We start from the raw sequence: 127,904 nt of genomic DNA, 5'->3' as shown, positions 1-127,904 counted from the left end.
CAAGTATATGATCAAAAAGGAGAGGAACAGGACCATCAGGATCATCAGCTGCAAGATAAGGAAGTGGGAGGAATACCTTCCCCATAGGATTTGCCCAGGGAACCCTTTTGGAGTCACCTCCAGCATGAAGCATCAGTACATGCTTTTCAGAGACGAATCTAACCCAAGACATTGAAGAGTGTTTCATATTCTCAGGACAAATGTCTGGTACAGAGGACTGCGTACAACTACCATTTGCAACTTCCACCTGATGATCATGAACAGAACCATCAGATAACAACAATGCTAAACAATGTTAATAAAACAAACAGATCAGATGTAGTGGGTTTTGACACTTGATTATCCAGATCACCAAACCTAGAGAGTTCACTTCACAATGCTAAACCCCAGATTCAATGATTAACTAGATTCCTGTACCAAATCAACTAGTGATCATTCAAATATCAACAAGTCAAGTGAGAAGATTGTTTGCCCAGAATTTTTCAAAGAAGAGCTATGAATTATCTAATCTGTCAACAGAATCTACCTCGGGGCCAGGATCGAAACCCAATTTCTGATAATGCCGAGCGAGAGCATAAATGGCGTTAAGAGTGGCAGCGCCAGAACCGATCCGCTTGCCATCTGGATCAGGAACGGCCAAAGTGACGGTGGAGGTAGCAATCCGCCCGATCCGCTTCGCTCGCCGGAGCTGCCATTCGTAGAGCTCCGCCTGTTCAGGACTAGCCGCAGTGAGAACGATGGCATCCCAGGTGGGGACCCTAGTCGGATGGCGCACCGACAGCCTCAAATGGTACCACGACTTGCGTAGGACAGTGGCTAGGTCAGCCTTCTTCCTCTGCTGGTTTCTCGACATTCTTGTTTCTCCTGATGATGAATGATGAATGATGAGGTGAGGAAATGAAATCTGGAGGTTTAGTGGACACAGGAAGAAGAAGAAGACGAGGGAAGTTTTTAACAGCTGGTCAAGTCAAAGACCAAGGCACATGACATACGTCGTCGTTTTCAAAACTGAATCTCTCTTTAACTTTTCAAAAATGAAAACTTCGCAAAAGATTCATAATCGAAACACTCGAGAATCCTTGCTGAATTCCATTCAGATGAGTATGTTCCTGTTGTTGATTAGAAAATGGAAACTAAACATTCCAGAAAATCAAAAATTGCTTGAATTACAGAGAAACTCATGAACTGAGGAACATCCCAAGTTGCCAGTTGAACCAAAAGACAGACGGGCAGAGATAACTCTGAAAGCTATCAAACATTGCCAAATGGTCGAAAAAAGAGAAAACTCAAAAGACTAAATGGAAGCATACGCCTAGTCAAAGAGCGACATTAATGTTTAGATAGATCTGAGCTTCTACTGACAAAATCATTTCATCATTCCTCGCGCCAAGTAAGCTCGCACTTCAAGCATCTATAAAATCTGGATTCTGGCTCATCGGCTGAACGAATCTGCATTGATCTGAAGTATGCCTTGTCGTGGCCGCATCTTGGGCACGGAGCTGATAATAAAAACAACAAATAATCCCAAATATATCAGTAAGATCACAAACTTAGGAGGATGAGAAACAATTAGATCAATTCCAGCAAACCATGTATACTTGTTACTCTCATGTTCTAATTAAAATGAAAACTTGTTTAGAATAGCCATATGATATCAAGAATACCTTCAGTTTCAGGTCCTGTTGGTATATCCTCTTTCGTCACGACAGGTTCTATGGATTTCTTAACCAGCAGTTGCTTCTTCTTTATCTCCACCTGTAAAGATTTCCGCAGCAGGAACAACGATCACGATTTACTGGATAAAAATAAAACCTCAAAAGTGGGGTTTTTTACATTAGTTTTAAGTAAAAACCTGTCTCTCGATGCAGGCGATGTACGGACATGTCGAGCAGAAGAATCTCGAACGGTCGTAACGCAGCAAGTTCCCACACGTGGGACAGAACTCCATCTTCCACACCAATCAAATTCGCTGATTGATATAAAAAAAAATCCCCTCAAAATCTGCTTCATCAATTCCAACAGTTTTCGCCAAACAATGAACAAAACTAAGAGATAGATTGATATATAGAGACAGAAAAAGGTTTCGAACATTGTACTCCTGAGTCTGCTCTGGAAAAAAAAGAATCGCCGTCGTCGAGCCGCCGCTTTTCGTTCCCTGGTTTGTCGCCGTTCTTCAGAATTTGACGGGGACGAAGTTTTTACTTTTTATTTCTCCACGGAGACAAATTAAAGGGAAATTTTCGATTGTAACCCCAAACGTTCTGATTGTTGAGCATTCTGCCCCTTTTTTGTTATTCAGAAGTACTATAAGTGTCCTAGTTTTAGCCCAATTTCGCTTACAAATTTCCTCTTTTATTGGGTCTAAATGCTCTCGATTTAAGCCCAACTCATGCGAGAAAAATGATCCCAACAGATCAGCTTGATTTCTTTTAGTCTTTAGTCTACTTTACAGATATTAATCTTCAATTCTAACGAAGAAGACTTTATTATCATATTTCGTCTATGTACAGAGATATTTATTCCTTAAGAGATGTTTTCTATATTAAAAATCATAAATAACGGTTACAATCAATTGATTAATTATTGTCTTGTTATATACAATCAATAGATTTAATTACAAGCAAACAACAAAGAAAAGAAAAGAAAAGGACCAAAAAAAGCAATAAATTCATACATGAGGGAGGAGTAGACAACAACCAACAATTGATGGAGCATAAGAGCTTTTTTAGGTGGTCTCCAGACAAAATGTGGGTTTCATGTTGAATCAATAAATTTGTTTTAGCAAATAATAACGTTTCTTTAATTATGTCGGTTCATGCCCATATCTGTATTTTAACATTGTATATTCATTTAACACTTTGAGATATTTAAAATATTGCACAGAGCATCGTTGCTGGCTTCATAAAACACTTTGGAACATTTGATATAAATTTCGGTTTGGGTTATTTCGATGACTAACAAAAAACCCAATTTTGGTTTGTAACAGTTTCGGATTGTTAAAACTCAACAATATATATAAACAAACAAAAAAAAAAGTTACTCAAATCGTTTTCTTTCCCTTCCTCTGTTTCACTGACTCCCACTTACTCTGAAAAAGACTCAAACTTTTGTCTTCATCAAAACCCAATTCCACAATAATGAACGAAGAGATGAGCGGGGAGTCACCGGAGAATAAATACGTAAGTAAACCGACGATGCCCGAAAAGATCGATTACGTGTTCAAAGTGGTAGTCATCGGAGATTCTGCAGTCGGCAAAACGCAGCTCCTTTCACGTTTTACACAGAACGAGTTCTGTTATGATTCAAAATCCACCATTGGTGTCGAGTTTCAGACACGTACGATCACTCTACATGGCAAACTCGTCAAAGCTCAGATCTGGGATACCGCCGGTCAAGAAAGGTAACATACATTGATAATTCTGTATAAAGCTGAACAATCTCAGTTTTGGGATTCAAATATATTTGTTGTTTAAATGTATATTTTTGACCCCAAAAAAAAAAAAAGTATATTAAAAGTATAGTCTCGTTAATTAGATATGTCAGTCTTTGATTTGATTTTCGATCTAAAATAATCATTATTTAATACATGGAATCGAAGAATTATTGGTTTTCTTGATTTGGTGACAGAATTTGCATCTGTGGTGTTTTTTTGGTGTGATTTTGATGCAAATTAAATGGTAAATAACACTTTATATTTTTGCATTTGATGACTTGAAAGGTAAAAAAAAAAAAAAAAAAGTAGAAGAAGAAGTAAGTAACACACTATATTTTTTTTACCCATGCGAAATTTATATCTAATATTATCCTTTTGAGGTAAAAAAATTGCAGTATAATTCTTCATAGCTGAATCTCAGATTTGTTAGATCGCGATATTTAATTGATTGATTTGTATATTCATTGACTTTCTTGATTTGGTCTTTAATGTCTGATTTTTGTAATAAGTTACGACTGACAAATCGTTTTTTTACTGTGGTTTTAGATACAGAGCGGTGACGAGCGCGTATTACAGAGGCGCGTTAGGTGCGATGGTCGTTTACGACATAACCAAACGCGCCTCATTCGACCACGTGGCACGTTGGGTTGAAGAATTACGTGCTCACGCCGATGATTCCGCCGTGATCATGCTCGTCGGTAACAAAGCCGATCTCGCCGCCGATCAACGCGCCGTTCCGACGGAGGACGCCGTCGAATTCGCCGAGGCCCAACGGCTTTATTTCTCGGAAGTCTCGGCTCTCAGCGGCGGAAACGTCGACGACGCTTTTTTCCGTTTACTCGAGGAGATATTCAGTCGCGTTGTTGTTTCGAGAAAAGCTATGGAATCTGACGGTGGAACTACCGTGAAGCTTGACGGTTCGAGAATCGATGTGATCTCTGGTTCGGATCTTGATATTAGTAAGCCGAATCAACAATCTCCATGTTCTTGTTGATTTTTGATTTTTGAGTGATGGGTCGAGTATGGGCCAAATACATGAAAGCCAATTAATGGGCTTTATCGAGGCTCATACATAACCCGAATCTTCGTTTATGGGGTTTTCATATTTCTGGTGGTAGTAGGAAAGCAGCCAATGGATACTTTGATTTTTTGAAATTCCTACTTATAGAATTATGGCCATTCTTTGTAGCCAAGACTTACTTTGATCGGTCAAACCGTGATACATATGTATTATCATATGTTATTTCAGTGCCATCAGTTAATTTTTTGCTTTTATAGATCCAACCTATTAGATCTAATACGTCCGGAGAGAAAAAGTAATAGAAGAATGATTTACGTTATACAATATGTTATAAGAAAATAGTATTCCATCTATCCAAAACCATAGGTCGAAAATACCGAATTATTATAAAAGGGAGCTTTCTAATTGTTAGAAAGTTTTGTTTCTCAATTTTATTATGTTCTTTTAAACGTTAATGGGTTAATTATCGGATCACAATATGTTTAGCAGTTTTTGTATGAGATTATGATGAACTTATCAGAATAAAAAATAATATCACTAAGCAGATGTTTCATAATATTTTTCGTGACATCAACTCTGAGTGTCACTTAGAATCTGGAATATAATCCAAATCCAACAGAAGATATGATTCTATTTATTTTGTTCATGCAACCGAATAATTTGAAGTGCTCCAATCGCAAACTCGCTTTTTCACTCAAGACCTAAAAGATGGCTCTTATTATATAAGAAATACGTCGCATATTAATAATATATATACAATATGTGCACATATATGATTAATCGGCCATCAAAGTGCTTTCTGATCACTTAGTTACTTATTTATATGCTGATACCTCTGTATTATGTGTAAAGTTACTGATTAAGTTAATGATTTTAATCAAAAGAAAGATTCTTATAGTAAAAATGTAAATCATACTACTTCTTTGGTTTTTCTTATATATTTCAATAAACGATATGATCTCATCAAGGTTAGGATTGTATGTATTAACTAAATCAAACAAATACATACATGCTTTTAGTTATACATACATGGAATACAGCAGCAGCTAACTAAGACCAGTTTGAGCAGAAAAGAATGGAATCAGGGTCTGCTAGTATAAGACTAAATTTGTGTAAAGAGTTCTTTTTGGTCAAAAAATATAAACAGTCAAATTCTTCCTTATAAAAGAGGTGACAATTTTTTTGGAGAGCTCAAGGCCATTCGAAATTAAGTGTTGACCTTCATATTAAGCTAGTTACATGCTTATAATTCTGGTAAAATTAACAATTTATTTTAAATAATGCATATTCACAATGTAGAAACTATAAATAAAAAGAGATGATACCTTGATCCACGCCAAGGTTGAAGCAGAAAGTTGGAAGATTGCAAACCAACCAGAAGAAGTAGAGGACGAACCAGATGAGACGCCACTCACTACTTTGCTCCGGAGTCCTTTACCCGATGTCGAGAGGTTACCGCTGTGTCAGGTCGATGCTTCCTGGATAAGTAACGGCCTGGTAAGTGGGCTCGGGTGGAGTCTAAAGGATGAGAAGGGTGGTGAGATCTTTGGCCTACAGGGCTGCCGTAGAAGCCTATCGGCCCTCCATGCCGAATTGGAGAGTCTGTTATGGGCTATGTCTTGTGTGATAGAGAGACAAATCTTATCCGTTCACTTTCAGACCGATTGTTCGGATTTGGTAAGCATGTATGAATCTCCATCGGATTGGCCATCTTTTTCATCAGAGCTGGAAGCCCTTCGTATTCTTCGGGAAAGCTTTTTGGATTTCAATCTATCACATATCACCAAAAGTTTAAATGTCCGAGCAGATAGTCTTGCAAAAGGAGCTCGAGCAAGAGACAGTATTTTCTCCCAAATCATTCATAATGAGCCAGTTGAGAATAGTTTTCGGACCAATTCCTTAACGAGCCAAATGTGATGTAATAGTTGGGTTGTGGAAAAAAAAAATAAAAAAAAAAAATTAATAAAAAGAGATGATTAAACGGAAAGGTCGTTGACTAGAAAAGGAAGAAAAAAGTCAAATGGAGAACTATTTGCAGGAGAAAAGTAGTACGTTCCCAACTTGTAAGGAGAACATAAAAAAGGCATCTTTGAACATATTATTTTTTACGTAACATTTTATTTTATATTGTTTGGGTTGTTAACTAAGCACAAGGTTTAGATATGCATTTTACTTTTCAAGATGCATATATACTCTCACTTGTACTACACATTTTCATTTTAAAATTCATGATCTGTAAACCATAATATTATAAATGCAAAATTGCCTACGTATGCGACTATGCGTTTCCAATTAAAAAATTACTATAAATAGAATACTATATAAAATACAAAAAATAACTCTAATAAATCTAAAAGCGGACTGCTTAATCAATTATTTTCAAAAAAATAGGACAGATGTAAATATAATTACTACAAAAATTGTATATTACATCATTTATTATATAAACTAAGAAAATGATGATATACATTGCATCAGTTAAAAATTATTTACGTAAAAGTCGATACTAATATGAATCGGTTGTAAAAAACGATGTTAAAATTTACATCAGTTAATAATGCTAATATTTGTTCGTTATAATAAATAATATAAATATTTGTATCAGTTATAATTAATCTTAATTAGTGTTACTATTATCATGGTAAGAAATTCGTAATTATTAATTTTAATAAAATATTTTAAAATTGTATGATATAATTTAAAATAATAATAATTAATTAATTTAAATTGTAAAAAATTTCTTAAGGCAATTAAAACGTTGCCAAAAATTCTGAATTTTGTTAACTGCATATAAGTTTAGTTATTTATAAGACTATTCTCCTACGCCCTTTTTTTGAGCGATGTGGGATTAAAAGTGCAAGAGTAATTAAAGCAATTAATTAATTGAAAATTTATTAGCATCAGTTTTTACTTTTGTAACTTTTCTATCAATTTATTAAGTGATGCTAACAAACCATAGTTAAATACATCAAATATTTGATTGATGTAAATTTATATATTTGTATCAATCTTATTAAAATGGTGTAAATTAATAAAAATTTGTATCAGTTTTATTGAACTGATGTTAGATTAATCAATAACAATATCAATTATTATTAGTGATGCTAAACCAATATTTTATATCATTTATTAATAAAAATAATATTATTTCATTTTATGATGCTATAAAGTGATGTAATACAATTTTTTTAAAAGTGAATCTTCAATATTTTTATTTATTTAGACTAAAAATACATCAAATATTTAATTGAATTGATGTTAGACTAATCAATAAACAATATCAATTATTATAAGTGATGTTAAACCAATATCTTATATCATTTATTAAAAAGTGATTTAAAATAATATTATTTAATTTTATGGTGCTATTTAAGGTGATGTAATACAATCTTTTTTAAGTGAATCTTCAATATTTGTTTTTATTTAGATTAAAAATCTATAGAGGGATATGGTAAGATTTGGGTTATTATAGCATATACCTATTTGCGCACCACAAATAACTTTGAATTAATTATTTAAAATTTCAAGTACTTTTGATTTGTGATTGGCTAGCTAGGATCTTCACATTTCGTACGTCTATATAAAGCTTCACAAAGACCCAAGCTTAAATCACAAACCCAAAAACGGAAAATATCACCCCCCAAAAAAAAATTATCCACATGTTTTCTCTGAATATGAGCACCGAAATAGAAAATTTGTGGGTCTTTGCTCTTGCATCAAAATTCAGTTTTTTCATGCAAGAACATTTTGTTTCCTGTCTTGTCGCCATAGCCATCACTTGGTTTACGTTAGCCATCGTATTTTGGTCTGCGCCCGGTGGACCGGCTTGGGGAAGATACTTCTTCACTCACCGGTTTACTTTCGGTTGTAACCGGAAAATCATACCCGGTCCGAGAGGGTTTCCAGTAGTGGGAAGCATGAGCCTAAGAGCAAGCCGTGTGGCTCATCAGCGCATAGCGGCAGTGGCAACGATGACGAACGCCAAGCGACTCATGGCGTTCAGCCTCGGCGATACTAAGGTGGTGGTTACGTGTCATCCTGACGTGGCAAAGGAAATATTGAACAGTTCTGTTTTTGCAGACCGGCCTGTTGACGAAACCGCTTACGGTCTGATGTTTAACCGAGCGATGGGGTTCGCTCCTAATGGTACATATTGGCGTACTCTGCGTCGGTTAGGCTCAAACCATCTATTCAATCCGAAGCAAATCAAACAATCAGAGGAGCAGAGACGAGTGATCGCGACTCAAATGGTGAATGCGTTTGCACATAACGGTGAAACTGCCTTTGGAGTGCGTGATGTTCTCAAAAGGGCGTCGTTGTGTAACATGATGGGTTTAGTTTTTGGGAGAGAGTATGAATTGGAGGCTAAGAACGACATCGAATCGGAGTGCTTGAAGGGTTTGGTTGAAGAAGGGTACGACCTTCTCGGTACGCTTAATTGGACCGATCATCTTCCCTGGCTAGGCGGTTTAGATTTCCAACAAATCCGGTTCAGGTGTTCTCAGCTCGTACCAAAAGTAAACCAGATATTGAGCCGGATCATTCAAGAGCACCGTGATGCCAAGAGTGATTTTCTCGGGGTGTTACGTTCTCTTCAAGGTTCCGAAAAATTATCAGAATCCGATATGATCGCTGTTCTTTGGGTAAATAAGAAAAAAAAAAACATTATTTCTTCTAATTCAATTCGTATAGAGATATTGAAAATTTAACATTTTCAAAATTTTATCCCGTTATTAGGAAATGATATTTAGGGGAACGGACACAGTGGCGGTTTTGATCGAGTGGGTGTTAGCGAGGATTGTGATGCGTCCGAAGGTTCAATCAACGGTCCACGATGAGCTTGACCGAGTCGTTGGCAAAAGCAGAGCCGTTGATGAGTCTGACCTTCCATCGCTCAGGTATCTGACGGCTATGATCAAAGAAGTGTTGAGGATGCATCCACCGGGCCCACTTCTCTCTTGGGCGCGTCTCTCAATAACAGACACCACCGTAGACGGATATCACGTGCCGGCTGGAACCACCGCGATGGTCAACATGTGGGCTATAGCACGTGACCCGAACGTGTGGGAGAATCCTTTGGAGTTTAATCCTGAGAGGTTTGTGACTAAACAAGGTGAAGCTGAGTTCTCTGTTTTCGGGTCGGATCTGAGGCTGGCACCGTTTGGTTCGGGTAAGAGGGTTTGCCCGGGAAAGCATTTGGGGCTTACGACGGTGTCGTTTTGGGTTGCGACGCTCTTGCATGAGTTTGAGTGGCTTCCTAGAGTCGATGCTAACCCTCCAGATATGTCGGAGGTTTTGAGGCTGTCTTGCGAGATGGCTAATCCTCTCGTCGTTAACGTACGCCCAAGGCGTAAGATAGCATAAGCTTCAGTTTGGTCAGTGCATCGATGCTTCATAGTCATTGATTGGCAATTAAGAAACCACCTATATTTAAATAAATAATCATTGAAAACAAAGAAGCAAATATTTGTATTCTAAGAGCGAAGATTCGCCTATCTTTATTAATCATTAAGAGAATATTATAATGTATTTATATTATATGAAGTAATTAAAGTATCATATCTGGATTTACTTATTGATGAATATGCAATGTTATTAATTAATAACTCAAGTAGCTGTAGTGGTACGGTTGTCTCGGCTCTAAAAACCCAAATATGTTTAATGACTTGCGCTTCGACTCGGATGATTTTATCTGTGATGAACTAGTGAGAAATTTCTTAGCAAAGTGTTTGTGCTTATCTTATCTTAATTAATATAAATTAACTAGGAATCATTCCACTTAATATAAATATATAATACTTGACGATTCACTGAATTAAGTTCTCCAAATTTAATTATATCTTAATCAGTTCTGAATTGTTTAGATATCCTTAATTTGCTATGAAATTTCTCATCAAGATGTCAGTCAAGAGACATAAAGATTTTATTTAATAGAAAGAAGCACTTGTTTGAAGTTGTGTACTTGTGTGTACATAGAATTTACACCTAATATATATAATAGCCGTCATCGTCGAGTGTTATAGTGTTTCTGACTGTTCATTAACATGATGTCACTAACTTCTATAAATTACAATTTCAATAATATGATGTCTTTGACTTAAACATTTTTATTTTGTTGATGACCAATTCATTCGCGTTCTTGAATGAAACAGTTTTTGTTGTTTTTAACATTCAGAAATTACATATGTTTGGGATATTATTGAAAATGCATTTTTTTTCAAGAATTTCAACGTATTGAGAGTGAAATTCAATTCTAAATCAAGTCATGGCTGAATGATTCACTATGAATATATTGAAACTCAAATTCTCAACCAAGTCGTGGTTGAGTGATTTCACTTCGTGTTACGAAACCGAAGTTTGAATCATTCCACGGCAGTTTTAATAATGATTCAGTTTGGTATTTTCTTGTTATTATATATAATATATATATACAAGAAAAGGTTAGGCTCTCCACTTTGGTGTTGTGTGATTTTAATTTTCTTTTTACCATGCTGTGTTCTTCATGTAGTTAAAACAGGTTTGACGAATACTGGCGATGTAGAGTATTAGAAAAACGAAATTATTTTTCCGTAAGTATCATATTTAACATATTTAACCATTAAATATGAAAAGGGCGCTAGAAATATAAACATATTAAACGATATAATTTAGCCATATATATTTTATACAAAGAAAGTCTCCTCGTAACTTTATTCATCACGTAATATGATAATAAGGGAGTATCGTCTGTCAGAGTTACCTATCTCATTGTCCCTTATCCACATTCAAATTTCAGAATTGTTAATAAAAAATGTTAAAGATGGTGATATGATAATTTGTGTTCGTTTTTTCTTAGTCTACAACATCACCATATCGCATTTTATCAACCAGAAAAAAGAAACGGAAATTTGAATGCGACATACGAGACAGTAAAATAGATAACAGTGAAAGATAATACTCGCGCCTAATATGAAATTAACAACCTAAAAAAAAAAGTATGAAACAACCTAATACGCGAAGCTACTTGCAATAGTTTCATTTGAACAGTTACTCGTTTGAATAAAATTGCCATTGACTCATTGACGAAAATCATGAAGAATGCAGTAAATAACCTTTGTATGCTTCCACAAATTGTGTAATACAACTGTTGGTCAAACTGTCCAGTCATAAGAACTATCGAAAAGTCTAATCAAAATACGATTTCCCGTGATGTGAAATCTACATAGTGAGTCTATGTGCTATAGAAGTTTAAGTGATCATTTTATTTCTTCTTAATTTCCAGCAAGATTATCCGTTTTATTCTCTTATACAATATAACATTTATAAATTAATACTCAATAATTTTAATACCTCGATAAATTAATACATTTTTTAAATTCCAAATTAGTTTTTCGGACTGATTTTTATATCAATAAATTAATAACTCGATAAATTAATAAAATATTGTAGTCCCAATATTATTAATTTATAGAAATTTTAATGTATATTTACAAAATAAAAAAAGAATAAAATTTATGCATTTAGAACACTGTATTGTTTTTTTATTGTAGGTCACAATTAGTATACGAGAGGGATCAGATGTATGAAAGAAAATAAATTAAAATTTGAAAAATATATATCAGCAAAATGCATAGTCGAGAACACGGATTCAATACTTGATTTTCCTTAAAAATAATTTTATTTTGCTCAAGTGCGTTATTGGAATATTACATAAAATTAATAATCTTGGGCACTGCAAGTATTAATATATATATAGTTATTTAAAATAAAATATGGATGTCATGACAGTATAGTTATAGATAGATGGGGGAAGAGCTACGAGACAAACATGCCTCAAAACTTGACACTGCCCTTTATATTTATTACGTTCCTAATTACAATGCTACACTACATATATAGATGAAGTGGTAGCCAGACCTGTATCTCTATAACATAATAATGTCTCGCAGCATATATATGACTTAAAGAACAATAAATTTAAATGTAAGGACTATTAAATATTTAAAAGAAGAATGAAAAAATCCGAACCAAGTATTGTTGAGTTATTTTGATTGGGGTTTTCTTCATAGGAGTAAATTCTGATAGTCTATGATTTATTTTCTTGAGACCAAAACCGGAAAACGTTTTGTTTAGGATCGAGCAATCGCGGATTGATTGTAAATTTTTATATGTAATACATATGGAGTGTAACTACATAAACAAATATTTCATATATTGGAGGATATCAGTGACGCAATGGAGAGACGAGAGTAAGAATAACGTCCCAATACTGAGCAAAGGAGGAAGCAAAGCATCGTCCTCTCCGTTCATTAATCACAATATTTATGCTTTATTATTATATTTAATTCGCTATTCACAATGTGATTTTAAACCTAAGGGTAACTAATGGATTTGTGGTTCAAGTGGTATGTTCGAATAAACTAATCAGATTGGAGAATATAATAATCTAACAAGTGAAAAATATACTCCACGCCATAAAGAAACAACAGCATGCCTTCACGTTGTAAACAACTCCCCGAAAACTTCCAACTAGCTTAAACCTGATTCTACTTATTATAATACAAAAAATTGTGAGCATAACTATCGATATTTTAAATGTAATATACAGTTTTGAGAGAAGAAATGTTTATCATTAATGAAGTTGGTAGGATACCTAAAAAAGTGATGAAAATTAAATTGTAAATATTTTGTTTCCTAACTGGTCATCCTCAATTTACCCAACCACTCTTCTGACTAACTTCTCCTGCCTTCTTTATTTCGCAATTCAATAATATAATCTCGTCGATATATATGCACGCATACCATTTTGAATTATTGTTTCAAAATTCTGGTTTCGAATATAGTTATAATTCGAGTTAAAGGTCACATGTTACAAATTTTAGTTAGCTAGTCGAATCTAAGAAAACTATGGACTATATGTGGAACTCATGATTAGAGAGAACAAAAAAAGACATTACACTCAGCAGCTGTAAAACCGTATAAAGGAATATTTTGTTCTTAAAAATTTTGTCATCGAAACAACTGGACATGATCTCTAATTTTGTGTATAATTATTAAAAATTATATAATCACGAAACCATTCATTATAATCTTATACCGAATCAAAGTTCATTTATTTCGTGGCAAGAAAAATATGTGACGTGTCATTTAATTCAAAAATGTATGCATTAATTGCATCGGTATTAAATAAAATAATATATTTTTTAAAAAAGCTAGGGTTTAGGAATGACGACCTGTTTCTGTTGTGTCTTATTAAAAGGCCCATCTTCTCCTCCGCCACTCATCATTCCCTCATCATAACACCATCATCACCAATTCACCCACCCTTCTCTCTCATTCTTTTTCTTTCTCTCTCTCGAACAAAAATGTGAGAGATTCTGCTAACTATTGTGATTATTATCATGAGAATTAAGCTATTTCAGTTGAGGGGAATGTTGTCTGGATCGAGGATATTATATATATAGCCATACATGTATATAACTGATCGTAATACGTATATAGAGAGTATCCTCGGACCAGGCTTCATCCCCCCCAACATGTTATTGCCTCTGATCACCATATATTATTTAAGTCTTTGTTAATCACTTGCAAAAATCGCTAAACTTATTCTTTTAGGCACTTAACATCTCTTTCCTGCATGCTTTCGTGAGAGTGGATTTACACATTTGCTAGTCCGTTTTTTTTGTACCCTTTTGTTTCGTATCTTTATATCGTTATACATATGTATTTTCAAAGTAACGAAATATTTTTATAAGATGTTGTATATGAATATTTTAATGATCAAAGAATACACTCTCAACGATCTAAGTAGATAGCTGTTTTTGTGTAATATTCTTTGCTAATAACTTTTTTTTTGTCCGGTACCCAACTAATCCGGGAATGAACTTACTCCTTGGCAGAAAATTTTCTACAAGAACACCTCTCGTAAAGCACCATGCCGAAGCACAAAAATTCAAGTGGTCACACTTACAGCGACTTTGTTCGATACTTCTAAGGTTTTATGTTAGGTTTGGATACTCAACTCAACAATCTCAACATCAGACGGCGGTTTCTAGGTTAAAATCTAATGAAATCTTTTTACTTTATCTAAGATCGTATGTATCAAGTCAGATTTTTAGAGGTGTCTTAGAACAATGTTTTTCTAATATTTTTTGGTTGACAAATAAAAGCAATTTTTTTTTAGTTTTAATGAAAATTTTAAAATTTACTTCGAATCTTCGATTATGTTAGTTTTAACTTGACCAAACGGTGGAAAGTATATTGAGCTTAAATCATCAAATAACCAAGATGTATCAAAAATACATATCTAAAACGTCTATAAAACACACAGAATAACAATAATTTAAAGTACAGCAAACACCCAAAAAAATTAAAAACCGGACTCATCAAAAGGCGTCACCGAAATTTTATTGATGGGACATTTTAACCGAGTACCAATGAAATGCAGCCTTGTCTTAGTTTTTAAAATTTGTCGAAACAAAACGCCATGTTTGAACTCACCAATAAAACGATGCGTTTGAAGGGATTTTGCATTACAATTTCATAAGCAAGGAAAATTCTAAGAAGGTAATAACGGCAGCACATGGCCTTCAAATGTAAGCTCGTTTGTGATTGGGCTGATAGTTTTCTATATGGCCCGAAACAAAGTATGTTTCATGTTCTGTATGTGGTGTTCATTTTTTTCAGTATCCCATATATCTGATGTTGTAAGAAATATCTGATGATGTATATATTTGGGTAAAAAACAATGTATTTGACAAACTAGCATCTTAAAATAAAGTAAAAAAATTGAAACTATGAATTTGTGACAAGTGTTCAAAGAAAATATCTTTTCTTTCTAAAAATGATTGATTTAGCTACAGCTGGTAAACGTAAGCTTTTCTTTAAATAATGTACATAAATGAATAATACTCATTTTCGACTATTCACGAATAATTTGTACTAGAATCCGACTAGGCCACTTTTGTAATGGTAGATTTTAAATTTAATTGCCAAAAAAAAATCTACTAATTAATCAATGCAATGAAAACTTCAAACTTGTTTATTAAATGAGTAGTAGTAGACTTGTAGTATACTACATGGAAATTCTAATTCTGCTTTTTTTTTGCTGTATAGAAAAAGAAAAAGGGGATATCAGATTAAATTAATAGAATCGATAACCCAATGTTGACCATCGGTTTTGACTTTTAACCGGTTGATCTCTGCGAACAAATTCACTGCCCTTCTCACTCCTCTATTATCCGCCGCCGTGAAATAATCGTGACCGAATAAAACTCCGCCGGGTCGGAGTATCCGAACCGCTCGATTTATATCAGCCCATGCCGAATTGAAATCGTGACCCGCGTCTATCTCCACCAGATCAGCCGTCACGCCCCACTCGCACAGCTTCTCCAAACCCGAACCGGTCGAGAATGGAACCGGCAAAATCGAACCGGAAAATCCGGAGCTGACCACGTTTTGCATAAACTGGTACATGAGCAAAACGTCGCCGTTGACCAAAGCTACGTCCTTAAACCGATCTCGAAAACCAGGCCAGCCACGGAAATCGTCGACGCAGAGAATCTGAGTCTCCTCGAGCCCGAGGCGGCGCGTGAGGTTCGCCATGTGAATCGCCGACGCGCCAAGAAAAGTCCCGATTTCGACGATCGTCCGAGGTTTGACCCGGCGGATTAGATTCTCGAAGACGAGTCCGTACGATCCCCAGCCTTTGATTCTTTTTCGCCGGAGGAATTTGCCGGCGTGTGGTGGCGGGAAATCGGTGTACGGAGAAGTACCGTTGAAGATCCTGTCGATAACTGTTCGCCGGATGAGTTCAGGCGGAAGAAGATCGCCGCAGCGAGTCGTTATCCGGAAGTTGTCAATTGAGCAGTCGTGAGTTTTAGTCGTATCGTCGGATGTCCTTAACGCCGTCGTTGCCGGTGAAGGCGGTTGAAGATAGTAGTAAGCGGAGAAGTAACCAAAGGCATAGGTTAGCACTACGAAGATAACGTACGCCGTCTTGGTTTTCAAGAATTGGAGGCCATCGCGTTTGTGAGGAAGACGCCGCTCTTCCCTCATGATCAAGCTTTCTAATGACGTAAAAATGATTAAGGAATAATGGTGGTCGTAATTAAGTTTAACTAATTCGAATCATGGGATTTAATATTATTTTGGGCGGGTCAGCTTGCTAAGACGTGTTATATAATCGGTAAAGAAAATGCTAATTAAGCCTGTGTGTGAGATCTAATCTATTTGACTTTACGTGTCTAGAAAGTTACATGTGATGTAGTCATTTACAATAAAGATATTTAGCTTTATCCTAATTGACCAAATTAATACGAATACAAAAAAAAAAAAAAGCAGGTGCCCATTTTAGCCTTTACATACGCAAGCAAAAAACGACTCTTGTCGTAGCTGTGCCCATTTTAGTAATTACCTAACACACTCTGTCCCATTTTAATCAAAGTTTTAAAGATAAGATCACAAGAGACGATGGAGTTGAACTCGATCTGATCGTTTTCCACCGTTTAATTCTTCTGGAATACCACCACTAGTTTAGAGTGTTTTGAGCTTCACTGTCTCTGTATCAACAAAGGTAACTTCTGATGTAATTAGAACGATTCTACTTACAAACCTTAAACTGAAGCTACAAAAGCTAAAACTCCAAATATCTCTAATCCGCTAACTCACCGATTAGATTTGTAAGTTACTTCTTCAGAGTTCAGACCTTCCTCTGGAATTTGGTTGCGTTTTCATTGATTGTGTAATAAGTAAAGCTTATTGATTTTTCCCCTCGTCTTCGATTAAAGGCTATTCAAAACGATCAATTTCCTAGTCTTTGTTTACTAACAAAGTTAATCTGTTAAAGAATTTTCTTTGGCCTTAAATATTTGAATCTTTATTGAATTAGGTTGCTTCTTCTTCTCTGGTGTGTTGTTACGACTTACGTGTGTTAAGTGTTTTAATGATTCTGATGTTTCAAGGTCAGATTTACAAGGAAAATGGCAACATCAGCAGCAGGTCAAGCCAAGTACATAATCGGCGCTCTCATCGGCTCATTCGGAATCTCATATGTATTCGACAAACTTATCTCTGATAACAAGATCTTCGGAGGCAAGATTTCACTTTTTTGTCGTCTTCTTCTTCAAACTCTCATCCTAATTTAGGGACGATCTTAATGAACTTTATATAAAAACCTCTGGTGGAAAACCAGGGACGACTCCAGGAACCGTATCTAACAAGGAATGGTGGAAGGCTACGGATGAGAAGTTCCAAGCATGGCCGAGAACAGCTGGTCCTCCCGTCGTTATGAATCCCATTAGCCGTCAGAATTTCATCGTCAAGTCGCGTCCAGAGTAAAAAATAAGATCAATGCTCTTTGATAAGATGAATGAATAATGATATGTTTCTAAACCAAGCCGTACTTGTACTAAATAAGACAAATACATTACAACACGGTTTTTTTGTGGAACTACTATTCCACAGTCTATCTTTCTGTTAAAACTCATGAAAACTAATGCCAACGCCTTAGTAGTGAGACTCAGAAGAAAGCAGGAGTCCTAAATATCAACAAAAACAAAGCTTCTTTGGATCCTTTTCATTTGCCATCATCTTTTCCTTGTCCATCTGCTCCATCTTGCTTGCCTCCTCTATGCCCCACTGTAAAGTAAAGAAAGAAAGGAAATGAACAAACATTATAGGAAGCCAAAGAAAGGATACACCAACCAAGCAACTCGCTTCTACTACTACTACAGTCAAGGAAGAGTTAGAATTGCGTAGAGTTTTACCGTTTGCACCGCTTCCTCCAAGAGCGGTTTCTGGTTGTTGCATCGGATGCTGCATCTGCATCCCGTTGTTGTTGATACCCATTGGTCTAATCCCCATGTGTCCTTGCATAGCTTGCTGATGTATATGCTGCTGTTGCGGATCCTGAAGCTGGTGGGTGCTACCAAATTGCAAAGGACCTCTTGGAGGGAAAATACCGGCGGGTGATGCTTGTTGAGCCATAGCTGAAGCTTGTGGGTGTTGCATAAAGTAGCTTGGCGGTTGCATCGCAGGATGCGGTGTCGTCATCTATAACAGAAATCACACCCAAAAGTAAGAAAATCCGACATATATGTTAAGTGTTGCGATTGGTCCCAGTCGACTTTATCATCACAAACAACCTGGGAAGCCATAGCTGGTGCTGGTGCAGCTCCTGGTGTAGGTGGAGGAGGTTGCGCATCAGCAATTGCAGCGAGGTACATTAAGTTCTTCTGGAGAAGAGCTTGGTACCTGAAAATATGACGAGCAAAACATTACAATTCTCAGATTCCATAAATGTTCGAGAGATAGAAGATGGATATATACAAAGGAGACACTTACTGTGCACATTCTGCAAGTTTTCCGAGATTCTGATTTTCCATGATTGCCATTATCAGCTTTTTGTTTTCGTCAAGGTACTGAATTTAAGCACATGTAAAAACGGAATGAAAGAAGCGAGAATGAGATGAAGTAAAAACCAAAAAAAAAAAACCATCAAGTATCTATCTTCAATGTCCAAAATCTGATTCTAAGTTCAATTAACAAAACCAAAGCAGGAAAATCACCGAGAACAGACCCAACTTTTGTATCACATAACCACAACTGTTGAATGCCATCAGAGAAGAAGAGTAAGAGTAAAAACACTTTTGAGATTTCTATCTGATTAAAAATTAACCAGGAAAGTTACAAAGATAGACACTTTCGAACCAATTGCCCCCAAATTACAGCCAATAACTTCACTCAAATCACAAATACTCCATTGTATGTCGGCACAGATAGTTCAATAAGACTCTTAAACAAAGTGTTCAACAATTTTAGTCTGTGACTTTGACTACTATAAAGAGAGAAATGCTCTAAAACAGATAGAAATTGAAGAAAAGAAGGAACCTTTTGGATCTGTTCTGTGGTGATGTTAGTAGGCGGCATCGAAGGAACCATCGGAAACATTTGCGGAGACTGCTGCATCTCGTCGCCGAAAAACCAAAACCCTAGTTTCGTCTCCCCCTCAGAAACCCTCGAAATTTCACCAAACCAAGACTGATCAAGCCGGGAAATTGATATACCCCATGCGCAAACGAAATGATTGCAAGATTCTAACAAATATTTATTGATTATCCTACAATTTATTACTTGGATTCGACGAGGTCTTCTCTTGAGATTTTAGGACCAGAAATGTGTCCAATTTTTTTCTAAAGAAAAACAATAAAAAATAAATAAACTAATATAGCCTCTAAGCGAAACAGAAGTTTTGGGCCCTTGAATTCACCCAATTCGACGAGACTATACGGTTTATGGGTCACTAAAGCAGTTAACCAGACCGATGTACTGGTTTTTACTCCGGTTAAACCAATCCAATAACCGACACAATCCTGCAATCATGGGAACTATCTCAATAGAGAAAATGATAGCAAGGGAAAAATCAGTGGCGATTATAAATGGATATAATTTTAATGGTTTGGTATTGACTATTGAGTAATTGTTATATACTTCATCGGGTTCAAAAGAGTGTCATTTTGAATATTACTATTTTTTCTTGTTATATAGCGAGTGCTGTTTTAAGAAATTTGATACAAAGTAACAAAAATATTAGTTTTATTATCCATTTTCTTAATCGAAATCTTGCATCCATCTTTTTATTGTTTACGGCAAACTTTTTTATTATTTTTTTGTTTGTTATCTATATTCATTTTAATTTTTTTCCGAGTCGATGTTACTCTTAATTTTATAGATGACATTTCACTGTTAGTAATATTATCTTGATAAATGTATACATTTCTAGATTTGAAATTATCTGTATTTCACTGTTTTCGTAATAAAATATATTAAAAAATTTAATCCCTGATTAATCCCTATTTTTTGGCTAGGAATATTGAATTTAACTACTATTGTTCTTTTATATTTGTATTCTCTTTTTCAATTGTTTTGAGTTCTAATTAATTGTGCTACCTCAAAATCAAAATGCTCCAGTTTACGTATTATATATGCTGCAGGGAGCCACAAATAATAAACTGTTATTTGAACTTGATAAAGAAATTATAAACTTTTGTTACGGTTGGGAGGGGAAATTTAGTAGACACTATATACCTGACCATTTTCTTTTTAGTTATGAGATACAAATAACTCGAGTAATTGAACGGGAAAAGAAAGTTGATACTGAGAGGGAAATTTCCCCCTTACATTTCTTAAGTTGGAAACTTACCACCTGTTTTCATCAAAAGTAGAGTAATCTGATCAGATTAACAGAAAACTTATTTGCAAATTCGCTATCTTTAGAGTTTTCGCTTTTGAATTAGAAGATATCCAAGCGCAATCTGATCCATATATCTAAGAAAATTATTTTATTTTTCCAAATTATATTGCATACCTCTACCATATATACATACAAAGGAGAAATATAATTCGTCATAAAACTGGTTTAACACTATCAAGGTTTATTGGTTAAGTTCTATTTTAGGTCATTCGTCTTGACCGGTTTAGGGGAAGGCGAATAAATGCGAAATCGGTTCATATCAGTCAACTTAGTCAACAAAATGGATCACGGAACCTTTCGCCGTTATCGTTTCTGTTAGATATATATATATAGTTTGATATATATATATATATATATATTCGTTAACGGCCCGACTATAAAACTATAAAAGTTTCCTTTTCTTTGAAACATATGGTTTCCCTCTTCTCTCTTGGAGAGTTTGGTTCAGCGAGCTTCGCCATTGTCTCGAATCAGAGAACAATTTTTTAGCTACTCAAGTTTCCAGGTAAGCGAACTCAATGTATGCTCTGATTTCAAGCTTCGGATGCTGATCTTGGTGATTGAATCAAATATTTCAGTTCTCAATCTGTTTTTTTTGTTCTTCTGTTTTTGTTCTTCAATCGCTATCGATTTTTCTTTCTTCATGCCGTGATGATGCATGTTAAAACGTTGAATCTTGGATAGAGATTGTGTGATATCATCTTCGTCGTCCATCAATTTTGGCGGGAGTTGTTCTTGCGAGACTTGATTCTTGTTTGTACGTGATGGTGTCTGTTCCAGTTTTCAATTTTGGCGGGATTTGTTCTTGCGAGACTTGATTCTTGTTTGTACGTGATGATTTCCATTTTTGGCCGGAAATGTTAGAAGTCTTTGCGTTATCTTTCACGAGTCTAAGTGTGGAGATGTGATTATGTTGCAACAGAGATTTACGCCAAAGATCAGCAATGGAAAACGAAGTAACCTCCCCTCTCCTTGGTGGCTCACCGGAAAATCAACCGGAAAATCAAGCAAACACCGTTAATGACAGTGACATTGTTCCCGAAGTCTCAACGGAAATTGGTTCAGAGGAAACGGAAATCCTCACAAAGGTGACAAAATCGTCCACGGCCGAAGGGAGCGCCGCCGGAAATGTCTCTGACAGTATCGAAGAAGCCTCCGCCGATGACTCTCTCCTCCAAACCCCAAATGAAGCCGACGACTCTCTCACCGGGGGAATCCCCGCCACTGGCTTCACCGGAGTGAAATTGATGATAATACTCTCTTGTCACTTCCTAGTGGGAGTTGTCATGTACTGGGTCTTAGAAGACCAATATTCTGGGACAAAGACACACCCGCTCGTAGATGCAATGTATTACTACGTTGTGACAATCACCACCGTGGGTTATGGCGACATTGTGCCGTCAACTGTGGCGACGAAGATTGTTACCGTCATCATGGCACTAAGCGGCGTTGTATGCTTGGATGTATTCCTCGGTTTTACTGTGAGTGCCCTAGTCAATTATCAGGAAAAGATGACGGGAGGAACTCGCTTTACTAATCTCGTTGCATCAGTGTTCTGCGTCTTCTTCTGTATAACCCTAGGTTCCTCATTTCTATATGCTTTTGAGGGTCTCGGATTCTGGGATTCGGTCTACTTGTCTGTCGTGTCGGCCACAACAGTTGGCTATAGAGACGTGTTCTTCACAACTCTTGTAGGTAGATTGTTCGGATTCTTCTGGATACCCACAACGACAATAGCTATGGCCGCGTTAGTTTCCCGGTTGGAAGAGATAAGGATGGAAACTGTCCCGCCGCGGACTGATGAGATGAAGATGCTTTCGACTGATGAGATTGAGATGTTTGTGACGACATTCTTGAAAGAAACCGGCAAGCTCGACGATGAAGATATGGAGCGATTCCACAAGAAGTTCCAGGATCTACGTTTGATGACCAACTCGGCTTGAACAGCTCAACCATTAACTTTCCAGGTAAAGATCTTCACTAGTTTTTTATTCCAAACGAGTTTTGCAATATTTCCCAACTTTCTTTAGCATTAGTAAATCATTGAATAAGTCTGAACTGATTTATATCCACGGAACTGAAAATATGCTGAAACCTCAAAGTGCTATTGAGTTGAATCTGAAACTCATGTTTTCTTCAGCTGTCCATTCTGATTTTGGTTTCAAAATCCATGTAGTTCGTATAGGAAGCTCTCAACCTGCATCCTCGTCAATTCCCACTTATATTAGCCATCATTTAGAATTTCGTAAACCATAGTTTTCTGCATATAGCAAGAGTTTCTATTTTTGCACAGCAACAAGTTGTGTTTCCATCTGCTCTCCTGAATTACCTCTGCTACTATTTCTTGAAAATAGCAAATCCTATTTGTATAGAACATCCTTGCTCTCTCTATCTCTCTCTCTCAATGAGAACAAACATACGTTTATGCTTATCTAATTCTTGGAGGTAGTCGTCTCAGATTTGGTCCACGTAACTTCCTTTTCTTGTTAGCACCTTGAATACTGAAAATTGTAATTTTTGTCCTTCTGCAGGCGTCTATGCTCCTTGCAAAATGCTTCTTTTCAACTCTTCTGTACATGAAGCCCATTGCTTCCACATTCTCACCCTCGCTGGTTCAAATTCAGTCAACCAGTTCTTACACAGATAATGTAGAATATACCAACTCTTTGCTCTCAAATTTTTCTTAGTTTTTTAACTGCAACAAGCTTCTACTTGATTCAGTCCTCTCCCTGTCTGAAGCTCTTCTGTACATGAAGCCCATTGCTTCCACATTCTCACCCTAAATTCAGTCAACCAGTTCTTACACAGATGATGTAGAATATACCAACTCTTTGCTCTCAAATTTTCTTAGTTTTGTAACTGCAACAAGCTTCTACTTGATTCAGTCTTCTCCCTGTCTGAATTAACCCTTGAATAAAAAAGAATGCTTATCAGATGAACCAACTTTCCCCCTGCCTGATTTAACCCATCTTGTTTGTGATTCTTCCCATTAAGCAACCACCTTTCTCCGCCTGCTTTAGTGACACACAAAATCAATATCCAAAAGATTGCGGAATCATCACATCATTTGATAAAAATTAGCATCTAACGTTTTTAGAGGGCCAGTTTCAGTATTGCAAGCCGATATCATATCAGAGGAATACAAAGGCCCAAAAATTAGAATGAGCAGTAAACAAATTAAAGGATCATCGAACTCCGAGATGATGTCGCCGTTGACAAGACTGGAAATTCATCAAAGATGACACAACCGCAGACGGAACCGGAGAAGAAGCCCTTGTCGAATTTTGCACAACGATTATAATTCAATCTGGAATCACAGAGACCAAGAACAGTGGTGATTTTAGGGATTTAAGCGAAGAAGAAGACTAGGCAGAGGCAATATATTATAAACCCAGCTGGTTAACACATGGTTTAATGTCTTATTAAACCAAACCAGCTTGAAGGGTTAAAATCAAACCATCTTTGGCAACGATTAATGAACCAATTTTGACTCTTCTTCATCAAGATACCCCATTTTTTTTTTCTCTCCAAATTCGTAAATTTAAGTCAGTTTCACTTTCATCTTTGAGAGAGAAAGAGTTTCATAGTTCTTTCTATTGTATATATCCAATCAACTCGGATCTGGATTCCGATTTTTCGGATGTTGGTTCCGACTAAGTTCGGATCTGTTGTGTGTTTAATTTTTCTTTTTCTTGTTCTCTTTCTCTTTAGTGTTCGCCCTTTTGCATGTTTTAAATCAATTTTCCAGTTTCGATTGGGAGGTTGATAAATTCCGGGAGTTGGGCGGATCGTTGTTTCATCGAATGCCTGATTATAGAGGACAGTTTATCCTTGGATGAATTATAATAATCGGAGTTTCTCGCCGTCTTTGGTGGTCCTCGGAAGAATATATCGGCTCTTGCTCATCTGAATTTTATCTTCCACGATGGATTCATCTAGATCCAGTCAGTTGATCATCAAAAAATGTTTTTTTTCCTTTTTCTAATTTAGACAATTTGTGTGTGTTTCTTGTTGCAAGACAAACATATCTATTGGTTTTGGATTGTTGAAAAGTTTGGTGTTGGAAACAGGGAATGTTTTCCTTTGATATGTTATTCTTAATCCTTTCACTTATTATCATGTGGTTGTGGTGTTGACGAAGGTTGTGTTACGCATCTTTGTTGTACACATTACGAAACATCTTACTTTTCCATTATGATATCTAAAACACGGCATGGCTTTGAATGAAATGGTGAACTTGATGATTCCTATCAAGCTGTATCCTTGACCAAGAAGCTATAGAGTAGTGAGTTTTCTCTTTCGGTATATTTGTATTTCTGTATCTTGTATGGAAGCAGAGATTGAAAATTGTTCCCTTCTCGTTTTTTTTTTATTTTTCTGTCCAATTCGAAATTTTAAACATGACACAAAACTGTTCATGCACAAAATCTGTTAATAAACACAAACATCATTAGCATCATTTTCATATAAAATAATATATAAGATAATATAGCGTAATTTAGCACCATATATAGCATTGAACTTGGGAAAGCATGTTTATGATAATCGATTTAACAGTCGGTCATTCTTCTTCACCACTGATCACTAAAATAAATTGTTTTGGATTACAACTCAAATATAATTATCCAATATAACATTCGCACGTAAATATTAGAAAAGACTGTCCACCTTTATGCCTTTGCTTTAGTTTATTCACCGTTTGTGATTTCAGTAAATTTTTGACTTCTCCATACTCCGAGTAATATATCCCATGTATGTTAAGCCCTCCGGAGAAAAATACTAGACATGAAGTGTTTTTATTTTATTTGTCAATGAAAAATCCTCAAGCTATGATTATGTAAATCATAGTTCAGTGCTTTGAGATTGAGAAGCAAGAGATAAAGAACCTCTTTATAAGAGAATCTATGAACTCAAACGAAGAAAATATAGCAGCAGCAGCAGCAAATTTGATCTTCTGCTTCTCCAATTCAACTTTGAGATCCGACAAAGCCAATTCCACATTGTTGACCCGTTCCTCGAGCTGTTGGACCCGAGATCCATCAGAAAGTGCTCTCTCCCTCTCCAAGGAAACCTCCTCAAGCTTTGACTTCAACCAGTCGAGCTTGAAGCCTGCTGCCGACAGCTCAGTCAATTCGCTTTGAGCATTGCTTAGTTCAGTCATAGATAGCATCTGTGGAGACTTGCTCAGTGTATTGACGAGGCCGAGGAGGAGATTCGTGTATGCCCCTCGGTTCTTTGGTATGACAGCATTTGCAAAGCCTGGGTGCTCTTTGAATATCTTGTTCACTGAAGCAGACTGCCAATAATTCAAGGGAAAAAAAGAAAGAAGACAGAGGATATTATTATGCAAACCAGATCCAAAATCCAGACTCTATTTTGTTTTCTGGTGGTTATTAATGGGATTTAAAGACTCATTATACTTACTTGGGAAGCAATGATCTGGAAACCATTGAAATCTAACATTTCATTTGCAGTTGACTTTCCTTGATGAACAACTTCAACTACTTTGATGTATACTTGAATGATTAGTTTGTTCTTCTCCAGAAACCCTTGTTCCTGTAGCTTGGCAAGAGTCAAATTCGTTCTGAAACCCCAGCCTGGGTCCTCAGCGCAGAACAAGCTGCATATGTTTTGGCCTGTAAAATAAACAAACAAAAGTAGAGATATCAACATTTCATCTTTCAGTACTTGGAACATATTCAAGTTCATTACCATACCAGGTGACCTGTAGAGATGTTTGCCGGATTGATTCAACAAATATAAACGAAAGTGAGCTCTCCTTTTCCATCCAGGGCTCAATGACTTCCAATTCGCATCGTGCAAGAACATAGACAAGTCATGATTACCATCGTGTCCCTTGGGAAAAAACATAACACACCTAAGAGAAAATCAAAATATTAGACAAGAACTCGCCCGCCAAAGAGAGCAAATGATCTGAATTTAGTTTCAAATGTATTTGATTTATACCACTTGCAGCCGCCGCTTGAGAAGGGATCCGATGTCATCACACCCTTCCTTTCGGAGAAGTTGTCAATCTCCCAAGTCAAAGCCTTGTCCATCTGCTTAAAACACACAATTGTTTTACCTCATTTCTGCATCATCATTACAGACAATCTTCTATTACAAAGCAATCATGTTTATATCACACGCATAAAACTCATCTTCCCCTTCCTCCGCGAATCCCCTCCCCTCCGGTCTAATAATCATCATCGGAACTTTGATTTTCTGTGAATAAATAATTTTATACCCAACAAGAAAAACCTAATTCAATCTAAAAAAAAACAAAAAGGCAAATCCGAGTTTAATCCGACTCAACAATTTGGATCCACACAACAACAACAACAACAACAACAACAAGAAATTTAAAAATCACCGGAGAGAGCTCGGAGGAAGCAGCAGCCATAACGACGGAATCACCGGTGGCGAGGGATTCCTTTGCTCCAGATTTGGGTGTAAAAGCTGGTAATAAATTACGTCTATTTACTGATAAGAATTAAAAAGTGAAAATAAAAACTATTTAAAAAGGAGTTGGAAACCCACAAAAAGAAAGAGCAAATTGAAAAGGAATACGTATTAATAATGGAACCATTCAACCGGACCAATGGATCGGCTTTTACTCCGGTTAAACAAACTCAATTACCTCGATCTCACAGTTAACCGAAATAATCCCGCGATCATGGGAATCGCTTTTGATTGCGAGGTAGCTATAAATGGAGCTTTACATGTTTTCTAAATTCAATCAAATGATAAAATTGGCCCAAATAAATTGATGAATCTACCGGCCCCAAGCCCAAGTTTGATCTACTTTTTGTCGAGCTCGGCTGTGACTAAATATATAAAGTGTGTAAAAAAAATTAAAAAAAAATTCAACAAATGCCATTGCTTTCATGTGATGAGGGCGTGATATTCTTGTACCGATTTCGAGAAAAAAAAATGTATAACAGGCTCAATTATTGAATGAGTGGTTCAATCTGCATTTTTTTCCATTTTTTATTCGTTAAAATATTTTTAGAAATTATTGTATTGGTATTATTAATTATGCAACAAGCCAATAACTCGCTAACACCGTCTGTCTGCCACTCTTTTCTACGTTTTGGCAATATATAATATCAAAAGATCAGATGAAAAATAATAGAAATAAATAAAAGAAAGAAGAGAAAATGTTGTGAAAACAGAAGAAAAAGAAGAAGAAAAATACTAAAACCATTATCACATTCTGTGTCATCTGAGTTTATCAAGAAGGATTTCTGGGGCCCTCAGTTACCTTTACTCACATGGAAAGATCAAGTATTTCAATCATCTTTTAATTTTTCATCTCAAATTTGAAACCGTTACGTAAGTGGGAAAGAACAAACATGTATATAAATCATATAGAGGGGTATTGAACAGAATATTTTTTAAAAATTTGAGTTTTAATGAGTTTTTAGTATTTCAATAAGAGTTGGTGAAAAACATTAAAAAAAAAAATCATCAATCTACCACCATATAGCTATTACTATTGACTAGTATAGTTTTATAACTTCAAACTAGCTACAATTTGATGATCTTGATATAGTAAAAATGATAGGACCACACAATTTAATGAAATAAATCTAGACATTATACTTGTTCAAAAAAAAAATATCTAGACATTATATAAAACATGTAGCTTTGAAAATCAGAATGGTATGAAACAATTAATAAAACAAAGAAAGGAGAAAAGAACATCAATTACTTTACATAAAATAAAATCAGATCCACATACATAATGAAAAGAGACGCAAGATCCATTTCCATATGTAATCCAAAATACTGAAACTGAAAACTAGATTGGACTGTATATACATCATCTACCACACACACTGACAGACAAAAAAAAAAAAAAAGAGGATAAGGAAGTTTATATGGAGGAGACGAAATACTGAATGTACGTACAACAGGTACACGTACACGGGACGGACGCGGAACAGAAAATAATGTTTTGCCGTTAAGTGGCCCGTGGGACCCAGATGCCGCGCGTGAATCCCACGCTCCCTATGATATCTCTCGCTCGTCCGCTTTCTCTCGCTCGCCTTATATTCTCTCTCATTCAGCCACTAGAATAAACAGAGAGAATCTCTCGCTCGTTGAGATTTGCCGCCGATCGAGCCCGTTAAACGTCGATTGGATTTTTGTAATATTCATATATAATCATCGACGGTGATCTTTATCGTCTAGAAAGAAGAAGAAGAATGAGTGGGAGCAGAAAGAGGACGACGCCGGCGAGTAGCAGGACGCGAGTGGGGAACTACGAGATGGGAAGAACCCTAGGCGAAGGAAGCTTCGCTAAGGTTAAATACGCAAGGAACACCGTCACCGGAGATCTAGCCGCTATCAAGATCCTCGACCGAGATAAGGTTCTCCGCCACAAAATGGTCGAACAGGTTCGTATTTCCGAATTTTTTTTTTTTAAGTTTTAATCTATTATTACAATTGTTTGATTAGGGACCCACTTGTCCGAGGTTTGATTTAAGGTTAATGATTACTTTAAACTTTAAATAATGGATTAAGGAGTATGAATATATATTTATTTATTTTTTAAAAAATTAAGATTCCAGTAATCACGGATTAGAATGTATATGAATGTTCCGTATATTCGGATTTGAAGATCCTGGAATCTGTCATCTATACTATGCTGATCCTAGGACGGATTTAATCATGACAACGATGACATGGATATTGGTTCGAATCTGAGGAAAACTTAGTTTTGTAGACATTTTGATTACAAGTCAAAAGCAAGATATTGAAGATGCTCTGAGCATGCGTTATGTTTTTTAATTTTTTATTGTTCTGTGCAGCTTAAAAGAGAAATATCGACAATGAAACTGATTAAACATCCAAATGTGGTTGAAATCATCGAGGTATATACGAAGCTAATGGATTTTTAATTTTCAGCCTTAAAAAAATTCTAATCAGCTTTGAATTGCGTGTAAAAAATAAAATAACTTGGTGTATATACAGGTTATGGCGAGCAAAACAAAGATCTATATCGTTCTTGAGCTTGTCAATGGAGGTGAACTCTTTGATAAAATCGTAAGAAACCTCCTATCCATACTCTGTTACTCTTACCTACGCTTTGACCCTCTTTGCTCTTTGTAGCTGAATGAATCTTCACGTTTTTTAATAATGTTTTTCTTTTAAATTAACATATGTCTTGAGCTTGTTAATGGAGGTGAACTCATTGATATGATCGTGAGAGTACTAGTCCATAAGATTTTTTTTTTTTTTTTTTGTCAGTACATAAGGTCCGAGTCAAAGACATAACTTAAAGTTTCTACCATTCTCTGTTTTCATCTGTTCTTACTAATGTCATTCTTGAATATATATAGGCACAACAAGGGAGACTTAAGGAGGATGAAGCTCGGAGATATTTTCAGCAGCTCATCAATGGCGTTGATTACTGCCACAGCCGAGGGGTCTACCACAGAGATCTCAAGGTCTTTTTTTTCTTTCTTTTCTTGTTGGGCTCTTCTTATTTCCTGCTATATGATGTTCTCATCATGTCCAAGTTTGTCAACCAATATGTTGCTTGTTTCAGCCTGAGAATCTTATCCTTGATGCAAATGGGGTTTTAAAAGTTTCTGATTTTGGGTTAAGCGCCTTCTCACGACAAGTTCGGGTAAGTCGTTTGATTTATCAATTGGATAGCATGGCAAACTTGGCAATTAATTTCTAAAATGGCAGCATCTCAGTTTGTTTTTTTTTAATTTCCCCGTCACACATATTGATTGTTGTGAGCACCATTCTATTTGATGCAGGAAGATGGTTTGCTTCACACAGCTTGTGGAACGCCCAACTACGTTGCTCCTGAGGTAGATACTAAGTTTCAACGAAAAATAAGATTTTGAGAATTTCAAGAACTGCTAATCCGTTTTTTAAATTAAAAAAAAAAAAAAAAAACGAAAAGAAGATGTAGCAAATGAGATAGAATCTTATATTTATGATGTATATCAAATACATGACTCTAGTTTCTACTGCCTCTTACTATTTGGTGGGCAGGTTCTCTCGGACAAAGGCTATGACGGTGCAGCAGCAGATGTCTGGTCCTGTGGTGTTATTCTATTTGTGCTCATGGCTGGTTACTTGCCTTTTGATGAGCCAAATCTCATGACTTTATACAAACGTGTACGTATAAATAAATATAAAAAAATTCTCTTCTTCTTCTGCTGGTTAGTAACATGACATTATACAAACGTGTACTTTTCGAATCTCATATCTGGTGCTCAAAAAATAATTCAGATATGCAAGGCTGAGTTCAGCTGCCCACCATGGTTCTCTCCAGGTGCCAAGAGTGTCATTAAGCGTATTCTTGATCCGAGTCCTATAACCGTAAGTGCCTACTTAGTTGTTATTTTTTTAACATGAAACCCTGCAAACTGAAGATCCAAATGCTCTAAACTACAAAAAAAAAAAAAAAAAAAAAAAATGGTCTAAACTGTTCAAGAGCTTAACAAACATGGGTTTCCCCAACTGCAGAGAATAAGTATTGCAGAGTTACTAGAAGATGAATGGTTCAAGCAAGGGTACAAGCCGCCATCGTTTGAGCAAGATGATGAAGACATTAACATTGATGATGTTGATGCTGCTTTCAGTAACTCCAAGGTAAAAACTAAAAACCGCCATTTCCCAACCTTTCCCACATCTTGATCTGATTCTATTTACTAACTACTATACTCTTTTGTGTTGCTCCTGCTATAGGAATGTCTGGTAACAGAGAAGAAGGAGAAACCGGAATCCATGAACGCTTTCGAACTTATCTCTAGTTCAAGAGAGTTCAGCCTTGAAAACTTGTTCGAGAAACAAGCAGTAAGGAGCCTTTTTTTTCTACTTATAGATTTGTGGATTATTTGTTTCGATTGTATAGAATCAAGCATAGGTTTGTCTAATTGTTTTGGTTGTGGCAATTGCAGCAACTTGTGAAGAAAGAGACGCGGTTTACCTCCCAACGATCTGCGAGTGAAATAATGTCGAAAATGGAAGAAACCGCAAAGCCATTAGGCTTCAATGTCCGTAAAGACAAGTACAAGGTTTGTTCAGTCTTCTTGATTTTGTCTGTGGCTAGTCAAGTAATGTCTTTGTGGCCTCATTAAAGATAAAATCGCAGATAAAAATGAAAGGAGACAAAAGTGGTCGTAAAGGTCAGCTCTCCGTAGCTACAGAGGTAACAAACTAATACAATAGAGGATGATAATTTGCCGGCTAAGTTCGGTTTTCAGATTTATTATATCAATACCGGTATACAATTATTTTGGTTTGGTTATCGGTTTAACAGGTGTTTGAAGTGGCACCATCGTTGCATGTGGTAGAGCTTAGGAAAACCGGCGGCGACACCCTTGAGTTTCACAAGGTATGTTTTCGGTTTAATCTTCATGAAACGGTTAGCATCTCAAATTGGTCTGTTCTTAATTAATTTGGGTTTATGTAAATTCTGTTTTTCAGTTCTACAAAAACTTCTCATCTGGATTGAAGGATGTAGTCTGGAATACTGATGGAGCCGCTGAAGAACATTAAGCTTAATAAGATATAACAAGTTGTTCTATTCAAAAACAAAATAAATAATAAAGGAACTAAAAAAAACAGAACTAAAGACTAAAATTGGAACTGTAAATTGAATAGCGAAATGTGGAGTGGGCAAAATAGAAAGATTGCTGACAACAAGCCAAACCTAGTACTTATTATATAGTATATAGTAGTGGGCTATAAAGGTAGATCCATACGTTACCACCACATTCCTCAAAACTCGTTTTGGCTCAACCTTGAGTCAAACCTAGTAGTAAGTCAAACAATTGAATTTGTCAAAACCTATAAATGAAGCCATCGTCTCGTCAAACTCGGGAGCTTCGCTAAACAAATGTCACTTTATGGCTATGGTTGGCAACGCTTTGGAATGACAGCTTGGAAAATACTACAAATGATAGAATAATTAAGAGAGGCAAAAAAAAAAAAAAAATTGGTAAAAAACCATAGCTATAGATAAAAGTTACAAATTAGCAACCAAATGAGGGCAAATCTAAAAGGTCGTGCTATGTTACTTCGTTAAATGGCTATCAGATGAAACTCGAAGGAAATAGCTATTGTTTGGCTGGCAAAGCAGACATGATAAACTTTTTTCTTTTACCAACGGATGATAAAAACTTTTGTGTCTAATTAGTTGCGATCTATATCCATAACTAATATAGTAATATGTGCTTTCTTGGTGAGAAATTTGTTGCGGATAAATAGTAATCAACTTTCACATCTTCTAGTATCTAAATACCAATAAATGATTAATATAAGTTGATTTAAGTCACCTGCAAACGTTCTAAGTGACAAAACAAAAAACTAAACTTTTGACAAATTTCATAAATTATTTTAGGTTTCGACTTGAACGTTTTCTGAGCAATTATAAAATAAGAGAGAAGATAGAACCATTAATCGTGGTATTGTATTGGATTTACGTATAATTAATACAATTATCGATTTAAATGGTTATTAAATACTGTTCCATTTACTTTGATTGTTAATTAGAAATGACTTGTTAAAGTTTTTAAATTAATTAATCACTCGGTATTTTGAAGCGGACTGCTAGTACAGTGCATATTATACTGCCAAAATCAACCCTGTTTCGCTTGTTTTACGTATACTAAATCGTTCATAATGTTGCAACCATTTAAATTGTTATATAAATATATATACATTTATACATACATTACATTGATGACGGACTGGTTTCTAGTTAGCTGGTATTAAGCCGACCATCATTAATTGTTGGTTTATGGCTACACATGGGCACTAGACAACCATTTATTATCATCATTATCTCATTTATTTGACAAATTAACTTGGTTAATCCGTTAATGTTATAATAATTAATACTGATAATTATTAATTAAGTATGTGCTTTCTACTATACTCCCTCTGTTTTATTATAGTTGATTTTCTGAATATTTACACAAAGATTAAGAAAACTATAAATACTCAATTATTTATTGTTTATTTTTATTAATTAAGTTATTTTTATAACTGATTTTATTAATTATATTATTACTTTTTCTTTTCTAACTGTGCATTAATGGAATAAAGCAACATGCATTAATATTATTCATTCAATTTAAAAAAGAAACATACATTTATTAGATGTAGGAAATCAAATATTATGAAACAAAAAAAAAACTTAGAAAATCAACTATAATAAAACAGAAGGAGGGAATAGTATTTAGCAATCAAATTGGCTCTTATTACGTCATAAAGTTTGACGTCAATTACAGAATTACGACTTGATAAATTTAGCTGTGTACTGATGATTCTGTTTACATATATGTTCACTATACATGCATTGACATAAACCTAAATTTATCAATTTTTAGCATATGGTGCAATGGATCATCTTAAACTTCTAATATAGTTGGAGAGTTGGTAGGTCTTGTGGACTCTCGTCTCTCGAGTCGACACATGTGTTTCATGTGGTAATCACAATTCATCAAAACGTCGACCTCGTTGGTTTTTTTTTTCTTTTTCTGTTATTTCCCAACCTGTAATAGTTACTGTCTTGATTTCTTTGTGATAATCGATATGTTGTGCTTGGAATATTCTTAAGAAGAAAGAGTATGTTCTTTAATTCTTAAAATAAAACTATGTAAGAATTGTAAAACAACATAAATAGACTTGTATTTCTTACGCTAACGAAAATGCTGTAAATTGATATGATTTCACCATAAGGCGCACGAAATTATACGGAATGTTTTTGTTTGCTTTTCGAACAGAAATGATTAACTAAGATTTGCACCATACCAAAAATAATTTTTTTTTAAAAAAGTATTTGCCTATTTACTACTAAAAGGAGAATTTGGTCAAGTTTAAGACTACCCCTCTGAGGTCCATTTTCCCATTTTACCCCCGATGTCCATTTTGGACACCTTGGCACCATCAATTTTATTAGAAAGACAGATCCAAAATGTTGATGGACAGATATTGTTCGATTTCTTATCACTTTAATATTTTCAGATACTAACATCCATAAAGCTAAATGAATTTCAAAACATCATGTTTAGCATTTTAAGTACAGGTAGTTGAAATTTAGAATAGCAAAAGAAATATTTTTGTTTCGAAATCTAATATTTGAAATTGTATTCAGAAATCGACGTCTTAGTGGATACAGCAAAAACTGAAATTGGTAATGACAACTGTATTGAAACATTTGATTTGGATGGGCATACAATGAAGAAGAAATGAGCTACTATTAAAAAGTAATATAATTCATTATCAATTTATCTTGGTCCATAATAAGAAGTTTGCATGCATCTGGAATACACAATTATATAAAAATAACAAATTTAAATATTTGCGGACACGCTTAATTTACCCTTTTCCCCCAAAAAAACAAACAAAAACAAAAAAAAAAAATTGGGGACACGCTTTCGTCTACCTTTGTTGTCGCCAATTGGGACAGGGAACGCTTCTCATGAATGAAAGAAACGTTTTTCAAACACATTTCCTTTGAATTTACAAGTTACTACAAACTATTTTATCAATCTATAGTATTTAATTGTTAACTTTTAAACTTTCCTTCACTCAATTTTGGGTAAACAATTTAGTTTGCTAATGAAGCAAGAAAAACATCATGGTTTTTTATCAAAAGAAAAAAAAAACATCATGGTTGTCTGAAAATATTTTTGATTAATAAGAAAAGATATAATAAACATGTCATATTTCGTCGTTGTGTCGTAGTGCTCTAGTTAACAAAGAAGACTAACATAAACAGAAAAATTAGGATGTCAAAATTTATGTGTGAAAAGAAGACATCTAAATTTATGATATATGTGTATTTCAGCTGGGTTTTGAAAGACTTTTTATGGAGATGTACTATTTATCATATGCATTTCGTGTGGACAAAAAGTGACAAATAATATGACTACTTAATTTAATATCAAGGTCCCATATAAGTAGTTGAGCTAATAATAGTAGTAGTATCTCGGAACCACCCACCATTAAATTCGAATATTATTCCATCTTTTTTTTTTGGGGGGTTAATTCAGTAGTATTATTTAATCTTATAATCGTTTCTCTTTCTTGCACTTAATAGCAACTCTATATATCTCTCCACATCCAGTTGCCCTAACTTCACCAAAATCCTCCAACTTCACCATTTTTAGAATTTTCGTTCCTCGTTTTTTCTCTCTTTCTATTTCTCCAAATTTCCCTAAAGATTCAATAAATTATACGCATTTTCTAATCGAGTTTGAAATATAGAGATGGAGAGAACAAACAGCATAGAGATGGATCAAGAGAGATTAACGGCGGAGATGGCGTTTCGAGATTCTTCATCGGCCGTTATAAGGATCCGGCGACGTTTGCCGGATTTATTAACGTCCGTTAAGCTCAAATACGTGAAGCTCGGACTTCACAACTCTTGTAACCTCACCACTATTCTCTTCTTCCTCATCATTCTTCCCTTAACCGGAACCGTGCTGGTTCAGCTAACCGGTCTAACGCTCGATACGCTCTCCGAGCTTTGGTCTAACCGGACGGTCCAACTCGACGGGGCGACAAGGCTCGCCTGCTCGGTTTTCCTCTGCTTCGTTTTGACTCTCTACGTAGCTAACCGGTCTAAACCGGTTTACCTAGTGGATTTCTCGTGCTACAAACCGGAAGACGAACGGAAAATGTCGGTTGATTCTTTCTTGAAGATGACGGAGGAAAATGGAGCGTTCTCCGATGACACGGTTCAGTTCCAGCAAAGAATCTCGAACCGAGCCGGTTTAGGAGACGAGACATATTTGCCACGTGGCATAACCTCAACACCCCCGAAGCTAAATATGTCCGAGGCACGTGCCGAAGCGGAAGCCGTTATGTTCGGAGCCCTAGATTCCCTCTTCGAAAAAACCGGAATTAGACCGGCCGAAGTCGGAATCTTAATCGTAAACTGCAGTTTATTCAATCCGACGCCGTCTTTATCGGCAATGATCGTGAACCACTACAAGATGAGAGAAGACATTAAAAGCTACAATCTAGGAGGAATGGGCTGCTCCGCCGGATTAATCTCGATCGATCTAGCCAACAATCTCCTCAAAGCAAACCCTAATTCTTACGCTGTCGTGGTCAGCACGGAAAACATAACCCTAAACTGGTACTTCGGCAACGACCGGTCAATGCTCCTCTGCAACTGCATCTTCCGAATGGGCGGCGCAGCCATTCTCCTCTCTAACCGCCGACAAGACCGGTCAAACTCAAAGTACGAGCTAGTCAACGTCGTACGGACACACAAAGGATCAGACGACAAAAACTACAATTGCGTGTACCAGAAGGAAGACGAAAGAGGAACCATCGGTGTCTCTTTAGCTCGGGAGCTTATGTCCGTCGCCGGAGACGCTTTGAAAACAAACATCACGACGTTAGGACCGATGGTTCTTCCATTGTCGGAACAGTTAATGTTCTTGATTTCTTTGGTGAAAAGGAAGTTGATTAAACTCAAAGTGAAACCGTATATTCCGGATTTCAAGCTAGCTTTCGAGCATTTCTGTATACACGCAGGCGGTAGAGCGGTTCTTGACGAGGTGCAGAAGAATCTTGATCTTAAAGATTGGCATATGGAACCTTCTAGAATGACTTTGCACCGGTTTGGTAACACTTCGAGTAGCTCATTGTGGTATGAGATGGCTTATACCGAAGCTAAGGGCCGCGTTAAAGCTGGTGACCGACTTTGGCAGATTGCGTTTGGATCTGGTTTCAAGTGTAATAGTGCGGTTTGGAAAGCGTTACGAGCGGTTTCAACGGAGGAGATGACAGGTAATGCATGGGCTGGTTCGATTGAGAATTATCCGGTTAAGATTGTGCAATAATTTGGTTTAAACCGGATATGTGGAGTACAGTGGTTGGTTTGCTTATGTAATTGAATTTTTTTTTTTTTTTTATGTAAGTTGTCAAATGAAGATTATAATTTAATTAATTTATGGATGTGTGTTTGGTATACGTTAGTTGATTATTGATACTTTTTGGTAAACCAGAAAATTGAAAATTTGTCGAAAGTCAAACAGAGATGTGTATCTTCGTGATCCACTATGACCGCGTTCACACCCATAGAGTTAACTTGCATAATCGCACAAAATTTTAACTACTACTCTCTCTCTTTTTTTTTTTTTGGGTGAAGTTGTGGTTCTGATCATATTCAATAAACAATTTGGGTAAATTATTGACCAACCATATTTTCGTTCTATTCTGCAGACTATTGTATTTGAAAAATTTCTATGATTATAAATCATTCTATGACGTTGATTTTCGACCACATAGATATAATGTATATTCTTCTTCTAAATTTGTAAAAGTAACGAATAGAGTCAATAAGAGAATCTAAGTCTTGGTCCACTACAAAATAGTCTTGGTCCTTCAAAGTCTCTGATCTATAATAATAAGTTAGGAAGGTCGGCACCTTCTGAATGAACCGTTAGTCCAGTCAACAACTCTTCTTGGTCGAGGTCGTTGAACCATCATCTCCATATTTGGTTGCTGCCTACATATACCAACGAAAAAGCAAAAAACATATATATTTTGTTTCTAACAAAAAACCCATGTCAGATTTTTCACCTCGCTGAATAGTTAGAATTAAAACATGGCTGAATATATAGATGGACTTACACAGCACTGGGAAGGAGTATACGGATCATTCTCATTGGCCCTTTTTGAAGTCTTACATACAAGCATTTAAATCCCAGAAGTTCAAAGCTAGGCCCATTAATGTTCTTTCGTACTCTGTTGTTTTCGTAAAGGCCCATTTAAGATATGGGCCATACAGCATCTAACTACATGCCGTTTCCGAATTTCCCCCTTTTCCAAAAACAATGATTTTGGTTATGGACATTGGATAGAATTCGAGTTACAAAATGATAGAAACTCGAAAGGAAAATAAGATCGTATATTAAAATAGATAGTTATACGGAATCGTGTGTAAACGTCAAATGACAAGACTTGTGATGTTGGGAATCATGTCACATGGGTGGTGTCCTCTGCTCGTGCTTCAGATTGCAAAGTTGCAGCTTTTTCTTCTCTTTTAGCTCATTCTTAAAAGATTTTAGAGCCTCACTTTTGCATCAAAATCATCAAAAAAACGCAATTCGGGGGGCCATTCAAACCTTTTTTTTTTTAATCCAAAAAGTATTTAGGAAACAAAATATTTGTGTATGTCACATTTTTTTTCTCTTTAAATTATGTGATTAGTTATTTAAAATAGCTTGATAAAGCCAACATATTCATATTGCAGTCTTGGAGAATGGTAGAATGCAAACAATTATTATCTTAAAACTCCTCTAACTTCAATATATTTTACCCTACAAATAATGTTTGATAAAATCTATTTTTCTTTAAAACATTGCATGATTTTAAGAAGTTACAGAACAAGTGGTTAATATTTTTTCCTTTCCAAACAGAACATAACCTCAACGAGTCAAATTCAATAGTCAAAAGTCACATTTTTCTTCTTCTTCTTTCTTCTTCAGCATATAAAATAAAATGGAAAACGCTTTTTTTCGTGGAGGACTGTGACCGCTGTTGAATCACGGACAATCATCTAAGCCAATTTCTAAAGTCACTGGTAGAAGCTGGAGAGATGTCAACACCAATAGACTCAGTGCAACACGAAGAGTAATTCGATTGCTGCTCCAACAATCCACCAAAATGTGAACCAGCCACACTCTTAAAGCTTGGACTCCTCAAGCTACTATTATTGTCTTCATACTCTGGTTGCGGCGGCACTGGAAACGAGAGCCGTTTCTTAACCAAACCCACACGGTCCCTCTCTGGTGTCGAAGGCCGTTGCCTTGGTGCGCTCTGCGACCGAATCCTCGCCTTAGCCGACTCTGTATTCGCCATATAATTAGGCAACAGTGTTGCGTTATTGACCATTGTGGTACTAATGCTACAACCACTCCTAGCAGTGAAGCTATAATTAGATCTCAAGCTAGGTGTGTTTGATGTATAGCTATAAGCTGTTCGGTCACGATCTTCCCTCGGGTCTCTTTGGCACCGCGGACTAGCTGACCGGATATGGATTGGTCTAGACTTAGCCGGAGATGGAGTGGCTGAGAAATGATTGCGGGATTGGTAATGGTGGCTGGTTCTTGATGGTGAACTAGGTCTTTGGCTATGTCTTGATGGTGAACTAGGTCTTTGGCTACGGCTGGGGCTTCCGATGCTTGTTCTTGAGTAAGGTTGAGAAGTGTCGATTTCCACGGTTTTAACCGAAACCCTTTGGTCAACAGAAGCTCTACTAATAGCTCGTTTATCCCACGGTCTGGTGGCCATCCACCGGTCAAGCCATTTAGGTCTTTCCTCCTCAACTTCAGTCTCGTGGTCTCCTCCCGCAGATTGGTTACCAGCCGTTCTCCACATCTGTCCATTAAAATGGAAATAATCTCATCAAGAAGCTCAATATATATATATATATATATATATGCTAATGTATACTTGGGTTATACCTGTTGAGAGAAAGCTTGAGACAAATTAGTCTTCTCGTGTCTCAATGCTGTGTCTCGTCTCCGTTGCAGCATTGCTTTCACTTCGTCTATCGTGTGTGGTCGGTCATCCCAATCTTCTGCGACACTGCTTCCTTCTCTTGACTATAACAAAAAAAATGCAACCAAAAGACGTAAGCTACGCAAACACTAACGTTTAAATTAACAAATGAACTTGATATTTAAGGTTGTGGGGTAATTTGTACCAGTATTAAATAAATGTAAACGCCAACAAACAATTTTAGACCTTAACTAACATCATAGAACCTATCAAATGGACCATTTCCACGCCTAAATAAACAGAGTAGTTAACCATAAGGCCAAAACATGTCAAAATAAAAAAAAAAAACTTTAATTAATTTATGCTAAAGTTAAGGCAAGATCAAATTAGAAGTGTCGGTCGAAAATGTCTTAAGACTAACCATGGATTGTCGATCTGAAATGTCATGAAGATAACGTGATTCAAAACCAGTTTGAGAGTCGCTGAATGCGGATTTGCGGCTACCATCATGAGACAAGCGTTTACGTTGGTCAAGCACACGAGACTGGACTCGAACCAGAGCTTGCATACACCTTAAAGTCATTTTGGCTTGCTTCCTCACATTGTGACCCCTCACTAATGCTTGCAGCTTCACTAATCCTTTTAATGCTCTTAATGCTCTTTTTGCCTTTATTAATTTCATTTACACAAACATAAACAACATACATATATATTTTTTGTTACAAAAAATCCCAATCTGTTACTGTTAATTCTTGTATAAACACCATATATAACACGTCTTTGTCACTATAAAGTTGTGTAGTACTTAAGTAGGTAAAACATAAATTAAAGAAAAGCATTAATTGCCTTACCAGATATCCTCTGAAAGAAGTTTGGATAACAACAGCAGCGTAATTCTCTCTTGCGTAATAAACCCTCCTTGGGAGTTTCTGTAAATTCCCCGGGGATGCTGACGTGGCGACGGAGACAACGGCGGACGGGGATTTCCCGGCGTACGATGGTGTCGTCGTAACCTTACTCGGTGCTCTCTCCGGGAAGGTTTTCGAGTTTGCGTTGTCTGATTCTTGCGGTGGCGGTGGAGAGCTACCGGAAGGCCTCACCGGAGATTCTTGAATCGCCGGTTTTCTGAATAACCACCGTCTCTTCTCTCTCTTCTGTAGAAAAACAGAGCAAAGCAGAAAATGAAAAAAACTCAACCTTTATTTCTTTATTCAAGAAATGGACAACAAGATCTACAAATAACAAACCTTCTCTTCGTCTTCTTCGGGTTCATTACCGTGAGGAGTATTTTGTTCCTTCTTGGTCGGAGATCGGAAAGCTCGCTTCACGGCGGTAAGCCAAGAAGAGCCATTCTTTTTACCCATGTGGTTTTGGTCGGAAAATCTCTCTTTAGCACATTATTATTACGACCATTGTCTTCGTCGTGTTTCGGTGTTCCTTGTCCTGTTTCTCGTAAAAGAGAGTTAGATTTTTGCAGAAATGAGGGGAGAGAGAGAGAGAGAGTGAAGAAAAGTACAGATAATCTTTTGGTTGCTTTGCTTGTGTAATAAAATTTGCTCTGGCCTCCTCTTTAACTACAACCACGACACCAATGACTGTATTTTTCTTTTCTTTTTCTCTTTCACTATTTTATCTTTCTTTTCGCAGAACTAGTATTATATTACAATTATTTTATTCTGTATGCATCGATATTAACATGCATATATTCGTTTTGGGTCCACGTCGATGTACCGTGCGCGACGATATACGTTTCTATATAGGGACTAGTGAGAGATATGGCGCGTTCATTTTAGCTCTATAAACTAAGATTACTTCATCATAACTTTTCGTATTTTTTGTGTGTGCAACTTATGGATACATTAGAGCATGCCTAAGACCATGTACATTATGAGAGGTTCATTAGAATAGAATATTAATATTTTTTTAGAATAAAATTGAAAATGTGATATTTTTTTGGTCCCCAAACCTTTCTCACTTTTTTGCCCAATCTCTTGCTGCCACCTCACAATGATACCATATCGTGAGGCTTGTCCTGAAGATACCATTTCATTAAAAATGCTTCATTTTTCTATATTTTAATTGAGTTTTACCTATGATTATGGGCTTGATACCCAACATGATACTCTGCTGTATATGCCCTAATAACAAGATTGTCAAGTGTCAAGGTTCATAAAGAAAAAAGATTGTCTTTATTATTTAAATCTGTGGAATGAATGGATGATCAATCAATCCAGATTCTAAATTTCTGAAAAAAAGTTGTATAGTTATTATCCTATTGCGCAAGATGCTAATTAGATTCGTAAAAAAATCATCAGTGAGAGTTTAAATCACTAGTATAAATCTCCATTGTTAATTATTAATCTTTAAAGTGGAAGTAGAGATGATTTATGTTAATGTAACTCGTAATTTTAGGGAAAAGTATTACGATTGGGAAAAGAGACTTATGTAACTCGTGATGCCTGGATGGAGGTCAATATACAAGGTAGAAAAGACTTGAAATTTGAGTATCTAAGCAAAACAAAAATACAAAGGTTAGATATCAGATCATGTGGTTTATTTGTTTATTCAGGATATACATACACATATTCAGCTGAGGAATTATGTTACTTGGAAAATGACAGGCATCAAGTATTGCTTGACCAAGCTCGTGCTGTCACGTGCGTGGAGCCAGAGATCGAGACATCCGGTGCATGATGGACCACCGTGGTCGTTCCCTAGAACCCAACCAACAAGTTTTTGTTTTGTTTGTTACTTAAAAACACTCTCTCTCTTTGGGCTCTAATCTTTCCAAAGGCCCATTAAATTATAAAAGCCCAATAGACGATATGAAATGCGCATGTTGAATAATCTATGCCTAGTAGATATAACCTCTGCGTCTCCCACCAAGAGGCGATTTTTCTCCCCGGCCGCGTTGCGAAAGCATATTCGAACCTACTAGTCTAAGGTACTTGACGATACTCCTTTTTCTATTGAAGCTCTCGTGAAAGGTTTCTGTGTAAGAGTATTTACGTTTTTGTTTATGGCTATTTTACCGATTATTTTCCTATTGATTTTTCAATGGTTTTTAGCAGTTTTTCGTTTTGCGATTTCCGTTTTCGCTGTTGTAAGTTTGGTGTGTTCATACTTCGCGTAATTTGGTGTATGGATTGTTTGATTTACTATGATTTTGGATTTGAACTGATATAAAGGTTAGATTTATGTATTCCGATTCGTAGATCGGGCGATTAATCTGTTGGTTTGCATCTTTTCAGGAAAAAAAATGTCGACAGTGGGAGAGCTTGCTTGCAGCTACGCTGTTATGATCCTCGAGGACGAGGGTATTGCTATCACGGTATTCTTTTATTCTATTTCTCTTGTTAATTTATCGGATTTTCCATTTCCTGAATCGTGGATTTGTTGTTCTTAGCTACTTAGTCTGTGACACATAGCGTTGGAGAATTAGGGCGCCATTTATGTTGACTTGGTTGCTGAAAACTGAGTTAGTATGCATCTTAATCTATTTGTTGATAATCCGGAAAGATTTCCATTTTTGAGGTGTTAGGATTGGGGGACTTAACAAGTATTCTATATATGCTTGAACTGTCGTTGAGAGTCTTGAATATTTAACGGTCTTTTTTGCTTTTATTGATTAAACTTTGATGTTCTTAAAAAGGCCGACAAAATCGCGACTTTGGTAAAATCTGCTGGTGTGAGTATAGAGTCATACTGGCCGATGCTATTCGCCAAGATGGCTGAGAAACGTAACGTCACTGACCTAATCATGAACGTTGGTGCTGGTGGTGGAGGAGGTGCACCGGTTGCCGCCGCTGCTCCTGCTGCTGGTGGTGCTGCCGCAGCCGCTGCTCCTGCTGCCGAAGAGAAGAAGAAGGTAAAAGAAATATTGAATATCATTTTGATGGTCTTGTTAATCATCCATGGTGCATTGATCTCATTTTGTTGGTATTGTTGGTTTGGTTGTTGCAGGATGAACCAGCAGAAGAGAGTGATGGAGATTTGGGTTTCGGCTTGTTCGACTAGACTCACTTTACTTGTTTTTCTTGTTTCGTAGTTTGGATCTACCGAATTGTGAACTATATTTTGCCCTATCGAAATTATTCGTTTTGGTCTGTTGTATAACTTAAGTTCTGAGCAAACCCATCTGCTCGGGCTTTCGTTAGAATGGTTTTTGAATTTTTGACAATTGTTTCTTTTTTTTTGACTCGATTTTAAGAAATATAGCGGTCAAGGAAACGCTAAAATTGTGTATGAATGAGAAATTCTTTGTAAGGGCTTATATTAGGTAGCTGGGCTTTTACAATGTTGAGGTCTATGATTGAGCCCGGCCCATAAGCAGTCCAAAGAACAACCATCCGCGGGGGATGAGAGTGGAGCTCTGCAGCTGTACAGTTTGTGTTTCTTTCTTCTGCGGCAGCTTTGTACAGTTGTACATCTATTTGCCGATTGGATTTTGTTAGATTGGATCTTGAAATTAAGACATCAAATGCAAAACATTGGTGTTAACGAAATATAGTAGCGTTGGGTGGGTCCAAAATCATAAAACACATTTTTGGAACATAAAAACAAAAAATTAAAATTCGCGAGTCAAAAAAAAATAGGTAGAAGAAGTTGAGCCTCGGCCTCTTATTACTCGCTTCCCAACTCATCATCCTCCTCCTCTCTCCCTCTCCCTCTCCCTCGTTCTCTCCGCCTTTCTCTCTCTCTCTTTCTCTGTTTTCTCATTTCTTCGAATCTCTCATATTTGATACACACCGAAATGGCCACGGCTTTCTCTCCCACGAAGCTCACTGCCACCGTTCCTCTCCATGGATCTCAAGAGAATCGTCTCTTGCTTCCGATCCGCTTGGCTCCTCCTTCTTCTTTCCTCGGATCCACCCGTTCCCTCTCCATTATTTCTTCCCCAAGGCTGATTCACGCTAATGCCGCTCGTCGATCTCCCGTCGTCGGAGTCCAGGAAGTTGTCAAGGAGAAGAAAGCCACCAATAGCCTGGTATGCTAGACTGATACTTTCACACATATTTGATCACTCTTAGCTGGCAGAATTTATCCGTGATTAGCCAATTCGCATTCAATGCCCTGATCCCATCTAGTAACCATTCGAATTCTGTGATAGAGCTGCTTTTGATTTGTTGTATTGATTTAAGGAATTCGATTTCGAGACTGTAAGATTTCTGTGTGCATTGATTTGTTTTGAAAATAGTTGATAACGAAAGAGGAAGGATTAGAGTTGTACGAAGACATGATTCTGGGCAGATCTTTCGAAGACATGTGTGCTCAGATGTATTACAGAGGAAAGATGTTTGGTTTTGTTCACCTGTACAACGGGCAAGAAGCTGTATCAACTGGTTTTATCAAGCTCCTTACCAAGACGGATTCAGTGGTCAGCACATACCGTGACCATGTCCACGCGCTCAGCAAAGGTGTCTCTGCTCGTGCCGTGATGAGTGAGCTCTTCGGCAAGGTCACGGGTTGCTGCAGAGGTCAAGGTGGATCGATGCACATGTTCTCCAAAGAACACAACATGCTTGGTGGCTTTGCTTTTATAGGCGAAGGCATACCTGTGGCCACCGGTGCTGCGTTTACCTCAAAGTACAAAAGGGAAGTCTTGAAACAGAATTGCCAAGACGTCACCGTGGCGTTTTTCGGAGATGGCACTTGTAATAACGGACAGTTCTACGAGTGTCTCAACATGGCTGCACTCTATAAGCTGCCTATCATTTTCGTTGTTGAGAATAACTTGTGGGCCATCGGGATGTCTCACTTGAGAGCGACCTCTGATCCGGAGATATGGAAGAAAGGTCCTGCCTTTGGGATGCCCGGTGTTCACGTTGACGGTATGGATGTGTTGAAGGTGAGAGAAGTGGCTAAAGAGGCAGTCACAAGAGCTAGAAGAGGAGATGGTCCAACCTTGGTCGAATGTGAGACTTATAGATTCAGAGGGCACTCCTTGGCTGATCCCGACGAGCTCCGTGACGCTGGTAAATCTTTCCTTCCTTCCGTCCTAGTTTTTTTCTTTTTCTTGAAGCTTGTAGTCGTAATCTTAGGCCTGAAACTACCTTTAGATTATTATGAAGCTTTCTTTAACGGTTGCATTAGAATTTAGTTATTTTTACTTCATTTTCTGGCAGCTGAGAAAGCGAAATACGCGGCTAGAGATCCGATCACAGCATTGAAGAAGTATTTGATAGAGAACAAGCTTGCGAATGAAGCTGACCTAAAGTCGATAGAGAAGAAGATAGACGAGTTGGTGGAGGAAGCGGTTGAGTTTGCAGACGCGAGTCCGCAGCCTGGTCGCAGTCAGTTGTTAGAGAATGTGTTTGCTGATCCCAAAGGCTTTGGAATTGGACCTGATGGACGCTACAGATGTGAGGATCCCAAGTTTACTGAAGGCACTGCTCAAGTCTGAGAAGATAAAGTTAACCTTTAGCTTGTGTCCTGTCTTTGGTTTCTGTTTGATGTTTCTATATTACTACTATTAAGTTAAATGCTACAGATAATTAGTTTGAATCATTTGAACTTTTTGGTTTTTTTTTTTTTTGCTGGGTGTTACTAAATTATCAAAGTTTGAAGGGTGTTATATCAATTATGGGTTTGTATTTTGTTTTTGTATGATCCGTTCAGAGAATTTCACCAAACGAAAAACCTATATTCACTTTGGTTGGAAAAAAAGTTCAGTTTGGATTCGGTTTTGTAGTTAACTATATTGTACAAGACATAATATTAAGAAACCCGCCGAACGGGAGCGAGGGTCACTTCACATGTAACGAACCCGGGTTCGAACGTGTTATTTGACCCGACCCGATTTGTTCCCTAATTTCTAAATTGTTTTTTTTTTTTTTTTTTCACTCAAAATTATCTACTTTCTGGTTCGGAAATGGCGGCCTCCTGCTTCGCAATTCCCTTATCTTCGTCTTCTCGATCGTCTTACAATGCCATTTCCAAATACAAAACTCGAATCTCTTCTATTTCTTCTTACTCTTGCTTAGAATCCCTGAAAGCTCAATTCTCTTCATCTACTTCTTTCCACCTCTCTTCTCTTTCTCGCCCCTTTGTAGCTCAGCCACTGCAAATTAAGGTCTCTTCTTCTGAATTATCAGTTCTGGATGAAGAGAAAGAAGAAGTTGTTAAAGGAGATGGAGAAAAGGGAGAAGAAACCGAAGCGGAACCAGTGGTGATGAAGAAACCAAGACCGTGTGAGCTGTACGTGTGTAATATCCCCAGAAGCTATGACATTGCTCAGCTTCTCGAGATGTTTCAGCCGTTTGGTACTGTAATCTCTGTCGAGGTAAGAAATTTTCTTCATTATTTATCCAGATTTGGTTGATCCTACAATGCCTTACAAAAATTCAAACTTTCTACTCTTTCACCTGATTTTTACAGAAAAATATCCGCGTTGTAATCGGAAAGAAATCAAACTTATTATCCTTAGCAGTTTCTCTTTGAGTAAATGGATGATTGATACAGATAATGAGTCAATGAGAGGTGTGTGTAAGTGTGTATTTCTTGAAATGATGTTGCAGGTATCGCGAAATCCTGAGACTGGAGAGAGCCGTGGAAGCGGATATGTCACAATGGGTTCAATAAACTCTGCCAAAATCGCCATTGCTTCGCTTGATGGAACAGTAAGAAGAACCCAAGAAACAAACTCTGTTTTCTTTCTTCGTCTGAGCCTAAAGTTGACTGCTTTTGGTTTCTTCTTGCTATGAAGGAAGTAGGTGGTCGGGAGATGCGGGTTAGGTATTCTGTTGACATGAATCCAGGAACCAGAAGAAACCCGCAAGTTTTGAATTCAACTCCAAAGAAGATTCTGATGTACGAAAGCCAGTACAAGGTCTATGTCGGAAATCTCCCTTGGTTCACGCAGCCTAATGGTTTGAGAGAACACTTTAGCAGGTTTGGTACAATCGTAAGCGCGAGAGTGTTACATGACCGTAAGAATGGGAAAAACAGAGTCTTTGCCTTTCTTTCTTTTAGTAACCTTGAAGAACGTGATGCGGCTTTGTCACTGAATGGAACAGTTAAGTTCGTTATCCATATATTGGCAAAACTTCTGCGTTCTGGTTTACTCCTCTTCCCTTAACACAATCTTGAATGTGCAGGAATATGAAGGTCGCAGAATCATAGTCAGAGAAGGTGTCGAGAAGACTGAATCGTAAAAATCAGCTGGGGTCAGCTGTTGCTGCACAACATAATTTTCAGATTTCTTCAACAAGGTCTCAAAAAAAGTTACCTTTTTTTTTTTACATATTCCCTCTGGTTTTAAGTTCTCACTCTACAATGTAGCTTCCTGCACGATCCTGGCATCAATGAAGTTTGTTTATCAGCCATTATATATAATTCTCTTGTCCATCTTCTCCGACTCTCATCTACTTTTACAAAATAATACTATTATTGTTGTTCTTTTCACCTATATTTCCATTTTTATGCGCATCTTCTGATTTCAATAGTTTAATATTTAAATCCAACGCGCTGCTTATATTTTTAATTTTCTAATTAGTCATAATTAGTTCGAGACAGTGCGATACCCTCCTTTAAATTTGGGATAAAAACGAGATAGTGCAAACCAGAGGAATCCAATGAAAAGAAGAAAAAAGCGTATTACGGAACAATTAACGTGGAGAATTGTCTCACCAAATTCCGATTAGTTTATCTAAGGAATAAAAAGCTAGTTAGTGTGAGGAATATGAACTAATCTTTTCTCTAATCACTTTTTATGCAACCTAGTGGTACACATCTGTTATGTTTTAGTGTCCTTGTTCATATAAATATGATTTATGTTAATGTGATTGTTAGAAATATGAGGCGGTCGATGATCAAATAATTTCGGTTCAATGTTTAGAGCTAGCGAAATCTAATAGTTTAATGTGATTGCTATTATGTTTTTTTTTTTTCGGGGGTGACGACTAAGAAAAGGAGGAGAAGGTGGAAGTGGAATTTTTTGTAATCAAATGCTCTTCTTTTTTCCCTTTGAAAAGGTCCTTCTAGTAGTTTGGGGAGGGAAAGTTTATTCTGGAAAAGATTGTTGATTATTACTTACTGTTAGTTATTCCTTTTTTTTTGGGTAAAACACTGTTAGTTATTTCGGTAATATTTTATTAATACTTTCGATTTTCAGGCGTCATATCAAACACATATATTACATTTTCTTCACGATGATTAGTGGCCATAAAATTCCCAGTCTATAAGATGGAAGTTATAGTGTATAACTTAGTGAGGTACATGTCGACGACCCACTACATTCCAAACTTTGAACAATAAAAAAATATTCTTGTCTTGTTACTTTCAAGTGCTTTTCTGCCCCCTCCGACTATTTTAAGTGAATGTTAATATAAAAAATTAACTATTTCAGTGGTTTAGTCAGATATGATGTTTCATAAATTCTGTACTTTTCCTTGAAATAACATGTATTTTACATTTTTCCTATGAGTCGTTTAATTTGCAGAAAAAGTTGTATAGTTTTTTTTTTTGGTGTGTCATTAATGTATTTTCAATGTTAAAAATATATACGTAAGCCGTTAGGAGATAGACGGACAAATTACATGATTTTAAATGAGTTCTAATTCTATAAAACAAAATGTATAATATCAGTATATATATATATATATATTTAAAAATAAATTTAATGATGCTGTATTTCATAGAGTATAAGAAAAATAAATCGTTATATTTCATTAAAAATCGATTTGGTTAAAAAAGTAGCATATGTTAGTTTTTTTATAAAAAAATGTGTTAGCATGTTTTAGCTTATAGTGTGTTATAATAGAAATCATTGAAAAATATGTCTTCTTTCAAATAGTTAGACATGCAAAAGTACTTTTAATTTAAATGTTTTTGTATTAAATGAAGAAAAACATATATCTTTAGACCGTCTAAATGTCCCATACTACTGTAGAATTTTCATTACGATAAACATATTGTCAAATATAAACGCAACGGTAGTATAAATTAGTCTACCACTTATACAACACTTAAAATAATATTTGGTCATCTAATTTATTTTTTTTGTCAATGGCTCAATGCGCGGAATATCATATGCATTAGTCTAATCCGTTTTCTTAACATTTATTTTTGTACAATTATGTCAAACCATGTGGAGAAAAAAACAATCTTTATACTAGAAATAGTGTGAGGTAATTCGTAGTATGAAGTAAGCATATCCCAATTTAATTATACGGGCTATTTTATAAATTCTTGCGGGTTCCACTTCGACAACCACCTCATGCATTCGAACTCGGATAGCAATATCAACTCCTTTTCGTCATTTTTTTTTCGTGTCAGAAAAGTTTTGTCATGCTCAGTCTCAACAGATTGCGATCAATCTTATCAATGAAAATAGAAAGTAATGGTTCTTCTTTTAGGTTTTTTCCACCCACGTGTTAAAAACTAAGAAAATCATTTTGCTGGATATCAAGAGAGCCATAATTTTCCCAAAGGAAAAAAACATAGTATGTATTATGTATAAATAGTCAACTTTTTGTAATTTTTTTTTTAATAAAATATTATATTAATTAACGAACTTTCGATTAAGTTTCTCTAATTCCTGTTTCAGATATAGGCTTATATAGAGTAAATATATAACCTTTTTTATATATCTAGGCTGAAAATAAGGAGAATATATGAAGAGGAGGAAAAAAAAATCACAACTGATTTTAGAAATTAGATGCCGGTACAAGGTAAATGAAAAAGGAAATGGAAGAAATATATTTACGGAACTTTAATTATAAAGATGTGCGGCATATGACACGAACAGAATGTGATAAGAGCCAATTAATCGGTGTCTCATATAAAAAGGAAAAAACAAATAAAAGCAAACGTACGTTTACACCGCAGCAATTAATCGTAATTATACATACACCGCAAAGCAATTAAGCTAGCTGTGTGGGTGGGGACATCGAGATTGTTCGTGATAATGAATGCTTATCTTTTACAGTTTTTTAAAAATCAAGTATATGTGTCCGCTTAGACCCTATCATAAAAATTCTCTGAGAATCTTGGAAAACACTATGAATTGATGGTATTATACTCTCTCTCTCTCTCTTTCTTAATATAGGGTGTTTTAGAGTTTTTAGTTTGTTTTACGATATAAAGTGTTTTTATATTCTAATGCCAATTTTAAACATAATGGTTTATGACCACTTGCAATATATTCTGCAGTCTCTTTTATGATTGGTTAGATTGTTTTAGACTAAATATTTAATAAAATCATTGGAAAAAATAATAAATTTTCTTAATTTTTGTGCTTTCCTTCAAAACATCCTATACTAAAAAAGAGAGAGAATATTTATAATCGTTGACAATAAAATCCGAGCCGGGGAAATATGAATAACGTATACATATAATGGACATTTTAAAAGTTTACGTCTAAAGTGAGCTTTATTATTACTTTTGTTGACAAAGTATAGGGGAATACAAGTTTTTTTTGGAAAGATTTTACGGTTTACGTTTAAATAAGCCCAATGTGGGAAACAAAACACAAAACTTTGCTTATAAATATAGGGAAGGCTTGTGGTAAACTCACAAAGCACATTAAGTCTTATCACTCTCTCTAACACACACACACACATACATATATATAGAGAGAGAACAGAGATGAGTGTAGAAAAATGGTCACCAGTTATGTCAATTGTGGTAGCAAACGTAGGGATGGGTTCGGTGAATGCACTTGTGAAGAAAGCTCTTGATGGTGGTGTGAACCATATGGTCATTGGTGCTTATCGACTGGCTATTTCTGCTTTCATTTTGGCTCCTCTCGCCTATTTCTTGGAAAGGTTCGATACTTTCATGAAATACGAGTTACTTTACTTATATGTGAAAATTTAATAATTTTTCTCTCTTCTAAATATTATGTTTTATTGTTAAAAGGAAAAGAAGACCGACGTTATCGTTTAGGCTAATGGTAGATCATTTCATCAGCGGTTTGCTTGGGTTTGTCCTCCCAAATCTTTTTTTTTTTTATAACGTGTCCTCCCTAATCTTATTGTCTTATATATACGATTAATATTACGTTATTCTCCTTATTTTTTTTTCCTTCCTATAATCAATTTACTTTTGTTTATAACTTTAATAATCTGCAGGGCAAGTTTGATGCAGTTTTTCTTTATGCTTGGTCTCGCGTACACGTCAGCAACTGTTTCGGGTGCGTTTATAAGCATGTTGCCTGCAATTACTTTCGCTTTGTCCCTTATTTTAAGGTACTGATGAACCGTTATTCTTTCGAAATAATAATAAAATTTTAATAACTAAGTTAAAAATTTCACAAAAAGATAAATAAGTTAAAAATAATGTAATATTGTAAATCGATTCAATGATCATACAAAAAGATATAAAAAAATATAGTTTATGCAGTATTATAAAGACTAGCATATGAATATTATTCGATTTCATGGAATTCTATATAAAAAGATTCTTACAAAATAGTGTATAATTTCATGAAATGGGTCCTTCTTCCAAACTAGTATATATTTTGTCTTCTTTTTTCTTGACAATTTTATTATATTTTGTCTTTTGCAAACTCAGATGGGTCATTAGTTGATTTTTCTAACATATCATGTTAAAATTGTTGCTTTTCTGTTTTACTTTAACAATATTTTTTAAAAAATACATCATTATCATAGTCCGGATTTAAGGCGCCCAAAAAATATATCGTATGATCTTTGTAATAAGTCACCATTACTGTTTTAAACAACTTAAAAAGTAATGTTTTAGTTACACGTAACATCTAATCGAGTCTCTTTCCAATCTTTATTTTGGGGGGTAAAAGTCTCTTTCATCGTTAGACATCGCAATTTGATAAACTTTGATTAGGTGTTTAAGAAACTAGTAAAATTATTGTTGGTTAAATTGGGTCGAACAAAGATATTATCTGAATTTGGGTCGAACAAAGATATTATCTTATCTAATAAAAACTCACGATGCCCCCAATTGCAATCTTAAAAACAATAAGAACGCAAACAAGAAAACTACTCATGAAAATATTCTACGGATATGAAATACCTAAAAATATCAAAATGCATGAGGCTACACGATATAAAATAAATCTGTTGTAATATATTTAAATGTCAGGATGGAGAGTGTACAAGATCTAAAGACCAAAGCAGGAACGTTGAAGGTGCTGGGAACTCTTATTTGCATAAGTGGAGCTTTGTTCTTAACATTCTACAAAGGCCCTCAAATATCACACCCTCACTCTCACCCAGAGGCTCTTCACCACAACAACAACAAAGACAAGACCAATAATTGGCTTCTTGGATGTCTCTACGCAACCATAGGAACCACGTTTCTGTCTCTATGGATGCTTTTTCAAGGGACTTTAAACATTAAGTATCCTTGCAAATACACGAGCACTTGTCTCATGTCGGTTTTCGGCTCATTCCAATGTGCTCTCTTGAGTCTTTACAAGAGGAGAGAGGTCAAAGATTGGGTCATGGATGATAGATTCGTCATTTTCGTCATTATATACGCTGTGAGTCAATTTATACCATATACCATATATTTGAAATGGGATTTCAATTCATTCTTATACCATATTATAGAAAATATATACAGTAGTTTTTTTTCTCTATAATACTATGTTATAATTGACCCCCCAAATTGCACAAAAAAAAAAAAGAAAAAACAATTGCACAAAAAAAAAAAATTGACCCCCCAAAAAATATGATACTATAGAATCCCCGGATATTTATTAATGACGTATTGTTATTTGCAATCCCAACTAAGTTGGTGCACATAATCCCTGGAAATTGATATATTCGTTTAGTTCACCCGCACATAACAAGAAACGAAAATCTAATCATTTTTTTTCATTGAACGAGACGCCACTAAGTGGTGCTATCTTATGTTTATAACTAAGTGTCATTGTCTTCGATAAGATTCTCTATTTCACTACCCAGCTAATTAATATATTGGACCTTGTTAAATATATATATATATATATATATATAGCTTAGTTTTATCTGCAAGTTAGATTCTAAAAGATGAAACAGCTTTGTCAAAATATTATAAGCTATGTGTTTTTGCACTCTTCGTATTGGTACATGCCAAAAATCAGGCCAAGCCACTAACCACCAAGTTTCGTACAATTATGTATAGAACCACTATATTTTTAGTAACTAATAGCTTATATCATTTGATGTTGTGTCGATTAGTTGATAGATTACTTTTTATATTTTAATTATGTTGAGATAATAAAGTGTTATATATAGTAAATATAAAAATTGATACGGTCCTGATTATTTAGAATGCATAAATATAGGGAATAGTGGGGCAAGCGATGTCGACAGTAGCAACATCATGGTCGATAAAAAAAGTAGGAGCCGTTTTTGCATCAACATTTAGTCCCATTATCCTCATCTCAGCTACGCTGTTCGATTTCCTCATCTTACACACTCCTTTGTACCTCGGCAGGTAATTTTTTTTTCTTGTCTAGTTACATACATACATAATGCAGTTAAAAAGAGAAAATGAATTTAGGTCCACTCATATAATTAATAACACTAATTAGTTACATTTTTTTTAACTATGATTACAGTGTAATTGGATCCGTGGTGGCAGTAACGGGTCTCTACGTGTTCTTGTGGGGTAAGAACAAAGAAATGAAAGCAGCAGCGACATTGTGTCCTCCGATCCAAAACGAAGATAAAAATGATAAAAATAATAATAACAGTAATAACAAGAGTAACGGGTCTAGGTTACCCGTTTAATGTACTTTTTTCTTTCCTTTGTTTGTTATAACTGCAGAGGATTGAGAGACAATAAAGAGCATAGTTTAATATAGTTAGATTATTCTCGTCATTAAGTACGTGTGTAATGTGCCAGATTAATTTAACAATAATTCATACTTGTTTCCTATATGTTATGAGCCACCGAGGCACCGATGCCAATAATTTTTTTTATTCTGTTTAATGCCGATAGTTAATGAATTTTTGTATATAGCATTAACTGATGGATTCTGGAGAATTAATGTAACCGTGTTACTTAAGACCACATTCAGATATTCGATACTTTTATCTATGTGTTGGAATGGTAATACATGATTTCTTTGCATAAATTAAAATAATTGTGCGTAATGATTTTTTTTTTAATTAGCAACAGTGGCATACTCACAGATAATTTTTATTGGGGCCGGGCTATAACATATATGTCATAAATTGTAAGTCACAATAAAATAGTGTAAGATGATGTTCTACAAAAATAAAAAGTAAAATTGGTGGGGAATATGGATGGAAGTGCGAAACTAGTGTCAAAGAGTGAATTTCCCCAACTATTCCGGCAAATCCAATCATATATACACTAAAATATAACTAATATACCAATTTTATTGGGGTCACATGATTCCTTTATTCTTTAGTAGGTCACCGTTGTTTATCTTTTAAACAAACAAAGCAAAGGGGGTTTATTTTAAAAGAAGTTGTAATAAAGAACTGGAAGCAGGGCACATAATGGTTTAAGTTATTGTAAAGTAAGCCACGAAAAAGCCCACTGGACCGCAGAATCAGACGAATATTTGGGACAACTTCCGCATTTGCCTAAGATTTAGAACCTAATTCCAAGTTGTACATATTAAATCATATGAAATTATGTAATATAAGATTAGTCCCATTACATCTTCGAAGTTAGAGATTTCCTTGATCATCTTCTGATATTGATTTCCTTAATTCCGCCCATCCATTGAATCAAACAGTCTGGTGGCCACAAGTGACAAGACCCTGGTTCTAGTTCTTTCTGAATCTGGGTTTGAGTTAGATTTCTAATCGGTTTGGTATTAAAAATGGGTTTTATGGGTCGTCGCATTTATTGGTTTACCAAACATTCGATAGGAGGATATTATGTTATGCGGTTTAGACCATCCATTCAAGATTTCAAATTTTGTTCAGAACGTCTCAACATAGTAGGGCGAGAGAAGTGAGGACTACATCAGACTTTCGTGTTTGAAACACATAATGCTTGACTTTCGTGTGCAGAGTTCTTCATTAAATCACATAATCAACAAAGATGCATGATAATTTGGAAACAAAAGCTGCATTAGTGCATATACTAAAACCGACATTGTGTAGGGTGATGGAATCGAAGCTGCAAAGAATGCTGGAACAAATTTAAATAGACGTGTCATGATAGTTTGAGATGCTTTATAAAGAAGTGAAATAGTAGGTTGTTCCCCAAACGAAACACTTTATGTGTTGTGCTCTTATTTTCTGAAATTTCAAATTATATTATTTTAATAAAAAAGGTTCAAACAAATATGATAAACTTTTATATAGAAATATTCTAACAGTTAATCATTACAGTAATATTAAATTACAATTACTTTACGATGGGAAGTGGCCACAAAATTATCAGTTGTGCTTTTGGGGGTAGAAGTTAGAACTAAGTGAAGTACATGTCGACCCACTATATACCTAATTTGTTTTCTTTGTGGCTTTACTTTGTCTTAAGCATTTATTCGATTTTTATTTTCTTATCCCCGCCATATATTTTAGAGGTTGTATTAAATAGTACTATTATGTTGATTAATCCTGCATTTTCCTATACAAAATTCATCTAATACTATGTGGTTTCTTCTTATTTTTTAAAAATGTTTATAGCTTTTATTAATGGCTGATCAATGTAATTTTGTAGAAATATTTCAGATCAATAATAAACCCAACTCTAGAGAAATAAAACACTATACTAGTAAAGATGAAGGAATAATGATCACACTATGAAACTATCTTATATATTTTTAATATAGGTTCACAACAACAAATGCACTTGAAATCGGATAGCACTATGAACTCCTTTTCGTAGTTTGTTTTGTATTCAAAAGTTTTGTCATGCTCGATCGTAATAGATTAATGCGATCGGATCTAATTGTATTTATAACAAACTCTATTGGAATCCTTTAAGGTAACTATTATTGCTGGAAACATCTTTTAGAATCCGGCATTAGATTTGATGTCTTCATTACTTAATCCAACAAAAAATACCTAAAAATATTGAGACTAAATGGTTTTTAATTGACTAAATTATTTATCTGAAATTAAAGTAACAAATTTTTTTTGATCGAATATACAACTTTATCTTCAGCGAGATAAGCTAGGATTTTGTTTACTTCGACTTGGTTCGTTGAACAGAATTAGCCGATACACATTAAAAGCTAAAAAATTAGGATTCATGATATGGAGATGTTATATGCTAATGTACATCATAATTATTGGCGTACAAGAATTGATTTCATAATATGATAAATTTCCGCCCGTTCAAAAAGTTGGTAAATATTGATTCACTATTATATATTAATACATGCATTAACTACTTATCAAAACATGACTCATTGTAACAGAAAAAGGAGGCATGCCATAAATGAAAACCACTTTATATCTATTCAGCTTTATTTTTTTTGGAAGTTATTGAAGTTGTTAAAATACAGTGCACTTTATCTCTGAAAATCATTGTCATATTAGCAATAAAACGAAACGAATGATCGTTAGACATCAAACTAAGTTGAAGATACATTAATAAGTAAAATACAATTCCTCAGCTTCTTCGGCAGAACGATAAACTCATTCGCAACAAAATATTAACTCAAGAGTCAAGACTACTCGTTAAACCCGCGCTTTCGTGAACTACTTTAACGATGGTTTGCGGAACCTCATCTTCACATGCAATGCTGTGTTCTTCAAACTGTTTAGCTTTGTTTTCTGACCTCTTTTTAAACATATGTTCAGCTTTCTTTTTCTTTTTTCACTTTGTAAAAATACATTGTTTGTATACAATTATTTTTTAGTTGATTAATGAAATTCAAATTAAAAAAGCAATAGAGGAATGTTAAAAGTCTATCGACTATGGAGTGACTTTAAGTCCATGATAAACATTCAACATCAATTCTATTTTGTATAATTAAAATTGTAAAATATAAGTTCACGAACATAAAAATGGGGAATAATACGATACAACGATGATGTATTTTAGAAAAGTTACATTCAATTAAAATTTATGTATGCTATAAAGCAACGAAAATTTCAGTAGTGATCTTGTCGCCAAACAAAAAAAAAAAACTTTTAAAATTAACGTAATTGAAAAAGATAAAATTATAAATAAATACGTTTCTTTGATTTTTCTGCATCTCTAAAATCCAAGTCGATTGCACGTCACAAACTATATATTATTCATATAAAAAAATTCTATTGAATTTATACGCCGATAAGAGTAAAAAAAGTGGAGAAATATGCTTCCAGGTATGTGAAATTGTGAAGTAGATGACACGAACAAACTGTGACGAACCAATTTACACGTGTTTCTTATAACGAGTATCTTGAAATTTTTTTAAAAATGAAAATGAAAGGAAATCACCATTTTGTATCGCTGCAATTAAAATAGTGTGGGAACATTCAAATTGTTTGTGTTATTTTTTTTAAGACACATTTAAATTGTTGTTTAAATTGTTACTAAATGAATGGTGGTCTAGTGATAATATTAATAAGAGGTTAGTGTTTTCTGTTTTAAATTTAAATTTTCTTTTTGATTAAAGATTATTCTTTCAATGATATGTAAAATGATAATTCTGAATACTGAAAAAAAAAAGGCTGACGGCCAGTACTGACATGGTTCAAAAGGAAGTATTTAAATTGTTCGCCAAATTATAACGAATATTCATGATTTTATCATTCTTTATCTAAAATCAAATACGTCGGCTTGGTAACGTGCCTATGTAAATTCCTTAGAATCTTGCAAAAACTACATGAATATATGATTTAATAATATTTTATTCTAGAAAATTAAAACGTTCAAATTCCGCGGGGAATACGAATAACGAATATACATTATAAAAAAATATCAAATCTTACAGTCGACAATGATTTGAACATAACTACATATGCATGCTTTATTAATTTTTCACTAAAACAAACCAAATGCGTTATTTATAGATTTTACGAAGGTTATGGAGAATAAATAATTATAAATTTCTTCAGGTTAACGTCAAAATAAGTCCAAATGTGGAAACAACGCATAAACATTTTTCCTTATAAATATGGGAAGGTTTGTGATTGCCAAACTCAAAGAACATTGGGTCTCTTCTCTCTCTAGCTTTAACACACACACAAAGTCACATATAAAAAAAATAAAGAGAGAGAGAGAGAGAGAGAGAGAGAGAGAGAGAGAGAGAGAGAGAGAGAGAGAGAGAGAGAGAGAGAGAGAGAGAGAGAGAGAGATGGGTGAAGAGATACAAGGAGTGAGAGTAATCGAGGAATGGTCACCGGTTATAGTAATGGTGATATCAAATGTAGCGATGGGTTCAGTGAATGCACTTGTGAAGAAAGCTCTTGATGGTGGTGTGAACCATATGGTCATTGGTGCTTATCGCATGGCTATTTCCGCTTTCATTTTAGCTCCCTTCGCCTATATCTTGGAAAGGTTTGATACTTGAAATAACGAATTATTTATATGTGTTATTCTGTTTCCAAAACAAAGAGTTGTAAACGATATTATCTCATTCAAATTTGATGTCAACATATTTTTTAAATTTTTTATAAGTTAATTATTACATTTTATTATAAGAAACTGTACTTTTTTGAAGACTGAAGATTGTGTGAATTTTCTATTTTAATACAGGTAGAAGCCTTTTATGGTAATATATACTACAGTTTAATGAAGTTTTTCTACAAATTATTGTTAACAGGAAAACAAGACCGGAACTAACGTTTAGGCTACTGGTCGATCATTTCTTCAGTGGTCTGCTCGGGTTAGTCCACTGATCAAATCTTAATTTTCACTTTGTTGTTCTTTTTTTCTTTCTCGTCCAGTTTCATTTATTCTTATATGTTATGATACTGCGTTGGTTTTTTCTTCTTTCTGTTAAGGATGTTTTTCTTTCAAGTACGATTTAATAATAATCATAAGCTCCAATTATTATTTTTAATTATTTTTGGGATTAAAATTGCAGGGCAAGTTTGATGCAATTTTTCTTTTTGCTTGGTCTGTCGTACACGTCAGCAACTGTTTCGTGTGCTTTGGTAAGCATGTTGCCTGCAATCACCTTCGCTTTAGCCCTTATTTTCAGGTACTGATGGAACCATCTGGCCACTTCATTATTTAGTATAATATTTTTTTGTTTAATTAGTGTAATATATATATATATATATATTGACGTTGGTTAGAGTTAATTAATCAAATAACTACTCTATCTCTAAATATTTTATTAATAAATGAACTTTCTTACGATTATTAATAAAGTGCTACCAATGTTAAGATTGTTGTGCGCTATAATTATGATTTCCATTATAAATTACCTGAACTATACGTAACTACATCCTAATAAGCCCCTTTTTGTAGCTTTTCCTGGTAAAGGTCTTTTTTTTCTTTAGCTAGACGTCGCATTTTATAAACTTTGATAAAAGGATGCAGAAACTAAGAACACGATTCGTTGAATCAAATGGAATACAATACCGCTATCATTTGCGTTTAGAAGTAAATTAGTTATTATTATAATTTTGTTTTTTGTTGTCTACAACTCACACGAGCACACTACCAGATCCTTATGTATGTCCAAATTCGTTTTTTTTTTAACGTAAGAAAACAATTGAATTTGAGATATAACTCATATTCTTCATAAATTATCTCGCATTTGGCATAGAAACTTACCTAATTTTTTTTGTTTTGTTTTGTTAAGAACTGAAAATGTAAAGAATCTAAAGACCAAAGCAGGAATGTTGAAGGTGCTGGGAACTCTAATATGCATAAGTGGAGCTTTGTTCTTAACATTCTATAAAGGCCCTCAAATATCAAACTCACACTCTCACCCAGAGGCTCTTCACCACAGCAACAACGATCAAGACAAAACTAAGAACTGGCTTCTTGGATGTCTTTTCTTGACCATAGGAACCACATTGCTGTCTCTATGGATGCTTTTTCAAGGGACTTTAAGCATCAAGTACCCTTGCAAATACTCAAGCACTTGTCTCATGTCAGTTTTCGCTGCATTCCAATGTGCTCTCTTGAGTCTTTATAAGGGCAGAGATGTTAAAGATTGGGTCATTGATGACAGATTCGTGATTACCATCATCGTATACGCTGTAAGCTAATATAATATTTTGATAAATTTTTAAACTGAATTTAAAATTAAATAGTAAGGTAACTATGCAAATGCCTGAGAAATTTTTGGGGTTTATCTAGTACTACTTTACTATAAAAAAGCCATATATATACATTTATTAATTAAATTTAACTAACCACCACTAAGTTGATGCCATCCTATATATGTTTCTCTAACTAATCATGTTGGTTAACTGTCATTGTCTTAAGATAAAGTTCTCTGTTTTAACATAACAACTAAAATATTATTGTGTTACAATGAAATGTTTGTCAAAAGGTTTGAGAAAATTTGTCTAAAACTTCTATAACGTAGACACGGCTCTTATCAAAAATAGTATACACGTATTAATTACAGGGAGTGGTAGGACAAGCAATGTCGACGGTAGCCACAACATGGGGGATAAAAAAATTAGGAGCTGTTTTCGCTTCAACGTTTACTCCAATTACTCTTATCTCAGCTACTCTATTCGATTTCCTCATCTTACACACTCCTCTATACCTCGGCAGGTAATTTCATTTTTTTGGAAATTTTATATATGTCGACGTATAGGCCCATGGTCATAACACTAATTACAGCTTTCAAACTTTTGTTATTACAGTGTAATAGGATCAGTAGTGGCAGTGATGGGTCTCTACGTGTTCTTGTGGGGTAAGAACAATGAAACGGAAGCATCAACTACATTGCCTCCTCCGATGGATAACGAAGACCAAATTATTAATAATAATAATAATAATAACGACTCGAAGTCGCCCGTTTAATTTAGTAGTATTATTGTTATTGCATATTTCAAATATCTGTTCTAATGTTTAAGGAGCTAGAGACAAGGAGAGATCGAATATTCTTATTTGAAGTATGAAACCCCAAACATCAACGCAGATTATGAAATATTTTATACATTATAATGATGTTTACTGTTTAGAGTTTTTGACAATTTTCTTGTAAAATTCATAAATGACCCAGTTATTAAAATAATGACAAGAACACAAGTTGTGCTTTAGCCATTGGAAGAGCCGGTGAAATGCATTAAAAGCAGGCACATCTTGTTTGAAGCTCAAAAGTAATAGTATTTGCTATTGATCGGAGTAATTAAGAATTGAAACTTTAAACTCATAAAAAAGGCCCAGAAGAAGCCGAATAGTTGACCTTGTTTTCTAACATTAGCTTCTCATTCTATAATGACCGTTTTATATTAGACATCAATTGGAAAAGTTCATAAATCCATAATATCATCAATTGCAAAAAAAAACGGCCCTTTTAGAATGGGCTCCGAAAAAAGTTAAATATCTTCAGGTGTCCTTTTACAAGCCCAGATCAATCGGCCTTTTATACAGAAATGTCTTCACAAAACCGACACGTAGCGCCCGCGGTTTGACACCATCAATTTTCCCACTTGCTACTAATACCCGGAAATCGCCACGTAAGATTTGTGGACCCTACCCTCGCTTTTACCTACGTGAGCTTCACAACTAAAGGAGACTTCTGGCTCAGAAAGAAGCAAGTTGGGAGCTACGAAAAAGTGCAGTGAGCAGCCACTATGTTATCACCACGTGTCGATCTCCAATGACTTCTGTTTTTGCCATTTATACCCTTGGTGCTGTTTCAGCCTCAAAAAAAAAATACATTAAAAAATTCCCGAAAAATTCATGGAAATTAGGGGAAAATTGTTGTGGCTGAGATTGCTTCTGGCTTTCTTCTTCTATAGTCTTCTTCCGCCTAAAACAGTCTTCCTTCTTCTTCAGTTATCTTCTTCCTTCTTCTCTATCTTTTCTCCGCTCTGCTAAAAAAAAAAACAATAGAGATTTGGTTTTTTATTCGTTTTCCGATTGGACTGTTTTCGGGAACGATGACTTCTCCGGCGAGTTCCCGGTGAGATGATCTAGTTTCTATTTTGGATTGCATACGTTGTTCCTCCATGGCCACTCTCAAGGGTATTGTAAACTACATTATTAGCAATTTCTGGGGTTCCTCTTACTTCTTTGAATCTCTGTTTGGTTGCTGAGTAATATTTTAGAAGAGATTCACTTTATAATTAGCTCTAATCTGTTAGCATAACCACACAAATCTAGATTTGATTTGGAATCAAGTGATTAGTAACTGATTTGAAGATTTTTGATGCTCTAAAGGTTTTGGCTGCGATGGATTCGTTTGGGTGAGGCTTTTGAGAAAAAGGGATTTCTTTTGAGTTCTGCTGGAGAAGCGACTCTGTTTCACGGTGGACTTTGAAAAGATTTCTCTTGGATTTCTCTTTTGATTAATTCCAAAACAAAACCTATTTTATCTAAGTGTGGATAAAATATTTCTCATAGTCTATTCCTCTTTTGCAGTTGCTCTAGAATCTGAACCCATTTGCAATTTGGAAGCTTTGATGTTTGGGGGAGATCAAAGATGTTTACTTTGATATATTAGAGAGGATTTGAGGCAGCGAGAAGCTGCAAAGATCCGGTTATGGATACTAATACATCTGGAGAAGAATTGTTAACTAAGGTAATGAATGAATCGATGCTTAAGATTTGAGTTGATACATAGTTTGAGATCTGTTGTGTGAGGATTTTGGCGGTTTATATGAATAGGCTAGAAAGCCATATACAATAACAAAACAGCGAGAACGATGGACAGAGGATGAGCATGATAGGTTTCTAGAAGCCTTGAGGCTTTATGGAAGAGCTTGGCAACGAATAGAAGGTCGAAAAAAATTAGCTTCTTTATGCTTATTTAGTATAACTCATCTTTGTTTAGAAGTCTCTTCTATTTTCTTTAATCTCCTCTTGATTGGGAGATTATAATTTTTTTTTCTTTTGAGTGCAGAACATATTGGGACAAAGACTGCTGTTCAGATTAGAAGTCATGCACAAAAGTTCTTCACAAAGGTAAGTTTGATATTTGGAATCTTTTTTTTCTTCTTAAAACACTTTTCATGAACTTATGTTCAGTGAAGTGTAGGTACAACAACTGGTTGGTATTGAGTTAATATAACTTCTCCGTGTCGATCTATGAATTGAGTCGATGACCATGTTTAGACCATTGCCTATCACCGTATGTGTTGTTCTGTCTGAAAAAAGATGATTGAAGGTTGGTTCTGTAAACTGTTTTCCTCATTAACTAGAAATTTGGCGTCTTGCTTAGTAGAGTTGGCCTATTCCGAGGACAGGCTTCTAGAAATATCGACTTTAAGTCTTTTTATTAACTCTGCAACTAATCGAGATCATCACGATATGTCCAACTGGAAAACTTACTGCTAGAACAAAAGAGAGCTTCATTCTCTTATAAAACAGGTGTAGATAGTAACAAAACTAGCATGGCGTTTACACAATTGTACATATTGCACTAAAGTCGATGAAATAATTTGGATTGCGTCGATTCTTTTAGCCATTTAAGTGGATAGGACAGGAACATGAAGTAACTGTGTCAGTCATCAACCCCGAACAATTTGGGTCAGTATAAGACACTTTTTCTTCTGAGTTGGATCAGTTTCATGAACCTCAGGATTTTACATCTGAGTTGCATTTTTCCATCTTCATTCTTCAGTTTGGAAAAAACTTACAGTTTTGGGTTTCACTTTTTCAGTTGGAGAAAGAGGCTGAAGCTAAAGGCATTCCCGTTTGTCAAGCTCTGGACATAGAAATTCCACCTCCTCGTCCTAAAAGAAAACCCAATACTCCTTATCCTCGGAAACCTGGGAATAACGCTACATCTTCCACTCATGTATCATCAGCAAAACTTGTGTCCTCGGCCTCTTCTTCACATTGTAATCTGCTGGATTTAGAAAAACTGCCATTTGCCGAGGTTTTTATTCCACCTCTTCTTATTACTCTCTATTTCCTTCTTCATTTTGTCGTTTTTTTTTGTCACTTCTTGTGATAGATCTGTTCTTCTTTTATCTTCTTTTTCTTACTGGTTAGAAAACGTCAACTGGAAAAGAAAATCAAGATGATAACTGCTCAGGGGTTTCTACTGTGGACAAGTATCCCTTACCAAAGAAAGCAACTCACACTTTCATGGAAACTGAACTGTCTCTTAAAAAGGTAGAAAAAGTTATACTCCCAGAGCTTTGATGAATACTTTGTTTGAAGTTCAATAGCATGGAATAAAAAAAACACTTGTTCCATTCTGATTTTGAAAACAGGCAAGTGCCGATAATGGAACGAGTAAAACCTCAAAAGTGGACAATATGGCTCAAGATGGTCCGGAGAAGAACAAAGACAGAGATGGTGACGGTATGCACAGCGCGCAGAACTACCATTGGCATTTCCCCGCTGATTTTGTAAACGGAAATATGGCAAAATGGCCTCAGTTTCATCCCCCAGGTATGGTATCTCCAGACTTCATGTTTCGTCCTATGGAAGATCGAGTTCACGGGCAATCTAGCTCGCACGTGAATCTTCCTGCTACAACAACAACATCTGCTACTACAACTTCTCAACAACTGTTTCCAGCGTGCCATTCCCAGGATGATTACCGTTCGTTTCTCCAGATTTCTTCTACTTTCTCCAATCTTATTATGTCAACTCTCCTACAGAATCCTGCAGCTCATGCTGCAGCCACATTTGCTGCTTCAGCTTGGCCCTATGCAAATGTCGCCAATTCTGGAGATTCATCAACGCGAATGAGCTCTTCTCCTCCAAGTATAGCTGCCATTGCTGCTGCTACAGTGGCTGCTGCAACTGCTTGGTGGGCTTCTCATGGACTTCTTCCTGTATGTCCTCCTACTCCACTCACTTGCCTTCCATTACCAACCGTTGCAGTTCCAAATCCAGAAGCGATGGGTATCGCTGAAAATGCTGAGCTACCGCCTGAGAAACAAACCACAGATATGCAAGATCAAAACATGGCTTCAAAATCTCCAGCTTCATCATCTGACGATTCAGAAGAGACTGGAGTAACCAAGCAAAATGTTGACTCAAATACCAATGGGAACACGGAGGAAGTTGTTGCTGGTGCTGCTGCTTTGCATGATTCCCAGAATAAAAAGCCAGTGGATCGCTCATCGTGTGGCTCAAACACTCCTTCGGGGAGTGACGCGGAGACGGACGCATTAGCTAAAATGGATAAAGATAAAGAGGACGTGAAGGAGACAGATGCAAACCAGCCAGGTGCTATTGAGACAAGTAACCGTCGAAGTAAAATCAGAGACAACAACAGTCCAATCACTGATTCATGGAAGGAAGTCTCCCAAGGGGTAAAACAAGAAACCCAATGATTCATGGATTTGCTGTCTTTTTTTTTTTTTTGTGTGGAGAACTAACACTAAGCATTCATATAAAATCTTTTGTACCAGGGTCGTATAGCGTTTCAGGCTCTCTTTGCAAGAGAGAGATTGCCTCAAAGCTTCTCACCTCCTCAAGTGGCAGTGAATGTGAATGGAAAACAAGCTGACCCGTCAATGCCATTGGCTCCTCATTTCAAGAGTCAAGATTCTTGTGATGCAGACCAAGAAAGTGTAGTAATGATTGGTGCTGGACCGGGCAAGAGTCTGAAAACGAGGCAAACAGGGTTTAAGCCATACAAGAGATGTTCGATGGAAGTGAAAGAGAGCCAAGTTGGGAACACAAACAATCAAAGTGATGAAAAAGCCTGCAAGAGGCTTCGATTGGAAGGAGAAGCTTCAACATAACAGACTTTGAGGTAAAATAAAATGTCCACATTTTTACCGGTATCTTTAAATCTAGTGTTAGTAAATTTCTTCTTCAATCTTTATGAAAGAGACTTTTTTTTCTTCTTCTTCCCTTTTTTTAGATCCATCTGAACATTTCTTTGGTCATGTCAATTCCTGTACCATATTATTCCATCTCCTCCATGTCTTGTCTATTGTGTCTGTTTGTTTGTGTCTGCTACTTCGGGTCTATATGTCTGCTGCTGTTACTGTTAATTAACCATTTAAGCAATGGATTTATGCCTTTACTCCTTTTTTTTTCTTTTCCTTTTGAATGATAAGATGAATTGTACAAAAGTTCCAACTTTGAATGTTTATTTTTCCTTGAGTGGTTCTTCCACAAGGCTTCCTTGTGTTATTGATGAATACTTAATTCTTTTTTCTCCCCACTGACTCCTGAGGGCGACAAGGTGCTAACTTCCAACCTAATCGAAAAAAAAACAGAAAAATTTCAACAACGAAATTGATCTGTATGTGGATACGATGAATCGACGATAATATCCATACCGGAATTATTATTTTTTGTATTACGATAACAATAATTCATGTGGATGATCGAAAGAGAAAGAAGATGAAAAGTCCCTAGAGTAAAAATGTTTTGGTATTCGAAAACCATTATCTGCCTATGAATAAGAAAACCATTATGATAACAATATTTATACTGATATCTAAACAACTTTAGGCGTTAAACAAATAAGATAGCAATGATTTATAAAACCATATTGTTAATAAATTACATTTAAAGGTAAGAAGTATATTCAATATTACGATTTATGGAGGTGTGATCCGTAAATCTCGCTGCTTATATATAATATACACCTTAAACGCTTGCATTTTCCACACCAAAGCGCTTCACTTAGCTTCTTCCTCTTATTCGTTGCTACAAACAAAATCGGCAGTTTCATTTCGATCCCTCAAGGTATGTTTTTTATTCTTTTCGTTTTGCTCTTCGATATCAAAGTTGGATGCTTTTCGATGTTGTTCAATGAATCCTCTGGGTTTTGCTTCAAATCTCAATCATCTATCGGGTTTATAGAGAAACGGAACATATTTTTGGCCCAGATCTTCCATTGTTATCGATACATTTATCACGAAAATGAATCTTAATTTCCGTGTAATTGATCTTAATTCGGTTTTCTTTTTGGGGGTCTGATTCGCTCTTTCCATTAAATTTGGTCTCTTGATGCGATTGTGAAAGTCTCCGTCTCTCTCTCGCTCTCTCTCTGCTCCAGTTTAGGGTTAAGATGTGTGATTCAAATCAATTTCAATGAGTGATGAAACGTTTAGAAATGTGCTTTGACAGATGAGTGAAGAAACGAAAGAGGACCAGAAGCTCCAGCGTCCTGCTCCTCGTCTTAACGAGAGGATTCTCTCATCCTTGTCGAGACGATCCGTAGCTGCACATCCATGGCATGATCTTGAGATCGGTAATAATATTCATACCAACAATTCAATCTCTCATGCCTTTTGGTTTTGTAACTAAATCATAAATTCTGCAATAAATAAATCACTCTTCGTGTAGGTCCTGGAGCTCCACAGATTTTCAATGTGGTAAGACTCTACTGCTTTTTTTTTTATATTAGATTCTTGAATCATTTTTATTAGATTCTTGAAACCATTTTTTCCTGATGAAATTAGGTTGTTGAGATCACAAAAGGAAGCAAGGTCAAATATGAACTTGACAAAAAGACAGGACTCATCAAGGTTAATATAAGATCTGAAAGTTTATTTTTATCATATAAATGGTTTAATTCTTCTGCTTCTTCTTCCTTTCCGTAAAAATTAATGTTACAAAATTTTGTTTCTCTCTTCTCTTAGGTTGATCGCATTCTTTACTCATCAGTTGTTTACCCTCACAACTACGGATTCGTTCCTCGCACATTATGTGAGGACAATGACCCGATTGATGTGTTAGTCATCATGCAGGTATGACACTTTCGTCCTCGTATTTTCACCTAACTGTTTTAGATCTCAGTTACCAAATTTGTTCTCTTTTTGTAGGAACCTGTGCTTCCTGGTTGTTTTCTGCGTGCCCGTGCTATTGGATTAATGCCTATGATTGACCAGGTGAAAAAAAAAACTAACTTGATCAATCTAAAGTCTCTGTTTCTCCATTCCAATTTAGCACTTTAAGAATGAATCATTCTCTTTAATTTAGGGTGAAAAAGATGACAAGATCATTGCGGTTTGCGTTGATGATCCTGAGTACAAGCATTACACTGACATTAAAGAACTTCCTCCTCACCGTCTCTCCGAAATCCGTCGCTTCTTTGAAGACTGTATCCTTTTCTTTATGTACCTTCTTATTCGTCTCTATCGATTTCTCAATGAGCATTAGTTTTTCCATTTAACTTATATCTCTCTCATAGACAAGAAGAACGAGAACAAGGAAGTTGCAGTTAATGATTTTCTGCCTTCTGAATCTGCTGTTGAAGCTATCCAGTACTCAATGTAAGTTCTCGGTTTCTCCATCAAGAACCAAAAACTTTGTTCAATTGTAACGTTAAAACAACTCTGGGTTTCGTTTTCTATTACAGGGACCTTTATGCTGAATACATTCTCCATACCCTGAGACGCTGAAGCTTTTCCTCGGAACATTTCTGCAACATTTTGTTCCTGTTTCTTTCAATGATAATAAGAAGCATTTGATCCTTATTGACACTGTTCTCTGCATTTTCTTATGGACTTTCTTATTTGTGAACTCAATAATTTTGTCTTAAAGACCCTTCTTCTTTGGGTATTTACGTTTTTGGTTTTAATCATTTGGAAGAGTTCTATATAGTCAAATTTGAATTAAAAGTAGTTTAGGATAATTCATTAAAATCTTAGACAAATTCTACATAGGAAATACTAAATACAAACAGAGGAAATATTATTAGACTTATTCAAACAATGGTTAGGTTCATATTTGTTAAAAGGTCTTAAGAAACCTTCCACTGTTCTTTTACATTTTTCCTCTTGAATATTTGTGAAAAAAAGAAGTATTATTAGATGGATACAGATGAGATATATGAGTACAATCGACTCTTTCCAAAAAGAACATGGCTAGTAGACACATCTCATTTGGTTTGAACATATATAAAATTAAGCTAAATTTTAACTCATCATAACAAATTACCAAATCCGCAATTGTAGTCCCCATCTCCTTTGAGTAATTGAGAGTGAAAAATCAAGAATAGGTTTTGTTTAAAAGCTCAAGTAGAAGAATAGCAGCTGAATCTTTAGCCTTCTTAACACTCGGCATCGGCTCCCCAATACATTCATCAGTCCATCCTCTATCGCTTGTGTTCACTCTTACCCCAAAAGTAAATCTCTTTGCATGTGCAGGTCCTCCTTCTTTTACGCATCTACAAAATCCAACCACAATCCCAAAAACTAAGTTAGCAGAACCAAAAAAAAAACTATTACAATTTTAAAAAATTCTCACCCTTTTTCAAAAAAATCAAATTTTTACCTGTAAGAAGGCATTGGCCAATTTTTCCTCAAGCAAATATCATTCAACGTCTGTCTCGTGAATGTCTGGTTGCCATTCTTCTTGTTCCCATTTTCATTATCGTCTTGATTCTCTCCCGCGGCGTTCCCATTGGCCTGCTTCTTCTTTGATTCCTCTGCTTCTTTCTCTTTCAAAGCTGCGAGAGCGTTCCTCGCCGCTAGCTTTTGAGCCATTTTCTTCTGAGGGTTCTGCGCAGCTCCCACTTGAACACCGTCAATAAAGACTTCCACAGTCGCTGTGTTACCACTGCGACTTGCTTTGTATTCTAATCCTTCTGCTTGTTGCTGACACCGCTCTTGCAGCTCTCGAACCGGATGCATCGGTAGTGTCTCTGGTGTCACCATTGGTTGTAGCAAAGGTTGAAACACCTGAGAAAAAAGGAAAATATAACTATCATACTAGAAATAGCTTTAAATAATAATAATAAAAAAAACATAATCAATAGATGATATTTGAAACAGAAATAACTAACCTTCCAAGCAGCAGTTGTATCTTTTCCACTATCAAGAAAGATAGCACCTGCAATAGATTCCACAATATCTCCAAGAACTTTTGGGGCTTTACAGTCTCCCAAACCAAAAGAGTTAAACCCCGGTTTCGAAGACTCTGTTAGAACTTCCTTCACAAAATCCCGAATCTGAAAAACAAAAACAAAAAATGCCAAACAGTTTAAAAAAAAAACAAAATTGTAGCTGTTTAAGAGCAAAAGAACAAGTTTTTCTAGACTTTTCTTAATTATTTCACCTGTTTCTCAAGGGCGCTAGAACCGTGACGAAGGTACAAGTGGAGTTTATGTTTAACAGCAACACGAGCAAAATTCTCGTTGTTAACCGCTGCAGCTCGGAGATCTGTTAACCGGCCAGGAGGAAGGCTTGTGTATGTGAAAAACAAATGCCTTGTAATAAGATGATCCAAGACAGCATCACCAACAAACTCCAATCTCTGGTAACAAGAAACACCTGAAGACGGCCTTGAAGCATGTGTTATAGCTTCAACGAGAAGACCTTTCTCTGTAAACTCGTATTTCAGAGCTCTCTCTAGACCAACAAAGTCGATGCTCTTGAGCACGCTCTCTGGAACATTATAAACCGGTTTCACCGAGCCTTCGGTTTCTTCAGGGTCATCCTCCACATGAATCCCAATCCATTTCATCAGATGATTCGCTGCTGTTTTACCTCCTTCGACGTAATAAACACCAATCAAAGCTTCAACAACATCGGCCAGCGTCTTGCTAGACAAAACTCGGTAAGAGCTCAAGTCACCCTCCAATTCACCATCTTCCATTTCTCCATCTTCAAACACGTCCTTGTTTCCCTCAGGTTTTTCCTCTTCGTCGAAAAACGAAGAACCTCCATCTTTTGTGTCCTCGTCATAAACCGGAGGCACGCCAGGAGCAGACCACCTAGACGGGGCGAAACGATCCGCCTGGATATATGACTGAAGCCCTTTAACAAGAGCATACTGATAAAGAACCAAGTTACTCACCATCTGTTGTCTCATCCTTGTAAGCTGACCCTCGTGCTTCTGCGGATACTTGAGAAACAAGAAACGGCTAACGATCCATTTCAGATACGCATCTCCCAAAAGCTCAGCTCTCTCGTAGCAGAACGTCTCCTGGCACGAGGCAGCAGTCAAGGCTTCCAGAATCTACATACGTATAAAATTTTGTTTAGTGACGACAAAAAAAAACAGGACAAAAATGACTAACAACGCATTATAACTACCTTTGAAGTTGGAATAGGATAACTAATCAGATTTTTGAGCTGAACAGCGAGCAACATGCTCTCAACTCTTCTCATTATAGAGGGCAACCTCTGGGCACCTCGGACAAGTGAACCCGAAAGCGGATGCACAACGCACAGTTCAGGTGGAAGAAACACGTAATATGTTTTATCAAGGATCGTCTCAGATTCACCTTGAATTACAAAAGGAAAAGAAAAAGGTGTGAATCTACTGGTTATTTCCAAAAATAAATTTTTGAAGACGAAAGAAATTCTTGGTACCTGACTGTTCAAAACGAGGAGAAAGAAGATTCTTGCAATACGAAACACCTCGTCCTTTGATCAAAGGTTGCTGCTTACAACTCAAATCAACTCCATACCTGATAGATGACATTACAGAAGAAGACTTGATAGCCCCGATTACCCCAGGTTGTGCAAGAGGAAGAAGAAAAGCCTGTCCTATATATATCTCATAATACATAGACAGGCTTTGCTTCTCAGTCTTGCACAACACCGGAGGTGAATTGAGGCCATGTAAGTCCTCGTGGTAACAGAAAAGCATTAGCAAAGTGCTTCTCTAATATCTGAAAAGAAGAAGAATCTAGAATATCTGAAAGGGTTTTCATACTTTTGCTTGTAATAGTCAGCATAAGTGTTGTATTCCAGAGGACCTAGGTATCCCTCTTTCCTTGGGAAAGACGTTTCTGCACTCATGTCATAACAAATGGAGTCCACATAAAACCGTTTCCCGGAATGTGCAGCTGTCACAATTTTCCCTAAAAGATTTTCTGCAACCATGCACCCATCTGCCATCATCAGTTTTCCTTGTGATAGATCACCTTCTACTTCCTTCTCAAGAGCATCTCTAACAGGTAACAATCCAGAAGCTCTCACGACATCGAAAGATGCAACAGCTCCTCTAATACCATAAGTTGGGTGAGATTTCTGCCCAAATCCAATGTTGTGTCGAAGTTTACCAAACCCATACTCCCTTCTGTCCCCACCAAGAGTTCTCTCATTAGTCCCGAGGTATACATCAGGACGAGCTCTCTGAAGAGGGTTGTCCCAAACAGTGGTTTTGGTAATCTTTTCAACTAACTCCCAGTTGATTCCTTTTATGGGTTCTGCAGACGAATTGTCAGCAACAGGGACAAACAAGTAGGCCTTTGCAGGGTCCCATGGTGTCGTGGAGGGTTCCACATCAACATCTAAGACAATACTCATCAATCTCACATGAAATTTTTTAATAGATGATAGCTGCACAGGAAGATGCAAGCAAATATAAGAAATAATTTATTAAGTAAACAAAAATGTGAGGGAAAAAAAGTTCAAGTAACCTGGCTTTCTGTAATATCCAGTGATCCCCTGAAAGCAAGAGATGCTTTGGTGATCATGGCCCGAGCAACATAAAGATCCATAGACATCGATAATACCTGCCACAGTAAAAAAATTAAAAAAACAAAATCATTATTAAAAGGGAAAACCATCGTTTTATCTACAAATTCTGAAACTCAAAACAGTGAAGAGTGAATCAAAAACCTCTGCATCCAGCTCATTGCCAAAAAGAACTGCGAATTCTGAAACTTCAGTTAGGAATGGATCTTTTGAAACCCCAGAATCTACACATCTAACACTGTACATGTATAAATGGAATAGCTTTGAGCTCTCACAAATTTCCTTTCCTGATAAAATCCATTCTCCCTGTGCACCGTAGAAAAACAATCGAGTTTTGAAATCACATTCCCATTGGAAAAAAAAAAAACACATTTAGCAGTTGTTCACAGGTTAGTGCTAGTTTTACCTTAAGTACATCCGCCACACCTTCGGGATAGAACTCTCTATGTCTAGCAGTTCCAGGAATGGGTTCACCTTCATCATCCTGGTCAGCCTTCTCAGCGTCTTGACCACTTCCCTTGTCCGGCAATAGCATATCCGTAAATGCACCCATCTCATGCAGTTTCTTGCAACCAGCTAGGCATACAGCCTAACATATCAAAACACACGATATAATTCAGAACACGGAACGCTAGAGGATAACAACAAATAAGATATTTAACTCCACCTGTTGTGCAAGACGCATTGAACTACAAACAGGACCCTCGAGTATTTCAAATGGTGCATTGCAAGGGAGCTGAAGCCTGCATGAATACTCGGTGTGTCCTCCAGGCTTTTCATGTTTCACCATGCTAAACTCAGGACGAAGAATCGCATACCTGAGACACACAATTCCACCATCTCAATCAGGAAGACGATAGGTCGTTATGAAGACAAAAAAGTTATCGGTAAACTTACCTGTCACCAGGAAGCTGAGAGCAGTAGAAATGTATGAGACCAACCGCGGAATTCAAGCTAACCATGGCACCAGTTGCCTCCACCTTATAAACTGTACCAGGCACAGCATCAATGGAGATAAGCCTCGATGAATCTTTGAGATGACTAAGATCAGTCCTTTCTATTGCTTCTTTTCGCAGCGTCTCCTCACTGTTCCTAGCATTCCTCAAGAATGCTGCGTGAGATACATTTTCCCTGCAAGCAATACATGTTGATTTGGTGATCAGTCATTACAAAAATCAAATGAAGATTTTAAAGCTTATTTAAATAAAGAGAGCAAAGCATATGTACCTCTCAACCATGAGTATGTAGTCTGATCCAGGCTTTCTTGCCCGACCACGCGACTGAATGTATGCTAGCACCGTCTTTGCAAGGTCGAAACGCATAACAACGTTACACTGCCTAATATCAAGTCCTTCCTCAGCAACACTTGTGGCGACTAACAGTGTCACCTACCACAATATAGAGACATACGTCGAAAGAACATCAGTTATAATTCGTACCTCAAGACCTAGAAACAAAGACAACAAATATTCCTTACCTGGCCATCTCGAAATTTGGAAATCGTATCCTGCATTTGAGATGATTTCATTTCCTGGCTGTTATTGTGCCCGATCATGCTGGCGCACCGAATAAAACCAAGAGAAGGCAGCTCAGCGAAAACCTGAAAAGTTCCAAGCTCAGAGATACTGACAGTAAAAATGTAATTAAGACATAACACATAGATTTTCACTTGAATCCTAACCTTTGGAAGAACCAAAGCAGCAACCACTCTCTCAACAAAAACAATAGCGCGGAAATCAGCTGTGTGCTGATACTTGAGGAGTAGTTTGATCAATGATTGAACTTTTGGAGTAACTTTCCCATCAGCCACTGCCGCGCCTATGACTTTATCAACGTGCTCCCCTCCAGAGACCACTAGAGTCATAGCATTGTTAATATATCTGGATCAATTAGTAAAGAGACAGATACTAAGAATGCCTAGTTAAGACTTACCATGATCATCAGGGAGCTCTCCTTCCTCGATCTCATCATTTGCGTTACCATTTTCCGGTTTGCTCAACTCCGCGACGGCCTTTTCAGCAGCAGCTCCTTCCAAAAGCTCACATTGCAAGAGTGACACAACTTCGCTGAGGTACGATTCTTGAAACTTCACATCGACTTGGAAATTCACCCTCTCGTCACTTTGCAACGCAGTCAAGAACGATTGTGCCACCTTGAGATTGAGAGAGAGAGAGAGAGAGAGAGAGAGAGATGAAAATGATCACATATAACAAAACCATTTTCAAATCATCAAAAACTATTTATTATTACCTTGTAAGCACACCATTGACCCAATTCAGCAAGAGTATAATTAATCGCTCTAAGTTTATGAATCAAATTGGCGGCTCCATCGCTCTCCGTTCTTTCAGAGACGCCATAAACCTGTCTCAGTTCATCCTTGGCTCCAGCATCCCTAGCCCCCATGAACTGCCACTTGCTTTTCCTTGAACTTGCTTGTGCTGCTTCTTCAACAGCTGCAATCATTTGCTTTATTTTCTCATGAAGAGACCACATGGTAGCAGCTTTGTCATACTCCACGACAATCTCTGAAGGCATCGGCACATGTTTCTCCAACTCCTTTCGATCTTTGATCGTACAAACTGTTGAATCCAACTTGGTCTCAAGATTGCGTATCTTTATCGCACAATCTACTTGGCTAGAAACACCTATGTAAAAGAAGAGAAAGAATAACACTTTTAGGAACATCAGCAAGCAAGACCCGCTTAGAAAAATCTACACAAGAAACAACAAGTACCCTTTAGATTAACAGGCGAAGCAGTCATTCCAAAGATGGCAGGTCTTTTATCCTTCGGAGTTGTGTGGTAAAACTCTGACATCACCAGAGAGTACGGATGTTTCTTGACAGCGTGGTGACACTCGTCGAGGATAAGAAGATTAATCGCTTCCATTCTTATAATGCTGTGTCTCAGTATATTCAACAGAATTTGTGCAGTCATTACTAGCACCTGCATAGCACAAAAACAGAGAAAAGCCGTAAACTTTAACAACCACGTAATAATTAGAAAAAATCAGAGCCCATGTGAAGAAGAAGGATGCACAGAAAAGCAACCTGCTTAGACTCAAACTCTCGCTGCCACCTTCGAGCATCCCAGAAATCTTGTCCCATCTCACCACAATAATGCCCAACTTGAAAACAAGTTTGATTACGGATCACTTCTGCTTGCTGAAAGTATTAAGATTAATCAACAAACCGAACCGCAAAAGGTAAAACCAATTTTTTAAAAAAAATTACAAACATGTATGTTATTACCTGATAAACCAATGGCACTTTAGGGACCAAGAACACCGAGAGCATTTTTCTGTTCTGGCTCGTTAGATCCTTGTGAATACTTTTGATTAGAAGAATCGCGATAAGAGTCTTTCCTGCACCGGTCTCAAGGAAAGCAATAGTGTTTTTCGCTTTAGCTTGTTCAAGCACATCCAATTGATATCGCCGTGCTTGCTCTTCCACAACCTTCTCTTTATGTTCTTCAGGCTTACTCTTGTTCTCCTCTGCCTTCTCGTCGCTTTCTCGGTTTCTTCCACTCTCTTTCTTTAAATCTCTTTCGTGATCAGCTTCCCAAGTCCCCGACCGATAAACCAACTCATTTGAGCCAACTTTATCCCTCTCCCAATAACCCCTAGCTTCTCTATCTCTACCATCTCTTCTATAGTTGTAACCATCTCTTCTCTTATTGTGACCCGCCTCGTCCCAATTCCGAGTCCGTTTCCTATTCATAAACCTATCACCCTCCCTAGAATTAGCCTGTCCTCTACCTGAAAGGTTACTCCTTTCCCTCTGATAACTACAAACCCTAGCTCTCTTCCTATTCTTCTCTCCTTCCTCTTTCGACACCTCGTCTCTCTTACCGCCACACTTTTGCAACACATTCCCCTTCACGGAGACAGTAGTCTCTCCAGCAATCAACTGAGCAGCTTCACTGACCTCGCTATTACCGTTAATTCTTTGAGAATTGGTCTCAGAAACGCCATTGATATGAGCTCTGTTTGGTAAGCCTCCACCGTTCTTAATACTATCTAAAATGTGATCAATTCCACCGAAAAAATCGTTGTTCACGCCGTTTTCGTCTACGGATTCAGCGACAGCAACAGAGGAAGGATCAAAATCAGACACGAGATCGTCGATAAGATCACAAGATATGTCTTCGCAAGCATCGAGCCAATAAGAAGGCGGCTTTATGTCACCCCTACGCTCATCTTCCATTACCATATTCTATAATAATCAATCAAATCAAAAACAATTTTTTTAGAAAAAAAAAAAAGAGCTCACTCAAAAACCAAATCTTCAGAGAAAACCCAGACGAAACAGAATAAAAAACACGAGAACTGAGGAAACCCAGAAACGGGAAGACATTACGGTGAGTGAAGAGAGGTGTTTTGTGACAGAATAAGGGTTAGATAGACCGTACGAAACACGCCAATTTTCCAGGTTAAAGGGGTCACGAAGAAGAGCAAGCAAAACCCTAGAGTACGAAAATAGTTTTATTTATAAAATAAATAAGAATTAAAACCCTTGAGAACTTTTGCAAAGTGAGTGATTCGAAGATTCCACGGTCTATCGATCCCTACTCTGTTTCTCTCTTCGTCTTCCTCTTCTCTCTCGCTCTCTCTCGCTCTCTCTCGCTGGTCTGTTTTCCACTTGCTCGCTTCTCTTGTAATTGTTTTTATTATTTTATTTTCCAAAATATTACGACATAAAAAGAAAAAAGGCCTTTAAAGAAGAAAGTATCATATTTATTTACTGCAAACCAACCGACCTGTAAATTCCACGCGTTATTAAAACTCTAAGAAAATTACAACATCTGGAATGATATCAAGCCATTTACTGGTTCGAAAATAAAATAGCAAACGGACTCGAAATGTCTAAATAAAATCATTAACAAAAAGAAAAATTGATAGAGAGATGATGATAATAAAAGTGTTTGACTCTTTTTCAATTCGGATTTTCTCCGACCGTGGTTTAGATTCTCAAGATTATTCCAACCCTTTTCGCTCTTTACTGTTTTGCAGGAAAGTTAATATTCGAAACCAATGAGAGATTGACAAGTGGAAAGGTGTTCCTTGTTAGTGATTGGTCGGCTCTGATGCTTTTGTCGTGGACCGAACTACTCGTGCGACTTCCTTTTCTTTTTTGGAAACGGATGGAAACGAATCAGTGCTGGCACCTGGCACTCAGTGGCATCATCAACGAACAAAATATATCCTAAAATTGAAATAATGGCGCTAAAATCATCCGCATTAAGAGAGATAACTATAGCATTAATGTTCGTAACGCTAATTTGAAACTAGTAGCATTTGGTGATTTAAGTCAAAAAAAATTATGTGGCGAAACAAAGTAAATATTAGCCATGTAGTCTTTTACTAATGTGTGGATGGTACACATTAAAGTACACTCGGATCCTTAACTCTCTTTTTTGGCCCAAGTCTATTTCCTATAGTTTACAGAATTCACACACTCACAATATTTTATTTAAATCCGAGTTATAACACAGCATCGAGTTAATTTAAATTCGAAAATCGGAATATTTAGGATAGTTCTCCGCCATATATTTTCTCAACTGCCCTCGTTCTTGAAAATTACTAATCTTTCTACAGTAATTGAATTCCAACGGCAGCATATGCGAAAATTGTATTGAAAATAGAAAGTAAAAAAGAAAAAGTGGGCCTCAAAAATCTAAAATATGATTTTGTTCTCCTTCCAGATAATTGCAAAAGTCTGCATGGAAAGCGATCTAAAGTCGATCGAATAACAATTTATTAATATATTCTCTTCTGAATTTAAAGGCAATTGCATCTTCATACACTGATAGCTTACATTTCACGTTTACTACTCTCCATCTTAATTAAAGTCAGTTTGCTATTCAATCTCCCACTTCAATGTTAATTATGGTTGACTATTTTAAACGTTTTAAGAATTTCGAGTCTTCGTAAGAACCTCAAGATTAGTATATTAACTTCCTTTTGGTAGATTACTAATCAGGGACATGGGCCTAATTAGTAATTATACATATTGATGTATGATTGGATCACAAGATTCTCAAAGTGGTTTGAATTCTGAAAAAAAAAATTTGAAACTATTCAACCTTTTCGTCCAACATTAAAGGGCCTATTAAAATCTTAAGCATAGCCCAAATATTACCGAATCAGTCGGTACATCGGTGACCAAACAACATTGACAATGGGCCTGATCCCTTGAAGAAAGAGGACCCAAATACGAATATCTTTTGAAATCTTTCACTTTCATATATATAAAAATTTAGTCTTCATCACTCAATATTATGATCTGTAATCTAGCGGCACTAGGCCTGGGAAAAAAACCCGGATCTGAATATCCGAACCGGAATCGAATCGAAATAGAGGTATCAAATCCGAACCGAAATTTTTAAAAATATCTAATAGATCTTAAACTCTTATACCCGAAGAATTGGAACCGAACTAGTACCGAACCGAGAACCGATTGAGTATCTGAATTATCCAAAATATAATTATATATCCTTCTAAATATTAATTTTTTTTATATTTTTGATATTTGGTACATATTTCTAGTTTTACAGATATATTTTCTTTACTTTTGGGACTTTTGGGTATATTTTTAAGTTTTGATATATATATTTTTGAATTTTTGGATATAATTTATATTAAAAAAGTGTAAGTCGAATTAAAAATTTGAGGCAAAAGATCCGGATCTGATTATCCGAACCGGAACCGAAATAAAGATATTGAACCCGAACCAAAATTTATAAAAATACCCGATGAATCCTAACCTCCTCTACCCGAAATATTTGGAACCGATTGGTTTCGAACCAAAACCGAATCGAATATCCGAATGTCCAGACCGAAGCGGGCACCGTGTTTATCCAAATTTCTGAAATATATGAATTTTAAAAATATTATATGAAATAGCACCATAAAATTGACATTTTTTGGACGGTTCATCTCGTCGTGAGATCCAATGACTTGAGACTCTGAAGTGTTGTAACAAAGATCACAGGGTTCACGTTTCAAGTGGCCGACTTTTAAAATGGAACAGCGCCGTCACTTTAGTAGAACCCCACCCCGCTTAACTGAAAATCCAAATCCAAAAGATTCGAAATTAGATTTTGCAGAATCAGAAAAATTCAGCATACGAAAGAAATGGCCAGGTGGTCGGTTCGGCCGCCGCCCACCCTCAAACCGGGCCCGGTCTAGTTAACATCAATACCAATCCCTTTCCGGTAAGAAACTGCGGCGCGTGTATGTCAAGCACCTTTCACCCTTTTTTATTAAATGCCAAATTCCCAATTGAATGACGATACTTCCTCACGCACATAAATCTTTTTATTTTTATTTTCTTCAAGCACAAAAAAAAGACAAACAATCTTTACGATAAATTACTCCTAGTGAGAGATAAAAAAAAAATTACTCCTAGTGAGTAGTAGCTTATCTCTGTCGACGAATAATTAGGACTGTGCAATTAGTTTTCTAGCTGAATTTTTTTTATTCTCGGTTTAGTCAATCACGATAATATGTATACCTAATCGGAAGACATTTTTTATAAAAAAAAAACAAAAAATGTCATGTAGTATTACACATACTGACATACATATGTTTTTTCATTGTTTCGCTCTTAAAAAGGGTATCGTTTGATTTACAAAAATAGGCTTGATTATGGTTCAGTATGAGTCGGTTTAGATGCATGGTTATATAGCTTATGTTGTTTTAGATCTAACCAACAATTTTTAGTAGTAAAATATGAAGGGAGAGAGAGAGACAAAGACAGAACAAAAGCCTGCGAAGCCTCCAACGGTATTCATTGTGGACCAACCTTAAGTGTGGGACGACTCTATCCATCTACATTTTATTATATGATTTTGTCCATAGCTCAATTTAGCACTTCGCATTTCTATTTTCTAGCCTCTTGTATTTTAAAAAACTATATACTTTCTTTGCAATAGAAAACTTATCCGTATCAAGAAATTTTCTTTCGAGTTATGTACCATATAAATGATATGTTTTAGTTTTAAAATAGTTAACGAGCAAAGGAGAGCTTGGCTTGATTAGGGTTTATTATACACCCCATCACTTGTCTCGTTTCGTTTATTTATCTTGAAACGTGCTTCGATATATAATTCATATTCGTGGACCGTTCCATACATTCTTGATTTCTAGTGCGACTTATCCCGATAAATCGAAATCAACTAACACACACTACTGACACACATCATATATATTGAAATCACATTTAAATTTATCATTTTGTTGATCGAAATCAAAAACCTCCTTTAGTTGGGGCCTCGGCCTTTTTCTTTGACCAGTACAAATCTCTTGAATTTTCTAAGAATTTTGCACATAATCCCTTATCCTACAATCACAGGAAAATGTTAGATTAAAATCGTTATATTTGTAAACATCATTTTACAAATTATTTGGTCGAGTTAAACATCACAAAATAGGGCTGATTTCATTAGTGTAAGATATTGTTTTATAATAATTATTATATATATATCATACTTTATATGTGCTTTATGTTTATATTGTAGGCTATATGAAACTTAGGATCATCTATATAGAATGCACCCATATTTAATAAGAATAATTATACATAAACTATAATACTTATGAAGTTATGATTTATTTTAAAATTTCCAAACTTCCATTAGTTTATATCTCTCAATCTCGTAAAACATAAATTTCTGACCTTTTGATCTACACGACTACACTATCTTCAATTAAGGAAGTAAAGTCAGTGGTGTAAGCAGTCTCCTCCACACGCAATATTCGGTTTCTTGATAAAGAAAATAACTTTACAGAAGAAAGAATTGTTTGAGGCTTGATCACAAAAGAAAAGTGATAACCTAAGCCATAGAGAATTTCTCAATATACTTGTATACTGTATAATGTAGATATAAATAGTTTATAGTTTCTTACATCTACTACTTTTGGACCCACTTCTCAATCTTCTCAATCTATATAGCTCGTATTGAAGTGATTTACAAATTATGCATGTGTAATCTAACTTAATTAAGACTCCTAGACTTTGGGGCACACATGACAGTTGTTGCCATCATTAACATCACATAAACCTGCTCCATGCAAATGGACTATATTTTGCACCTACTACATGATAACGACCCCTCTCTATGACTATGTACACACATATATTAGTACACGTACTATATATTCAAATCCACAGGCTTAAATTTTATATTAATTGTTACTATACTTGTATCATTAATCTTCTTGATGATTATGCATATAATTTTGGTAAGCATGTATATTCATAATCATAAAAGTATATTCATCGAAAATCAACGATTGAGGTGGTATATGCCTATTAAGCCCGGCCACTGCATATATCACATACCTTCCTTTTTTTCCCTTTGACAGAGCAGCTTTTTAAAACGACCAAGTTCTTAGCATTTCTCTATGGCTATAGGACCGTACATCGTATAAAAAGTTAATATTGAAAAAAAAATCCCAAAGGCCAAGTTCTCCTCCAAGTGGATAAAAATACACACACACACAATATAAATATGAATATTCAATAATGAAAATCGCTAGGTGTGAAAGAGATCGAGAAGTGTGGGGATGCAAAAATGTGAGGCTGTTTGGGACAAACTCTAGAGATAGAGAGAGAGAGAGTAGTGATTAGTGGTCCTTACTCTATTCCATGTTTACTGTTGTAAATTTGTATCACTTCACCTTCTCACTACCCTTGTCATTTATGTTTGCTTCCCCTTTAAATCAAACCCTACTTTAACCATTTTATTCAAATATTTTGTACACACCATAAATCTCATATTTATACCATACCTTGTCTACTTCTAATCAATAAATACATCAATAAAATTAGAGATTAGCAACGTATATGAGAGATGATATGCTATACAATCTGGAAGTCAGTACGATTAACTTTAAAAGACTAAGAACTTAAGCTACTATCTAAAGTGTTCGAGATCATCAGATTTCAGATATACGAATAATGAAATGACAAATTTGTCGAATTATATTTGGAAATTAATCTTTATTTTAAATCTAAATATCTAAATAAGTTATATAAAAATTTAGTATACCTCTGACTATATTAATATATACTATCACATACCACTAGTCGACAATAATTATAATTAATTGAAAACTTGTTCTAAAGTCTAAAGACTCTAAACAATAGTAAATAAAACTTAAAGGCAATTTGTTTTCCTAACATTTATTGACACGATGAGCCGATGGCGCGTATTTAAAACTTTCCATATCAATATATTGCAAATTTGTAATAATTATTTTAAATAAATGTTTTCTATAAATAAAATAATTAAAAAATTCAGCTATCTATATATAAGTTGGTCAATTAAATTAGAACGAGATTCATTCCTTAAGCATAATCTATAAAGGGTTTTGTTTTTTAATAAAATAATTGCAAATGAGAGATTATAGGTAGAGAGGTCCCCTTTGCATCCAAGCTGTTGCAATTCGGTAAATAGTAAAAAAAAAAAATTATATAGTCAATAATAAAATTGCTTTATTTTAGCTTTGCCTTTAAATTAAAGAGCGAGGGCTGCCAACCTTTTCCGAACCATACTTTTATAGTTATGAATACAGTATACATTAATATACATACCCATAATCTTTTGTTACAAATAAATATACGCATTATTTTCGGTAACTAATAGCTATTTACGGTGCAAGATATATAAATTAGATGATATGAAATTATGATACGATTTTAGTGCTGACAAGAAAAAACCATATAAAGTATAAAAGATAACGATTTGAAAAAAAAAGTAAGATCCCATTTGAAAACTATGTATGAACTAAATCTAAAAAGTAAAAACCCAAATCAAATTAAAACTCACAATTTAAATTTATTTTGAAGATAGAGATGTATTAATTAAATCGAAAGCCATATATAGTTGAGTACTTGAGTTAAAATCATATTAAACGGATTTGTATTAGAATCAGTTTCACCGTGGTTGTTGTCTCTCTTTTCGAGCTGAACATGAAATACCTAGTTCAAGTGTTATATACATATATACGTAACTCAATTGTTATCAGCTTAGTCATGACAATAATTGGAAAGAGTATGAAGAAAACTAATTTATTTCTAAATAAGTAAAAAATAGTGACATTATACGTTGAAAAAAAAATTATAGTTGACGTGCTGAAAAAAAATTTATAGTTGACGATTTTTCAATACAAGATCGGCCGTTTTCAAAACGCAAACTTTTAATATATTTTTTTGCACGTGCTTATCAATTGATTTTTACAATGTACTCATGACATTTATAATAAGATACTTCAAAAAAATAATAATAAACAAATACGCAGTTTAATTACTGGGAAATTATCTGCCCAGGTGTGACAGAATTGGACATTTTCTTGCTGTCTCAAAACATCAAACGCTCTTGTTATGGATGTTAATGATTACGACACATAGGAATAACATAATAAAATATTATGGTCATTATTTAATTACTATAATTAATTAAGCAAGTTTTTCTATATAAGGCAAATAAAAGTCGTGTACAATTATATGGAAACTCTATTACAAGTTATATATTATTTTATCAGGTTTAACTTTGTTTTTGTAAATAAGCTTAATAATTCGCCCACTGTTTTACAATATTTATTTGCAATGATGAGCCTAAAACGAACCTCGTAAGACATCGTCATCATCTGAATATGTTTTACGGTCCCTTTTTTTTGCGGTAATTTTACTTACACACATACATAAGATATATTTGTATTCGCTCATTTTCAATTTGCACACATACATAAGATATATTTGTATTCGCTCATTTTCAATTTGTTTTGTTGTGATTGATGTATATGTATAAAATTTTGGACCACAAAAAACATGGACACATCGGCAACCAAACCTTCTTTCCTCTTGCGATCTGCAAATAATTACACACTTTTTTTGTCAGCACAAATAATCACACACTTAATTTAGCGAATTATTTGTTTTTCTTACATAGAGATTATCAACTCTTCATAATTTAATTCTTTCTTATAACAGTATTAGACTGATAATCCACGTGACTCTCTGACAAGAAATTGCTAAACAAACTTTTTTTAAAAGACGTACCATTTCTTTTTTAGTAGTGTTACTGCTAAATTGCTAATGATCAATGTTTTTCATTTGCATGATTAAGTGGATCGAAATTATCACTGAGCGTAAAATAATATATAAGGTGATTATTATTTTACACATAAATCCCTATATATAATACGTAATTAAGTGATAAATTAGGAATCGATTGCTTACTAGTTCAACAGTACACGTTTTACTGTAATCAGACTATTAATCGGTAATTCGCGGTAATTGAAAAGATCAGTCAATAACTAGCCTTTAAAAAATTTAGAGTAATATAAATCAACTGTTGAACGAGGGTAAAATCTAAAAACCTAAAACAAATCGAAAGGCGTTACAACGCATGTGTACATATGCATACATGATACATACACATGTTTAAGAAATATTGACATGCCAACAACTGGAATAGTAGTAGGTGAGGATTATATTTAATTTAACGTGATAAAATGCGTGCATGTATATATTGATACTGATTTTGTAAATGATTTCTCTATATGTAAAAAAATTGTATCCATTTTCTGATATATACATCCATGTTAGTTAATATATAAACCGGAATCACTTTGACTAGATCTATACTGCTAACTTACAGAAACTACATATAAACTTAAATTGCTTTAGTTGTGCTAATTGCTAAACAACAATAATTTGTAAACAGACAATATTAAATAAATACAAAATAGCCCGATATTAATCAATAAACAAGGGAAATTAAATAGACGTGGATACTCATTCTAAATTTCTAAAACAAAAAAAGATTGAGGGAAGTTGACAAAAAAAAAGAGAGATTGAGGGAATTCCAAACATTAACACTTGGTCGACAAACTACACACATACATATATATATATATATATATATATAAACACATGTACATAGTGATTTGAAATTTCAATACAACGAGCTAACTCGAAGCCTAATGAAAAGGACAAGAAGCTCACATGACCCGAACCATATCATTCATGGGCCCCTACGCATTACTCGGTACCAATCTCTCTCTACGTTTTGAACCTCTATCAAGAATCTCAAGCCACCATTTTTTTTTCTTCATCCTCTGAAGAGATAGAGAGTGAGATCCTCTTGTTTGGCAAGAACCCAATTTAAGTTCGAAAGTCCCGATTTGCTTTTGATCTTTCTCTTTCCTTGAATTCATTTGAGAGTCAACGAGAAAAATATATCATATATAAACACAGTTTGGTTTGGTTTCGATTCTAGGGTTTTCATATTCCCCTAAATTTTTGTGGTCAAAGAAGAAGAGAAAAGAACCAATCGAACCAAGAAGAGAAAGACAATTTCAATTTCAACATCTCTCTCTCTTATATTATAAGGTGAGACCACACCACACCAGAACTTTAATTTTTATTTTTTCTTCTTCCCTTCTTTTAATATATTCTTTGAATTTTTTTCTCATTAATTCATCTACCCCTTTTATATAATTGTGGCTGGATTTTCGTTTCGTTTGGGCTTTTAATATTATCTTCTTAATGTATGTTGAAGATCTCGAGTTGAGTCATCATCGTCAGTGACTATGAACAACGACCGCAACAATTCACCAATTCAAGAACAATAGGAGAACGGATTAATCTCCATCAAGATTCACACTAAGACCCATCTCAAGAAAAGGAAGAAAGTCTTAGTCCAAAGAACATGAAAAAAGGAGTAATCTTGATCAGGAATCACTAGAACCCATCTCATATATCAAGACAAGAAGCAAGATTTGGCAAGAACAAGTTTCAGTCTTGATTCAAGAAACCATCTCATAAATCAAGATTTATCCAAGGAAATCAGATAATTCCTCATGGATCTATCCCTAGCTCCAACAACAACAACAAGCTCCGACCAAGAACAAGACAGAGACCAAGAGTTAACCTCCAACATCGGAGCAAGCAGCAGCTCCGGAGCAACCGGAAACAACAACAACAACCTTCCAATGATGATGATTCCGCCGCCGGAGAAAGAACACATGTTCGACAAAGTGGTAACACCAAGCGACGTCGGAAAACTCAACCGACTCGTGATCCCTAAACAACACGCGGAGAGGTATTTCCCACTAGACTCATCAAACAACCAAAACGGCACGCTGTTGAATTTCCAAGACAGAAACGGCAAGATGTGGAGATTCCGTTACTCGTATTGGAACTCTAGCCAGAGCTACGTGATGACCAAAGGATGGAGCCGTTTCGTCAAAGAGAAAAAGCTCGACGCAGGAGACATCGTCTCTTTCCAGCGAGGCATCGGAGATGAGTCCGAAAGATCGAAACTTTACATCGATTGGAGGCATAGACCGGACATGAGCCTCGTTCAGACACATCAGTTTGGTAATTTCGGCTTCAATTTCAATTTTCCGACCACTTCTCAATATTCAAACAGATATCATCCATTGCCGGAATATAACCCTGTCCCGATTCACCGGAGCTTGAACATCGGAAACCACCAACGTTCGTATTATAACAATCAGCGTCAAGAGTTTGTAGGGTACGGTTATGGGAGTTTAGCTGGAAGGTGTTACTACACGGGATCACCGTTGGATCAGAGGAACATTGTTGGATCTGAGCCGTTGGTTATAGAGTCAGTCCCTGTTGTTCCCGGGAGATTAGCTCCGGTGTTAATGCCGCCGCTTCGTCCGCCTCCTTCTACGGCGGGGAAGAGACTAAGGCTCTTTGGAGTGAATATGGAATGTGGCAATGACTATAATCAACAAGAAGAGTCTTGGATAGTGCCACGTGGTGAGATGGGTGCATCCTCTTCTTCTTCGGCTCTGCAACTCAATTTATCGACGGATCATGATGATGATGATGATGATCAATTTGCTAAGAAAGGGAAGTCTTCATTTTCTCTAGATTTCAATCCATGAGAAGTTTCATCATCTCTTTTAACATCTCTTGATTTGATTTCATTAGTATTTGCCAAGGGAATTATATTCTAGTTAGTGAGGGGAAGAAAAACGATCTTTTCCGTTTTTTTTTTTTGGTTATGAGTTTCGTTTTCTAATGTTTCTTGATGTTCATCACTAGACTATTGTCACCATGTGAAACTCGATCGCATCTTTTTCAGGTTTGTATAGAAACATAATTTACATAAAATAATATGTTCACATGTCTATGATGGTCTCAAATTTTATCAACTTATATCCTTAATGTTCAGCCTAATTTTTTTTTTTACTTATCATCTTCATAGATTCTATATTATATTTACTACTTTAAAACTTTGTGAAACTGCCTTTAAGCTTTGGCTATATAGCATGTCATCAATAAAACAGTGTTCATCATCAGTTTTTTCAGTTTTAATAGAATGTGGGATTATAATTGATGAGTGGGAAAAAAGCTTATAAATTTCATGAATTGTACTCTCTGTGCCTATCTTCCTACACTGACAAAGTGTTTCATGGTACATTCTAAGCTAATGGGCACGTCCAAAAAAAGCCTCTCTTTTTTCTCTCTCTAATGGTCCTATTTTGTTTGTTTGGTTACTCTTGTAATTTTGCTCGGTTAAAGAGATTTTTGCAGGTTATGGGCAGAGAAATAAAGAGAAGCTAGCTATGGAAGGAGTACTGTTTATATAATATTTTAAAAAAGAACAAAAGGTATGATATGTTTTCACATTGTTTGACTTTTCATTATCACAGATTCATTAATTTCTCTTTTTTACTAATTCTAGATTCTTGTTTTGTTATTAACCTTTGGTCAATATCTTTGTTTGGTTTCGAACGTAAGTTGAAGTAATTTTTACCAAATCAGGTATCTCTGTAGATTTCATAAACTCATGAGCTATTTCAGAATGTTAGATCCTAAATCACTTGTCAATTACTTTATATACACATGTCTCTGAATATATATAGCCATTAGCCAACCTATATATATATACATAGTTTACACATGCATATGTATAAATAATTTGGTGAGTTATAGTTTTTGTGGAACTTGTGCAGGCAGTCCGTAAGGGAATATAATTGTCGTCCTAACATTTTAACAGATTATAGCAATACTCACTCGTTGATTATACATAGTTTCCTATACAACTACTAATATCTTGAGTAAATAATGAAACTTGTACACGCATTATAGTTAAAATGTGAATACTAACTACATGCTTACTAGCAATTCTCAGATAGTACATTTATATATGTAGCGCAAATATATGTAGGTACAAATCGATGTATAACACACGTTAGGGTAAATAACTAGAATTAGTTCTTGAGAGATATACTATTCTATAATCCACATATATTGTTAGATTGTGTTGAGTGTTTTTTTTTTTTTTGTATTAAAGATCAGATGGACAAGTCATTTCGTAGATTTGTTTTTTCAACTATTGTATAAACACAGTCCACAGTCCACACCTCCTATTTAGTTATAATAATCCAAGTACTCCACACTTTTTTGAGGTAATATTCATGTTGTACTGTATATTAATCAATATATAATATTAATGACTCTGTGCACCAATATTTTATTTTCTTAGCACATATGAGAGTCGATTTTTCCCTCGACGTGTTTCTTTAGCTGCTTCTTATTTTACATGTATGGCGAATGTATGAACATTTAGGGGATTTGTATAACTTTCGATAAGTATGAGGGTCCGTATCATTTGTGATCGAGTGATCCTAAAATAAATAGGACACATCATACATGTTTGAACCTATCATTCTAGGTACTTCATATACATTGAAGATCAGACATATGGTTGGTATATATATATATATATATCATGAATGTGTGTATATATAAGTACTTCCTAGTTCCTAATGCAGTAGTGGACATCAAGAGTTAGTAAATAAGGTAGAAATGGAGACTAAATAATATAAACATATATATATATAATGTATGTAAATCTATATATATAATCCACATATCTTCAATATAGGGAACAACGGTGTACTTAATATATAAACGACTTTGCCAAGGGGGTGATCAAATGGAATATATAAATACGTATCCCAAATAGTCTACGAGTAGCTATATATATGTCCCAAAAGGCTTGTGCATAGTTGTCAAAAGAATATAACCGTAATTTATATTCAAAAGATGGCATAGAAAAGAAGATATCATGAGAGATAAAAGTGGATTATTAGTAAAAAAATATTTACGAAAATGACTAAAGTTAAAGCACACGATATTGTAATATATCTAAATGATTAGTTGTGTAAGAATAAAGAGAATAAATGACATGCTCTAATTATTGTTAAAATAAATAAATAATTCATTCTCATTAGATTCCTAACCTAAAAGAGACTGCAAGTATGTAGGCCGGTTAGGGCTTTTTATAGGCATGATTGATGATGATAAGGAAATTTCGTATTGGGGTTAATGGGTTCTTCCCTTTCTTCATGTACACATAGATTAAATAAATGTATATTTTAATATTCAATTCAACTTTTAAATTACCGTTCCATTTTTTATGTTTGCTTTTTGAAGAACAACGATCTACCGCCTCAATTCCAAAATACGCAAAGAAGCGACCTGATTTGTTTTTTTTTCTTTTACATCTTTTTGTGGTGTATAAATCGAAATTATCGGTCGAAAAAAAAATCGAAATTATCGGTCGAAAAAAATCGAATTTATCCATTTGTTTTTATTAGATCGCAAATATAATTCACGAATCTACGCATTTCAATACTTTAGGTCACAGAATTAAGTCTTGGGTCCGAAAACCCGGGTCTCATTTATCAGCAAGGCCCATGTATTGGCCCTTCAAGGTTTAAAATAGTCCCCCAGAAGCTGACCCGGACCCGGATTTGGACCCGGACAAGTCGAATTGCTTCTTCTCTAGAGAGAGAGAGAGAGAGAGAGAGCAAGCAATGGCGAGTGAATACAGATGCGTTGGATGTGGGTTTAGGGTGAAGTCTTTGTTCATTCAATACTCTCCGGGTAACATTCGTCTCATGAAATGCGTAAGCTTTACGATCCTTCTTGACCCAAAATTTATCAGGGTTTTAAAACTGTCTCTCTCTGTGTTGATTTTTGTAATTTCTCAAAGTTTCCATTTTTTGAACATATGTTGTTTATTTAGGGAAATTGCAAGGAGGTAGCAGACGAGTACATCGAGTGTGAACGCATGGTCTGTTTCATTCACTTAGTTTCCTTTTTTGGTGTTGTATTTATTTCCACTTTTGCTTTTGGTTCTTTGGGTTTCTTTTTCTTTCTTTTTCTTTCAGAATGTAACTGATTTTTGTTTGGCAGACTATTTTCATCGATTTAATTCTTCACAGACCCAAGGTATATAGACACGTCCTCTACAATGCAATTAATCAAGAAACTGTAAATGTTCAGGTAGACTATTTTTTGATCCGAGTTCTTGATTTCAAACAATGCTTAAAATTGGTCTGATATACAAGAATTCTTATTGTTTTTGTCTCTGATCCAAGAATAATTGTTGGTTTCTTTTCAAATTTTGCAGCACCTGTTGTTGAAGTTGGTCTTCGCTTATCTTCTTCTAGACTCTTGTATCCTTTTGATTCCATCCTCGTTTACTGTCAAAGTATATCTAGTTATTGGTATTTATAATGATAACTCATTTGAAAAGCCTTAAAATTGATCAAAGATAGAAGCTTGGTACTGAGAATAACTGATGAGAGATCGAGCTTATCTGAGAGCTCGGTTCTTACATCTGTAAAGGTTAGATCTTCTTTTAGTAGATATAATAGAATTATTTTTTTCATTGAGATAGTTGAAAAAGGATATAGTGTACACTATCTTTGCATGTTCAGGTTCTGATCGGCGTCCTATCTGCAAATCTTGCATTTTTCTTCGCTTTTGCCATTGCGGCTAAGGGTTTGCTAAATGAAGTTTCCAGGTGATTCTTCTTCTTAATATTACTATCTAAAAAGAGTCATCGGAACATTGATTTCTGTGTGATTTTGATGTAATTTGGCAGAAGAAGGGAGATTCTTTTGGGGATACTGATCTCGAGTTACTTGAAGATTTTTCTGCTAGCTATGCTGGTATGTTTTACCTCTCACTAAGACCTAATATCAAAGAACCAAAATTCGCGAAGTTTCTTCTATTGATAAACCTCGTGTCTCTTTGCTAAAAAATGTCGGAATCTTGGTTCTTACAGGTATGGGAATTTCCAATGTCAGTGATCTTCATTGTAGATATACTTGTCTTAACATCAAACTCGATGGCTCTTAAAGGTCAGACCTTCAAAATTGTTCTTAATGCAGAATATCAAATTGATTTAGACAAGTTTGTTATTGTTTCAGAATCTCACACTACAAAGTTGTTTTTATTTTCGTGTTAAAACCAGTGCTGACTGAATCAACTACCAGCCGATGCATAGCCGTATGCTTAATCGCTCACACGGTTAGATTCTTGGTAGGTTCGGTCTTTGAGCCAACGACATTCTTGACACAATTTGGATCTCTGTTCTTGCATCTGTCTTTTTTAAGCAAAACCATATGATCTGTTTTATGTTCTATACTACAGAAGATATACTAATAGATACAGACTTTTGTATTTTTTGTTTCCTTTTCTCTCTCCATACATTTTTTTCTTTCTTTCTTTCTTTACGTACATTAATCGCACAACTTCAGACTTTTCCAAGCGAGAAAACACAGCAAAGAAACCAAACAAACAAAACGTAAAAAAAAAAAAAAAAAAAACAACAAGAAGGGAAGAAAATTTGTGAGCAAGAATCGGATTCGACCTCTTATGCAACCAAGATGATCCAACTAATGATGGAGATGAACAATAAGAAGCCAATGATCATGTTCTTGAGATGGCTCCACTGTGAATTCCTCTGACTCACTTCCTCTAAAACAATCCAGCTCTGCTTCACCGCAGTGGTGGATGGAACTTTCTTGACTGAGTCTTTAGCCACTATCCACTCGCACTCGCTTTTCTGCGTAGCTATCACCTGCAAGCAGATTGGTAGCCCGGCAATTTAACATTTCGTGTATTTAGAATATGATGAAATAATGATGTAACATTTCGTGTCAAAATCATGCCTCTCCCCATGAGAATGTTCACATACCTTTTCTTTGCCCTGTGATTGCAATGTCAGCTGCTTTGGTTTCTCTTGTGCCTCATTATTGTGCAAAGGCTCAATAGTACTCAATAATGGAATATCATCTATAGGAGTAAGGTACGGTCCATCTGAACTACCTACACTGTCAGTCGAGCTCCACGTGTCCCTGCAAACCTATTAAAAGCCAAAAATCGACGTGTGATGTGTGAGCAAATCTAAAACACAAGCGATTGAAATTCTGACTGTATGAGTGTAAAGTGCTTACTGTTGAGTCAGTGTCAATATCACTGCTGCTATCATCAGCGAAAACACCAGTCACAGGATTTTTTGGCCGGTAATCACTGCAATTCTTTTGCGTATATGTCCTTTCATCAATCAAAGAGTCACAATTATCTTCAACCAGTTGCCTCCATATATCATCTTCATATGGGGCCGAGTAAGGAACTTGTTGTTGTAGGTTGAGATCGCCACTAAACCAGTGGCCCTGATTTGCTAAATCATACTCAGAGAAATGGTTTGAAGATCCTGAATTTCCTTGAAATGATTGCTGCATGTTAAAGTTCCCACTAAACTGCTGCCCCTGATTTGCTGAATCATACTCAGAGAAAGTGTTGAAAGATCCTGAATGTGCTTGAAGTGATAGGTTGACCTGAAAAAAGAAACAAAATAGGAGAGCATCAAATCAGTTAGACACAAGACTTGTTTTTTATTTTGGGTCTGCCAACTGAAAGTTAAGAGCAATCAAATAGTATGGACATTGTTGACTCACCACAGAACCTGCACTATTAGTCATATTGGGGACAAAAGGGAGAGTGGGATCTGTTGCGTTAGCAGATGGAATGTTCATGATGTGACCCTTATATTCCAGTCTGCATATGACATAGGTTCTCTGTACATACAGATAAGGATCATCAGCAAAAAACATATGTGCGAGCTGTGTCAAAAAGCTAACCTGTGTCAGACATAGGTTTTGAGCCTCAATGCTTACATAGTGTCTAATTTTAAAAACATTGGTGAGTTCTTAGCACAACTATTTGCCATAAAGTCATATCGGAACTATGAATCAGCAGAAACCACAGATACGGTGTTAATATGACTAAAATGAAACCAAAAGAGCCACAGTTTCTGTCCATTAACTCAGCTATTCACACAAGACAAACACTCCCAGAAAATCAAAGAAACAGTGTCATATGAGACATACTTTCAGTCAACAGCACTTGAAATAGATGAAAGGCAAAAGCGAATCAGTGAAATTGAACAATAAGAATCAGAATGATCAATTGCGAAACGGAAACGAAGAATTTACCTGATCTTCTGGCAAGAGTGTGTAGTGAAGCTCTTGCATAGCCCAATCGGATTTGGTTTTCTGGGAGGTTTTTCCCCTGAGGAACACCAAAAACCTTTTCTGACCAATAATCTTACCTTTGATTCCAGACCAAATCCCCCACTGATCTTTGACATCCACAGACTCTCCGGTAAGCTTCCAGGACCCAGAACGCGTAGTCCGGCTCTGTCGATTCCCACTCGCATACTTGTTTTCCCTTCGGGAGAAGAAATACCAAATAGGATCTCTCGATTTGATCTTCGACTTCACTGTTTGTTTACAGCAACCATAAAAACCCTAAATCAGATATCAAACCCGACGGATCATCACGAGCAAATGGAATTTCATGAAAATCGAAAAGAAACGCAACTTACAGCACAATATCCAAGGGTCGAAGCTACAGATGTTGACCTCGCTAATGGATCCTTCAACGAGCCTAGTGTTTCCCTGAATTTTGTTACGGAGATAGTAGCCGACGAGCTCCTCGTCGTACGGACGGAATCCATACCCTGGCTTATCCTCCATTTTCAATCGGATCGGAAGAAACGGAATAAATAAACAAATCGAAGAAGAGAGTGATTCGGTGGTTTCCGGGAAAGGGGTTTCGTCGCCCGTCGCTCTCTCCGATTATATATATTGTTTTCGGGTTTGGTTGATTTTATTTGGAGGGAGAGACAGTGAAGCCTTGAGTTTAAATAAGCCCACAATAAATTATATTCCGGTTCGATTCGGTTTTGGCTTCAGTTCAGTATTTCATTATTTCATATACTCAGATATAAAAAAAAAATAATTATAAGACTTGATCGTAATCTTGAAATTAATCTGAATTCAACTTATACTATTCTATCGATTATATTTAACAGTAACTACCTTTGTGCTTTTGTGTGATAAATAAAGAATTAAGATATGTTATGTTTATAAAATCTGTCTTATGATTTGGTTTTATTGTTGAATTGGTTTAATTGAACCGGTTAACATCCACTCTATCGAGAAGGAAAAATCGATAAATAAATTCAGGCTTAGTCGGGAAGCTGGACGGTCAAGTAGGTCCCACAAGAAAGGTTGGAAACTCGAATCTGTCTTCTGCTTTTTTTTTTTTTTTTAGCGCGTGTGTTTGAACTTTAAACACACATTAATAATAAAAAATTTTTGGGTGGGGACGCTTATTAATTTATCTCCTCTATACTTTAAGTAACGATCTTGTTCTTGATTCATATGGAGTTGTGGTTAAATCCAATATCCATGTAGAAGACTATTTCGTTGGAATTGTGAGTTTCAACGTTGACCAATTGACCATATGTTTGTTTACTGAAGAATATGTATACGTAATTCAATCTTATAATTAAAAAAACTGGAAAAAACCCAGCAATAGAAACATAAACAAAGTCGGAAGTAGTTAATTATTTTGTACTTTTGATGTCACGAAGTATGGTTGTTAGAAAAATCTAATGTCCCTACAAAATTAATAGGTGTTTTTTTCCTTCTCATTCTCATGTCTATCAAAAGGTTAATGTGGAAAATATTCAATGGCTCTCGCTTTCTTACACTTCCTAGTTGCTACTTGCTACAATGTGAATGTGGTTGGTCATATATTTTTTTTTTTAATTTTTTGGTCAAATATTTTCTTATTAATGTTGAGTAAATATAGGTATATATTTACGTAGCTAAGCCTTTTCGAAGAAATATCCTTACAATTTTTGTTTCATATATCGACAATCTGTATACAGTAAAACCTCTATAAATTAATACTCGATAAATTAATAATTATTATAAATTAATAAATTTTGCAGGTCCCAAATCGGGTCAATGTAAAAATCCATCAAATTCGATAAGATAATAAGATAATAATTTTTTTTGAAACTTATGTAAATTTATGGTCCCAACAAAAACATAAATTAATAATGATATAAATTTATGCAAGTATATATAAATACAATATTCTAAAATATGTCTAATGTGTTTGTTTTTACTTAAATTTGAAATCTCATTGGTTCTTATCTCTCTAATTATTATATCAGTAGCTTTTATTGCTCTTTTACTATATACATTCAACATTTATGATGATTTTTTGACGTGATAATTGATTTTTTTACCTTTAAATGTTTTTAAATGTATTGTAGTGTTATCTTCAATTTTATCATCAGTAATATTGATAGCAGCCATGATTTTTTTATAAATTTTAAACTTATGAACATGTATATTTTTACATGGACAATCCAATATGGTGTTAAAAACTATTTTATTGTGATAGTTATGATTCTTAATCATAATTTATATCATGAGATTTGTTAAAATTTTAAAACATAACATTAATACAAAGAAATTTTTAGAAAATTATATGCGGAAAGTAAATTTTCTCTATAAATTAATAATTATTAATTTATAGATAAATTAATATCACGATAAATTAATAAATTGTCCCAACATTATTAATTTATAGAGATTTTACTGTATATGGAAAAATGCTAACTCTGAATTAGTCAAAACTGTAATGTATTATTTAAAAGTGTTATTGCTTCTTGGTTTAGGATTCATCAGTTATGCATTTGGAAGAAATGATATAATGCATGACATATATCTATTAGCCAGCTGGGGACAATTAGCAAACATTATAAAAATATTGAAAACCTAAAAGTAGATTTGATTGATTACACTAGAAACTACATTCGTGCCTAAGAAAATCTTACTTTTGAATTAATGAGTGATAAAAAAAAAAAAAATCTTAGAAAGAGAGCTCTTGCCAAAACAAAAGGTAGAAGATGGGAAGTGGATTCAATGTTGACGAATCAGGGACTTTCCTTGTAAGAAAAGTTTATAGTCATCATACATACGAAACAAAAAGCTAAAAAAAAAAAAAAAATCAAATATAATAGAAGTCCCACTCACCATGACATCTTTCATATTTCTCCATATTTTTTTTCCATAACTATAGTTACGGTAAAATTCCTACTAATTTTTTTTTTTGAAAGGCATGAGAACAATGTGAAAATTGGTCACGTGTATGGACAAAACACCATGGAAAACTCGAATGTGAGGGAGACAACTTTTAATGTTTTAAGTAAAATATTAGTAGTATTTACTGTGATGACTTATTGGTATTAAAATGTTATTGATATTTAACATTTTTGATTATATGTTCCTCAGCATTTTGGATTACGGGAATACTGGAACAGCGAGGTAGTGGTAGGCCCTGTAACGTATCTAACGAAGGCAACGACCAAATCTAAATATGTGCACTGATTGGGCCACGTGGAAGTTCCAAGTTACTCGCGCTGCTCTTACTTCGAGAGGAAAAAAACAAAGACTATGTGGAATCTTTGGATCTTTAACTACTTTCCTTGTCTCTCGATTGCCTTCTTGTTTCACACTGACACCATTCACGCAATTTAATAAAATAAAAATATAGTAAAATATACCTTAATTAATATAAATAATTTATATTCAATCTGACAAAAAAAAAAAAAGAGGAGCCATAAAACGGGTCCACTGATTTCGTACTAGTATAATCTTTAATTGCTAATTTAGATTTAATATTAGTAAAACAGATATTGTTATCCACAATCATAAAGTCTGACAAAATTCCTTGCTATTAGCCCGATAACTAAAATCTTTACTAAAAGAGTTCTAGTTCAAGTATTTGTTTACAAATGAGTCCATGACTGTGTAATAGATATCTAGAAAGAGAGGAAGAAAAATAAAAGTTAGCATTAGTCTAATGGTGTTTGAACTTAAACATCAACATGACAACATGCACGTGGTATATGTAGACTAAAAGAGACTATTGACATTACTAAACCAAGTGTATTTCGATTTGTTTACTCTTTTGTTTCCTTTTGCTGAATCTGACATTTATGTTTTGTGGGGGTTAGGTAGGACCGTTTGAGTACAGGTTGATTGCTACGTGCAAGAGAATTTGACAACTTTGTATTTTCAATCCACTTCTCGTCACAAAATTCAACTTTTTATTGATTACATTAGAACATACACTATGGAAACTGGAAAGTTACAAAACAAGATAAGACATAATTTAGTAGCACTAATACAAATCTGGAAATTACAAAAGGTGTTCTTGATCTCATTTATTATCATGTTCTTGACAGAGGACGTGAAGAAGAAGAAGAAGAAAAGCAGCACGTGGGCACTGGGCACATGCTCTCGTCCTTCTCTAAGGCATTTTCATGTGGTCAATGGTTTGTTCTACTTCTAGCGGGAAATGTGTTTATTATTAACTTATAGATAATACTTGTGCTTATTTTTGTTTATTTCAAGAACACCCCTCCTAACTTTTATGAACATCTTCTTGAATTCATTATTTATATATATGGAGATCGGATATAGTAACCGGATAGTATGTTCGATTAGGGTTTTTATTTATTTATTTATCTTCAAATGACTAATAGTGTGACGACTTGAATTTTTCAATGTGCAACAGTGTAAACGAAAACAACAGATGACAATAATGGAAGGATACTTTATAGATGGTTGTTGTTTTGTAAATGTCTTACAAAGAGAAATGAAAAGCTCTCTTCGTCATTGTGAAAAGATACAATGAATCTTGAATTACAAAAGTGCGTAAAAATTAAGAAACAGTAGACTGATTCTTGAAATGAATAAAATTCCTTCACAAACAGAAAAGAAAGCATATACAGAGTGAGCCCAGTATATGATGGTTTACTTGATAAGAAGTAGACCAATGGCAGTAACGATGAGTGTTGAAGGTAAACCGAACTTGAAGTGTTTGGCGAAAGTGAGAGTGTAGCCATGGCTCACTGCTCTACGAGCTTGCTCACACACTATCAGGTTTGCAGCTGAACCAAGCAACGTCAAGTTTCCAGCCACAGTGCTCACCCACGCCAGCAACAGCCACGCCTTCTTCTCCTCCTCCCCTGCAGCCGCTGATGCCGCCACTCTTGCTCCCAACAAAAGCACTGCACACGTAATTAAAGACGAATCTCTAGTTAGAGAGATAAACCCTAAAACAACATGTTTGCTTTTCAAGGATATAGAATGACACACACACACACACACACACACCGGTTGGTACATTAGAGGCTACATTGGAGAGGACAAGAATCACAAGTGCTAGAACCGCGGTTCCTTTGGCCTGATCGATTTTCGCATATGGCTCCATTAGATCCCACAGAGCCGTAGGGATACCGGTTTTGTTGAATCCATCAACGGTTATGAACATCCCGCAGAAGAATATCAAAAGCGAATACGATACCTTCATTTTAAGAGTGTGATTAGAAGTATAAAACTTGATTTTGTTGATTTGGGTTTTAAAGAGTCAAAATTTGGTTTTTACCTTCTCGAGAGACGGCCTTGCGTCTTTGAAGTCAAGAACCACAAGAGCTAGAGCAGCGGTAATTGCGGTCCACGACATGTTTAAACCCATAAGCAGAGATATTAACATTCCTAATGTGATTAAGTAAACACTTGATTTCCATAAAACTCTTCTCCAGTTCTTGCTAGTATTGAAGCTCTCTCCCTGAGACTCTGCGTTTGACGCATTTGAATCACGGTTCATTATATCGCTCTCACCTGCAGAAACCGCTCTGTTTCTGAGCGTCTCAGGATCCATTCTCAAGTTTGATTCTTGGGATCTGAAAGAGCTGAGATGTGGTAACGTAGCTGGCGAAAACCGATGAGATGTGACGTCTTCCTCAGCAACAGCTTCAGAAACCGCATTTTCTTCTTCCACTTCTTCTTCTTCTTCGTCGTCTTTATGGTCAGACAGTAACCTCCAATACATAGCGAGAAGAATCAAAGCATTGACAGTAATACCGACAGCCATGGCAGGAAAAACCCCAAGAAGAAACTCCCAAAACGGGATCTTGCTTTGAACGGCGATCACAAGATTCTGCGGGTTCCCAATGGGAGTAGCGGAAGATCCGATATTGGCGCTGGTGGCTAAAGCGAGGAGAAACGGGTGAGGAGGGAGGTTCTTCTGCCTAGCGATCTTCAACACAAACTCTGTTAAAACCACACAAGACGTGTCGTTTGTGAAAAGAGCGCTTGAAACCGCGGAAACAAGACAGACTCGACATAGCAAATCTTTAGGTCCTCTGCTTCTCCAAGAGAGCAGTGTGCCCAAGTACTTGAACATATCAGCTCTCTCCAGGTATATACTGACAACCATCGTGCCAAAGAGAAGACCGAGGATCGGGAGATCGATGGCTGCGTAAGCTTGTTCAGGGGTTATCACTTGGAAGATAACCATTAGCATCGCACCAAACAGAGAACCGGCGGTTCGACCAATTGGTAGGAACGGTACAGAAGGGAAAACTGCTAATACCCAGAAAATGGCAAAGGCGATTGAGCCTAAAACCAGCTTAATTACTGGTGCCATTGCCATTTCCAAGATCTCTTTAAATCCGATTAGAAACCCTAAGGTCGTTTAATCTCATCAATCGTCTCTGTTCAGAACAAGGAAAAGGGCAATCAGTTTCCAAGTCAATTATTGGATATAAATCAAACAAACAAACTCCTTCCATGGAAAATTGTGAGTGACCCATAAGAGAATTTCTCCAAACTAAAAGTGGAAATCAGTTTCTCAAGGAGTGATAGAAGAGGAATAGTAACAGAGCGTCGGTAGAAGTAACCAGAGCAGTAAAGGACTCACCTTTATAGTCCCACCACGAACTCCAAAATGCGGAATAACCAAAAAAGTCAGCTCTTTTCCGATTACTTTAATTTCGAAACCCAAATGCTTTTTTTCTCTGTTCTTGGGTTCGCTGTTTTAGTGTTTTTAGATCTCCCTTTTTAAGTTTCATGAATTTATCAGTAACTTGACTCGTCGTTGGAATTTTTCTTTTTCTTTCTTTTATGCCAACCATATTGTAGTGTTAAACTATTTTATTAAACGAGTCAACTGTTTCGTTGATACATTAGAAACCAACACGATCATACTGTAAATAATTGAATTTTAAATCCATTTAATTGACCCATTACGAAGTTACCTTTTTTTCACACCCATAAAGAGTCGTTCAATAAAAAAACAATCTCTTTAATTTATCATAAACAGTGATGCTATTACAAAAGTTCAAAAACTTATCTCAAAAACTATACAAACTTCAGAGGTATGTAAACTTCTCGTGGCAAATCTCAATCTCATTGCTTCTTTACATTTACAAGAGTAATAAACAAAACTTAACTACAGATCATTTTGACCGGTGAGAACTGTACGGTGAGACAAGCGTGATCGGAGAGACTGTAATTCTCCGGCCACAATCCTTTCTCTGCTTCTTGCGGAAACAAAACCGCTTTATTCACTTTCAATCCAATCGCTTCTTCTTCTCCTTCTCCTTCTTCCATCACACTCTCTTTGCAGTTTCCAGATTGATTCATCATTGTCATGCTCCAAATTTTCTGACAATACATAACCACAAACATACACACATCAGAGTCTTCATTGACGTTAGCTAAATTCACTGAAACATTTTATCGGTTTGTGATTTTTGTTTTTGCGCCAATTGGTTTACATTCATTTTACCTTAAGTTCTTCATAGTCGAACACACCATTTCCATCAAGATCAGCTCGAACCCATAGCTCTTTTGTCTCTTGGAAGCTAAGTCCATGTGGAATGCCCGTTAGGTTTACCTGCAACATTAAGTCCACTCTCAAAGCTTAGTCCACTGATTCCTTCCACATGTTGTATAAAATCAAAAGAACTTATTTCCTACTGCTTTGTTAACTAAAATCTCCAGTTGATCAAAATGTTTTTCCACAAGGGTCGAAAATTCAATCAGAATCTGCAAGGTTAAAGACATTTTGGCAGCATTTGTGGATAATAGAGGTCTTTCGAGACTCTTTTTTCCTGAAGAATCTAAATTTACCTTTTGAAGTGCTTGACAAAATCCGGAGTAAGTTAGTGAATCACTCTGATTATTTGCCCCCAGAATAGCAAAGGCATTGTCTTCAGCTATCGAAGCTTTCTGGACTTGATACTGGAAACCATCAAGAGAAATACAAAAGAGAAATGAAATTATCAGTTGGAATAAAACATAAATCTAGAAAGAATGAAACATGACATGATAACGGGATGCTACAATCATAAACAGACCTGGTATGGTAACTATGAAGTACTTAATATTTTGTATACGTAAAGTGATTAAAATCTTTGTTTCCGAAGATAATATAATACGTTTGCAAAAGCAAGGCGAATCAATCTCACCTTGATAATGCTGAAAACAGCTTCCACCCAACTTGTTCTCAACGGTTTTCTTGAATTGCTAGGATTACAGAGCCATATGAAATCAACTCCGCATATATTTCCCCTGTGGTTTCTATGGCTAACCCACTGAAGAAAGAAAAGAAGAAAGACGGTTAAGGGTGTGTCTTTTAATAACAAAAGGCTGGAGAAAAAAGTTTGTAAGAGATGTCTACCCTATGAGCATCACTGTCTGTATACTGATGAGCAACATCGTATGATGATACAAACCCTTGAGATCTCAAGAATTTGTATACATGCCCGCGCTTGCTTCCGTTCCAGTCACTGAAATAAGCGTCATACAAAGTCTGTGATTAGATTGTACTGGTGGAGGGGCATAACTTCAATACTCTCAAGACCAGAAGCTCACCCGCAGAGAATAATGGGCATGTGAGTAAGTTTGTTTTCCTTTTGGTAAGCTTCCAGATATTCGAGAATTTTGTAAACCTGTTAAGAGAAGCAGATATAAGAAAGTTAATTATCACAAAGATCTAAGGGTGAACGGTCTCAGAAAGAAAAATGATAAGAAGAATGACCAACCTGATGCAATCTTACAATAGACAAACTAGAATCATGTGGGAACAAGAGATGCGTGTTCACTATAAGAACTTCTTGCTGAATGTCTTGTTTCCCATTAAGAGGAAAGGGAACAACTGATTTGACATGTAAGAGCTGAGCAACACGATCTCCAAAATCGTTAAAGAGCAGCTCCCGGTAATTTACAAGTTTGAAGTTATCCTTATGGATGGCAGTCAAAAGACCTGTAGAAGAAGGACATTCAAATAAACAAATGAGACAGCAAAGAAGAAAAAGAAGCCTATCTATCAGATAGAGGAATCCAAACCTACGGAATTGAAATGTGAATTTCGATCCATATTCCCACTCCATCCATCAAACAGTCATTGAAAGTAAGATTGCCGCTTAACACGACATCCTACAAACAACTGACGTTGAAGAACACATAAACACCAACACGCAACCTAGAACAGGACATGAGAGTATAGAATTGGACCACCACTAGACACTGTTTTTAACTGAAGCATATCAAGCAACATCAAAAGCCTCTAAAGTTTCTAATGTCTTTGGTCAGACAAGTTTTACCTAGAAAAATTCAGCAAAAAAAAAAACCACATCCTTCTCTACTTCTAACAAGAGCTGTTGCCATTTTAAATCAAAGTCATTAAACCGAGAGAACCTTACCATCAGCACGACCGTTTGTTCTAGCCAACTGGAAAATAGTGTAGCCTGCAGTGCCAAGCCGCTCGTGGAACATCTTCACCAATTCCTCATTACCAACCCAAACTTCCTATCAAGAGTGACAATTGTTTTTAAGTCTCTCACATACAAAAGTCAATTTGACTTTCTAAGAAGAAGATACAAATATATTCTTTATCACCTGGAGACAGATAACCGAAGACCGTTGATGGAGTAGACAATCTAAAATCTTCTGGTTCCGAGTAAACCAAAGCGAGTGAAAATCGCTCTCTCGAATGCTCTGATTCTGTAACACAAAGTGTTGCAGTTACCCACACACACACACACACAATCAATGTCACCGGAAAAGAACATTCCGATTCGAATTAAAAGACAATCAGAAGATAATGAGAAGAAAGCAAACAAACCTGTTGATCAACCCGTTTATAAATTGGAGCCAATATGTTGAAAGTGGTACAAGAAATATTCGGTTCCGCCATCGAAGCTAAGTTCGAGTTGAGTCTCTGCACAACCACAATCATCGAATCGCAGAACAATTAGAAAACAATCAATCAAAAGAACAGGAAAACTCGGAATATAGGAAGAGCCGACGCACCATAACTGAAGCCGCCTTGTTGTTTCTACCGGAAGAAGATGAGAGCAGACCGGAAAAGTAGATCGGGAAAGGAACAGCGGCGAGGACGACGAAGAGGGAAAATGGTGAAGAGAAAGAAGGGATGAATCTGGACCGTAGAATTACGCTGATCCTGCTTCGATTGTGATGGCTTTGCATTTGTTGTTTTTTGTTTTTCGGGGATCTTTCGAATTTCCAATGGATGTTTTGAGATTTTATAATTTTCCTTTTGTCTCTTTTTCTTTCTGGTTTTAATCAATTAAAACTAATGCCTTTACGTCAACCGTTGATTTCCTCTTAATTTACAATACATTATTGTATACCACATAAAATATACGCGCTTTCCCTTAATACTAAGTTTTCCCCAAAAGCCAGATATTTAAAGCACCACATATTAGTGGGTCATGAATCTCATGACATACAGTATGTAGTACTATGTTCATATAGTCCCTAAACCCATGAACAATTGTAGGCAAAAGCCCATTAATCAGTTACATTGCATTCGGATATATCATAATTGTAACATATTTATATAGCCGAGCACTCCTCAACTTTTCACATTTGACACACATTTTTTATTCAGAAAATAGGGTTTTCAATGATCAAAAGGGATTTTTGTTTTCAACCGACGATCGAAGGATTAATTAATTAATTAATTAATTAAATGTCTGCGACCAAAAAAAAAAAAGGATTAATTAAATGAATTTAGTTAAATGCGTATCAATGAAATTAACAATCAATAATAAAAAAAAAAAATTCAGTACCAATCACCCACCAACCTTTTACTTCTCTTAGAGTTAAAGGTTTCTCTCTCAAACTCTACCCTCTATACATATTTCTGCAGAGAAAATATTTAACTTAGGCACAACCATCACTCAGGTAAACTACAAACTTAAAAAACCAAAACCTCTTTAGTTCCTTTCAACGGGTGATTTTAAATAGAAAAGAAAAAAAAAATCAAGATAGGATTCAAGTTTCAGATAGAGTTTCATTGTCCATACCAATCTGAATTTAGTGATTTCAGCTCAAGCATCTAAAACCAGACAATGATAGGAAATCAACCAAGTGACATATACAATATACACACACACCTTACTATACTATATGTAGCTTGCAAGGAAACCAAATAAAGAAGAAGAAAAACAAAAACACAAAAATAAAACACCAAATCATGAATTCAAAATGGGAAATGGATTCGGATCGAAAGCTAATTTTTTTTAAATGTACAAAGTGGCAGTTCGAAGACACACTTGATCCTATTAACTGCCCTTTCCACTACTTCTGCGACAGCCTCTACGCCGGCGACTACCCTCAGATCATCGACGTTCTAGTTTTCTTCTTCGTCACGGTTTCTTACTTGACGACGCTAATCGCCGTCTTAAGGGAGATAATATCAAGAGGAAGAAGAAGAAGAGAAGATGATAATGATGGTGTTGATGATAAAGCAAAAAGGTACTTACTTCCTTCTGGTCCAATCTCTCTTCCTTTGATCCTCTTGATCCTTGCAAAAGGTCAAAGGATCAATACCCTTTTTCCAATTTCCGTCTTTGGACCTGCAATCCTGCAGCTAGTTCAACTCTCAGTGCTTATATTCAAGAACAATATAGAAAAAGAAGCAAGCTTCGTTTTCTTCGAAGCCTCCACTATCTCTGGACTTCTCCACGCAAGTCTTTACTTAGACGCTGTGATTCTCCCCTACTATACAGGATTTGATGCTCTGGTCACTTCAACGTTCTCCGGAGTCTGCAAATCTTGCATCTGCAGGAAAGAGCCATTAATTCTGGGAGGGACGATTGTTGCTTACAGGGGATGGTCTAGTACTACGTTTTTGGTGGTTGGTGTTTTGTGTTTGAGGATTATATGCAAGTTATGCAGAGAAGAAGCAAAGAGGAAAAAAGTAGTGGTGATAAAAAATGCAGTGGAAGGATTGGGATGGATTGTTCTTATACGAGATTCTGTGTATTTGGCGGTTATGTCTCCTGTTGAAGAGCCGGTCTTGTTTAGAGTGTTTGTGTTCGGTTCTGTTTTCATGTTGATCTGTGTTTATGTAATCACACAAGTATGCTGCTTGGTTAGTCGGAGACAGAGTAACAAGACAACAAACACTTGACATTTCAAAGCAAAAAGAGAAACAAACTCAGAGACCAGAGGAAGTAAAACGTGTAATTGTAAACGAACATTTAGTTTTATTTTTCTTTGCATGGGAAACAGAAGCAACCATTTCATTTTCATTTAACCAGAAAAAGGTAATCTTTTTTATTCGAACAAATCTCCATAAATTACAGACAAGATAAAGCCGGAAACAAGAAAATGGTGCAAATAAAAAAACTCTCCTCGTCCTAGTTGGATCACAACAAAACCTGTTCTTCAGAGCTCTTAAACTGGCTTTCCACTTATCTTGATGTCATTTCTGATCGCTCCTTGGATCATCTTAACGATGAAGTACTATCAAAAAACAAAACAAAAAACCAAAAAAATTATCCATTGTTAAACAAAATTCAAAAACGACAGTAAATCGAATTGGTGTCTGCAGCAAATCTTGTGGATTATGTTTTGTTTCTACCTGAGCGCCGATGATAAGAGGGATGAGTTTCTTTCCTTTATCATCAGACTGAGATCCATCTACCATCTTCTTGTCTACATGAATCGCTTTCTTCTGATTTGTTGCTACATCGGTTATCGACTTAACCAAGTTTGGGATCCACGCTTCACCATTCGGTAGAGCCTAAACCGAAACAGAGCCACATAAGCCATATTTTACAGTCTCCAAAATCAGGTCAAGTCAGAGATTCGAAAAAAACAAACCTTTTCTTCCTTTTCATTCTTGCTGCATCTTCCACTGTTCTCCGCATATACAACCGCAATTGCAGAATCCTACAAACCAGAAGAAGAATGAGAATAACTGATTCTTGCCCAAAATGAACCAAACATTGGTAAGACTATTTACAAAGACGGGCATGTATAACCATACCTCAAATTGTTGTTTTCGCATCTTAGCACCAGCGCGGATAGTGGTGAGGAGAGAATCTGATCTCTTGGAGGAGAAAGTTTCATAGGAAAGTTCATCGGGTGGGGAGAATTGAGCATGAGTCAAAACAAGTAAGGTTTTGCACCATATCTCTTTTCCAAAGGTTTGGGTGATTGCTTGAACAACTTGCTTATCAAGCTCATCTACTCTATACACATCCAAACGATCAACATAGAGCAAGACATCTATGGTTCTGTTCACAAGAAACCTGCCCAAAATCCGACAAGTAAGCATCAAACACAAGGCATCTATGGTTCTGTTCACGAGTAAGCACCATACACAGAATCATCGAAAAAAACATAACCGTACACACACAAGTACACAAATTGACAACTTTAGCCGAGCAATAAACATCATTGAGTAAAAGTTAAGCCTAAACCAGATACGAATACTAATTCACAATTTCAGTAGAAACCCATAAACGAGCAGTTAACACCATATGTACTTAACTTAGTTAATCATAGACGAATAACATAAGCCCATAATCACATCAATGCAGAGCTTGTGAAACAAAAATTCAACCAAGCCAAGTAATGACAAACAGAATGAGTTTCTCATATGAGAGATTTCAAAAGAGTACTACTAACCCTTTGATTAAGTCGAGAGCTTGGTGATTGACATATCCAGCTTCCACAAGTCCAGGGGTGTCAATAATGTTTATAGTGAATCCTCCCATTGTTCTTGAGACCATCACTGGTCTCAACCCTTCAGCCTGCATAATCCAAAAAGAAAATTCAAATGACTACACTTTCTCAATCCCCAGCTTAAAAGACAATTCAAGTGAGGCTTTAGGGAAACCAATACGCACCTGGAAAGGACTGACACGGACGACCTGTTCGCCGATAAGAGAATTGACGGTGGATGATTTTCCAACACCACCTTTGCCCAGAACAAGAACTGTCATCGTGTTCATATCCTGCAATTACAAAACCCCATTGTCGTAAGCACAACGGAGAAACCGATTTCAAAGAACCAGGGGAAAAAAAACAAACCTTTTGCTTCAATTTGCCGAAGAATTCACCTAAATTTTCCTGGGTAGCCGCTGGAAATTGCTGAAATCCGACCCATTCACGAACAAGAGACCCCATCACTCCAAAACCCTTCACCAAAAAAAAAAAAAAAAAATTAAGTAAATTTTCTTGAGTTTTTTGAGTGTAGATATCGCTAAACCCTAGAGAAGAAGATGATGATGATAGAATAAACGATGAAGGCGGATAACCTTTTGGAGATTCGAAGGAGCGTACCTTTGTGTGAGCTTTTGTGGTTATGAGGTTTAGGAGGAGGAGCTTTTCTCAAGCGTTCTGGAGAAAAGCAAAGTCATGTGACCTTATCGGAATTCTGTTTAATAGATTTACTTATTGATTATTTCACTTCACTCCTCAATTTTTTAATGCTCTCTTTTACTGCCGTACAACTTTAAAAGTAAACATATTTAACCATATACATCCATTTTACCATTTAGCATTACATTTCATATTTTTATGAATCTTCGGCTATGGACGAGTACATTACGTGAAACATTGGAGTGTCATATAGTGCAGGATCAAGCAACGCCGATTCTCTGAACCTTTCTTCGCTTGTACGTCAAGGAAAACAAATGATCATTATCGTTTTCTCGAGCGTGATTGTCTTCGCCCAGAGCACGCAGCGGTTTTCTCGGCACATTGGCTTCCCTCTGAAAGTTCTTACCAGACAAAACCTTCTTTGTTTCCATTGTTTCAGAGCCTCTTTCAACAATCCCCGGCTTAAAACCAGGAGATTTCAGGTGGTAGTGGACATATTCTTCTTGCTTTGTAGGCAGATTATGTTCTGCGATGGAGTAATTTGAAGCACCAAAAGGGATAGTGCGTGTTGGATCATGCAACACCGGTTCTGTCTCCTGGATTGAGCTTCTTTGTGTAGTTTCCAAATAGGTCAAGGAAGTGTCTTGATGATTCGGGAGTTCTGTGATTGAACATGTAACAGTTCCATATGGTTTTCCAAATCTAGTACCTGAGAATGGAGAGGCTTTAAATCTAGCACCCTTTGAACCAGTTTGCAGGAGATCGTTTTCTGGAGGTACATAAGATTCCCCAAGAATGACAGAAGAAGATTTAGGGACTACTTTGAGAAGACCCTTTGGCAAAGTCTGATAATAGTGTCCAGAGGAAACTAAGCTGGAACCATTGTACCGGAATATCCCTTTCTTGGTTATTTTTATCTTGAGATGGTTCTCGGAGACACCACTGCGATGAGAGGTTAAACTATTCGTTCTATTTCTTTCCATAGGTTTCACTACATTGGCAGTTGTTAATCTACATGCACCATCAATTCCATCAGAAGGAGCAATATTCAGGTCCAGCAGTTTGAGATTCCCCGTTTGTGTTCGTTCAGACCAAAGGAGAAGTCTTGCGTTTCTACCCAATTCCTTTCCATACTGATCCCACAGCCGTTGCATCTCAGTGAATGTCTTGATCATTTTCTCATGATAGAACTTTAGAGAGTAGTAATACATGTTCCTCTTGACGAACATAATGGCTTCTTTGCAACAAGCTACCTTGGGAGTAAACAATCCTCCTCTCAGATTCATGTAAAACTTATCCACTGGATTCCCAAAAGATAAATTGGCACCACCAAGAAGTTCCTGCATCGTCACACTGAACCCCTCTTGATCCATATCTGGTAGAAAACGTGACAGGTAGAATCTTTCTTCTTCTGTCAGAAATGAGTTCCATGTCTCAACAGACAATATTCCCGTTAAATCTGGTAGATCGTAGAGCTCGTATGGTATGCTACAGAGCTGACCTTGTACCATAGCTAGCTCACAGTTTGCTTCCGCAATGCCATAATCATCAGAGTCGTCTTCAGAGTCTACCCCAGCTGTTTGGTTCTTATTCATCTCTCCACCCTTAGTATTTGAAAGATCAATGGTGTCTCACTGTACTGACCACTTAAAAACAGAAACACGTTAAAACTCCAAGAACAAGCTCAGTACCAAGCACCACAAACAGGATCCTACATCAAAAAAAAAAAAAAAGAGTTAAAGACTCATCAGAAATTTGCAGGACCAATAGTCCACTACACATGTGAATACCGTACAAGTTTTTGCAATTGGCAGCAAGAAATTGAGATTTTTAGTAACAGGCTGATACTAAGCAGCAATCAAACGAACGAACAATGAACATAATTCGCATTCAAGGATTTCGGCAACAGCACTAAATCCTTATGACGGAATCAACATGTATAGATTTAATCATCACCTGAGATCAATGAACGGAATCAAGCCAATCTCCGACCTCAGATCAAAAGAGCATAGAAAAACCAAGCGATCTCGGGTTCAATTACTAGAAATCATGTGAACCAGCTATGGAAATCGCGAACAGCTACAGAACGCAAACCTTGGATTTAACAACCGAGATGTTGAAGAAGTTACAGAAAAATTTTGAATATAAAACCCAAAAATTATCATAAGAAGAATCAGCACTAATCGCCTCGATCACCAACAGTACATGAGAAGCTCCGATGAGTCAGAAAACCTACCGGACAAATCACAAAAGAAGAATCTCGGCGATATAAAGAGAGAATCGATTCGAAACATGTAGACGAACTTACCAACTTCTAAAGACAGAGGAAATGCGCGATTTAGGGTTGAAGAAACCATCTCCGTTTGGCTGCAGATACCAACTTCATCGCCTTCGAAGTTTCTCTGTTCCTTTCTAGAGGATTCCTAGCGTTTTGATTTTTAATCTGAACGCACGCAGCAGCATAGAAGGAAGAAGGCTACTAATAGCCACTGTTACTTACAAGTGTTATTTATGTATTATATTAATCCGCCTAAAGTAAACCCTTAATTACCTAATTCATCATTTTAAATTTCGTTTAATCATTACTTCTTAATCAACGGCCTATTTACTGGTAGGTGGAAATAATCGACGGTCAGGATCTCCTCCTTCCAGTTATAAAGAAACAAATTAAATGATCTATCTGTTTGTGTCATTCTCTCTCTCTCTATAAAGTCAAAAAAAGATAAGCCTTTCTCTTTAATTAGAAAAGAAATCTTCCAATAGAGAGATTACGTTTTCTAAAGTCTGGGAGAAATCATTCTGGAGTTCATTGAGAGAGATCGAGATAATTGTGTCAAAGAGAAGATTCATGGCTGTTTCTTGTATCAGACTCTACTTAGTCTCTGCTATCTTGCTCTTAGGGATTATTAGTTCATCTTTCAACTTGCAGGTACGTTCATGATCTCTGTGATCTGTTTCTCTGAGTTTTAAGTTGCTCCCGAAGATCCAGAATTATATACGTTTTGCCTTTTTTCGGTTTCTGGGATTGATCATTTGTTTATTTTCAGTTTGATCTGGTTTTGTTTTGAAGCCACAAGTTAAAAAAACAATCAAAAATTTGTGGATTTCGGTTTTTCTAGGATCGCCTCTTGCTTACTTGAAAAAATTCAAATTTAGAATTTTTTTCAGTGTTTCTGTATCAGTAGAGTTTTTTTATTAACTATTCAGGGCGTTTTTATCTTAATCAGGGAATTGCAGCAGAAAATCTTACCAAGCAGAAACTGACATCACGGATTCTTCAGGTTTGGTCTTAATCCACCCACTTTCTTTAATGGTTTTGTCTCTTTTAAGATTTTCACTTACCCTTGAATGACGTACTTTTACAGGACGAGATTGTAAAGGAAGTCAACGAGAATCCAAACGCTGGATGGAAAGCTGCTTTCAATGATCGGTTTGCAAACGCCACCGTGAGTTTATTACCTCCAATCATCTTCTTATCTCTCTTAAGAGATGTACATGACAATTTGACTCTCTTTTGGTTTCTTTTTGTCGTCTGTACGTATGTGCAGGTTGCAGAGTTTAAGCGCCTCCTCGGTGTCAAACCAACACCAAAGAAGGAATACTTAGGTGTACCTATTGTAAGCCATGACAGATCTCTGAAGCTTCCAAAAGAATTTGATGCTAGAACCGCTTGGTCACAGTGCACCAGTATTGCAAGGATCTTAGGTCGGCTTTAATCTCTTAGCTTCCACTCTCTCTGTTTTTTATCCAGTGATGTACTAACTATCTTGTATTTTTTGTTGTCAAATCCTCTCCTCAATTATCGCAATAAAGATCAGGTAAAACTTTGTTTGCTCGGGTTTTATATTGACCAAAAGGTTACTCAGATCGATGAATACATATTTGTTTTTTTTTTGTTTGTTGGTTTGTTTAGGGTCACTGTGGTTCTTGCTGGGCATTTGGTGCTGTTGAATCATTGTCTGACAGATTCTGCATCAAATATAACATGGTAACACAAATTTCTCCATCAAGAAGCCAAGATTGATGATTGCCTAGCATCTTTCTCTTCGAACGATTAATCAAGTTTCTTGTGTTCCCGTGCAGAATATATCTTTATCTGTCAATGATCTCTTAGCATGCTGTGGATTCTTGTGCGGACAAGGTTGTAATGGTGGATACCCAATTTCTGCTTGGAGATACTTTAAGCACCACGGTGTTGTAACCGAAGAGGTATCTTCTCATTGTTTTAACTGCAACTAACATATACTAATAGCAGAGTATTTGAAGCTATTTATCGAAAAAATGTTTGCAATGTTGTTGGTTAATCAGTGTGATCCATACTTTGACAATACCGGCTGCTCTCACCCGGGATGTGAACCCGCATACCCAACACCAAGATGTGTGAGGAAATGTGTTAGTGGAAACCAGCTTTGGCGTGAATCAAAACACTATGGTGTTAGTGCCTACAAAATCAGATCTAACCCTCAAGACATCATGGCAGAAGTTTACAAGAACGGACCTGTCGAGGTTGATTTCACCGTTTACGAGGTAAAATGAAGATTTTAAATTGATCAAACGTATGGTTGGTTATATCAAGGAACTCCACATTTCAGTGATCTTCTTTTTTATTCTACAGGACTTTGCGCATTACAAATCTGGAGTGTACAAGCACATAACTGGAAGTAACATTGGAGGCCATGCTGTTAAGCTTATTGGATGGGGAACTTCTGATGACGGCGAAGATTATTGGGTATGAAATCCATTTTTAACACTATATTTCGAGTTTCTTTCTGGCTGGAATATTCATAACAGTCTTGTTCTTTTGAATTGTGTTACCAGTTGCTTGCAAATCAGTGGAACCGAAGCTGGGGTGATGTAAGTTCTTCTTCTCGCCAATCAAACTCTTACTTCTGATTTTCTAAAAGCCAACATTCAAAATCCAGGGAAAACACAGAATCTGACCTATAAAGTGTAACAATTTCAGGATGGTTATTTCAAGATCAGGAGAGGAACAAACGAATGTGGTATCGAACACGGTGCTGTAGCTGGTTTACCCTCAGACAGGAACGTATTTAAAGGTATTACTACATCAGATGATCTTCTAGTTTCCTCATTTTAAATTATATTCAGACAACGAAAGAGGTCTCTATACACTCTGTAATATACTATAAGCTGCCACGATGTTGTTGTTCCAGTGAAAGAATCAAAACAGTTGAAAACCCAAGCAAAAGTATGTATCTACACATATAGCTTTTAGATATTGTTCATATTCAGTTTTACAAGTTTCCTATATTTATATTCTAATTTCTACTGTCATGTACATATACTGTTTCATTCTACACTATGTGTGACTAATGGTGGATACTTGAGGTTTCTCAGTTTACTAGATTGCTCGGCGACAAGCCGAGCCGTAGTATTAGGACCTTGTTGCATAAAGACCTCGTATCCATCACCTAACAGACCAGTTCTATTGGTCGTAAGTTGCCAGAAAATTCCACCGTTACACGAACCACCTGTTCTTGCACTGTCGTAGATAACATCATAGACTCTCTTGAAAAACTTGTTTCGTTTCTCTAAGGTGAAACCAGGAAACTTTGAAGATTTCCCAAACTCTGTTATGAGTAAAGGCTTCTTGATGATGTTGTCAGAGTCTTCGATGTGTGCTCCGATCCATTTGTCAACAAATGCATCTTGTTCTGCTCTTCTTGACATCTGTAATGGTAGCCTGAGATGAAACAGAGACGCTGTTAAAAAAAAGACAGCAAGAAAACAAAAAATATAATTTTGATCCATTGAATAGAGAGATTGGAGACTGGTGACTTACCAAGAATCTGGATAGACATGGATAGTGGCGAAATCGATTTCTGGTATTTGGTTATTCGAGATGAAATCTGAACCGGTTAAGACCGTACCGCCGGGGTTGTAAACCGTTCTTTCCGGTTTAGATTCTCCATAGAACCCTTCAAGTCCTATTTCTAGTAAATGGTTTGAATCTATGGACTTGACATAAGCTGCCATTTCTTTCACCCAATTCTGCACACGGAAACGACCGCGTTTAATAAGCAAAATATTTACGTAACACGTACGTATTAACAAGAATATATCGAGAGAGAAAAAAGAAACCTGTAGAATAGTAGAACCAGTGGAATCGTTGCAGCGAGGCTCATTGATGAGCTCCCAAGAAAAGATGGTTGGGTCGTCTTTGTAAATTCGACCACTGATTGTGTTTTTCCTCGTCAGCACGGTCTGTTTTGTCAAATCGTCGGTTTAGTTCGGTTGATGTCGGCACGAAGATACAAAAAATATCTATATCTGATCCTCTATATATATTGGTATATTTGTCATATTATGGATTCTTTTAGTTGATTATAATCTAACTTTTGACATTTCAACTGTCCGTTATATCGCGTTAACGTGTTAAGAATTTAAAATATTTGCCCTTTAGCGTGTCGTGTTACATATGATGATATCGATATATATAACTGATACTTATCTAATCATAATACGAAATTTGAATTTTATGTATTATATATGCTAACCTTCACGTGGTTCTTGTAGAATTCCTTGACAACTGAGTTTGTGTAGAACTCATCCGTTTCATTGAAACCGGCCCATTCAACGTATTTTTTTCTCCCTCCATAATCTTCGAAATTATTGACTAAACTAATTATCAATTTAATTTTAAATCTCCCAGCTTCATAGACCACAAAGTCTAGTCCCTGCTCACAGCAAACTTTGTATCAGTACTCACAAAACGCAATTATACCTTTTTGTTAACTTGATTAATCAGTTATATTATATTTAATCCCAAATTAGTCAACATATAAATTAATCGTACCAACTTATGCTCCTAATTACATATAAATATGATTTACGATATTAAAGAACTATGTATGTTTTTGTCATTTTGGGATTATCGACTTTACATAATTAACGTGTGAGTTGTGACAAGGACACGACAAATTTTTCAAGAAAAAAACAAAAGGTTTGGATTTCGTTTGTCAGAAAGTAATATTTTGAAATTTGAATCCTTCAAGTTAATTAGTTTTTTCTTTTTGTTTAACTATTAATAAGACAAAAACAATGGTCATCGAAGATCTAATAACTAATACACATATGACCATAACAAACACCTATCTATCTTTATTACTAATTTCGTCCTATTACCAGCGATCCATTTACAAATTAAATAAGTGAAAATAGAGTGATTATTTTATCAAACCAGTAAGCCTACGGTGATATCGATTCAAACTAAAGTCCTTAAATTTACAAAGTTAAGAGTTAAATTATAAGAAATTGTTTAATTGATAAAAACATATGAAAATGTGAAAAAAAAAATTCCATAATTTTGCATCGATCGATCCATCAAAGTCCTTAAAAATATACATGCATATATCTGTAGATATGTTTATGTATATGTAGATATAAATACGTATGTTATACGTATGTGTACACATATATGCATGATGAGTGTTACCTTGAAAACGTCTTCACTGTAGGAGCCAGGAGATATCTGAAGAGGGATATAATCTCCTTCGTTAAAACCCCAAATCCTAGCCACGTTCATTCCCACGGCGGAGGCTTGCCGGAGCGCCGTCGTGACGGTTGCTCTTCCTCTGGACGCCGTATCAGCCGCCGTGGTCATCATCCAATAAGCATTGAAGCCGTTTAAGTAAACTCGTTCTCCGTTCAATACAAACTGCGTGCCGTTGCTCCCGACAAAACCTGCTTTTTGGGCGACGCAAATGCGGTTGTTTCCGACGAGAAACGGAAGAAGGAAAAAGAAACACGGCAAGAGTTTTAACATTGTAAAGCTTTTGCCGACTTGGAAAAAAGAGAATGGCACAACATGAAACTGAAAGACATTTGTCTGTGTTGGTGTTATATATACATTACAGATGTCTTAGTGTCTACGTATTTTAAAAATATTTCTTTTTGTCCCCATCTTGCCTAATTATTTGAAATATATCTGTGAACGCGTTATATATTTATATTTGTTTTTATTTAAGGTTTATCAAAGTCATTTTGCTGAACTTGTATATTTGGGCTAAGAAAACATAAACTTTTTAAAACTAAGAGAATTTACTGAAAAGAAGAAATAGAAGTGGAAACTAAAAGGGTTTTATTTCTATTTCTTCTTTTGTGTAAATCCTCTTAGGTTTAAAAGTAATTTGATTTATGGTTGAATAATATGATACGAAACGACCACACTAATTATTTGCTTTTGAATATAAGCGTGTCACGCGTGTGGAGTGGAGCTATCATACTTAAGCTACTAAAGATTAGTTACCTTAATGACTCAATTATGTAAGACGAATTATTAAATTTGACTTCTCAACAGAAATAATTATTGATCCTCAACTTCATACGGATTTTGCAAGCTCCAAAACTGATTAGGAAGATATCAAATAAATTAATCAATTTCTCTTTCTGGGCCTATAATGTTCACTCAGACTTTTAAAATGTGGATGCTGTACCAAATAGTATATTAAAGAGAAACAAAATTGGTCTATTAACTCTATACATTATACAGTCAGTATACACCATGTGAAATGAGGTCTACTTTAGTATCTTGTTCTCAAGTTTCATTCCTCCTTATTGGGCCCTTTATAAAGCCCGTATATGTTGTATGCTAATTTAAGAATGAAGGAGCTGATCTTCTACAGTATACCCACAGCCACAGCCCAAAATATCTCGACGTTTGATGTTCTTCTTCTGTTTGACATCAATCTATAAAAAATTTGTGCTTTCCAAACAGACCAAATTTGTTTTTTTTTGTCATCTATGAGATTTTATTAAACTTCTGAAAGATACAAGCAAGATACGTTATATTTTTGGTATAACAACCAAATTTGTTATACAAACTTCTGAAAGATATAACAACCAAATTTGTTATATTTACAAATATTTATTAAGAGAAGTAATGTTCTGTTTTTATTTTATCAGCTTCATTTTAATAGTACGTATTCGACCAAGCTGGGTCATGTTTGAGAGCGTGGCTTTTATCAAATGTAGGCCATGTGATATAAGAACGAGGACGTACCTCTTGACATGCCATCATATTAGGGCATCTAAGGATTATTGTATATATGACAGATAATGTCAAGTTACGTACATAAGAATCAGACTCACTTATATAAAAAAAATTATTTTATTGCTAGAAGACCGATTGAAAATATTAGCAAATTCAAATGAATGGAAACTATATATATATTTTTATATATATAATAAAAGCTGGATATATATATATATATATAAGTTCAAAAGTAATTAAATCACGTACTGTATTTTCTAACTAAGCATGTACTGTGTTTTTCAACTAAGCGCATTACTGTGTAACAAAAAATAAAACTACAGCCTTGCTGCATTTTGTTAATTCATCTGTGGAAATATATCGATATAATTGTTTATCCGTAGAATGTAATGATTTGCTTCTTGGTGGATAAATTATATAGTATTGCCGTACATGTTGCAAAAGCCATGTTACGAAGTAATATGATATTTTGAAAACAAAAAACAAAACAAATATGTCAATGCCTCTGACTTATTTTTATTTATTTGTTGGCGTAAGTAAGCTTGCAGGAGCTCAACTGTCCTTTAACGTACCACGGCATTTACGAGTAAAAAGAGGAGAACTTATCAATCCATTTCAGACATTTTCTCCGCAATCTAAGAAAATATGGCATGTGGTTTTTGATATGTATAGTTTTAGTTATAATCATCCGTATATAATGTTCTCTAATAAGCCCTTTTAACTATATAAAAAAAAATCTGTATATAGTTAAGTTGCGTCGTTACATTTTAACAACCCAAAAACTAATAATTATGTCAACTCGACAACTCCATACCACCATAGTCTTTTTCCGCGGAATTCATGTGATAAGATGTTACACTTATAAATATTATAAGGCTATAAGCTGAAGGCCAAAACAAATCAATTTATTAAAATCAGGAACAAGCTCTGTCTCTGTGCTTGTCACTATAAATACTCGCATTGTCGTCTATCTATATTCATCGAAATATAATAAAGTCAACACTTGCTAAAGAAAAATATGACGAAGATTTTATCTTTTTCGATAGTGGTCAACTTCCTCCTCGCGATGTTCTGCACGAATATGATCAGCTCGGTTTCTGCAGGTTGGATGCAAGCTCATGCAACCTTCTATGGAGGAAGTGATGCTTCGGGTACAATGGGTAAGTAATTTAATTTTTTTTTTTTTTTTTTAACATAGTAATTTAATTTTCTAAAGCATCTTCTTTCATTCTTCTCCAAGAAACCCCTCAAAAAGCCTGAGTTCTCTTAAGATACTTCGGTTTGGTACCAACCGGGTTAGGATTCCGTTTGTTCAACTTCAAACTTCTTCATACCAATCGGTTATGGATTCCGTTTGTTCAACTTCAAACTTCTTCATACCAATCGGTTATAGCTAATTATAGATTGCTTTCGGTTTAGATTAAAATGCAAACCGATCTGTATAGTCTTAACCGTTATATCTATATCCCCGGTCCGAATTTCAGGCGGAGCGTGTGGTTACGGCAACCTCTACACCGATGGTTACGGGACAAACACGGCAGCGTTAAGCACCGCACTGTTCAACGACGGCAAATCTTGTGGCGGTTGTTACCAAATGGTCTGCGATGCGACCAAAGTGCCACAATGGTGTCGTAAAGGCAAATGGATAACAATCACGGCTACGAATTTCTGTCCTCCAAACTACGCTTTACCAAATGACGATGGAGGTTGGTGTAATCCTCCCAGGTCTCATTTCGATTTGGCTCAGCCTGCGTTTGAGACCATCGCCATCTACAGAGCCGGAATCGTCCCTGTTTTCTATAGAAGGTGATATAAAAAAACTGCCCTTCAAGACCTCATTTCAATATCAGTTCTTTGTGCTAATAAATAAAAGGGTTTCTTGGGGATGATTGTTATCTCTTGTAGGGTCGGATGTAGAAGAAGCGGAGGAATGAGATTCACGATGAACGGTAGAGATTACTTCGAGCTTGTCCTCATCTCAAACGTAGGAGGTGCAGGTGAGATTTCCCAAGTATGGATCAAAGGCTCCAAAAGCAACAAATGGGAGACGATGTCAAGAAACTGGGGAGCTAATTGGCAAAGCCTTACTTACCTCAACGGACAAAGTCTCTCGTTTAAAATCCAAACCAGTAATGGCAAAATCAAGAGTGCGCTCGATGTTGTTCCTTCGAATTGGCAGTTTGGTCAAAGCTTCAAGAGCAACCTAAACTTCTGAAACCACACGTTTACTATGGACACTGTAAATGAAAACTTGATTTCTTGAATGAAAAATGTTACATGATTCGAATACAACGGAGATAGTGTTACGCTTTTCATAATATCAAATCTGTTCCGAGTCACTTCCAAGTCAAGTATCATGTCACTCTTATCTCCGCATCACACGGTTACGCTCTCTCTTGCGGAATCGTTCCAACATGATTTGATCAGTTGCAGCTTGTCTGCTTTTCCCTGATTCAGCACCATTGTTATTACTAATAGACGGTTTAGCTCCTTCGCCATCAGCTTGAGGCCCTTTATCTTTGTATAGTTCCGGATGCTCTGCGTTTTTAAGTAATGTGATCAGTACGACTAAACATCAGATTCCTTTAACAATTATTAAAATGCTTAAGACTTGAGCTTAACAAGTAAAAGGGAAAGAGAAAAGGATTCATAAGCAAAACCTCTTCTAAGCTTCTCAGCATAATCTCTCCCGCGCTGGAAGTAATCAGCGCTGTAACTAGAAGGAATGTTAAACTCTGATTTTGGCCGACCCGTAAGCCTCTTCTCTTGCAGAAGCTTCTTGGCAGCTTCTGTTTCTTCAATGTTCTTCAGCTTGTATCTATATCATCCATCCACACACACAAAAAACCAAACCGTTAATTCTTTAAAATACTCAAAACCATCAATCTTCAAATCTTATGAACAAGTAATCATACTCGATTGGGAGTTGCACTTCTGCTATTCCTGTAGTCCACTGTGTTGAGCTCTCTTCCGAGCTACGTTTCTTAACCTGAGACAGTTGGAAAACTTGTAAAGGACGAAATTCATGTTACACTTTGAAATTAAAACAATCATATGTCACAAAAACAGCTTACTTTAAGATGATCAGGTATCTTATACAACTCATCCTCTACTCGCTTCAGTTCGTTCTCAACCTCCTCTGCATCATCAAGATTTTTTCCCCTTTTCTTCGCCAGTTCTTGTTCAATGTACTTTACCCTATTGAATCAATCAAGAGGGACACAATCCTTAATGCCTACGAATAAAACCTCAACTAGCTCGATCTGTATTTCTCAATTACTTGGAATCGGCAATGAGAAACTGAAAACTAAGGCAAATAAAAATTGAGAAGAGGTTCTCTTACATGTTGGGATCTTCAATTAAAACAGCGGTCTCTTGAGCAAAAGTATCCTGCAACACAAGCTCCTCTTTCTCTCCTTCAGCTTCGGGTTTCTCCACTGCTTTCACTTTTCCTATGCTATACTGCGCCGTAGATAAAGCTGGGATTCCTAATTTTCTTTCTCTCTGCTTCTGCAAAAACTTGACCTCTTCCAACGCCAATCTGTAAATCACACCCAGTCAACCAAAAACCAATCCTTTTTAGCAACCCGTCAAATTGATTGAAGAAATTCACACTGAAAATAAAACAAAAAAGTGGGAAAAAAAACCCCTAAAGATGTGATTTTTCAATTTTGGAGTGACCTTCGTTTCTCTTCTTCATCTGAATTTGCGGCTTTACTTAGATCATCTTCTTCTTCCTCCTCGAAGTTACGCTTCCTGAAATTTCTCTTCGGCGGCATCGCAGGAAACTATCGGCTTCTTCAATTTTCTTGCGAGAGCTAAATGGGACTTGAGATTTCTCTCTTCAATCGACGAAGTCCGACTACTTTAGGCTTAAGATCGATCTGTTGTAAACACTCTCCGTCGGCTAAAATCAGAAATCAGTGAAACGCATCGTTTTACAAAGGGCCCTATTAGTTAGCCCATTATATATTTTTATTAGGCCATGTTACGTTTTGATGATCCAGCTGTATATATCAGGTTAAAGTTTTTATGACAATAAAATCGATGATAAAGTGTTTTTTCCCGACGAAATCGATGATAAAGTTTGAAGAGATAAAAATGCAAAGAAAACAAAAATAATATAGGTGTGAGTTTTGTAAAATACAAAATGCAAAAAAAGAAAATTACTCTCCACCTTTCCTTTTCACTGCTTGCCATCTTGAAATACAAAAAAGATGCGTCTAAAGGAGTTATCTATCGGAGGACTTTTGTTTTTGTCAACAATTTTTTGATATAATAAGTTTTCTTCAATTTGTACACATTGATATAGCAGACAATTACAGTAATAATTTATTTTTAGTTACCACAACATTAACGTAAACCTTTCCAGGTTTATCATCACATGAACCATTACAATATTATTATTTACAATTGAAATTATTTCTTCGTAGAAAGTCTTTCCTTAATCTTATCAACCATTTTAGTTCCCACCTGAAAAGTCTTTGTCAACACATTTTCCGGCAAAGGAGGCTCCGCCGCAAAAAGAGCTGCTGCAACGGAAACCGTCCCCGGCAACTGACTATTAAACGCCGACAAAACTGATGCCGGAGATTTCCCATTATTCATCTGAAAATGCACAAGCCCTCTTGGAAAAACAAAAACTTCACCAATCCTAATGGTTTTCGAGAAAAGCTTGTTTCCCGTTGTGATAAACCCAACTTCAAGCTCTCCTTCGAGGACGAAGACGATTTCGGTGGCGCGTGGGTGAGTGTGAGGTGGGTTTACACCACCTGGCGCGTAGTCTATACGTGCTAAGGAGACAGAGAGAGTGTTGAGGCCTGGGATCTTCTCCACGTTGGCTCCCGTCACGGCAGAGCCCTTCGTGGAGTTTATGATGGCCGGTTTTGAGAGTCCGGCGAAGAAGAAGTCGGACGACGTGATGTTTGACGTTTCTTTGCATGGAAATCCATTCAATTTGGTTCCTGCGATGTGCACATCGTGCCGTTTATAGACTATAAGAGGCAATGTTGCTATAAAATGTTTAGTCAAAATATGTATTTGACTTACAAACTTTCTAATTCTTACCATGTTAGTTATTTTTATTTTTACATTTACTTAGGTCCCTATTAATTAAATTGTTTTTTTTCTTTTTAAACTATACTAATTTAAATGTCTATCACTTTCAAAGATGGACGAAGATTATATCCCAATCGTTTGTACTTTTATTCAAAACATTAAGTTACTTTACCGTGAGATATATCAGCAACGCAGAGATCTTGAAGAGCGTCGGGATCATATGCTCGAGTCGAAATGATATTGCAAAATAACACGATGATAATGGAAAATTTTGAATTCATCATGCCTCAAAATATTACAATCGAGATTATTGTTTATTTTTGAGAAAATAAGCTCCAAGTTCTTGATAAAATGGGATTGCTGGGGTTTTTATTTTGATCCTTATAATAGGACTTCGACAAGTTTGACCGACAAGTCATTTGCTTGTCACAAGCCGAACATTTCATTTGTCTTGACCAAACTGAGAAATGTACGTCCAAGCTAAGTTGGTAAAACTTTAGCTTTCTGACATGTCTTTCACTACAACCAAATCTTTTTTTTTTAAATTAATTATTTATGTAGATTTTTCTTTTTGGTAAATTTTATGTAGAATATTTATCTTTGAAGTGTTAGAATGTATTAATAATTCTTGAAGTCAAGTTTCATGGTCTAGTTTGTATGGCATTATCACTGTACGATCCAATGGACCTGTATCGTAGATACTGGTAACTTTTTAAAAAGTTAATCAAACAAAATTTAAGTAAAAAACATGCTGAGAAAATTGTTACAAACCAATTGTATACACCTTTTTAGTAACAGATTATAACGTTATTACAAAACCACAAAGAACAGATATATTATTCACACAAATACACATAGTTTTTGCTGCAACGAATCGTCGGAATAACATTACAACGAATTGGTCAGCTCCAAATCCAAATAAAACCCATTAGGCATATTGTCGTATTTTCGAATTTCTGTTTTTTTTTTCCTAACCCACGAACATTTCATACAGACTTTTCTCTAGCTACTTACATATATCATAGTCTTCACATCGTATGGGAAGAGAAATCAAGGAAACTTAATTGGAAAACAAGGAGCCAAACCACATAGACATTGAGGAGAAGAAGCTGCTGATGCTGTTGTGAGAAAGAGAGGAGGTTGATTAGAAGAGTGTGGGAATGAAAGATAACTTAAAGGTGGTAGCGGCCAATTTGTCGCCGGCGTTAACGGTGACGACGCTGTTTGATTTGCCGGATTTAAGCCGTGAGCCATAGCCATCGCCGTCAATAGGTGGTTGTGCATTCCAAAGTTTAATGTCACTGGAGGAATATAAGGATTCATTCCCATTGTTGACATCACCTGCAATTACAAAAAAAAAAATTACAAGTTAATTAGTTCCTGAATATATTAAAACTCGTTAATGTATATACATATTATGTTGCTGTTCAAAGGTCTTGGTGTCAGTAGAGCAGTAAGGACCCAATTATTAGCCGATTAGCGTATAAAACTTTCAAATGGCACTTGAAAACGAATCCAAGCGGAGTAATTGGTAAACAAATATTTATTTATATATATATATATATATATCATAATGTTTACTATACAAAAATATAATGTTAAAACAAAGAAATTCAGCAATAAATCATCAATGTTTGCCCAATTTTCAATTGTTTTTTGTATCAAAATTGATGCTATATTCTCATTAGTATCACACATGATATATCATATGACAGAAATGCTCTAGACTTAATTTTAAATTAATTCTCATATAAAATACGTTTTAAGCGAACACAATAGATGTGATTTTTTTGGTTGTCAACACAATATAGTTGTCAAACACCAACTATACGTGCTGTTTAAATTTAAATCGATCGTGTAGATCGTTATAACGTCTAATCATCTGTTTTATTATCAACACGTCTAATCATCTAATCGACCATCTAAAACGTATAATTGGCCGTCTATATACAGGTAATGTTACTGTAACTCCAGTGATAAAACACCAAAAAAATAACTATAGTTGTTTCATCGATTAGAAACCACATCATGACAAAATTATAAATCTCATAAATTGGTCCGACTGAGATTAAATAACAAGAACAATTACTATAAAACGAGCTAAAAATCGCACAATAGCAAGCATCAATAGTCCTTTTTCGGTTGAAACCCAGTTCTCCCAGCATAACAACCAACTATAAGTAAAATGTAGATAGTGGTAATATATAACCATACGTATATAGATATATTTTAGTCAAGTTAAAATATAGACCTGGAGTTGAAGTTGAAGATTTTTCATATACTCAATGGTCTTATCGAGAATCGAAACCTTGTCCGTCTGAAAATTGGAAAAATAAACACACACACCGTCGGTAATTGGAAACCGAAACTTAAGGCAAGATTCCTTGGACTATAAAACTATATACACACAAATTTAATACATACAAGTATCATATATATATATATATATATATATATATATATTAAAATATACCAACCTTGTGACAATTTGGTAAAAGCTGCTGTAGCGTACGCATCTTGTTACTCATCATCTCGTCTCTTCTTATTTTCTTGAAACCTGTTCTTGTCACTGAAGGAACCTCTCTTGTACACCCTTCTGAGTCATTCTAAACAAATAAATATTCATAAAATCAAAATTTGAACAATAAGGGGTCAAAACTAATATATATAACACATAAGGTAACAGGGAAATGTCTAATACGTATCGACTTACATCACTGGAGATCAAATAACGACGCCGTTTAGGTTTCTCTCGTTTGTTTCTCAAATAACATCGATTATCTGAACTCTCCGAATTATCTTTAGAAAGATGATGATCACCAGCTTCAGAATGTTCATCAGGAACAACCAACGTCAAATCTTTCTTCGAGTTTTCTTCTTCTCTATGAATCTCCGGAACAATTTGAAGATGAATATCTGTTTGATCATGATCAAAGTAGTCGTATCTCCATTTTAAGCCGTTGATTAGACGATCTTCATCACTTCTAATTTCTCTTTCGGTTATACACTGATCTTTCACATCAAGTGATCCGACATCGCTTCTCCATCCCATGAAATCTTGATTATTTAACCTGCAAAAGACAAAGAAGAAAATTATTAGGGTTTATGAGATTAATTAAGAAGAAAGACGTAACTGGAATGTCGTAAGACAAGAAACCTAAACTCTGAAATCTCCCTTTGAATTGCACATACATGTTTATTAGTTAAAAGAGATATCGGAGATGGAGGATTCCAGAAAAATTAATCTTCGGGGACTTGAGATTTGCTCGATAAAATGGAAATCACATTCATTTATATTACAGGAACGATCGGAGCCAGATGTTACAGTTGTCAGCTAACTTAGTGACCCACTTGTATTACGCCACGTTTTCTACTATGAATGGCTCTTTAATTTGTTTTCTTTGGAATTATTTTTTTTGTTAAAGATCTTATACTGTATATAATGAAATAACGCAAAAAAATATACAAGGAATCGAAACTTAACCGGAACGGCGGAACCATTACAAGCAAATTTTAACCAGCAAACAGGTGGATTTTTTATTTTATTTTACGTACACCGACGATTATACAGCAATATAACCCGAGTAGCTTCTAAATTTTTAATTCATAGCAACACGCGGTTAAAGTTGATTACAAGATATTGGATTTTGAAGAAAAAAAATTGTTTAAAGACATACATTTTTGTTTCAATTTTTAGTACACAATACTTTATTTTTCGATAGTTAATTTAAAAATGCTAAATAAAATTTAATTGATTAATTAATTAGTATTTGTAGATTTTTTTGATTTATAAAACGACACTTAGATTAAGAGGGGAAATTTATCCTTTTGTTCGAATACTTCTGCATTGATTTTTAGATGTCAGTAAATAAAATAAATAATCTACACATGCAAGTATACAACATGCATGCATACATTTAACAACAAAACATGCATGCATACAATACATGCATACATAAATCGACTTTAAAGCAATCTTCATTAATTACTATTCGGGCACATGAAATATTCAGACGATATAAGTGATAAGTCGATCAATATACACACACGCGCATATGTATAAATGTATAATATAGGGATAATTATACTGGGATTTGAGTGACATTTATATTTCTCCACTTTAGCTATAACTGTAATAATGCACAACGGGTAGGACCACTTTTATCCTTTTAATTAATACCGTAATCATTATCCGTTATCCTTGAATAGTCGTCGTTATACTTTATCTTTGTATTCGAATTTTAGATATCAGATGTCCAATAGTCTCTATAGCAAACAAGTTGACCGTCGGTGGATATCTGAAACAGTCGACCATCGACCACCACACTTTTCATACGATCCATAAAAATAAACTAAAAATTGTTTCATCATTAACAGACCCTTTCTATAAGAAAAAAAAAAAATCACCACAGTGGCTCAGTGAGTAAAAGCCGCTGATCATCTATGTGATAAGCGGAGTATTTTGGGATAAAAAAAATAATAATGTGGATCTATATATAAACACCATCTCTCGAAGTATTTGTGAGTGGTTATAATATTTGCGTTTTACGAAAAGGTTCACAACAATTTAATATGATGATATATATATAAGACTACTACATCGCAGAGTCAGAGGA

General features: G+C 35.8%; 34 protein-coding genes across 50 annotated transcripts in view; 18 read left to right on the top strand and 16 right to left on the bottom strand.

Moving 5' to 3' along the window:
• Positions 1-902, bottom strand: part of LOC18994655 (bifunctional fucokinase/fucose pyrophosphorylase) — a 4,274-nt gene extending 3,372 nt beyond the window's left edge. The window contains exons 1-2 of the mRNA XM_006418337.2: positions 527-902; positions 1-247 (exon numbers count right to left, since the gene is read on the bottom strand). The exon at positions 1-247 is cut by the window's left edge and continues 39 nt beyond it. Of these exons, the coding sequence (XP_006418400.1) occupies positions 1-247; positions 527-853 (574 nt within the window). The 5' untranslated portion in view covers positions 854-902. The remainder of the gene's footprint in view (positions 248-526) is intronic.
• A 213-nt stretch (positions 903-1,115) lies between these two features.
• LOC18994654 (DNA-directed RNA polymerase III subunit RPC10) lies at positions 1,116-2,282 on the bottom strand. Of its 4 annotated transcripts, none has more exons than XM_024153001.1 (4): positions 2,097-2,282; positions 1,853-1,969; positions 1,665-1,755; positions 1,116-1,499 (listed from the first exon to the last, which is right to left on the bottom strand). In XM_024153001.1, the coding sequence occupies exons 2-4, from the start codon at positions 1,946-1,948 to the stop codon at positions 1,375-1,377; spliced, it is 312 nt and encodes a 103-aa protein (XP_024008769.1). In that variant the 5' UTR covers positions 1,949-1,969; positions 2,097-2,282; the 3' UTR covers positions 1,116-1,374. The 4 variants fall into 4 exon arrangements, with proteins under 4 accessions (XP_024008769.1, XP_006418399.1, XP_024008768.1 ...); XM_006418336.2 differs by having other exon boundaries at positions 2,090-2,279; XM_024153000.1 differs by having other exon boundaries at positions 1,853-2,001; positions 2,090-2,258.
• Positions 2,283-3,096: 814 nt separating this feature from the next.
• Positions 3,097-4,565, top strand: LOC18994653 (ras-related protein RABA3). Its single transcript, XM_006418335.2, has 2 exons — positions 3,097-3,400; positions 3,980-4,565. Exons 1-2 carry the CDS (start codon positions 3,138-3,140, stop codon positions 4,425-4,427), a joined length of 711 nt encoding a protein of 236 aa, XP_006418398.1. The 5' UTR covers positions 3,097-3,137; the 3' UTR covers positions 4,428-4,565.
• A 3,518-nt stretch (positions 4,566-8,083) lies between these two features.
• On the top strand, positions 8,084-10,010 carry LOC18994652 (cytochrome P450 78A9). The gene is made up of 2 exons (XM_006418334.2): positions 8,084-9,097; positions 9,192-10,010. Exons 1-2 carry the CDS (start codon positions 8,114-8,116, stop codon positions 9,816-9,818), a joined length of 1,611 nt encoding a protein of 536 aa, XP_006418397.1. The 5' UTR covers positions 8,084-8,113; the 3' UTR covers positions 9,819-10,010.
• A 5,458-nt stretch (positions 10,011-15,468) lies between these two features.
• On the bottom strand, positions 15,469-16,562 carry LOC18994650. The gene has a single exon (XM_006418333.2). The coding sequence runs from the start codon at positions 16,488-16,490 to the stop codon at positions 15,567-15,569; it is 924 nt and encodes a 307-aa protein (XP_006418396.1). The 5' UTR covers positions 16,491-16,562; the 3' UTR covers positions 15,469-15,566.
• A 288-nt stretch (positions 16,563-16,850) lies between these two features.
• On the top strand, positions 16,851-17,898 carry LOC18994651. Of its 4 annotated transcripts, none has more exons than XM_006418331.2 (3): positions 16,851-17,007; positions 17,396-17,525; positions 17,626-17,898. In XM_006418331.2, exons 2-3 carry the CDS (start codon positions 17,414-17,416, stop codon positions 17,769-17,771), a joined length of 258 nt encoding a protein of 85 aa, XP_006418394.1. In that variant the 5' UTR covers positions 16,851-17,007; positions 17,396-17,413; the 3' UTR covers positions 17,772-17,898. The 4 variants fall into 4 exon arrangements, with proteins under 4 accessions (XP_006418394.1, XP_006418393.1, XP_024009066.1 ...); XM_006418330.2 differs by having other exon boundaries at positions 16,854-17,007; positions 17,401-17,525; XM_024153298.1 differs by having other exon boundaries at positions 16,883-17,113; positions 17,401-17,525.
• Positions 17,822-19,626, bottom strand: LOC18994649 (GRF1-interacting factor 2). Its single transcript, XM_024153297.1, has 5 exons — positions 19,323-19,626; positions 18,777-18,853; positions 18,578-18,686; positions 18,200-18,485; positions 17,822-18,071 (listed from the first exon to the last, which is right to left on the bottom strand). Exons 1-5 carry the CDS (start codon positions 19,398-19,400, stop codon positions 18,010-18,012), a joined length of 612 nt encoding a protein of 203 aa, XP_024009065.1. The 5' UTR covers positions 19,401-19,626; the 3' UTR covers positions 17,822-18,009.
• A 2,003-nt stretch (positions 19,627-21,629) lies between these two features.
• LOC18994648 (two-pore potassium channel 4) lies at positions 21,630-22,628 on the top strand. The gene has a single exon (XM_006418329.1). The coding sequence runs from the start codon at positions 21,630-21,632 to the stop codon at positions 22,626-22,628; it is 999 nt and encodes a 332-aa protein (XP_006418392.1).
• A 2,837-nt stretch (positions 22,629-25,465) lies between these two features.
• LOC18994646 (MATH domain and coiled-coil domain-containing protein At2g42460) lies at positions 25,466-27,289 on the bottom strand. Of its 2 annotated transcripts, XM_006418326.2 has the most exons (6): positions 27,256-27,289; positions 27,059-27,144; positions 26,653-26,744; positions 26,403-26,563; positions 26,110-26,321; positions 25,466-25,981 (listed from the first exon to the last, which is right to left on the bottom strand). In XM_006418326.2, the coding sequence occupies exons 1-6, from the start codon at positions 27,272-27,274 to the stop codon at positions 25,535-25,537; spliced, it is 1,017 nt and encodes a 338-aa protein (XP_006418389.2). In that variant the 5' UTR covers positions 27,275-27,289; the 3' UTR covers positions 25,466-25,534. The 2 variants fall into 2 exon arrangements, with proteins under 2 accessions (XP_006418389.2, XP_024008324.1); XM_024152556.1 differs by lacking the exon at positions 27,256-27,289 and having other exon boundaries at positions 26,653-26,777; positions 27,059-27,155.
• A 1,369-nt stretch (positions 27,290-28,658) lies between these two features.
• Positions 28,659-32,358, top strand: LOC18994645 (CBL-interacting serine/threonine-protein kinase 9). The gene is made up of 14 exons (XM_006418323.2): positions 28,659-29,087; positions 29,502-29,564; positions 29,665-29,736; positions 30,033-30,140; positions 30,242-30,322; positions 30,462-30,515; positions 30,703-30,828; positions 30,943-31,032; positions 31,180-31,305; positions 31,402-31,509; positions 31,614-31,730; positions 31,808-31,864; positions 31,976-32,050; positions 32,143-32,358. Exons 1-14 carry the CDS (start codon positions 28,896-28,898, stop codon positions 32,212-32,214), a joined length of 1,341 nt encoding a protein of 446 aa, XP_006418386.1. The 5' UTR covers positions 28,659-28,895; the 3' UTR covers positions 32,215-32,358.
• Positions 32,359-35,786: 3,428 nt separating this feature from the next.
• On the top strand, positions 35,787-37,681 carry LOC18994644 (3-ketoacyl-CoA synthase 1). Its single transcript, XM_006418322.2, has one exon. It carries the CDS (start codon positions 35,934-35,936, stop codon positions 37,518-37,520), a length of 1,587 nt encoding a protein of 528 aa, XP_006418385.1. The 5' UTR covers positions 35,787-35,933; the 3' UTR covers positions 37,521-37,681.
• Positions 37,682-39,034: 1,353 nt separating this feature from the next.
• On the bottom strand, positions 39,035-41,709 carry LOC18994643 (protein IQ-DOMAIN 1). The gene is made up of 5 exons (XM_006418321.2): positions 41,433-41,709; positions 41,037-41,339; positions 40,607-40,852; positions 40,149-40,289; positions 39,035-40,062 (listed from the first exon to the last, which is right to left on the bottom strand). The coding sequence occupies exons 1-5, from the start codon at positions 41,547-41,549 to the stop codon at positions 39,238-39,240; spliced, it is 1,632 nt and encodes a 543-aa protein (XP_006418384.1). The 5' UTR covers positions 41,550-41,709; the 3' UTR covers positions 39,035-39,237.
• Positions 41,710-43,041: 1,332 nt separating this feature from the next.
• LOC18994642 (60S acidic ribosomal protein P1-3) lies at positions 43,042-44,434 on the top strand. The gene is made up of 4 exons (XM_024152630.1): positions 43,042-43,130; positions 43,439-43,516; positions 43,838-44,053; positions 44,149-44,434. The coding sequence occupies exons 2-4, from the start codon at positions 43,445-43,447 to the stop codon at positions 44,200-44,202; spliced, it is 342 nt and encodes a 113-aa protein (XP_024008398.1). The 5' UTR covers positions 43,042-43,130; positions 43,439-43,444; the 3' UTR covers positions 44,203-44,434.
• Positions 44,435-44,775: 341 nt separating this feature from the next.
• LOC18994641 (pyruvate dehydrogenase E1 component subunit alpha-3, chloroplastic) lies at positions 44,776-46,778 on the top strand. Its single transcript, XM_006418317.2, has 3 exons — positions 44,776-45,172; positions 45,383-46,160; positions 46,311-46,778. The coding sequence occupies exons 1-3, from the start codon at positions 44,939-44,941 to the stop codon at positions 46,586-46,588; spliced, it is 1,290 nt and encodes a 429-aa protein (XP_006418380.1). The 5' UTR covers positions 44,776-44,938; the 3' UTR covers positions 46,589-46,778.
• Positions 46,779-47,032: 254 nt separating this feature from the next.
• Positions 47,033-48,592, top strand: LOC18994640 (31 kDa ribonucleoprotein, chloroplastic). The gene is made up of 4 exons (XM_006418315.2): positions 47,033-47,467; positions 47,703-47,804; positions 47,891-48,199; positions 48,282-48,592. Exons 1-4 carry the CDS (start codon positions 47,057-47,059, stop codon positions 48,336-48,338), a joined length of 879 nt encoding a protein of 292 aa, XP_006418378.1. The 5' UTR covers positions 47,033-47,056; the 3' UTR covers positions 48,339-48,592.
• Positions 48,593-51,768: 3,176 nt separating this feature from the next.
• On the top strand, positions 51,769-54,989 carry LOC18994639 (WAT1-related protein At1g11460). The gene is made up of 6 exons (XM_006418314.2): positions 51,769-51,950; positions 52,045-52,107; positions 52,257-52,373; positions 53,245-53,644; positions 54,434-54,585; positions 54,710-54,989. The coding sequence occupies exons 1-6, from the start codon at positions 51,772-51,774 to the stop codon at positions 54,879-54,881; spliced, it is 1,083 nt and encodes a 360-aa protein (XP_006418377.1). The 5' UTR covers positions 51,769-51,771; the 3' UTR covers positions 54,882-54,989.
• Positions 54,990-59,334: 4,345 nt separating this feature from the next.
• LOC18994638 (WAT1-related protein At1g01070) lies at positions 59,335-62,119 on the top strand. Its single transcript, XM_006418313.2, has 6 exons — positions 59,335-59,571; positions 59,837-59,899; positions 60,101-60,217; positions 60,827-61,229; positions 61,604-61,755; positions 61,848-62,119. The coding sequence occupies exons 1-6, from the start codon at positions 59,369-59,371 to the stop codon at positions 62,005-62,007; spliced, it is 1,098 nt and encodes a 365-aa protein (XP_006418376.1). The 5' UTR covers positions 59,335-59,368; the 3' UTR covers positions 62,008-62,119.
• Positions 62,120-62,978: 859 nt separating this feature from the next.
• LOC18994637 (protein LHY) lies at positions 62,979-67,150 on the top strand. 3 transcript variants are annotated; one of them, XM_006418311.2, is made up of 9 exons: positions 62,979-63,177; positions 63,373-63,398; positions 63,574-63,733; positions 63,820-63,931; positions 64,055-64,116; positions 64,814-65,032; positions 65,149-65,271; positions 65,373-66,425; positions 66,525-67,150. In XM_006418311.2, the coding sequence occupies exons 3-9, from the start codon at positions 63,695-63,697 to the stop codon at positions 66,858-66,860; spliced, it is 1,944 nt and encodes a 647-aa protein (XP_006418374.1). In that variant the 5' UTR covers positions 62,979-63,177; positions 63,373-63,398; positions 63,574-63,694; the 3' UTR covers positions 66,861-67,150. The 3 variants fall into 3 exon arrangements, with proteins under 3 accessions (XP_006418374.1, XP_006418375.1, XP_024007807.1); XM_006418312.2 differs by having other exon boundaries at positions 63,003-63,177; positions 63,373-63,461; XM_024152039.1 differs by lacking the exon at positions 63,373-63,398 and having other exon boundaries at positions 63,005-63,177.
• A 421-nt stretch (positions 67,151-67,571) lies between these two features.
• Positions 67,572-69,658, top strand: LOC18994636 (soluble inorganic pyrophosphatase 1). The gene is made up of 9 exons (XM_006418307.2): positions 67,572-67,818; positions 68,203-68,326; positions 68,422-68,450; positions 68,538-68,603; positions 68,718-68,825; positions 68,901-68,966; positions 69,058-69,178; positions 69,269-69,350; positions 69,437-69,658. Exons 2-9 carry the CDS (start codon positions 68,203-68,205, stop codon positions 69,477-69,479), a joined length of 639 nt encoding a protein of 212 aa, XP_006418370.1. The 5' UTR covers positions 67,572-67,818; the 3' UTR covers positions 69,480-69,658.
• Positions 69,659-69,821: 163 nt separating this feature from the next.
• Positions 69,822-78,168, bottom strand: LOC18994635 (endoribonuclease Dicer homolog 1). Its single transcript, XM_006418306.2, has 20 exons — positions 76,759-78,168; positions 76,558-76,671; positions 76,243-76,453; positions 75,759-76,153; positions 75,441-75,660; positions 75,190-75,362; positions 74,986-75,108; positions 74,736-74,896; positions 74,406-74,639; positions 74,176-74,326; positions 73,915-74,097; positions 73,653-73,814; positions 73,451-73,546; positions 72,742-73,370; positions 72,396-72,493; positions 72,117-72,307; positions 71,137-72,039; positions 70,865-71,029; positions 70,354-70,760; positions 69,822-70,246 (listed from the first exon to the last, which is right to left on the bottom strand). The coding sequence occupies exons 1-20, from the start codon at positions 77,716-77,718 to the stop codon at positions 70,069-70,071; spliced, it is 5,754 nt and encodes a 1,917-aa protein (XP_006418369.1). The 5' UTR covers positions 77,719-78,168; the 3' UTR covers positions 69,822-70,068.
• An 8,480-nt stretch (positions 78,169-86,648) lies between these two features.
• Positions 86,649-88,547, top strand: LOC18994634 (B3 domain-containing transcription factor NGA3). The gene is made up of 2 exons (XM_006418305.2): positions 86,649-86,907; positions 87,077-88,547. Exon 2 carries the CDS (start codon positions 87,378-87,380, stop codon positions 88,431-88,433), a length of 1,056 nt encoding a protein of 351 aa, XP_006418368.1. The 5' UTR covers positions 86,649-86,907; positions 87,077-87,377; the 3' UTR covers positions 88,434-88,547.
• A 2,768-nt stretch (positions 88,548-91,315) lies between these two features.
• LOC18994633 (protein arv1 homolog) lies at positions 91,316-93,061 on the top strand. The gene is made up of 9 exons (XM_006418304.2): positions 91,316-91,469; positions 91,589-91,636; positions 91,759-91,848; positions 91,976-92,021; positions 92,120-92,193; positions 92,286-92,371; positions 92,453-92,519; positions 92,636-92,711; positions 92,825-93,061. The coding sequence occupies exons 1-9, from the start codon at positions 91,377-91,379 to the stop codon at positions 92,977-92,979; spliced, it is 735 nt and encodes a 244-aa protein (XP_006418367.1). The 5' UTR covers positions 91,316-91,376; the 3' UTR covers positions 92,980-93,061.
• On the bottom strand, positions 93,055-95,503 carry LOC18994632 (NAC domain-containing protein 1). Of its 2 annotated transcripts, none has more exons than XM_024152394.1 (6): positions 95,243-95,503; positions 94,851-95,137; positions 94,314-94,478; positions 93,810-94,193; positions 93,551-93,718; positions 93,055-93,433 (listed from the first exon to the last, which is right to left on the bottom strand). In XM_024152394.1, the coding sequence occupies exons 1-6, from the start codon at positions 95,391-95,393 to the stop codon at positions 93,227-93,229; spliced, it is 1,362 nt and encodes a 453-aa protein (XP_024008162.1). In that variant the 5' UTR covers positions 95,394-95,503; the 3' UTR covers positions 93,055-93,226. The 2 variants fall into 2 exon arrangements, with proteins under 2 accessions (XP_024008162.1, XP_006418366.1); XM_006418303.2 differs by having other exon boundaries at positions 94,314-94,433.
• A 3,838-nt stretch (positions 95,504-99,341) lies between these two features.
• LOC18994631 (silicon efflux transporter LSI2) lies at positions 99,342-101,678 on the bottom strand. Its single transcript, XM_006418302.2, has 4 exons — positions 101,491-101,678; positions 100,174-101,284; positions 99,903-100,092; positions 99,342-99,796 (listed from the first exon to the last, which is right to left on the bottom strand). The coding sequence occupies exons 2-4, from the start codon at positions 101,221-101,223 to the stop codon at positions 99,540-99,542; spliced, it is 1,497 nt and encodes a 498-aa protein (XP_006418365.1). The 5' UTR covers positions 101,224-101,284; positions 101,491-101,678; the 3' UTR covers positions 99,342-99,539.
• A 180-nt stretch (positions 101,679-101,858) lies between these two features.
• On the bottom strand, positions 101,859-105,119 carry LOC18994630 (uncharacterized calcium-binding protein At1g02270). The gene is made up of 11 exons (XM_024152930.1): positions 104,889-105,119; positions 104,701-104,796; positions 104,475-104,579; positions 104,279-104,384; positions 103,619-103,839; positions 103,449-103,525; positions 103,255-103,363; positions 103,043-103,168; positions 102,705-102,815; positions 102,361-102,468; positions 101,859-102,236 (listed from the first exon to the last, which is right to left on the bottom strand). Exons 1-11 carry the CDS (start codon positions 105,063-105,065, stop codon positions 102,018-102,020), a joined length of 1,455 nt encoding a protein of 484 aa, XP_024008698.1. The 5' UTR covers positions 105,066-105,119; the 3' UTR covers positions 101,859-102,017.
• A 931-nt stretch (positions 105,120-106,050) lies between these two features.
• On the top strand, positions 106,051-107,052 carry LOC18994629. The gene has a single exon (XM_006418300.2). The coding sequence runs from the start codon at positions 106,078-106,080 to the stop codon at positions 107,014-107,016; it is 939 nt and encodes a 312-aa protein (XP_006418363.1). The 5' UTR covers positions 106,051-106,077; the 3' UTR covers positions 107,017-107,052.
• A 59-nt stretch (positions 107,053-107,111) lies between these two features.
• LOC18994628 (translocase of chloroplast 33, chloroplastic) lies at positions 107,112-109,298 on the bottom strand. Of its 2 annotated transcripts, none has more exons than XM_006418298.2 (8): positions 109,179-109,298; positions 108,927-109,034; positions 108,743-108,850; positions 108,522-108,646; positions 107,878-108,142; positions 107,712-107,780; positions 107,470-107,631; positions 107,112-107,351 (listed from the first exon to the last, which is right to left on the bottom strand). In XM_006418298.2, exons 2-8 carry the CDS (start codon positions 109,020-109,022, stop codon positions 107,283-107,285), a joined length of 894 nt encoding a protein of 297 aa, XP_006418361.1. In that variant the 5' UTR covers positions 109,023-109,034; positions 109,179-109,298; the 3' UTR covers positions 107,112-107,282. The 2 variants fall into 2 exon arrangements, with proteins under 2 accessions (XP_006418361.1, XP_006418362.1); XM_006418299.2 differs by having other exon boundaries at positions 109,154-109,227.
• On the bottom strand, positions 109,291-111,664 carry LOC18994627. 4 transcript variants are annotated; one of them, XM_024152451.1, is made up of 3 exons: positions 111,526-111,664; positions 111,174-111,449; positions 109,291-110,928 (listed from the first exon to the last, which is right to left on the bottom strand). In XM_024152451.1, exon 3 carries the CDS (start codon positions 110,810-110,812, stop codon positions 109,478-109,480), a length of 1,335 nt encoding a protein of 444 aa, XP_024008219.1. In that variant the 5' UTR covers positions 110,813-110,928; positions 111,174-111,449; positions 111,526-111,664; the 3' UTR covers positions 109,291-109,477. The 4 variants fall into 4 exon arrangements, with proteins under 4 accessions (XP_024008219.1, XP_024008218.1, XP_024008220.1 ...); XM_024152450.1 differs by having other exon boundaries at positions 111,174-111,296; XM_024152452.1 differs by lacking the exon at positions 111,174-111,449.
• A 233-nt stretch (positions 111,665-111,897) lies between these two features.
• LOC18994626 (cathepsin B-like protease 2) lies at positions 111,898-114,501 on the top strand. The gene is made up of 11 exons (XM_006418295.2): positions 111,898-112,146; positions 112,445-112,498; positions 112,583-112,663; positions 112,766-112,922; positions 113,031-113,035; positions 113,131-113,205; positions 113,301-113,426; positions 113,526-113,744; positions 113,833-113,946; positions 114,036-114,071; positions 114,181-114,501. The coding sequence occupies exons 1-11, from the start codon at positions 112,066-112,068 to the stop codon at positions 114,313-114,315; spliced, it is 1,083 nt and encodes a 360-aa protein (XP_006418358.1). The 5' UTR covers positions 111,898-112,065; the 3' UTR covers positions 114,316-114,501.
• LOC18994624 (mannan endo-1,4-beta-mannosidase 1) lies at positions 114,497-117,045 on the bottom strand. Its single transcript, XM_006418294.2, has 5 exons — positions 116,674-117,045; positions 115,736-115,915; positions 115,320-115,442; positions 115,021-115,229; positions 114,497-114,921 (listed from the first exon to the last, which is right to left on the bottom strand). The coding sequence occupies exons 1-5, from the start codon at positions 117,001-117,003 to the stop codon at positions 114,528-114,530; spliced, it is 1,236 nt and encodes a 411-aa protein (XP_006418357.1). The 5' UTR covers positions 117,004-117,045; the 3' UTR covers positions 114,497-114,527.
• Positions 117,046-119,215: 2,170 nt separating this feature from the next.
• Positions 119,216-120,460, top strand: LOC18994625 (putative expansin-A17). The gene is made up of 3 exons (XM_006418292.2): positions 119,216-119,390; positions 119,715-120,036; positions 120,136-120,460. The coding sequence occupies exons 1-3, from the start codon at positions 119,249-119,251 to the stop codon at positions 120,443-120,445; spliced, it is 774 nt and encodes a 257-aa protein (XP_006418355.1). The 5' UTR covers positions 119,216-119,248; the 3' UTR covers positions 120,446-120,460.
• Positions 120,461-120,472: 12 nt separating this feature from the next.
• LOC18994623 (protein COP1 SUPPRESSOR 2) lies at positions 120,473-122,111 on the bottom strand. The gene is made up of 6 exons (XM_006418293.2): positions 121,912-122,111; positions 121,574-121,771; positions 121,305-121,428; positions 121,146-121,219; positions 120,891-121,048; positions 120,473-120,768 (listed from the first exon to the last, which is right to left on the bottom strand). Exons 1-6 carry the CDS (start codon positions 122,007-122,009, stop codon positions 120,596-120,598), a joined length of 825 nt encoding a protein of 274 aa, XP_006418356.1. The 5' UTR covers positions 122,010-122,111; the 3' UTR covers positions 120,473-120,595.
• A 412-nt stretch (positions 122,112-122,523) lies between these two features.
• On the bottom strand, positions 122,524-123,646 carry LOC18994622 (germin-like protein subfamily 2 member 2). The gene is made up of 2 exons (XM_006418291.2): positions 123,461-123,646; positions 122,524-123,194 (listed from the first exon to the last, which is right to left on the bottom strand). Exons 1-2 carry the CDS (start codon positions 123,570-123,572, stop codon positions 122,650-122,652), a joined length of 657 nt encoding a protein of 218 aa, XP_006418354.1. The 5' UTR covers positions 123,573-123,646; the 3' UTR covers positions 122,524-122,649.
• Positions 123,647-124,103: 457 nt separating this feature from the next.
• Positions 124,104-126,552, bottom strand: LOC18994621 (transcription factor HFR1). Of its 3 annotated transcripts, none has more exons than XM_024152627.1 (5): positions 126,481-126,552; positions 126,002-126,359; positions 125,766-125,894; positions 125,540-125,605; positions 124,104-124,629 (listed from the first exon to the last, which is right to left on the bottom strand). In XM_024152627.1, coding segments are annotated over exons 1-5 (846 nt in total). In that variant the 5' UTR covers positions 126,483-126,552; the 3' UTR covers positions 124,104-124,338. The 3 variants fall into 3 exon arrangements, with proteins under 3 accessions (XP_024008395.1, XP_024008397.1, XP_024008396.1); XM_024152628.1 differs by having other exon boundaries at positions 124,247-124,629; positions 126,446-126,544; XM_024152629.1 differs by lacking the exon at positions 125,540-125,605.
• Positions 126,553-127,904: the final 1,352 nt, after the last annotated feature.

The sequence above is a fragment of the Eutrema salsugineum genome, unplaced genomic scaffold (assembly GCF_000478725.1).
Source record: "Eutrema salsugineum unplaced genomic scaffold, Eutsalg1_0 scaffold_5, whole genome shotgun sequence".
Classification (NCBI taxonomy): Eukaryota; Viridiplantae; Streptophyta; class Magnoliopsida; order Brassicales; family Brassicaceae; genus Eutrema; species Eutrema salsugineum.
Note: the sequence above shows the minus strand (reverse complement) of the source record. Positions and strands in the feature narration are given on the sequence as shown.

What these genes read in the sequence shown, in the direction of transcription:
- LOC18994648 (XM_006418329.1), top strand. Translation starts at nt 21,630, where the DNA reads ATGGAAAACGAAGTAACCTCCCCTCTCCTTGGTGGCTCACCGGAAAAT.
- LOC18994654 (XM_024153001.1), bottom strand. Translation starts at nt 1,948, where the DNA reads ATGGAGTTCTGTCCCACGTGTGGGAACTTGCTGCGTTACGACCGTTCG. An exon ending in TCGCCTGCATCGAGAGACAG is followed by an intron (nt 1,756 to 1,852) that starts GTTTTTACTTAA and finishes AAATCTTTACAG; the next exon opens with GTGGAGATAAAGAAGAAGCA. An exon ending in AACAGGACCTGAAACTGAAG is followed by an intron (nt 1,500 to 1,664) that starts GTATTCTTGATA and finishes TTTTATTATCAG; the next exon opens with CTCCGTGCCCAAGATGCGGC.
- LOC18994625 (XM_006418292.2), top strand. Translation starts at nt 119,249, where the DNA reads ATGACGAAGATTTTATCTTTTTCGATAGTGGTCAACTTCCTCCTCGCG. An exon ending in TGATGCTTCGGGTACAATGG is followed by an intron (nt 119,391 to 119,714) that starts GTAAGTAATTTA and finishes TCCGAATTTCAG; the next exon opens with GCGGAGCGTGTGGTTACGGC. An exon ending in GTCCCTGTTTTCTATAGAAG is followed by an intron (nt 120,037 to 120,135) that starts GTGATATAAAAA and finishes TATCTCTTGTAG; the next exon opens with GGTCGGATGTAGAAGAAGCG.
- LOC18994641 (XM_006418317.2), top strand. Translation starts at nt 44,939, where the DNA reads ATGGCCACGGCTTTCTCTCCCACGAAGCTCACTGCCACCGTTCCTCTC. An exon ending in AGAAAGCCACCAATAGCCTG is followed by an intron (nt 45,173 to 45,382) that starts GTATGCTAGACT and finishes TTTTGAAAATAG; the next exon opens with TTGATAACGAAAGAGGAAGG. An exon ending in CGACGAGCTCCGTGACGCTG is followed by an intron (nt 46,161 to 46,310) that starts GTAAATCTTTCC and finishes ATTTTCTGGCAG; the next exon opens with CTGAGAAAGCGAAATACGCG.
- LOC18994649 (XM_024153297.1), bottom strand. Translation starts at nt 19,400, where the DNA reads ATGCAGCAGTCTCCGCAAATGTTTCCGATGGTTCCTTCGATGCCGCCT. An exon ending in CACCAGCTATGGCTTCCCAG is followed by an intron (nt 18,486 to 18,577) that starts GTTGTTTGTGAT and finishes TTTCTGTTATAG; the next exon opens with ATGACGACACCGCATCCTGC. An exon ending in TGGAGGAAGCGGTGCAAACG is followed by an intron (nt 18,072 to 18,199) that starts GTAAAACTCTAC and finishes TTTACTTTACAG; the next exon opens with TGGGGCATAGAGGAGGCAAG.
- LOC18994634 (XM_006418305.2), top strand. Translation starts at nt 87,378, where the DNA reads ATGGATCTATCCCTAGCTCCAACAACAACAACAAGCTCCGACCAAGAA.
- LOC18994650 (XM_006418333.2), bottom strand. Translation starts at nt 16,490, where the DNA reads ATGAGGGAAGAGCGGCGTCTTCCTCACAAACGCGATGGCCTCCAATTC.
- LOC18994624 (XM_006418294.2), bottom strand. Translation starts at nt 117,003, where the DNA reads ATGTTAAAACTCTTGCCGTGTTTCTTTTTCCTTCTTCCGTTTCTCGTC. An exon ending in ACAGTGAAGACGTTTTCAAG is followed by an intron (nt 115,916 to 116,673) that starts GTAACACTCATC and finishes TGCTGTGAGCAG; the next exon opens with GGACTAGACTTTGTGGTCTA. An exon ending in CATGTCTATCCAGATTCTTG is followed by an intron (nt 114,922 to 115,020) that starts GTAAGTCACCAG and finishes GTTTCATCTCAG; the next exon opens with GCTACCATTACAGATGTCAA.
- LOC18994627 (XM_024152451.1), bottom strand. Translation starts at nt 110,812, where the DNA reads ATGAATAAGAACCAAACAGCTGGGGTAGACTCTGAAGACGACTCTGAT.
- LOC18994631 (XM_006418302.2), bottom strand. Translation starts at nt 101,223, where the DNA reads ATGGCAATGGCACCAGTAATTAAGCTGGTTTTAGGCTCAATCGCCTTT. An exon ending in CAAGGCCGTCTCTCGAGAAG is followed by an intron (nt 100,093 to 100,173) that starts GTAAAAACCAAA and finishes CTTAAAATGAAG; the next exon opens with GTATCGTATTCGCTTTTGAT. An exon ending in AGCCTCTAATGTACCAACCG is followed by an intron (nt 99,797 to 99,902) that starts GTGTGTGTGTGT and finishes TTACGTGTGCAG; the next exon opens with TGCTTTTGTTGGGAGCAAGA.
- LOC18994653 (XM_006418335.2), top strand. Translation starts at nt 3,138, where the DNA reads ATGAACGAAGAGATGAGCGGGGAGTCACCGGAGAATAAATACGTAAGT. An exon ending in GATACCGCCGGTCAAGAAAG is followed by an intron (nt 3,401 to 3,979) that starts GTAACATACATT and finishes CTGTGGTTTTAG; the next exon opens with ATACAGAGCGGTGACGAGCG.
- LOC18994635 (XM_006418306.2), bottom strand. Translation starts at nt 77,718, where the DNA reads ATGGTAATGGAAGATGAGCGTAGGGGTGACATAAAGCCGCCTTCTTAT. An exon ending in TCTCAGCTTCCTGGTGACAG is followed by an intron (nt 74,327 to 74,405) that starts GTAAGTTTACCG and finishes TGTGTGTCTCAG; the next exon opens with GTATGCGATTCTTCGTCCTG. An exon ending in GCTGACTATTACAAGCAAAA is followed by an intron (nt 72,494 to 72,741) that starts GTATGAAAACCC and finishes GTCATCTATCAG; the next exon opens with GTATGGAGTTGATTTGAGTT.
- LOC18994643 (XM_006418321.2), bottom strand. Translation starts at nt 41,549, where the DNA reads ATGGGTAAAAAGAATGGCTCTTCTTGGCTTACCGCCGTGAAGCGAGCT. An exon ending in CCGAAGAAGACGAAGAGAAG is followed by an intron (nt 41,340 to 41,432) that starts GTTTGTTATTTG and finishes GTTTTTCTACAG; the next exon opens with AAGAGAGAGAAGAGACGGTG. An exon ending in TTTCAGATCGACAATCCATG is followed by an intron (nt 40,290 to 40,606) that starts GTTAGTCTTAAG and finishes TTTTTGTTATAG; the next exon opens with TCAAGAGAAGGAAGCAGTGT.
- LOC18994637 (XM_006418311.2), top strand. Translation starts at nt 63,695, where the DNA reads ATGGATACTAATACATCTGGAGAAGAATTGTTAACTAAG. An exon ending in GAGAAGAATTGTTAACTAAG is followed by an intron (nt 63,734 to 63,819) that starts GTAATGAATGAA and finishes TTATATGAATAG; the next exon opens with GCTAGAAAGCCATATACAAT. An exon ending in AAAAACTGCCATTTGCCGAG is followed by an intron (nt 65,033 to 65,148) that starts GTTTTTATTCCA and finishes CTTACTGGTTAG; the next exon opens with AAAACGTCAACTGGAAAAGA.
- LOC18994623 (XM_006418293.2), bottom strand. Translation starts at nt 122,009, where the DNA reads ATGCCGCCGAAGAGAAATTTCAGGAAGCGTAACTTCGAGGAGGAAGAA. An exon ending in GATGAAGAAGAGAAACGAAG is followed by an intron (nt 121,772 to 121,911) that starts GTCACTCCAAAA and finishes TGTGATTTACAG; the next exon opens with ATTGGCGTTGGAAGAGGTCA. An exon ending in AGATACCTGATCATCTTAAA is followed by an intron (nt 121,220 to 121,304) that starts GTAAGCTGTTTT and finishes CAACTGTCTCAG; the next exon opens with GTTAAGAAACGTAGCTCGGA.
- LOC18994630 (XM_024152930.1), bottom strand. Translation starts at nt 105,065, where the DNA reads ATGCAAAGCCATCACAATCGAAGCAGGATCAGCGTAATTCTACGGTCC. An exon ending in CTTCGGTTATCTGTCTCCAG is followed by an intron (nt 104,385 to 104,474) that starts GTGATAAAGAAT and finishes CACTCTTGATAG; the next exon opens with GAAGTTTGGGTTGGTAATGA. An exon ending in CTGTTTTCAGCATTATCAAG is followed by an intron (nt 102,816 to 103,042) that starts GTGAGATTGATT and finishes GATGGTTTCCAG; the next exon opens with TATCAAGTCCAGAAAGCTTC.
- LOC18994632 (XM_024152394.1), bottom strand. Translation starts at nt 95,393, where the DNA reads ATGGAGGATAAGCCAGGGTATGGATTCCGTCCGTACGACGAGGAGCTC. An exon ending in CACTCTTGCCAGAAGATCAG is followed by an intron (nt 94,479 to 94,850) that starts GTAAATTCTTCG and finishes TTTTTGACACAG; the next exon opens with CTCGCACATATGTTTTTTGC. An exon ending in AATCACAGGGCAAAGAAAAG is followed by an intron (nt 93,434 to 93,550) that starts GTATGTGAACAT and finishes ATCTGCTTGCAG; the next exon opens with GTGATAGCTACGCAGAAAAG.
- LOC18994629 (XM_006418300.2), top strand. Translation starts at nt 106,078, where the DNA reads ATGAATTCAAAATGGGAAATGGATTCGGATCGAAAGCTAATTTTTTTT.
- LOC18994646 (XM_006418326.2), bottom strand. An exon ending in TCAAGCGGCGGCTGCAAGTG is followed by an intron (nt 26,564 to 26,652) that starts GTATAAATCAAA and finishes ATTTTCTCTTAG; the next exon opens with GTGTGTTATGTTTTTTCCCA. An exon ending in TCCAGATCATTGCTTCCCAA is followed by an intron (nt 25,982 to 26,109) that starts GTAAGTATAATG and finishes AATTATTGGCAG; the next exon opens with TCTGCTTCAGTGAACAAGAT.
- LOC18994626 (XM_006418295.2), top strand. Translation starts at nt 112,066, where the DNA reads ATGGCTGTTTCTTGTATCAGACTCTACTTAGTCTCTGCTATCTTGCTC. An exon ending in TCTGCATCAAATATAACATG is followed by an intron (nt 113,206 to 113,300) that starts GTAACACAAATT and finishes GTTCCCGTGCAG; the next exon opens with AATATATCTTTATCTGTCAA. An exon ending in GGAACCGAAGCTGGGGTGAT is followed by an intron (nt 114,072 to 114,180) that starts GTAAGTTCTTCT and finishes TAACAATTTCAG; the next exon opens with GATGGTTATTTCAAGATCAG.
- LOC18994638 (XM_006418313.2), top strand. Translation starts at nt 59,369, where the DNA reads ATGGGTGAAGAGATACAAGGAGTGAGAGTAATCGAGGAATGGTCACCG. An exon ending in TTCTTCAGTGGTCTGCTCGG is followed by an intron (nt 59,900 to 60,100) that starts GTTAGTCCACTG and finishes TTAAAATTGCAG; the next exon opens with GGCAAGTTTGATGCAATTTT. An exon ending in ACTCCTCTATACCTCGGCAG is followed by an intron (nt 61,756 to 61,847) that starts GTAATTTCATTT and finishes TTGTTATTACAG; the next exon opens with TGTAATAGGATCAGTAGTGG.
- LOC18994633 (XM_006418304.2), top strand. Translation starts at nt 91,377, where the DNA reads ATGGCGAGTGAATACAGATGCGTTGGATGTGGGTTTAGGGTGAAGTCT. An exon ending in ACATCGAGTGTGAACGCATG is followed by an intron (nt 91,637 to 91,758) that starts GTCTGTTTCATT and finishes TTTGTTTGGCAG; the next exon opens with ACTATTTTCATCGATTTAAT. An exon ending in AAGAAACTGTAAATGTTCAG is followed by an intron (nt 91,849 to 91,975) that starts GTAGACTATTTT and finishes CAAATTTTGCAG; the next exon opens with CACCTGTTGTTGAAGTTGGT.
- LOC18994628 (XM_006418298.2), bottom strand. Translation starts at nt 109,022, where the DNA reads ATGGGGTCTCTTGTTCGTGAATGGGTCGGATTTCAGCAATTTCCAGCG. An exon ending in GCTCTCGACTTAATCAAAGG is followed by an intron (nt 108,143 to 108,521) that starts GTTAGTAGTACT and finishes GATTTTGGGCAG; the next exon opens with GTTTCTTGTGAACAGAACCA. An exon ending in TGCGAAAACAACAATTTGAG is followed by an intron (nt 107,781 to 107,877) that starts GTATGGTTATAC and finishes TCTGGTTTGTAG; the next exon opens with GATTCTGCAATTGCGGTTGT.
- LOC18994622 (XM_006418291.2), bottom strand. Translation starts at nt 123,572, where the DNA reads ATGATGAATTCAAAATTTTCCATTATCATCGTGTTATTTTGCAATATC. An exon ending in CGTTGCTGATATATCTCACG is followed by an intron (nt 123,195 to 123,460) that starts GTAAAGTAACTT and finishes TGCACATCGCAG; the next exon opens with GAACCAAATTGAATGGATTT.
- LOC18994644 (XM_006418322.2), top strand. Translation starts at nt 35,934, where the DNA reads ATGGAGAGAACAAACAGCATAGAGATGGATCAAGAGAGATTAACGGCG.
- LOC18994642 (XM_024152630.1), top strand. Translation starts at nt 43,445, where the DNA reads ATGTCGACAGTGGGAGAGCTTGCTTGCAGCTACGCTGTTATGATCCTC. An exon ending in ACGAGGGTATTGCTATCACG is followed by an intron (nt 43,517 to 43,837) that starts GTATTCTTTTAT and finishes GTTCTTAAAAAG; the next exon opens with GCCGACAAAATCGCGACTTT. An exon ending in CTGCCGAAGAGAAGAAGAAG is followed by an intron (nt 44,054 to 44,148) that starts GTAAAAGAAATA and finishes TGGTTGTTGCAG; the next exon opens with GATGAACCAGCAGAAGAGAG.
- LOC18994636 (XM_006418307.2), top strand. Translation starts at nt 68,203, where the DNA reads ATGAGTGAAGAAACGAAAGAGGACCAGAAGCTCCAGCGTCCTGCTCCT. An exon ending in CTCCACAGATTTTCAATGTG is followed by an intron (nt 68,451 to 68,537) that starts GTAAGACTCTAC and finishes TGATGAAATTAG; the next exon opens with GTTGTTGAGATCACAAAAGG. An exon ending in TAATGCCTATGATTGACCAG is followed by an intron (nt 68,967 to 69,057) that starts GTGAAAAAAAAA and finishes TCTTTAATTTAG; the next exon opens with GGTGAAAAAGATGACAAGAT.
- LOC18994639 (XM_006418314.2), top strand. Translation starts at nt 51,772, where the DNA reads ATGAGTGTAGAAAAATGGTCACCAGTTATGTCAATTGTGGTAGCAAAC. An exon ending in CTCGCCTATTTCTTGGAAAG is followed by an intron (nt 51,951 to 52,044) that starts GTTCGATACTTT and finishes TATTGTTAAAAG; the next exon opens with GAAAAGAAGACCGACGTTAT. An exon ending in TTTTCGTCATTATATACGCT is followed by an intron (nt 53,645 to 54,433) that starts GTGAGTCAATTT and finishes GCATAAATATAG; the next exon opens with GGAATAGTGGGGCAAGCGAT.
- LOC18994651 (XM_006418331.2), top strand. Translation starts at nt 17,414, where the DNA reads ATGGCAACATCAGCAGCAGGTCAAGCCAAGTACATAATCGGCGCTCTC. An exon ending in TGATAACAAGATCTTCGGAG is followed by an intron (nt 17,526 to 17,625) that starts GCAAGATTTCAC and finishes GTGGAAAACCAG; the next exon opens with GGACGACTCCAGGAACCGTA.
- LOC18994640 (XM_006418315.2), top strand. Translation starts at nt 47,057, where the DNA reads ATGGCGGCCTCCTGCTTCGCAATTCCCTTATCTTCGTCTTCTCGATCG. An exon ending in GTACTGTAATCTCTGTCGAG is followed by an intron (nt 47,468 to 47,702) that starts GTAAGAAATTTT and finishes ATGATGTTGCAG; the next exon opens with GTATCGCGAAATCCTGAGAC. An exon ending in CTTTGTCACTGAATGGAACA is followed by an intron (nt 48,200 to 48,281) that starts GTTAAGTTCGTT and finishes TTGAATGTGCAG; the next exon opens with GAATATGAAGGTCGCAGAAT.
- LOC18994652 (XM_006418334.2), top strand. Translation starts at nt 8,114, where the DNA reads ATGTTTTCTCTGAATATGAGCACCGAAATAGAAAATTTGTGGGTCTTT. An exon ending in ATATGATCGCTGTTCTTTGG is followed by an intron (nt 9,098 to 9,191) that starts GTAAATAAGAAA and finishes TCCCGTTATTAG; the next exon opens with GAAATGATATTTAGGGGAAC.
- LOC18994645 (XM_006418323.2), top strand. Translation starts at nt 28,896, where the DNA reads ATGAGTGGGAGCAGAAAGAGGACGACGCCGGCGAGTAGCAGGACGCGA. An exon ending in TTGATCCGAGTCCTATAACC is followed by an intron (nt 31,033 to 31,179) that starts GTAAGTGCCTAC and finishes CCCCAACTGCAG; the next exon opens with AGAATAAGTATTGCAGAGTT. An exon ending in TCCGTAAAGACAAGTACAAG is followed by an intron (nt 31,731 to 31,807) that starts GTTTGTTCAGTC and finishes ATAAAATCGCAG; the next exon opens with ATAAAAATGAAAGGAGACAA.
- LOC18994621 (XM_024152627.1), bottom strand. An exon ending in GTTATTTGATCTCCAGTGAT is followed by an intron (nt 125,895 to 126,001) that starts GTAAGTCGATAC and finishes TTATTTGTTTAG; the next exon opens with AATGACTCAGAAGGGTGTAC. An exon ending in TTTTACCAAATTGTCACAAG is followed by an intron (nt 125,606 to 125,765) that starts GTTGGTATATTT and finishes TCCAATTTTCAG; the next exon opens with ACGGACAAGGTTTCGATTCT.